This window comes from Crinia signifera, chromosome 3 (assembly GCF_055691185.1).
Source record: "Crinia signifera chromosome 3, ASM5569118v1, whole genome shotgun sequence".
Classification (NCBI taxonomy): Eukaryota; Metazoa; Chordata; class Amphibia; order Anura; family Myobatrachidae; genus Crinia; species Crinia signifera.
The window spans coordinates 214,982,210-215,104,105 of record NC_139219.1 but is presented as its reverse complement, the minus strand read 5'-3'; the positions used below and the strand labels follow the sequence as shown (position 1 = coordinate 215,104,105).

General features: G+C 44.7%; 2 protein-coding genes across 2 annotated transcripts in view; both read left to right on the top strand.

Moving 5' to 3' along the window:
* Positions 1-774: 774 nt before the first annotated feature.
* On the top strand, positions 775-98,572 carry LOC146064181 (major facilitator superfamily domain-containing protein 8-like). The gene is made up of 13 exons (XM_083177385.1): positions 775-1,191; positions 16,747-16,821; positions 24,281-24,466; positions 26,288-26,350; positions 26,502-26,621; positions 28,370-28,449; positions 49,227-49,461; positions 50,637-50,710; positions 50,794-50,877; positions 74,471-74,600; positions 76,239-76,361; positions 96,709-96,839; positions 98,012-98,572. The coding sequence occupies exons 1-13, from the start codon at positions 1,167-1,169 to the stop codon at positions 98,075-98,077; spliced, it is 1,392 nt and encodes a 463-aa protein (XP_083033511.1). The 5' UTR covers positions 775-1,166; the 3' UTR covers positions 98,078-98,572.
* Positions 98,573-121,033: 22,461 nt separating this feature from the next.
* The window catches only part of TEDDM1 (transmembrane epididymal protein 1), a 2,422-nt gene continuing 1,559 nt past the window's right edge, over positions 121,034-121,896 (top strand). The window contains exon 1 of the mRNA XM_083174722.1: positions 121,034-121,896. This exon is cut by the window's right edge and continues 1,559 nt beyond it. Within this exon, the coding sequence (XP_083030848.1) occupies positions 121,851-121,896 (46 nt within the window). The 5' untranslated portion in view covers positions 121,034-121,850.

Genomic DNA, 121,896 nt, shown 5'->3' with positions numbered 1-121,896 from the left:
CAGGGAAGCGCAGCGATAGCATTACCTGGAAGTGCAGTTATTCTGGGAACGTTGGTGCATCCGTGAGCATGTAACCCCTGGCAATGAGCATGAAAGCCCTGGCAATGAGCCTGTAGTGTAACCCCTGGCAAAGAACATGTTGGAAAAACATTACAATTATTGTGGGGGGAATTTTGACATGGGGTGTAAAATTTCTAGTTACATCTCAAACGTGATGTTTCAGTGGCGGAAGTTGAAAAAAAAAACCATAACTACTCCTCAAGGTTTGTTCTGGATAGTCATTAAATTGAAACCACAGCATACCTCCCAACTTAACCCATTCCAGGAGGGACAAAATGCTATGTTTCAGGACTTCCCCCTGAATGTATGATTGCTATCACCTGTGCCGAACAGGTGAATTGATAAGAAAGGTGTTTTTCAACACAGGTGATGGCAATCATTCATTCAGATGGAAGTCCAGAAACAGAGCATTTTGTCCCTCCTGGAATGGGTCAGGTTGGGAAGTATGCCACAGTCATCATAAATCTGTAAGTGTAATAAATAAATAAGCTTTACACGGCCACACACACACTGTATTTTAAAAAGATACACCATTACATATATGAAGAAACATTTGGGAAACTTGGTGGAATAATGACGTCTGAACACTCACTGTGTGTATAACGTTAACCACATTGACCATATGAGTGACACTGTGACTGTCTGCGTGGCGATTAATAAAGCTTTCTTTATTCAAACATGCCGTCATGTAATGGGACTTTAGCCTGGAAGGAGCGCAGTAAGGAGAGCAACACGGAGAGGGGCGGGGCCGTCGTCAGCTGTGGGAGACACTGAGCCGGTGGCAGCAGCAGCAGGGGAAGGATGCTGTTGTGTTTGCTGTAGATTTGTGAACACAGGAGAATCTGGCAGCGGCATGTCTGGAGGGGAATAATTAGTAAATGAAATAAAGACGGTGTAATACACAGTGCGTGCAGCCAGTTAGATGTTGCAGAGGTCTCTTTCTGTGTCTGCAGTCATAGTAAGGGGCTTATTAGTGTAGCCAGAGGGCTGCTAGATGTAGATGCTAATAACAGTCATCAAAAGAATCTGGACAATGCTGCGTAGTGAGTGGGAGGATAATCTTATTTCTCTCCCATAACTAGCACAGGGAGCAGCTGAAAGAGCACATGGATCCCCAGGCTGATATTGACAGTAAGATGATGAAATATACTTTTTGTCTATGGGTGTGTCTGACAGGTGCATTCTGCAGTACTCAATGTCAAGAATGTCACACTGCATCTAAAATTGCAAAAAAAAAAAAAAAGTGAAATGAAAATGTTTGGTTTCAAATAAAATGGCACTAAACGCTGTAACATTTTTATTGCAGCCATGTAGAAGAAAATGCCGTGGTTTATGAATATATTATCATCATAACAGCTGTGTGATATTTGCCATACAAAAAGTAAACCAATGTAATATGAGTTGTGAATTGATGGTCTGTGTGTAATCCTGGAGTATAGCAGAAAATATATTTTATGTATATTTATATTTTCTCCAATAAAATGTTCTGTTAACATCTTGACAGAACATTTGCTGCCATACTTGATAAATAGATTGAACCCACGTTAGATTTCATTTGCATAACTATAGCATCCATAAGGCGACTCACCTGGCTGCTCAGTCAGTGGCTGCCTGGCCTGCCACTGTGTCTACTCTCTCACTATACTGCTGCTGCTGGTCTGCCACTGTATCCCGCTGCACACCTATTCCCTGTGCTGGAGCAGGATGGTGGAGTTCTGGTCAGTTCTGACAGCTCAGAAGCAGCTAGATGCACTGCTAGTAAATAACATTGCACTGGTTACATGACAAATAGACATTGTGTTGGAATGGCTGCACCGTTATAGTTACAGTACTACAGAGATTGTTGTAATTTTTTTTTCCGCTGGCTACAAACTATTTATGCCAATCAGCCAATAACTGACATCGATCTGATAAGTGTACAATGAGTATGTAGGAGTGCTAGCTGATAAGGCTTCAAGTGATCAGCCCTGTACACACACATTGATTTGCTTTTGATTCGATGTTAGATTAGTTTTTCTATTAATCTGGCATTAGATCTTTCCATGCAATTTGGCATTGGATCTGTACTTTTGCTTTAGATATCGAATTCGATATACATTCATAGTACATTGTACACATTCGATTTACTAGATCGAATTTGATATTTCCTCTGCTGCACAGTAGATTTTTCTGTTCGAAAACGGGAGCACGCATCGAATCAAATGTAGATCGAAAGTGACACAAAAACCATTAGATTTGGTTTAGGATTCGATTAGATTTTGCTTCTATAAGCAAAATCGAATCGAAAATTGGGAAAAATCGATGCATGTGTACAGGGCTTAACTGTAATGGTCAGATCTGGAGGTTAGGATCTGGTGCGCTGTATCCACTTGTTACATCTGAAGGCAGGCAGTATACACTGAGCTAAAAATTACAGTGTGTATGAGTGCTCACCAACCCGATAATCCATCAGGAGAGTTTATTGGCTCGCCAGTGGTTTGTACCCAGCAATAAACCCAATGACATATTTAATAATCCATAATGTCCTGCATTATTTCATTGGGCTTTGCCTGTAAAGATCTGTGGTAGAAAATAGTAATTGCAGGTTACAGTTGGGACCTCTTCCCATTGTTACACGTCCTTTTCTCTGATGGATATACATGCAACTTGAGGTCCAGAGTTCAGTGGGAAGCCATGTACTGTATAGCCAGCCTTGTGACTTGATTTACTTGACAGGCATATAGCAAAGGTCACCACTGTTCAATGGATTATCCTCTAAAAATGAAGTAAGAGCACTATTATAGATAAGATAATAGAACATATTGTTAAATGCAATCACACTGTAAATGCTTTGCAAAAAAAAAAAAATCTCTATATAGCATTAATAGCTAACAGATGCATTTCAAGACTTTACTCGTGACCCTCAGATCTATCCTAGGACACAGGTTTGCTGAACACATTGTTGTTGTTGCCACAGCACCCAGCTTGTACCCAGTTGGCTGATGTTGCAAACAATCTGATACTGCATTGTAGGACCAGATATATATGATATCCTGGCGGTCAGAAGACCGACCTGACATTGTGAATCTGAAAGTCCCAACAAGGACTTGGTAGCATGCTAACTCTTTCCTCCTTACTCCCTAACTCTAAAGGCCCCACTTGTGCAAGATATCCTATGCTAGATCACATTTATTATTTATTAACAGTTTCTCATATATAGCGCAGCATATTCCATTGCGCTTTACAAAGGAGACAATGATACAACAAACAGGGTATTTACAGACAGTCAAAATGTAGGAGGGCCCTGCTCGCAATCTTACAATCTATAGGGAAATAGGCATTGATACATAAGGATAGATACTGTATTCTTTATTGCATCCATTCCACCAGAATGCAAGGTTATGTTCCTGGTTCTGGAATTTGATAAGCTTGCCTGAGGAAATGAGTTTTTAGGGAACGCTTATAGGTTTGGAGACTGGAGGAGAGTCTTATTGTGCTTGGGAGGGCATTCCACAGAGTGGGTGCAGCCTGAAGAAAGTCCTGCAGTCGGGAATGGGAGCGAGTAATGAGTGTGGATGAGAGACGCAGATCTTGGGAGGAGCATAGAGGTCGTGTTGGATGATATTTTGAGATAAGAGAACATATGTATGTTGGTGTAGTTTGGTTTATGGCTTTGTGTGTAAGTAAAATAATTTTGTATTGAGTACGGTAGAAGACAGGTAACCAATGAAGTGACTGACAGTCAGACGATGAACGTCAGGCTAGGAAGATTAGCCTTGCAGCTGCATTCATGATGGACTGTCGTGGTGAGAATCTGTATTGGGGAAGGCCAATAAGGAGACTATTGCAATTATCAAAATGTGAGATGAGATGAGAGCATAGAGTTTGCTGGTTGCCACTATCCATGCACAAAAAAAACACATGGGGTCCCCCTTCCTGAGCATAACCAGCCCCAGGCTCAAAGAGCCGGTCCTGGTTTCATAAAATAGAGGTCCCCAGGATTTTATAAAACCAGCACCAGGCTCGTCCTGGTTCCCAAAATAAGGGGGACAAAATTTAGTAGTGGTCCCCCGTATTTCAAGAACCAGCACCGAACCCAACCAACCAGCAGGGTAATGCCACAGCCGGGGGGAGACTTCTTATACACGTCCCCCGGCCAAAGCATTCTGCTCTCTGACCGTTCAGCATGGGCAGGGGTCCTGGGGAAGTGGGGACCCCCCTAAAGAAGCCCCCCCCCTCCAGAACTTACCTGCCCATGCTGAAGCCTGGGGCTGTCCTCGATGCCCCTGGGCGGTGGGCATCGAGCTGATTATAGTGTAAAAAAAGAATAAACCATTGTGTATTCTGGGACTTGCACTACAAGTCTCAGCAAGCCAGCATTGCATGCAGGGACTTGGAGAGCCACAAGTCCCAGCATGCGGGGCAATAAAGGGCCCGCTTGGGACTAGAAGTTCCCCAGCAGTACAAATGGTAAACAAAAAACACAGTATAACTTTATTACACATGGAGCCCATACATTCCAACTCACCTGACTTGCTAGAAGATCGGTCCCCTTCTCCAGTAGAATCATAGTGGGGTACCTGTGGAGATAAAACATACTCACCTGACGTCTTCAGGGCTTCTCCGGGACCTTATTAAATTGGCGATTTGAGAAACAAATTCGATAATGCCATTTTGTTGCCTAATTATCACCAAAAAAACAAAATTGCATTCTATTAAATGTCACCCAGGATGTCCATTAGGAAGCATCAGGGTATTGTATTTGTCTAATGGTTAAATCCAATGTCATTTGTTGGAAACTGTATTTAATGGAACCTTGCTTTTTTAGGTTTACTGCTGTGCATGGCAAGACCGAACTCGCAAAATTAATGTAGTGCAATGTGCATTTATATGCTGCAAGATGGGGTGTGTCTGTAGTTGTTATCCTTTTATAGGGATTATTTCAGATTAATTGGTTTGAGGTTTTGGGTTAATGCTGCTTTCACCCCGCAAAACCTGCTTAGACCAGGTATTTAAAACATTTTTTTAAATGGGTCAGAGCAAGTTTAACCCCTTTTACATCGAATGTAAATACCTGGTCTAAAGCAGGTTTGCGGTGTGCAAGCAGCATTTTTTTTAAACTTTTTTGATGCCGTGCCCAAAATACTAGATAAAGGGGGCTGTAGATGTGGCATATCTAGACTTTAGTAAGGCATTTGACACTGTCCCACATCGCAGGCTGCTAAATAAACTTGAAAGTGTGGGATTGGATTATAAAACAATTAAATGGATAAGAACCTGGTTGCAGGATAGGAAACAGACAGTTGTAGTAAATGGAGTGCATTCTATGGCGGGACATGTTACCAGTGGAGTACCCCAGGGATCTGTACATGGACCAGTGCTCTTTAATATCTTTGTTAAGCCCCGTACACACGGTGGGATATATCGCTCGCGATGAGCGATATATCGCTCAGTGTCCTGTTTGCATCAGCGACCAGAGATGGTCGCTGATAAAAAAGAACCTGCCGGGGGAGCCCGGCAGTGGAAATCAGCTGGTCACAGGAGCAAGCTCCTGCGACCAGCGATCACAACGGGGGGAAAAACGGGAGTGCGCACCCGGCGATATATCGCCGGTGCACATTCCTATCGCGGGCAATACGGTCACTCACCGACCATATTGCCCACGATATTGGACATAATCGCCTCCGTGTGTACACAGCCTTAGTGACATTGTAAATGGTATTGAAGGTAAAGGATGCCTTTTTGCAGATGACACAAAGATATGCAACAGGGTAGACACACCAGGAGGGGTAAATCTGATGGTAATGACTGATGATTTAAGTAAACTTGAAAATTGGTCAAGAGCATGGCAACTACAGTTTAATGCAAAAAAATTCAAAATTATGCACTTGGGAATCAAAAACACAAAAGCTCAATATAGTATCAAGGGTACTATAATGGAAACTACTGAGGAGGAAAGTGACCTAGGAGTCACTATTTCAAGTGACTTAAAGGCAGGAAAGCAATGTAGCAAAGCAATGAAGAAGGCTAGTCCGATGCTTGGTTGCATAGGGAGAGGAATCAGTAGCAGAAAAAAAGACGTAATAATGCCACTTTATAGGTCATTGGTACGGCCTCATCTGGAATACTGTGTCCAGTTCTGGAGACAGATCTTCAGAAGGATATAAATACATTAGAGACTGTAAGTTGCCCAAAGAAGGGCATGCATGGCCTACATCACAAAACTTACCTGGAAAGACTAAAAGATCTTAACATGTATAGTTTGGATCAGAGAAGGGAAAGGGGGGACATGATAGAAATCTTCAAATATATCAAGGGTTTTAACATAGTACAGGAGGGAAATTTTCTTCAAAGGAAAATAAGTAATAGAACACAGGGACATGCCCTGAAACTGGAGGGAGGTAGGTTCAGGGGAAATGTTAGAAAGAATTACTTCACAGAAAGGGTAGTGGGTAATTGCAATAGCCTCCCTTCAGAGGTGGTAGAGGCCAATGCTGGCCACACATCAGACCAACTTTCCTCCAACCATCCAACTAGTTGCTTGGATGGAATAAAAATATGGTACTGGATGGGAGCAAAGGACAATCAGAAATGTGCTCACAACCCAGGAAAATGGACAAAAACATTCAGTCAAATTGTGTAAATCAAACAGTTTCAACTACAGTACCATGTCTGAGTGACAGTTTTTGTCCTTTTTCCAGATTTTTGGAGCAAATTTCTGAAGTAAATATTACATTTGCTCACATCCAGTACCATATTTTTATTTCATCCAAGCAACTAGTTGGATGGTTGGAGGAAAGTTGGTCTGATGTTTGGCCAGCATAATAGACAGAACAATTTAAACATGCTTGGGGTAGGCATATGAATATCCTTACAAAAAAAAAAAGGATTAAAAAGGGTTGAGATCACCGGAAAGGTTAAAAAAAAAGGGGCAGACTAGATGGGCCAAATGGTTCTTATCTGCCGTCAAATTCCATGTTTATATCACTCTGCCTGCCCTCCTACATTACAGGGAATGAGCACTGACAATCACCTCTCTCCCTCCAGCCCAGCAGCAGCGCTCTCTCTCACTACTCTCACTCATATAGGTAGGGGGTCTGACAGTGAGCAGTAGCTGGTCTGCACTGAGCCAGCGCAGTGCATATTTAATGATCCGGCCGCTCATTACATATGCGCATATGTAATGAGCGGCTGGCTCATTAAATATGCACTGCGCTGGGGACCAATAGTGTTCACTGCTGCTTGGGTACCGTTTCAGACAGCAAAAAAAAAAAGTCTCGGAAACGGGTAGGACCCTGCTTTTTTTACCGTTTCCCCAAAAACTTTTTTTGGGAAATTGTAAAATCACTGTGCACCTTTCAGGCCGCACATATTACTGTTTTTTTAAATCTGCAAAATACAGTTTTTTTGTGCGGTCTGAAAGGGGCATTAGTGAGTTATTAGTCTCGATTTCTGCTACCAATTGTGTATGACATTTATTACAATGGTGCCTTCTATTGTGTACTTTCTACTCTATTCTTTTTTTTTTTTTTATATTTTGCCTACCAATGTTTTTGATTGAGGTTTTATGTTTTACATCCACACTGCATTGTGAACATCTATGCCAGAAAATAATTTTATGTGGTCAATTTCTTCTACATACATTAATTGCGATATTTTCTGTTGCCCACGGTTAAATAACATTGAGGTCTATTGATTTATCCAAGAATTTTCTATTGTATATCTCTCCATGTTCTATTTACAGTACTTGTTCATTACTAAGATTTTCAACAACTGTGCCATTTCTAGTTCATGTTCTTACGACTGTTATTGCAATCACTGTTTTTCTTTTGATATTGTGAATGTTGTAGCCGCCTATTTTTCTATACTTAAACTGAATAACTAAATGTACCATTGTAGTGTATACTAGTTGAGTTTGACCGGATCGTTGTTTGGGGCAGAGGATTTTTGAGTCAAGGCCCATACACACTAGAAGATTATCTTTCCAATCTGTTTGGAATGAAAATCCTGGAAATTTTTGGGAGCAAATGTCAATTGATCATTTGCTCCAAAACATGGAAAATAGACAAAATTTGGCCCTAGAGACAAATTGCTCAATTTAAGGCTCATACACATTAGAAGATATGAAAGGGACAATTTCCCTTGAGCTGATCATGAAAGATATTGTGCATCCACACTAAACACTGGGTGCAAATGGCATGAGCAATATTGGCAGATTGACCTCCATGTTCTGAAGTTGTCAGTATCCTTAACAATGAGCGGGAGGGGCATTTTTAAAGATATTATGCGTACACAGTAGAGGATATTGCCATCAATATCGTTCAGAAGCCCCTTTTCTGAATGAGATTGATGCCAATATCTTTAGTGTGTATAGGCCATAAGTCTCTGGTGGACAGAAGACCTGCCTATTTCTCCTGAAGCTTGTACTAATTCGTGTGGAGGCACTGCCAATATTTAAACTAAAAGACTGAGAGGGTAACGGTTACCTGAGCACCAATTGTTCCCACCCCTCCAAAGGTGTGTACCAAAGGGATGTTGCACATTCATACAGGGGGGGGGGGATCTAGACTTTTCTTTTAGGGGAACAGTTTATGTATTCTAAAACCGTCTTCCGGATGGTAGGATGTCGAACAGGTTGTGACCGGGATGCAGCTTGTCCTTTGCGATCTTCTCAGCGTGTTTCCTTACCCTGGATGAGAGCAGATCCCTTATCGGGGCGAGGTTGGTCCCTATGATCCTTTCCGCAGTCTTCACTACCCTTTGCAGTTTTTGTTTTTCATTCTCGCTTGCGCCACCGTACCAGATTGTGATCGAGGAATATAAGACGGACTCCACAATGGCGTTGTAGAATACGCACAGCAGCTCCTGTGGGATGTTGAATTTCCTGAGTTGCCTCAGGAAGAACAGGCGATGTTGGACCTTTTTGATATTTGTGGTTATGTTTAAACCCCATCTTAGGTCGCTGGACATGGTTGTTCCTAGGAATTTGGAGGATTCAACCCGCGACACCACTGTGTTGGCTATTGTTAGCGGGACCAGTGCATTTGTTTTTTTTCCTGCAGTTGACCACCATCTCAATTGGTTTGGTAGGGTTTAGATCAAGGTTGTTGCTGCTGCACCACTGTCAGCTTCTCCACTACACGCCTGTACGCAGTGTCATCACCATCCTTGATTAGGCCGATGATAGTGGTGTCGTCTGCAAATTTGATGATTTTCATTGACTGCTCAGCTGAGGTGCAGTCATTCGTGTAGAGAGAGAAGAGCAGAGGGGAGAGGATGCATCCTTGGGGGGGCTCCAGTACTGATTGTTTGTGTGCTGGACGAGAAGGTGCCGGCTTTAACCACCTGTTCCCTTGCCGTTCGAAAGTCCACTATCCATGAGCATGTTGATCCTGGGACTCCTAAGGAGAGGAGTTTTGGCTGCAGGATGCCGGGGACGATAGTGTTAAATGCTGAGTTGAAGTCCACGAATAGGACTCTCGCATAGGTGCCTGGGTGGTGGAGGTGTTGTAAAACATGGTGAAGCCCGAGGTTGACCGCATCCTCTACACTTCTGTTTGCCCAGTAGGCAAACTGCATGGGGTCAAGGTGAGAGTTGGTCACTTCTCTCAGGTGCTTCAGTACTAGTCTTTCAAATGCTTTCATGGCTACTGAAGTTAGTGCAATTGGCCTGAAGTCATTTAGGTCCTTCGGGGGTGTTTTTTTGGGGATCGGGACGATGATAGAGTGTTTTAAGCAGGCAGGAACCTTGCACAAGTCCAGGGAGGAGTTGAATATTGTTGTGAAGATGGGGGCGAGCTGAGCTGCACAGATCCTAAGGCTGGATGGCGACACACCATCCGGTCCCGCAGCCTTCTTAGGTTTTATTCTTTTGAGTACTGCTTCTACCTCACATTGGTCGACGTGGAGGGCCTGGCAGTGGTGGTCTTTGTGATGGAGTGGGGCAGGTATGGCATGCTCAAATCTGCAGTAGAACTTGTTCAGGTCTTCTGCAAGTTCATGGCTGTTTCAGACTGTGGTTGGGCTTTCTTGTAATTTGTGATGGTTTGCATGCCCTTCCATATTGCCGCAGGGTCCTTTGCTGTGAGGTTGTGCGTCAGCTTGTTTGTACTGTATATTCCCTTTTTGCGAGTTTGATAACCCGAGTCAAGGAGTTCCTGGCTCCTTTGTACTGTGCCCTGTCCCCGCTGCTGTATGCATCCTTCTTGTCTTGGCGGAGTTTCCTAAACTGTCTACGCAACCATGGCTTGTTGTTGTTGGATCGGATTCGCTTGGTTGGTACACATACAGTAAGTCCTCGCAGAAGCTGATGTAGGATGTGACTGTATCCACTAGTTCATCTATGTCAGAGGCAGAGGCTTCGAACACCGTCCAGTCAGTGCAGTCAAAGCAGGCCTGGAGCTTTAGTGTTTGCCTCGATTTACCAGTTTTTTTGCGATAACCGGCTTAGCAGTCTTTAGCTTGTGGATATATGTTGGAAGAAGGTGGACTATGCAGTGGTCAGAGAGACCCAGTGCTGCATGGCGGATGGATCGGTATGCAGACTTTATGGTGGTGTAGCAGTGGTCTAGCGTTTGCTCCTCTTGTGTGGCACGTGACCTGCTGCGTGTATTTTAGGAGCTCCTGGCTCAGGTTGGCACAGTTAAAGTCGCTGAGCACAATGAGCAGTGAGTCTGGGTGTCTAAGTTCGGTGTCCGTTATCAGAGTGGCCAGCTGAAGTTGGGCTTCTGTTGGACTTGGTTGTGGGGGTATGTATACTCCTACTAGGATAATAGAGGCAATTTCCTGAGGGGAGTAAAAAGGTTTGCATTTGACGGTCTCTAGTTGGGGGCTGCATGACTTGCTTAGGGACTTTACCTGTAGTTTATGTAGAGGCAGATGCCCCCTCCTTTGGATTTGCCGGAGAGCTCTTTGTTTACAGAGCAATATAAACTAATTTTTTATGGTAAATGGCATCATTGCTGAGTCAATAAAAAAATCTCTCCTATTGTCACAAATGGGGTGATTCAGTGGTTAATGCAGTTGTGGTTGTGATTTTTTTTTTTTTATGCAGTACTGTTCCTTTTATGTCAATGTTTTGACAAATGGGCGCCCTATTGAGACACCCATCAGCAGCGGCATGCATCAGCTGATGTGCTTAAAGAGATGGACTATTGACCATCGGCCGCACACTTGGACATTGCACTGAATGACTTCAGTGGAATCAGTGGCGTAGCTATAAATTTTGCTCCCCCAAGCCAAAAAAGTTTGTAGCGCCACCCCCCCCCCCTTAAAATAGCATTTTTGTTAAACGGCTTTTTCTTGGAAATATGGCTTCCAGTGCAAACAGTAAAAATGTGCCCCTCCAATAGATAATTTAAAGCTAAAGAATGCACATATTCCAAAAAAGGGTGTGTGGCCTCACTTAAAGGGGTAATGCCCATTATGCAATATGCCACACCACAATGTTCAATACACAGTGTTCAATATGCCACACACTGCATTGCCCATGCCACACACTGCAATGTGCTCTCTGTCTCTGCTCCCGCCACAGCAAGTGGTAATCGTAAAGATGTTGTAATCGATAGCCGCAGTTGTCATACATAACTTGCACTGATACCACTTCTACCTACTAACCCTTCTAACATCTACCCCTGTGTCTCACAGCTTAAAGTGGTCAAATCCCCTAGGCGCCACATTGTCTTGCTTGTTTAAGTATCCTCTATTTGGAGTGCCCTGGGGTAATTTATTCATGCACAGCCGCAGACATGTGCATGCAGGACTGGCGACATGAGAGGACAACAATGGGTACAACCAGGCTATGATGTTCAGAGGGGCTCTAAGGGTCAGGGTTTCCCAAATTAAGTTCAATAAAATTAGCAAGCAGCACAAATATTCCAATACCCCCGCTTGGCGCTTACCCCATCATTTGCTCTGGTCCTGGTGGTCCATGCTGCTTTGCTGTTCTGGCTCTTCTCTGTGTAGCTCTGATGCCACCACCACGGAGGAGCATAAAAAACCATCCTGCTGACAGTCAGTCACTGACAGCCGTGGGAGAAGCAGCCAGCAACCGCACCTCTTCCTCACTGCAGCCATCCGCACCACTGTCCACCTCCAGCCCCGTTTTGACACAGCAGCGCTGCGGCCTCCACACTGCACCCCTCACCCAGTAGACAATCAGCGGCGGTGCACTTGTTCCCACTTGTGATTTGACTCACAGCTGGCCACCAGCACACAGGAGCGCAGCCACTCGCCCCATTCATGCACAGTAGCCGGTCAGAATACAGGGAGGGAGGACGCCACAGGCTGAAGGAAGACTCGACAGGCACTGCTAACACCAGTGCAGTGGTGTAACTACCTAATTTGCGGTCACGGTCCAACTCCCGTTTCTCCCGGCTCCTGCTGCTATAAAGTGTCGCCGGGAGAGATGGGAGAGATGGGACCATGACGGCAGGCCAGGTACCGGCACTCGGCAGACAGCAGGGGGTAATTATAGTGGGGGCTGCGGAGCTATAGTTACGCCACTGAGTGGAATGCTCCTGCATGTTAGCCAATCCTCGCAGGTACCACCCAGGGGCACCCATTGAAATTCCATGAGTTTCCATGCAATTTCAACGTTCATCCCAAAGCAGTAATCATCGGGACTCATGTGCAGAGGGAAAACATTGGGTGCTTGCTCACAATGTTTCCCTACATCTGCTCATTCCAAGAATGTTACCAGGGCTTTGCATAAATAAAAAAAGCGGTAATAGCTACTGTATATTTGAAAAAACTTACATGCTCCTGAACATCTCTACAAAACAGCTTAAATTCTACACAGCTGACTTCAGAATCATCAAAAATTTCCAGGGACTCACCATTAACTTGTACTTGATTACATGGATGTCTCTCTAGAACAAACCGATTGCACTGCTGCACTGAGATGCACACTGGATTGGATTTAAACCCCTGCCCATTCTACTAGGACTGGCTTTACATCTTCAGGGAACATCACAGAACAAGGTACTGGAAAAAATAACTATCTCTGACTCTATATCAACGTCCCCATTGACATCAGTTACCTATGCTTTCTGTCCAGTTACTTATGTTTCTCTGTTCAGAAAAGAACTCTGATCCATTCCCTTAAAATAATCTAAAATACAATATCCCCAGCCCCTGGATTCCACAATCACACAGGGCTCCAGTTTAATCCCAAGAGACGTGTTATCTCTACAAAGAATATACACTTCAAAAGCCTCACACTGGGATTTCACACCTACATAGGGAATGGCTTCTAACACCTCTCCACAACCCTGCTTTGTTCCTGAATAACTTGTGTGACTAAATCACTAAATTAGCAACTGTAAAGGAAAGTTACTTGTAGTTTATTTAATGAATATCTGTCCAAAATACATCTTTGTACAAGAAAGAAGCAATTGAACACGGCAATAACCTGGAGCACTCACAGACTTGAGGAAAGGTGTTTTCATCATACTAGATACCACAAATATGGCACCGCAGAAGCTGCATCGGAGCTGTGCAGCTCAACCAAACTACATGTCTCCCCTTGTCTCCCCCTGTCCTTGTCCTTGTTCATCACCCCCTTGAGTGTGATGACTCTGCCAAGTGTGGTAACCAAGCACAGCAGAGAAGCCCTTCTGAAATGGAGCAGACCCCCTGTATGAGCCTGACGGAGCGGGACGTGGGCAGATTGGCAGCCCTTACAGTCCACGCTGCCCTTGCTGCCCTGTGCAGAAAGAATGCAGGAAAGTTGAATGGCAGTAGTTGGAGAGTTGACCGGCGACTATGGAGAACCATTCACAGAGGTAGCAGAAAAGTAAACCCCAAGGACATTGTGGCGGTGGTCCCAGACCGTGCCGCAGCCCATCAGCTCCCCAGCACTGGCAGCAGAGGGCAACCTAGATTAAGCCGCAGTGTGTACCTGCCCTGGTCATGGATGAGAGGCTGTCATGCCGGTGCCTTAGTGAGGTAGACACGGCGGTGGCACCGGTCTGCACTCCCCGCAATCATGCTCTCAAATGTGCGCTCCCTGGCAAACAACTTCGATGAGCTGTCCCTCCTCATGGGAAGCACAAGGTCGAGCATTGCAGGATCATCTGTCCTATGCTTCACAGAGACATGGCTGGATTACCTCATTGCTGACTCCCCCCCCCCCCCCCCCCCCCAGTGTCCCTGCCAGGATTTGGTATCTACAGAGCTGATCACTCGAAGGTTCTCTCAGGAAAAACAAAGGGTGGCGGCATCTGCTTCTACATCAATGATAGATGGTGCACCAATGTCACGATCATAGGCAAATCATGCAGCTCTCACCTGGAGATGCTATGTATCAACTGCAAACCCTTCTATTCCCCCCCCCCCCCGTGAATTTGCCTAGATTATCCTAGTGGGAGTGTACATACTTCCCCTTGCCTGCGCAGAGGAAGCCCTGCACCACCTGGCCACCAGCATATCTGACATATAGTAACAACACCCAGACTCTCTGTTCATAGTGCTGGGTGGCAACAGAACTAACCTAAGCTAGGAGCTACCCAAGTTCAAACAACAAGTCGTGCCCCACCAGGGAAGGGCGTACCCTTGACCACTGCTACACCACCCTTAAATCTGCCTTCCGGTCAATCCCCCGTGCTGCACTCAGACTATCTGACCACTGCCTCGTCCACCTACTCCCTTTCTATACGCAGAAGTTGAGAGCAGCTAAGCCTGCCATCAAGATAGTTAAGAAATGGACTAACGAGGCTAAGCTGAAACTCCAGTCCTGCCTCGCCTGAACGGACTGGGGGGTCTTTGAAGCCTCTGCAACTAACCTGAATGACCTGACTGACACCGTCACATCCTACATAAGCTACATGTGTATACCCACCCAGACCTACCCCATCTTCAACAACAACAAGCCCTGGTTCAATTCCCAGCTCAGACAACTCCGCCGAGCTAAAGAGGAGGCCTACAGCAATGGTGACAGAGCACAATACAACCGAGCCAGGAACTCCCTAACAAAAGAAATCAGGCTAGTAAAAAAAGCGGTTCTCTGACAAGTTGACTAATGACCTGCCCACTAATGACCCTGTATCTGTGTGGAAAGGAATGTAATCTATAATCTGCCACAAGAAAACACCCAAACCCATGGCCATGTACCAAAACCTAGCTGATGAGCTGAACAACTTCTATTGCAGGTTTGAAAAGGTAGTCTGGCAGTTTTCGGATAAGGGATACTCTACCTGTACTTTGCTTTAGGGATATAGGAGGTTGACATTTTCAGTATCTCATTAGTCTCTTTAAAAGAAGTCCGTAGTAGTCTCCCATTATTGCAGGGTACCAGTATTCTTGAAATGGATGCTTCATTATAGGACTGCCTTGGTGAAAAATGTCACAGAAGAAGTCTACATGGAAATTAAGAAGTGAATTTTAAGTGATATTTTGCAACCCATATTCTTGTAATTGTGCAATAGGTGCTTCACGATGGACAAGTAGTTGGTTGCCATGGGCAACATCACCTCATTTCATTTTTAGAAGCTTTAGTAAATTACCCTTTAATGTTTTATGCTGCTCAACCAATGGAGTGTACTTGCTGGTTTTTTTTCCTCTCCAGCAACAAGGTCTCTCTCTCTCACCATTTTGTAATATAGTGATATTTAGTGTCTCTGCCGTCCTATAAACACCAATATTCAATTTTAGTGTTCATTCTAGCACCCGCTATCTTTGAAAACCCATGCAGTTCCTCTTCCCTGCTTGGAGTGCCGCTGTCTGCTGTGGTGTTTCTAGCACAGGTCTGGTTTGCATATCAGTGCTGATATACAGACCACACTGCTAGAAGCACTACAGCATACAGCGACACACCAGGCAGGGAAGAGGAACTGCACAGGTTTTCAAAGATAGCGGGTGCTAGAATGAACACTAAAATTTTCAAACCTCTAAAGGTCCATACACACTAAGCAATTTTCAGCTGAAAGTCGCCTAGTGTGTATACCCCACAGTGGCTGACTAGCATAATCGCCAGCGAGAGGGTTCCGTTTGCTGATTTTACCAGCATGTTTAACGATGATGGCTGGTTATTCAGCCATTATCCCTAGGTGTGTACGCCGAAGGACTGAAAGATTAGCCACTTTCATCCAGGCAGAGCGCTTGCTCCCACGTCCGCTTCCTCTGCTCAGTCTGTCCTGCTGACTCCCACAACGTCAGAGCCCTGCTCAACATGGAGCACTAGCCACCAATGTTTTATTTTTAAGCAAGTAATATACAGTATACATTGGCACATGCCAGCAATGTATATATTACTGGCACCACTGCCCACCAATGACTATTAGTTAGCCCGTAATATATACATTGCTAGCACAGGATGTGCGTTCAATGGTGCAGGGGGGGGATTGCAAGCACCGATTACCAGTGGAGATCCCAGCATTATTGCATATTCCCGCCTGCATTACACAATTAAGGCTGCCCTCGGCCAATAGGAGTGCGGAGGGAAGGCTTAAGCGTATAATTAATTATGCTGATTCCCGGGTACTGCGATTAGCACAAGCAGTCCCCAGGGGATCGAAAAGTGATGTAGCCCTGAAATGTTCCAGGCTGGCCATCGCCAGCAGTACGCTCTGCCACAAAGATTACTGGGCATACCATTTACGTGATTAATCATTATTATATAGGATAGTGGATCCCTTTATTTTTAATCTTATGGCTTTTGTTACTTCTACTATATTAGTGGTGTTATATTTCTTGCTTTCTTTTTCCCAGATGTACTGCAGAGGAAACGAAAACTGGCAAATGTGGTGATTGGATTCATCTTCCTGCTCAGTGGCATTGAGTATGGTCAGTGATCAACTAATAAAGACTACTGTACTTTTTGGTTCTTTGAGATCTTCTGAATTCTGTGCTTGAGAAAAATGTATGTAATAGGCAAATATATCTGGGGCTAAGATCCACTCAGTATTTTATTGCTGCTGAAGTTTGTGAGCAGCGTTCCAAGAAAACGAATGGTCTGTATAAAGTGGTTCTTGTTCTTTGGTCTGCCGGATCTCCACTGATTTTGTGCAGTTTCTTTCATCTGTGAACAAGCTGAAATTGGTATGTAGCTGTGGAGCTGGCAGATACCAACATCTCTTAGGTCTGTGCCAGCCTAAAAATGATCCAGCTCAACACTAGTGCTCCACCAGCTACTGTACATACTGACTTCACTTTGTTTATTGACAGACATTTATCCCCCTTTCACATCGCCAAAATAAGCCCGGGCTATTGCCAGGTTGAGGCTGCACCACTATACCCAGGTTGGATTACCGGTTAAATGGCCCTTAAATGTTCGAACCCAGGTTATTCAACCCATGGTTCATTGTAAACTGCTCATTGTGTGTCTGATGACATCAGCAGCCTGTGCCTGTACAGCAGAGTGCAGAAGAAAGTACAGAGAGGATATTGCTTACTTTCTGCACACACAGCCATGGCAAATTGAAGTCCTGAAGAGGTGAAGGAGTTGCTGAGAATAAGGGGTAAGGCAGAGGTTGCCAGGCAGCTGACAGAAACTGCGCAGATACTGTGGTCGGTTATCAGCTCTATCTGCCCAATAGTGCAACCTCTTCCTCAACTAGCTCTCACTGACTGAAGTAAAAGCAAGCATGAAGTCAGGGCTCCAGCCTTTTGCTCTGTCGGCCCTCACTCTTCTCTTTCTTAAGTTACATACCCATACCTTTAAAACATCTTTCCTGTACGACATACTTCTTTCAGGCAATACACGACTCACTCCCTCCAACGTACATCTTTCCTAGGCAAATGATATAACGATACTCAAATATTAACTGGACGCTTCACAGCAACTATGAAAATTTTGCAATCGGCCTATTTGCAAGAAGTACACTTCAAAGCATTACATCGACTATATATAGCCCCAGCACAATCAAAACTTATGTCACCAAATGCTACAGGTCTTTTCCCGAAGTGTGGTCTGACAATCGCCGCATTTGGTCATGTCCGAAAATATAACAATTTTGGCGTATTACATTACGCAAATACGTTGGACACAAATTTTTCAACTGACCCTCTGGCATGCCTCTGTCTTAACTATCGGAACTGGTACACCCCTGAAGCCCGAAACCTCTTTTATCAATAATTCTTACAATGGCAAAAAAAAATCATTTTAACTAAATGGACAATTAAACCATCGCCTTCGGTACTGGAACTTAAAAATAGGTTATTTCAACTACTGCAATTTGATATATGCACCTTAGGGACAAGTTCATCAAAGACCTTTAGTCGTAATGGGAAGTATTTATTATATTTTTAGACTAAACCCTCAAAACCCGGGCAAAAATTCCAGATACATTCATTTTATTTTAATTCATATCCTTTCTTATCTTTATCCCCCTCTTAATTGTGTCCAAATTGACAATATCACTTCTGGACCTCTGGGGAACCAAGTGGGTGGTACCAGATGATTTTGCCTCTGAGGATAGCATGTCTTCTTCAGGATGCCTAAAGTAACTGGATTGATTGCTCCTTCTAAATCAACACCCATCATCTTTACCCTTATAACGTAAAGTCCTAAATTGACTCTGGATACTCAATACTTATTTCAGAATATTATAGTTGTTTCAATTGTTTCACTGCCCCTGATGAAGTCATGAATATGACGAAACGCGTTGGACCTTCCATTCTGAATTGACTATACCACCAGTGTCATCGATCCAATTGTGATTCATAATGTCTCACCAGAGTTATATATTTATTGTTTATGTGTAATCCTCACACCCAAGGAGGTGTTTTTTATGACATTTTTTTTATTGTGGTTGTAATAAATACCATTTTTTATTGAAATTGTTGTGGTACATTAGCGCCCTCTGAAACCCCACTTTCTTTTTTCATATGTATGTATGTATGTATGTATGTATGTATGTATTCATGCTCTTTGTATATGTAAAGTGTAATACCTCATTTCGTCTAACTGCAATGTGGGTTGCCTCCAACCCAGTGACTGATTCAAATCATAATTGTAAAACCAGCTCACCTTTCCGGTCTGCAACGACCCTTTCATTAAACATAATCTTTCTCCTTAAGGCTTACTAAAATCCCAATGTGTCTTGTCTTGTCTCGTTATGTCTTTGTTTTATCCCCCTTTGCTACTTCTAAGATATATCTTGGTTTTATATTTAGATACTATTACCCGTTCAGTATATTATAAGATCTGTTTGATTGACATCTATCCAAGAGGGACCTCTTGATGTTCTCTTTTTCTATCTGGACCTATAGCTATCAATCCAAATCCCAAACAGATTGACTATTGTGTTACATATAATACACAAGGGTGTTCATCTGTATTGCATTATTACTTTTTGTTATATTTGTATTTGTTTATGACTTTTTTTGACAAAATGACATACAGTACATGGTGTTTTTAATGGCTGACCTGGGATGACTAAGAAGGTGCCAGCTCGGCATTAACCTGGGTCAAAAGTGCAATAAAAAGGGTCCTGCCCGGTTCGGAGCTGGGTTGTAAATCCTGGGTTGCAATGTGAAAGTGGTATTAACTATACAGGATCAGTGGAGATCTTGTACAACCTACATCCAGTATACCAAGAACCGCCTCCCGTATGCAGGACCTAATTCAGATGTGGATGGAGGTGCTATCACTGCTGCTTACTTGGCAATAGGGTAATGCAGCATGAAACATCTGATTATATCCTACTTACATCCCAGGACAGGCAAAACACAGTTCTGCAGGGAGGTCTCCTCTAATGAAACTTTTTCCTTGTTAAATGCCCAATGCTTATATGTATGGAACCAATAATAGACAATTTTACAGCAGTACACTGCTTAAAAATTCTTTACGTAAGTTCAATGAATAAATTAGGAATCACTTGGCTCTTTCCCACGATGGAAGGAGGGCAACCTTCTGGGTGAACTGTACAACCGTCCTTCTTTGACATTAAAAGAAACCATACTACAAAAGTTTAAGTTCAGTCTTATTTTTATTATAACCTGGAAACTTCACCCACATGCTTATTTTATTTGAGCTGGGAACATGGTTTAACCTGAGGAAGGCATAAGGCAAAGAATAAAAGCTTGGCCAATGAAATAAAGCAGAGATATGACAAGCCATGCATTAAGAGAGAATGTCACAGGTTTTCCCTAGGAGCATCACATACCATAATGTTGCCTGTTCTCTGACTGACCAACAATATATTATAATAATTATTATTATTATCCCAGTCTTTCCAAACCAAGTTGCCATGAGTACAGTTTCTCAGAAGAAAACCCAATATTGTATGTTTTACGCATTGCACAAAATGGACAAAAGGCACAAGTATCCCGGAGTTAAATACAGGTCCAAACTGGTATATAAGTAATGCTGATAATATAATGTAGTATACTGTAATGCAGCTTTGTGGACAACAATCAAATAAATACATGTACTACATACAATATGTACTAAATACACCTAAAGTGGTATCAATCATAACTAATCCTGTCTATTATTCATGGCATGATGCAGTGCAGGGACACTGTTACTCTGCATATTATCTTATAGAGTCATATTGGGAGCTTCCATGGATTCGTGCCAAGCACATAATAACATTTTATTTTAGTTGGAGATTAAAATTTATTTATACTTAATTGATATGTGCCATGAGATACATCTATAAATAATTTCTAGCTGTATCTAAATATTGGATATAGACAAAGTAAATGGTTTCTATTTCTTCAAAATAGAAACTAAAGCCTGCTGTACACACGTTTTCATTCTAATTGTGTTCAGCATTGCTCGTATTAAAGGATGTTGCATGTATGCACGCATTTTATGTCTGCTGTGTTATTATTACGGTATAGTTACGTGTTCTTATTAGGTACGGTACTGTATTAGGTCACTTGGCCCATGTGTCTATGCACAGTCATCCCATTAAGTTGGGGGATGCTTAGCAGATATGCTGGAGCCATATACCTATGCTTAAAACTTCGCTGAGAAATGAGGGAGGTCCATTAGCAGACCCAGTTAAGTTAGAATATGAAAGGTCATTGCTATTGTCGAAATGGTCTATGGTCAGTTCTGTGAGCATATTGAAGCCTCCATAGTCTGTGCTTTGTTTGAGCACCTTCCAAAATCCAAGCTTGGTCCATAAAATGTAGGTAAAAAAATGAAGAGCTTGGTCCAGCAGCAAACTTTGTCCATTAAAGTGTCTAAGAAATACACACTGGTGAGCAGGGGTTAAAGTGGGGGGAACTGGGTGGAAAGGAGTTCCACCACCTGGTTTGCTAAGGTGAACTCAGTTCAACCTCCACCACAACCCTGCACAGTAATTCCAACAGAAAAGCCTGTCCCAGCCGCAACCTTTTCTGGCAAGGTGTATGTGATATCATACCGTCAAAGCCACTAAGAAAAGCAGGCTTTGTGTATGCTGCAGACTACATGTATGTGTGACCTACATGTATAAGGAGTACTACTGTGTATCGTAACTTGAATAAGGGTCACAACATGTGGTCAATAAGTTTGTGTGGCATTATTTGTGTGACCACACCCCTCCCTAGTGAGACCACTGTCCCTTTTAAAGTATGGCAGGCAGGGCACAAATTTGCAGTTTATAGGGGGTGCCAAAAACTCCGGCACTGACCCAGTCTCAGTAATGGGGGGAGGGGGCAGGGGAAATGAGTTCCACCACCTCTCCAGGACCACTTTAAGCCCTGCTGGTGAGGTATATGTGTAGTCTCATTGTTCAATTTTTATGTCTTCACCTACTAGTTTTGGTGGTAAAGTGGTATATTTGTGCTTCTGATTATGTTAATTAACATTGAAGCTAGATGAGAGACAGTAGTTGTTGCATAGGGCTAACAAACCTCTTGAATGGCAGAAAAAGTGAGATCAAAAAGAGGGCTTGGGCTAATGTAAAACATGAGGTGTTGCCATGTAGTTTCAAGCAGATAAAAGAAAAGGCAAATGCAATCTTTAGGCACTAAGAATACTTAGTCAAGCAATTATGATACATGAGGTTCTTCGTACATCGTTGGTCAAAAGGTATGCGTTTCCACCATGTCCCAAGTGAACTTAACCAAACCCTAATAAAAACACATTATACTGTGTATAAGTTTATCAAGAACTTGTCATATAGGACTCAACAAATTTCTTTAAAATCTAGGAGACAGGATGAAAATGTAGGAGCCAGATAAACTAATAGGGAAAGTGCGCGCCGAAGGCGTGCCCCAAAAATGTACAGACGCCATAATGCCATTTACATATACCACACACCATAATGTCCATTATACATTATACCAAACATCGTAAATATAATACCACAGGCCGTAATTAAATATTATGCCACATAAGTTCTGCTTACCTACATGCTTGTTGCTATGGGTTTCATGCTTGATCCCAAGGGTTAATATGCTCTTACAGGGGTTAATATGCTGTTGCTATGGGGTTACCATGGTCTGCCAGGGGTAAATGCTTGTTGCTATGGGGTTACCATGGTCTACCAGGGGTTAACATGCTCTGCCACTATGGGGTTACCATGATCTGCCAGGGGTTACCATGCTCTGCCACTATGGGGGATAACATGCTCTTACAGGGGTTAACATGCTTTGCCACTATGGGGGTAAACATGTTCTGACAGGGGTTAGCATGCACCCGCTCATTGACCTGCACCTTGTCTATGTAGATGGCCAGGCGGTCACTAAGTGAGCTGTTGCAGCAGTGCCTCTTTCTCCTGCAGGCAGGAGATGCCGGTCGGGTTGAGCAGGGTGCTCATGCTGCTGCACCGGCCGGACTGTCAGGTGGGGGTGGCCGCAATGGCCTGGATGTGCGAGCTGACAGCCGGCTCCAGTGACCACAACGCTCCGCATAGACTGTGGCTAATAGTACGACAAAAAAAGTATTTGCTGTGTTTTTTTTTTTTTTTCTAAAAAAAAACTCACTAGTTAACCAGCTCCTGTAACATGGCAGTTAAGAGCTAATTGACTGTCCACTTTATTACTTCACCAGGCTTAATACAACTGCTCCTCTGTACATTGTAGAGCCACTTCTTCCTGCAGTTACAGCCATCAGCCATCAGTCTGATTGGATGTGTCTCACACTCTACCTGCTTTGAGCGTCTATATCGGTAGTTCCCAAACTTAGTCCTCAGGACCCCACACAGTTCATTTTTTTTCCAGGTCACCTGTGGAGTTTTAAAATGTGACCATTGGTAATACACAGTGCTTCTGGAAAACGTCAATGGTTTTGGTTCCTTAGACTGAGTTTAGGAACCACTGACCTAGATTGTGGAAAATGTGCCCATTCTTCCTTGCAAAAACTGTTCAAGTTGTCACAAATTTCATGGTAATCATTCGAATTCCAGTCACATAAATGTAACTTGCACGGACTGACCAATTCTGGCCATAAATAAGTCCTTTTAAAGTTGCTGTTAGCCTCCTGGTACCTGTAATAAACTGCAAACCTGGTGAAAGGTGAAGTATTCTGAAAGCGGGTCACGCTTACAGGACTTCACAGTCCTGAAAGGAAAGCAGGCAGCAACAGGGGATGGTGAATCCTATGGTGGATGTGCACTAGACCATTCTATAAAATGATGTGCATGATAATGACATATCGTAATGACATTGTGTATGTCATCTCTTGTGTACGCACTATATCATAGATGATAGGTACTCATACGGGTCGTTCGCGATGTCCTCAGTTTCCTTAACATGCAGGACAATGAAGACTATCGCTAGCAAGAGCCATGCTGCGGAATGAAGCATGGCCCTCACCGCTTGTCATGCCCGGCACCGGCAAGTTTGTATTCACTTGCCAATACCGGGTTCCATCATTATGTTGTGCTGGGTACACATCGTCTAATATTGGCTTTTGGCTGTGCTGCAGGGCCAGTGCAAAGTTTGTAAATGATGTCTTTCAGACATATTGGAGTTACATAACCACCAATGTGACCACAATATATTGGCCTTACAAATAAACCCCCTTCTGAACACAGTCCAGCAGGAGGATGAAAGCGGTTTATACAGCAACCAAAGGGCAGGCCTAAACCTGGCAGCTACTATTAAAGTTGGTGTGGTCACATCGAAGAAGAAGCCATAAATTGTTATAATCCTATTACTTCATGAGGTGATGACTGTAAATGTTTGCAAAAGGCTAGTAAAAATGGCAAAGCATATACATTTGTTTAACTATGTGCTACATTACATATGATGAACCCTCAACTAAAAATTGTGAAATTGTTGGTTTATAATATACACATTGTTCTATTACTGCAATATTGCCATCCACAACCATGCATTTGTTTATGTATTTTCCATGTAGCTGTGATCCTGCCTACTGTCTGGATGTACCTGCAGATGTTGGATGCTCAACCATTCTTCTTGGGTCTTGTTCTTTCTGCATTCAGCCTAACTGAACTCTTGTCTGGTCCCTTATTTGGACATTGGTCAGACCGCACAGGCCAAACTAAGAAGGTCATCTTACTGAGCAACTGCTTTGAGATTGCAGGTAAGCACTAACTGGATTGCATATTTGTTTTTTGCCAACATTAAGTTTTTATTGAGAAACAAAACATGGGGATAATGAAAAGCTATGGGGTAAGGGGGGGGGGGGGGGGGGGGCAAAAACGCAGGAGGTGTAGGGGAACAGGTCGTCCAAATGCATCAGGTTAATTTAAGCTCAACGAGTAGATTGCCTCTGTGAAGTAGAGTGTGAAGGGATGGGGCCCTCTATGAGATATACATGCCATGGAAACACCTTCATAATGGGTGGAGAGAGTACTGTAGAATATGGAATCTCTCTAGTCTTCATTTAGAAATGGAATTGGGATTTGGAAATAATGTACTCAAATATGGGAGGGGAGGAAGATTTCTAGTATTGCGCAATAATAGCTCTGGCAGATATTATAATGTGACCAAGAACATAATGGGTGGCTTTGGGAACAGTACTAGGATACCAATGTAAAAGGGCTAAAGAGGGATCCAGGTTAATGTAAGGCCTAAAACCTCATTTTATAAGGGCAAACAATTTCACCCAAAAGGGGCGTAAAATAGGGAGGTCCCAATAGACCAGGAAGATAGTGCCGTTGGAATGAGAGGGACGCCAGCAATATTAAGACGTTGCAGGCTAGACTAGGTTACATTTAACACTACTATCAGAAAATGAGCTAATAAGTGGACATAGTTCTGGATTGCATTGTCTAGGTGTTTACTAAATAATACAACACTACTTCCTTTACATCCATCATCCATACTTTTTCGATGGCTGATATCTCCCTATGAAAAACCCCTTGGATATGATTTTCAGTATCCTTTCACATTAACACTCTGTGCGTAACCCAGGTCTCTTATTATCTGTAATGTGTGTTTGTCTGTGTTATGGAATTCATCTCTACTTTAATTTAGTATTTTTTTCTCCATTATTCATTTATTGCATAGCATTCTCTTATTCCATTTACTCTTCTGTCAACATGATTTTTTGGTACTTATATGTTAGTTGAGCGCCCGCTAAGCTATTTGCTTAGTTTTCCGTGTGCGGGGCTCGCTGCACTTCGGGCTCGGTGGCACTAACTATAGTGGGCACCCAACTAACCTATATGAGTACAGATTTTTTTTTTCTTCTAACAATTTGAAGAGTTTTCAGGGACTGATATCTGTAGTTAGCATTACTATTTGCATATGGCATGGTATCCTGTGGCTAATAAATATAAAGTGACCACCACTTTACCATTGCTTCTGGTCGTGTCCGATGGTTTGAAACTTCTGGTTGCATGTTAGACACTATGCTGCAACATTCCTGCTCCGCCATGTCTCCTTTTACAACAGAATGGGCAATATTATGTTTGATTACTTCTAGGGTGAAAGCTTGTAGGGGAGGTGCAGTGGCATCACAAGGGAAATAGGGCTGCACTCAGGTGTCATCCACCATTACTGTCACTGTGTAGGAGCCCACACTGCAGTCGCAGCACTATCCAGGGGCAGCCTGCACCTCTTGGATCCCAGGAGTGACAAAAAATAGGGGATCTGGCAGAGAGGCTACGCCCATCTGTGAGACCATGCCCCTCTGAGGCCTGCCCCCATTAGCATCGTGCATTTACGCTTAGTGCCGCACCGGGTGTCATGGTGCAAATGAAGGCACAGGGGAAATGTCCCGGGAGCTCTGTGTATTATGCTCATTGTTATGAGTTCCTAATACTCGTGCCAATTTGCCTGTGTTATATAGTGATATAGGTGATTGCTTGTCCAGCATTATAAATACAAATCTCCATTAACTATTGTTTACTTTCTTTTAAACAACCATAACCTCTTGTCTTTTTTTTTGTTTTAATAGGTAATTTTATGTACTTCGTTGGACTCTCAAAGTGGTTTCTTTTGGGCAGTCGCTTGGTGGCAGGTAATAGCAATTAATAAGATAGTTACATATGATAACATTTGCCTAGGTGGCATGGTAGTTTGAGGTCTGTGTGACTTGGTAGGATGACTTTGCCCAGAATTTACATTTAAACTTATTTCCTTCTGGTATAATGTTGTTCATGTATTTTTAGGTGTTGGGGCAGGAGCTGGTTCTTCAATATTTGGGTATTTGACTCGGTACTCTAGCTCCAAAGAACGTGTGCCAGTCTTTGCAATGGCCATGGCGTGTCGGCAAGCAGGTCTATTGATAGGTGAGTTCTAATGCCTGGGGAAGGCAATTGTTTGAAAATAGGTTTGTATAAATGCATAAAGATAGTGTCAAGGTTGTGGTAGAATTCAAATGAACCATCCCAGAAAACACAATGGTACAACTGATGTACAAGCACTTGAAATCCACTGTATACATACAGTGCTCATACCGAAAAGGAGGTAAATTTTACTAGTGCAGATTAGTACTATTATGCTTCATCATGAAAGATAACATATAATGGAGGAAATATGGGGAACAGTACACGGATAACAATTCAAAACAAATAGTGAATCCCAGGTGATGTACACTCCCGGATATTCTTTGGATATCCGGTATCTTTATGTGTTGTCTTTGTTGCTCCAACGGTGGGAAGTGAAAAGGAAATCGGATGATTAGTCCCCACTTTAGACCATCCGTATTCTATAGCCCCTCTGTGTAGGTGGTAGAAACTCACCTAGCTTTTCTCAGAGACTTTCACATAAAGGGTTATTTTCCCTCAGTTACTGTACCCCTCAGAATAGGACCCACTGAGTAATTCTGACTCCCGGTCATCAAAAGGTTTCTTTGTCTCTTGATCAACCAAAATTTTCAGAAACTGGAAGCCATATGATACTCAATAAAAGGTTTATTTCCATAAAATGCAAGATAAAAACTCTATCAGGGTGCACATCTGCATATAACAAGCATGTAAGTTGATCTACAAAAACTGGACTTTGGAAGGCCAGCTCACCCCTGTGTCACGGTGGAATGGTGGACGGCGAATTAGATCCAGACAGCATTCCCTCCTTACTCCACCAGTGCGTTTCTGACCTTCTGGTCCTTCCTCAGGGTGTTTAAGTACTAAAATGATTCCTGGGTATTTATACCCTTCACATATTATATGGCCGGTTGGTCCCAATGTCCTGACTGGACCCTGCTTCCATTCACATCCTATCATTCCGATCTAATACATACAATTCTCTATCTAATCCCACTAAAACAATCATACATATATCAGGGAAAACTATAGTTGTGTGAAAATCAAATTTCTTCAGCACAATTTTAAACCGGGTTTCCTGCTTTTCATATAGTCTGAGATGGCTGTATCAGTACTTCTGCCCTGTGGAGCTCACACAGTTCCTATGTGTGGCGCGCACAGCGTAGAATGCAGCGGTAAGGTTTCCCGATTTCCTGACCGGAAACCAGCAGTGGTAAGTTGACGGCTTCGCCACAGTGGAACACAAACATGACCACATGCGTTCCACACACCTTTGGAGCTGTCAGGGGCTGGTTTTGTGTGTTTTCTCCAATTCTCCATGTGATCACTTAATCCTAAATATATCCCCACTTCTGCAGAATGGGCTTTTAATACTGCATAAAGTGGGCCACACATAGGAACTGTGTGCGCTCAACAGGGCGGAAGTCCTGATATAGCCATCTCAGACTATATGAAAAGTTGGAAACCCATTTTTGGAACTGAAAGGTTGTATATGTTATTGGAGTGCCGGATCATTACTGTGAAGATGTTGTTTTCTCCTTTTTCTTGAGTGCACATTTCATTCTGAGCCTGTAGTCCTGGAATTCTTTGTTTAAAGATAAAATAGTTTCAGATAAAATCAAAAATCTAAAAATATAACAGTCCTTATTATTTTATGAAAGGTCCTGTAGGCAAGTACTGCTATTTCATGTTCTGGAACCCAGCTACTAGAAACTGGTCCTGTCAAATTCAAATATTTTCAAAATGTATACTGGATTTCTGGATTATTGCAGGGCCTGCATTTAATATCTTTCTAAGATATTGCACCTTTCAAATTGGACCATTCCGTGTGGACAAGTTCTCTGCTCCTGGGGTAAGTACACAAATCAATAATAGTCAATCAAGGCTAGAACCTGTCTCAGTAGGTTTTACTAAGGGTTTACATGAGACATTAGGCTTACAATCTACATTGTAGTTGACCCTGCTCTCTGCCTTCCAATTGCTCATACGTACCAGGAAAAAAAGGGATTTTTGTAAGAACTTACCGTTCGAATCCCTTTCTCTGATATGGTCCTGGTGACACAGCTTCACATTGGGATGTAGGAGGGTCCGCAGGAGCCAGGCACCTATCCTAAAGCTTTTGGAGGGTAGGCTCCTCCCCTACTGCATCCCAGATTCCTCAGTTCAATCTTTCAAAGCCACTGGAATACATTAACTCAGTACAACGCCTGCACATATTATATGCACAATTTTAAATTTAACTTTTCAACCAATTATAACATGAAACATCATGAACACTGGCATACTTACTGAGCGTAAGGGAGGGATCGCTGTGTCACCAGGACCATATCAGAGAAAGGGATTCGAACGGTAAGTTCTTACAAAAATCCCTTTTTCTCTTTCAATGGTCCTGGTGACACAGCTTCACATTGGGACGTTCCAGAGCCGGTCCTTTTGGGTGGGTACGCTCAGGTCTGCAGTATTCATCACTGCTCGCCCGAATGATGCGTCCACCGACGCGAACTCATGGAACCTATCGAATTTGGCAAAATTATGAACAGATGACCAAGTGGCAGCGCTGCAAACCTGCTCAGCTGTTGCCCCATGTCGAACCGCCCAAGAGGTGGCAACCGACCTGGTGGTATGCGCATTAATCCTGGCCGGTACAGGCCTACCAACTTTAGTATATGCAAACGCAATAACAGAGCGCAACCACCTAGCAATGGTCTGCTTAGAAGCAGGCCAACTAAGTTTGTGTATGTCATACAAAACCAATAAAGTATCAGTCTTTCTGACACTCTTAAATCTGTCCACATAAACGCGCAAGATGCGCACAACATCCAAATTCCTCAATTTGTCCCTTTTCCTAACAACCCTCTGGGGGTTGAAACACAGGCAGAACAATCTCCTGATTTAGAAGAAAAGCAGAGACTACTTTTGGTACAAATCTAGGGGTACTGTCCGAAAGGCAGCCCTATCATCATGACATATAAGGGAGGAAGATTTGTAGAACAAAGCAATCAACTCCGATATTTTTTTTTTTTTTTTTTCTTTTCTGACGCCACCGCCAACAAAAATACCAGCTTCCCTGAAAGGAAACTAAGGTCAACCGACCTTAACGGCTCAAAATGCGCCTCTTTAAGGTACTCCAGAGCCAGAGATAATTCCCCTGGCGCTACTGGTTGGTTGTAGGGAGGTTTCAATAGATAAACCCCCTGCAGGAAGGTCTGTACTTCTGGTTCTAACGCAATCCTTCTTTGGAAAGAAAAATTGACACGGTCGAGATATGTACTCTGAGTGACTGAAGGCCTAACCCAGAGGAAAGGCCCTCCTGTAAAAAACTCCAACAATTTAGCCATTTTAAATCTCGATGTGCGTGACCTCTGTCTTACACACCACCAAATATAGGTCTTCCAGGCCCCAAAAAAATTTACCGAAGACACTGACTTTCTGGCTTTCCTCATTGCGTTAACCACCGCCTCTGAGAATCCTATATTCCTCAAAATGGCGTTTTCAACAGCCAGACCGTCAAAATTAATCGAGCTGAATCCAGCTGGTTGAACGGTCCTTGTTTTAGAAGGTCTGACCTCAGAGGTAGACGCCACGAGTCCACAGAGAATCTCTGAAGCCTCGAGTACCAGGATCTCCCTGGCCAATCTGGGGCCACTAAAATTACTGGAATTGTCTGGGCCTGTATTGTTTTCAACTCTCTTGCCAGCATTGGAACTGGCGGAAAATCATAAAGAAGATTCCCCTCCCAGGGGATAGTCATGGCATCCACTGCTTCTGCCAGTGGATCCCACGTCCTGTCATACAACCTGGGTACCTGATGGATGAACCTTCAGGTCCCTATCCGGGGTTTCCCCCTTATTGTAATCTAGTGGAATACTTGTGGATTCAGCCTCCATTTTCCTTCCATCAGTTTCTCCCTGCTCAGGAAGTCGGCCTCTATATTCTCCACTCCTGGTATGAAGATTGCTGATAATGCTAGAACATTCTGTTCCGCCCACAAGAAGATTCGGGACACCTCCCACATGGCCAGATTGCTGTGTGTGCCTCCCTGGTGATTCAGATACGCCACAGCTGTGACGTTGTCGGTCTGAATGCCTAAAAGGGAGCTCTTGTAATCTTTTCTCCCGCCAGAGAAAACCTCTTCCACACAGCCCTCAGTTCCAAGATGTTGATCAGTAAGGCAGACTGTAAAGTATCAGTCCTTCTGCTCTAAAGTCCACAAGCCCTGCAGACGCAGGTCCACGACTACTGCCCCTCAGCCTCTGAGACTGGCGTCGGTAGTGACTACTAACCAGCTCCAGGACTGCAGGGACCGACTCCCCCGAAGGGAATCCACCTCCATCCACCATTTTAGGAAGGATCGAGTTTCTGAAAACAACACCATTTGTTCTGACCTCATGGTCTGAGAGTTCCCTGTCCACTGGGACACTCTAGAGTGGAACCTGGCGAACTGTAACGTCTCGAAAGACGCCATCATCTTCCCCAGCAGTTTGAGGCACCTCCATACTGCTGTGCTCTGAGACCCTAGGATCTCTTGTACCAAGGCAGCCAGATCCCTGGCCTATGCCTCTGGTAGAAACACCCAATGCAACTGGGTATCCAGACCAATCCCCAAGAATTGGATTCTCTGTGACGGCACCAACTGAGACTTTTGTAAGTTTAAAAACCAGCCGTGAGCCTGCCAAAAACCCAATGGCTTTTGCCAAGTGACTCTTCAACATGTCTGCTGACTCCGCTCTGAACAGCAGGTCGTCCAAATATGGGATCACAGTGTTTCCCCTCAGTTGAAGCACAGCCGCCATTACAGACATTATCTTGGTGAATACCCTTGGCGCTGTGGCCAGGCCGAAGTGCAACACCTGGAATTGCAAGTGCATGGTCTCCTATCTCAATAGAGCCTGATGTCCTGGGTGAACAGGAACATGAAGGTATGCGTCCTGGACATCCATGAACGCCAAAAATTCTCCCTGGTCCAGGCTTCACAGCACTGACCGTAGAGACTCCATTTTGAAATGGTCTACCCACAAATGGATAATTAACGACTTTAAATTGAGAATCGGTCTGAAAGACCCGTCTGGTTTGGACACACGACACAGAGTGGAATAAAAACCTTTTTTCCCTTCCGCTCTGGGGACCGGGATCACCACACCCTTCTCTAAAGGAGAATGAGCCGCTCCCAAGGGAGCTGTACGGAGCCGAGCCCCTATTGGTATTGGCGTGGGAATGAATCTTCTTGGAAGAAGACCCTTGAAGGGAATTCTGTAACCCTGGGTTATAATTTCTAACACCCAAGAATCCCGGTCTAACAATGCCCATGCGTCTTTGAACAGTGTCAGATGTCCCCCCATCTAGACCACCGCCGGGCAAAACCCTTGGCAGTCATGCAGATGGTTTGTCCTCTCCTTTGTGTTTGGTTTCTTATGAAAGGAACCAAATTTAGACTTTAGGACCTTTCCCCTGAAGGGCTGCCCTCGGAAAGACGCACCTCCTCTAAGGGAGGGCCGCAAGGCTGGCCTAAAAGCAGAAAACCTTGATGTCTGCTTGGCTGCAGGGACTGGCAGGAAAGTACTTTTGCCACCTGTGGCCTGCTTAATAATCTCTTCCAGTTCAGAAGCAAATAACAGCTTTCCTTTAGAAGCTATTGTCTCTAAGGCTTTCTTAGACACATTATCTGCCTCCCAAGCCTTAAGCCAGAGCACTCTCCTGGCATTTACAGACACTGTGGCAACTCTGGCAGCCATTTTGAGAGCTTCCTCTCAGACTCCAATACATGCTCTGCAGCCGTTTTTAAGCTTCTCTGCAAGCAATAACACACAAGGGTCAGCGTATAAAATAGTGCACAAATTTCTGGCCCACACGATCATGGCCTTAGAGACCCAGGCTGAAACCATCAGAGGGCGTAGGGTGTATCCCACCCCTTAAAATAATGCTTTGAGGTTACCCTCCAGCTTTTTTGTCTGCGGGGTCCTTAAACGCTGCTCCCCCTTGTACTGGTAGCACAGTGGCTCCACCTGAGGTCTTGATACACGTGCCACAGAAGCATTTACCACTGGGACTTTTTTTTCCAGAGGTCAGCATGCGCCTCAGGCATGGGGTACAGGCTTAGAAATCTTTTAAGTATCTGAAGCCTTTTATCGGGGTTTTTCAGGCCCCTTTGCAGGGAGATATCAGATTCTTTACGCTGTCTCATAAAAAAAACAACCTTTGCAGGAGTTTATCCTTCACAGACAAATTTAATGCCTGTTTAACAGCAGTAATAAAATCCTCTACCCTTGAGGCTGAGGACTCTTCAGAAATATCACCCTGGTTTGTTCTGTGTACTCTCCTACCTCATCAGCAGCTAATAATGGCCCTGAATAAGACCCTTTTTGGGGGTCCCCACAGAATAACCATAAAACTTGTGCAACAAGTAATTTAAACCTGCTGATTCCCATAGCAGTATCCTGCATGACCTGTAATCAGTCAGGATCTGTCTGGGTCCGAGGCAAAGAGCTAAAAGACTGCTGAGAGAATGGCAATGGTCTAGGGAAGTTACCAGCCATCACTCTGCCTGTCCAGTAATGCACCAAGGCATTTCTTTTGACCTGCCTAGGGCTTGGCCCATGCAAGTTCCGATGTACTACCCTCTGGGGTTCACTCCCCATGGGTTTCACAGCAGCGCATATAAATACATAATACCACAGGGACAAATCTCAGTGTACAACCACTGCAAGCGCTCAATGCATTTAAGGCTCCCTCCCCCAAGACCACAGGCTGTTGCTCAGACCTGATGTTCTCAATTAACACAGTCCCAGCATTAAATGTACAAACATTATATACAGAACCAATATACTCAGTTCACTTAGCTTTCTGTAGTCTTCAGAATGGGGAAAGCGATGCCCAGGAAATCCAATCACTCTGTCAGGATCTGTAAGCCAGCTCAGCTCCGCTGCAAGCGTTCTGAATGGCGCCAAAACAGAGTGAGGGAAGGGACCAAGTCCCTGCTGCTGCGGGGTCTGTGACTTTTGGCGCCAACTACCCCCAGACAGCCGCTCCCATTGTAGGATCTCCTCGTTCCAGTATCTCCCCCTCAGCTGGGGACCACTCGGAACATGCCTGTAACAACACTGCTGTCCTCTCATATCAGGAGCTCAGTGTGTAAGCTCCGCATAAAATGGCCGCCGCCATCACGGAGTGCCTGTCCCCCATGATCCTCACCTAGCGTGAAGCCGGTTTCAGAGCGCTCCGGAGCCCAGGCAGCTTCTTAAAAGAAGCTGTAAGCGCTGCACAGGGAGGCCAGACAGCGTCTCCCTCGTGCACAGTGAGCTGACAGGACTCGCTTCTGTCAGCTCCTGCTGCGCTAGCAGTGTGAGGATTCACTAATGAGAATCCTCACACTGTGCCTACCTAGCTAGTGTAAAAGTTAATAAAATAATAAAAACCCTAACTAGCTCTACTCCTTCGGCTGCTCCGGCAGCCCTTTAGAATAGCACCCACTCCAGTGGGCACCTAACACGAACTGGGGAATCTGGGATGCAGTAGGGGAGGAGCCTACCCTCCAAAAGCTTTAGGATAGGTGCCTGGCTCCTGCGGACCCTCCTACATCCCAATGTGAAGCTGTGTCACCAGGACCATTGAAAGAGAAAGTACAATGCAGACTGTGCCCTGACTCTGATACTGCACCACTGAATTGTGCCCATATTCATTATATTTAAGGTGGGTACACAATAGATGACTTGAAATGATGCAATGTTGTCAACTATTTCCCTTGAACTTCTAGACAAATGATACAGTGCATGTATGCTGTGTAATCTTGAAGGCGATATTATCAGTGGCCACATCTCAGAGAATGCTGTCATAAGTAATCTTTACAAATCTTCCTGTATTATAAAAAGATCAGAAGAAGCGACCAAAGGCCAGCAGGAACGCACATTGTTATAATGATAGAGCGTACACGTGAACGGGTTAAATGATTTGTTGTTCTGAGCCGTCGCAATCATCCAAATCATTTAAAATTCCATCTAATGTGTACCCAGCCATAAGCTTTCTTTTCCAGGTTACCATGAGGCAGTGTTTGTGGAAAATGTTTTGTGATCATGTCAGATACAGTAGGTTGACCTGTTTAATGACTTTCAGCGATTTTTACACTTGCTGGGGCATTTGTATAAATGATGGCGTGTGGGGGGGGGGGGCGGCCACGGGGGGGTCAGCGTGCCCACAGAAAGGGTGAACGTGTCCATAGAAACGCTGGGCATACCCCTTGCCTTTGCCTTGCCCTTGCCTGCTTGAAGCGAGCAGCTGACGTCATGATTTTGCACAAGAATGGGCCAGATAAAAGTAGATTACAATCTTACTTTTATCTACGAAAAGAGGGGAAATCATTCGATGGTGAGCGACCATCGAATGATTCCTCCTCTATGCGGCTGCTTGTGAACAGATGTGTAAGCGTACACATCAGCTTGCATAGTGTTGCAAGGATTTGGTCAGCGGGGCATCGTTAACCGGCTCGCTAGGCAGCGAATATACGCAGACTAGCAAGCAGGTCTGAATTACACCTCTATCCATGTCACAGTGTGGCTGTGGAGAAGTGCTCCTGCAGCAATGGTGGATACAAATAGGACATATTAAGCTGTTGGGCTCTATTTATGACAAGGTCGCTCTGTGCACGACGCCTCTTCCAGACGGGTCGGAGATGGAAACTGGTACTGGCAATCCGTGTACAATATAGCAGGTAGGCCTTACTCTCCCTGCAAGAGCCATTTTACCTTTTCACCTCCAACCCGCTAGGAAGCTGTGGCTTGTAATTGTAGCACAATCTATAATGGTACATTAGTCATTTTTCCATTCACAAGAATACACACTACACTTCTGTGTTGTTCAGGGCTTTGTTATATAATATAATATAATATATATTTTGCAGGTGCTCTGCACTCACTAAATAACCAGTGGAGATTTAGTTCATGTTGTATATAAACCCTATCATACTAGCATTATAAACACTTGTCCCATCCACCATTGCCATTTCCTCTCAGCCAAACCTACTGTACCTTGCACAGGACAATTATTTATCTATGGAATATGTAGTCTTAAGGTAAATATTAGTCATCCACATTTTGTTCAGTTGATTCCACCCTGTAACTGACTGACTGAAGGCACTTCCCGTTAGGAAACATCCCAACATGAATGATTGCTTTATCAGTAGGAAGGACATTGAATTAAATATGATACCCATGTACAAAGAAATCGGTTTACAAGTTACAGATAAAGTAATGCTATAATAATAGCTTAAATCCTAATTTCACAGACTTTCGTCCTTATTAAGCCTATGTACAAAGAGTAGAATTATGCATAGGGTTCAATGATCCTAAGTAGGAAAATCATTGGCGCCACTTTATCACAGGTGGGTGACTACTGAAGGGTGATCTGTTATGCTCTTAATACATTCTGACAGGCTCCATTATTTTATTATCTCTTGTAGATTAGTGCAGCTGTTGCAGTACTCTCTGTACTGTAAAATAATACCATGGCATTTAAAAAGGGTTGTCTACATTCAAATCGCATTCATTTATTGTCTATTAAATACTTGTCTACAACTCTTTCTTAATACATTTATATCTTAATTTAAGTGTTAGGCAATCTCAGCAGTTATTTTAGTTGTATTGCCGTGGAATATGACACATTCTGGTTTGCTATCTTTATTGAATAAACCGGTATGTAGGGTCCAGTTTTTGTAGTGTATCTATTAGCAATTAAAAGTAAAAATGCTGTATGATATAAATGCATGACTGGAAAGCACAGATGAAAACAAGGGAGGAAAGAAATATAGATATTAAAAGTCGCAAGGCAAGCATCTATTCTAGCCGGCAAATTAAAATAATAATAATTAAAAAAAACAACAGCTTGTAATTGGAAAAATATTGACACTCCCTCACCACAACAAGACATCAGTCATGTCTGCTTTGTGTCCTGTATGGAGTAAGTAATGGTTCTATTTCAGATGTGCACAGATCTTGCATCATTGCTGCAGTATCATTGTGCGGTTGCATATGTGGCCTGCTTCAGTTATTACAAAGCTCCCAGGAAATCTTAGATGACGGACAGAGATTCTGACTTCAACACTCCCCCACAAATTTATTTGGAGGCCATTGAGGATATAACGTGCTGGGAAATAGAGACCGAAAAGTGATCATAATTTAGACTACTAACAACACAATGTAAAGACATTTGACCGTATCTATGGATTGTTTATGACCCTAACAGAGGAGCGTCTTACACATGTTTTCTTTTTGGAATTCTCTTTACGCATGGTGTCATATGACTGGCCACAATAATTTCCAAGATCTATGAAATTTGAATTCATCATCCATTTCTACAGAAAGATATGGTAGCCAGTTCAAAGATCACCGCCTGACCTAAACAAAGCTGTAATAAATTACAACATAAGCTGTATAAAGTAATAGCACATCCCTTTTTGTGATGTAGACGCCAATTTCTCCTCCTTAGATCCTTATGGCAGCCAATCAATAGAAGCGATATTCCTCTAGGAGTTCTTACATGAGATACTCTTATGGATGGAGAGTGCATGCCATATATGGAAACAGAGAAAAACGTATATGGTGCAATACATTTTAATATGGCGGGGATAAAAAAATACATGTCAATTGGATCCACATCCAAGGTCAAATGCATAAAATACAATAACCACAGGGGTAAACAATGTCTCCAAAAGAGACAGGTGCTAAGAAATTATCAACTGAAAACAGGCCGTTCTTAAGAGTGTAAAATGTAGAAATACCAGGAGCATCCCAGGCTGGCGTTTTTGATGTCTCCTTGGCTGTTAACGTCTCTAGCGCGTCCGCCACGTAGTCCAAACAAAACAGATCTTTTCAACCCTTCCTGGGTATTTTTCAAGGCCAGATTGATGTTTCACAGTACCAAATATATATCCTCCTTATTTACCATAAATGGGCTGGCAAAAGGATAGGTGGGCATCACCATGGACTTCCCTAGCCAAACAGAACTGTGTAACTGCGGGGAGCAGACAAATTCTGTTATACGGTCTTGTGGTTTAACGTGACCTGTTTCCAGCAACTTCCGGTCTGGGATACCGGTACATCACCTCCATTCCACACCAGCCAGAAGTGCATAGCTTAGATTCAACTCTCGGTTTCTAGGCAACCATGTATCGCCTCAAATCTGGGCGTTGTTGCTTAACAACCATATACATGATAGAAACGTTCACATATATCAAGGGCTTTAACAAGGTACAGGTGGGAGACATTCTTCACAGGAAGAGGAGCAACAGAACACGAGGACATGCACTGAAACTAGAGGGAGGAAGATTTAGGGGAAATTTGAGGAAGAATTACTTCACAGAAAGATTAGTAGATAAGAAGAATAGCCTCCCATCAGAGGTGGTAGAGGCAAATACAGTAGTACAATTTAAACGTGCTTGGGATAGGCATATTGATATCCTTACAAAAAAATAAGGATCAAATATGGTTTGAGGTAACATGTTTTAAAAAGGGGCAGACTAGATGGGGCAAGTGGTTCTTATCTGCCGTCAAATTCTATGTTTCTATGTTACAATGTCCTAAACATTGTCCATTGTTTACATTTTATAAATTCCTAAAGTCTGTTATGATTGACCTTGAGGAGATGAATAAATAAATGTAACAGTAAGTGTGTATTAACATAAAAACTATAAAAACACTTTTAAAATAAGGTGGGCATATCAGAATTGAAGATGAACAAAAAAAACATAGAAAAAAAGAAGTAACAATAAGAACATTTAAAACACATCGTAGTAGGAACATTCAGGATAACTTGCAGTTAAAAAATCAGCATTGAGCCCTACTCGTTTCATTGTATTAAAATCATCTATAAAGTGCATTTCAGTTTTAGCCAATGTGCATTATAAATTGCTATTCTCAGCTAGTTTAATGCCATTTTATTTCTTTATATCTTTTATGGAACTCCCATGTTCATTAGAAGTGATGTGACAAAGCAATGGGGTTTTAAGTCCTTTAATATTACATACATGTTCCCTCAGCCTGCCCAGTAAAGGTCTAGGTATAAGATTGCATGCACATTCAATCATGTAGGCTACATTTTTAGTGCGGCATGTAATGAACACACGATAAAGCATTCAACAGCTCCTCCTTTTTCATGGGCTCATATTACAAAGACAACATAACTGTCTGTGAAATGTCTGCTCTGGAAATGTAATATTGGATAGTATTTAGATTTGTTATAGATATAGGCAGAGAAATGGAGCTTTCCATAATGCTTATGCGTTAAATTCATCTATGAGTTTTAAAGACATCCTGTTATTCCCGTGTGTATAAAAAGCCAAAAAAGAAAAGAAAAAAGAAAGAAATCACCTGAACATTTAGCTAATGACAAAGAAAATCTGCATTAAGAAGCATCAAGTTTTTTTTTATCTAAAAACCTACAGATGATAAATAGAGATTATATATATATGAGTGCCAACTTTTATATACTGTAGAGGCCATTTTACACCTTTTGTCAATATCCTTAATAGTGGCTTATCATTCAAAATGAAGAATCATGTTTAACCACCGTACCTTCCTGTATACAAATGTTGTACTTTAAAGGAAGGTTGGTATGGTATTGGTATGAAAATGCCTCAATGCATAGGGAGGCACTATAAAAGAGTTCCAGCCCAGCTGCCCCAGTTAGGGCAGAGCAAATTTTTACATTTAGACAATGAGTAAGCACAGAGTGAATAGTTCACAAACTAATCAGTATGTTCTTTGCAATCCTCAGAGTAGCATGGGCTATGCATCATTTATCTATCCTCTTAGGGGGGTATTCAATGTCAGGGGAACGGCTGTCGATCAAGCTCGACAGCCGTGCCCCTGTCCCGTTCTCGCTTTGTTCGACTTGAGCTCGGCGGTCGGGATTCAATGTCCCGGCTGCCGAGCGGCGAGAAAGGGGCGTGGCCATGAGTTGAGGGCGGAAATAGACTAGCTCCGGCCGGGAGCTCAACTATTTCCGGATTTTCTAGGCAGAACGAGCCCGGCAGCTTGTGATGTCGGGCTCATTCTGCGGAGAACCCCTGTTCAATGCTGTCGGGGAAGACAGCATTGAATAGGGCCCCGCAGCCATCTCCCCCTTCGGGAGATGGCTGCGGGAGCATGACAAAGATTGAATACCCCCCTTAATCGGCTAATGAGCAAGCAAAATATAATTGCCCCAGTGGCAGTGCAGTCAGTGGCCCATAGACTACAATGAGGTACTGCCATCTCAGAATGGCGGTAACCCCGGGACCCAATGCGATGCCACCTAATGTTGATACATCAGACAGCATCGCATCCCCCATAGAAACAAAATAAATAACCAAAGTTATGTTTCTGAGCGCTTGATAATGCGTGTTTTCACTAATAGCAGCTGCTTTGGTTTTGAGGATAGCCAGTTCTCACCAGGTGAAAAAGCAGAAAAAATATGTTTATAGAAAGATCCCAGAAGCATAGAAAGCATCGCTGGACAATTGTAATATTCAACACTTACCGGTATTAAATTAAAATACAGACAATTCACATAAATCGATGATAGCACAACAATGTTAAGATAAGGGCGTCTGAGAAAGATGCCGCATCAGTATGCGATGGGTCTGGGGACAATATTAGCCACTTTGTCCAGTTATTAATGGAGGAATAGGGGGTATCTCCGGAGGTTTAAAGATAGTTACCAGGCTGGTCGCCACAAGTTGGATGGATGTCCTTAGATGGTGACAATCCAGGTGCAGTTCTAGTGAATATTAAGCAATAGCAGGGAAACGTGTTAGGTGTTTTATTGAATCTGAGCAGAGTACCCTGGGGACAAGCCTCCAAACCATTCCACAAACAAGGAGGACTGCACTCATTTCAAAGGTGGACCCATCTCTGTTAGAGGAACTGCAATTAAACCAGTAAAGCTGCTTGCTTAATATTCACAAGAACTGCACCTGGATTGTCACCATCTAAGGACATCATCCAACTTGTGGCGACCAGCCTGGTAACTATCTTTAAACCTCCGGAGATACCCCCTATTCCTCCATTAATAACTGGACAAAGTGGCTAATATTGTCCCCAGACCCATTGCATACTGATGCGGCATCTTTCTCAGACCCCCTTATTTTAACATTGTTGTGCTATCATTGATAAATGTGAATTGTCTGTATTTTAAATAAATAAGTGTTGAATTTTACAATTGTCCAGCACTGCTTTCTATGCTTCTGCGATCTTCCCGTTAGCATATATTTTTTCTGCTTTTCCCCCATAGAAACCTATGGGGAAAGTGGCTGGCGGTGGAGCAGGAGGGATAGCAGAAGGGATCAGAGATTCATGCTGCAGTCCCTCCTGATACATTTAGGTGATATCTAATATTTGCAGCTAACCCCCGAAAACACCCATATTAGCCGCAAATATTATATGATAAATGGGGACCATAGTATGATGAGCCCACATATACAGTATAAATATATACCACACAGATACACATACATTTGCACACACACACACCAATACTTTCTCCTCATCATATGTGTATATATATGTGTGTGTGTGTGTGTGTGTGTGTGTTTTATTTGTGGTCCCAGTCAGAGGAAGGTACATTTCTACTAACTGCCCCCACACCCATGATAGTCCTGCCCCAGAAATACCCACCACAGACGGGGCAGCCTCCCCGCCACCATTCACAGCAGTGACCAGGTAGCAGGCTTGGGGATGTTGGCGCACACCTACATACTGGTGGTATGCCCAGAAGTGTTCCAGGACAGCCTGCTGCGGCAGCCACCGAAGTGGTTAAACTTGGACACTTTATGTAAGACAGAAAGAAAAAGACTTGCAAAAAATTATTGGTATGCAGTTGTAGCAGTTGTACTTGCTTTTGAAGATGCTTTCATTTCATTCTAAAGAATTCCTCTTCAGATATCCTGATAGTGGAGCATGGTATTTGCTACCCCCCCCCCCCCCCCCTCTTTTTTTATTGTTTTTACATGGTTTTTTTTATTGTGAGTTTTCCCTTTTCCTTTTAACTTTACAACTATACATAATTGCTGGGAAAACTTACTTTGATATATATACTGTATATACTGTAGTTATTTCTCTTTCAATGGTCCTGGTGACACAGCTCAACACTGGGATGTAGGAGGGTCCGAAGGAGCCAGGCACCTATCCTAAAGCTTTAGAGGGTAGGCTCCTCCCCTACTGCATCCCTGGACTCTTCAGTTCGTGTTAGGTGCCCACTGGAGTGGGTGCTATTCTAAAGGGCTGCAGGAGCAGCCGAAGAATTAGAGTAGTTAGGGGATTTTTATTATTTTATTAACTTTTACCCTAGCTAGGTAGGCACAGTGTGAGGATTCTCATAGTGAATCCTCACACTGCTTGCGCAGCAGGAGCTGACAGAAGCGCGTCCTGTCAGCTCACTGTGCACAGGGGAGACACTGTCTGGTCCCCCTGTGCAGCGCTTATAGCCTTTTCTAAAAGGCTGCCTGGGCTCCGGAGTACCCTGAAACCGGCTCCACGTTTAGGTGGGGATCATGGGGGACAGGCGCTCCGTGATGGCGGCGGCCATTTTATGCGGAGCTTACACGCTGAGCTCCTAGATGAGAGGACAGCAGCGTTGTGACAGGCATGTTCCAAGTGATCCCCATTTGAGGGGGAGACACTGGAACTAGGAAATCCTACCTAAGGAGCGGCTTGCTGGGGGTGGTTGGCGCCAAAAGGTCACGGACCCCGCAGCAGCAGGGACCTGTGGTCTCTTCCTTCACTCTGACTTTGGCGCCTTTCAGAACGCTTGCAGCGGAGCTGAGCTGGCTTACTGATCCTGGCAGAGTGACTTGGATTTCCTGGGCATCGCTTCCCCGCAGTTGAAACCAACAGACAGATAAGTGATTGGGTGCATTGCCTCTGTATAAACGCTTGTACATTGTTTGCACTGTGTATACTGATAGATATACATTTATCACTTGCATCATGTCTGAGCATCAGGCTGTGGTTTTGGGGGAGGGAGCCCTTAATGCACTGAGCGCGTGCAATGTTTGCACACAAAAATTTGTCCCTGAGCAGATGGCCAAGGGGGGCTTATGTATTACTTGCGCTGATGTGAGACCCATGGGCAGTGATCCCCATAGGGCAGAGCATATGGAACCTGCGTGGGCCAGGGCCCTAGGCAGGTCAGTAAACGCTTTGGTGCAGCTTTTGGACAGGCAGAGTGATGGGCTGGTAGAATCACAGAGACCTATGCCATCATCTCAGCAGTCGTCTGGCTCCTTGCCTCTTACCCAGGCAGATCCTGCACTTATCCAGGTGATGCAGGATACTGCAAAAGGGATTAACAGGTTCAGTGAAATGCTGGACAAAATGGATGATGTGGCAGGGACCCCTAGAAGGTCTTATGCCTTAACTACTGTGGTAGATGAAGAGGAAGGAGAGTATACTGACATCCCCTGGGATCAGGGTGATGATTTGGAAGAGAACTCTGCTGCTGGTATAGAGGATCTCATTGTAGCTGTGAAGCAGGCTTTAAAGCTGACTGTGGAGGATAAGACTCCTGTTAAAGGTGTTTTTAAGCGACAGCGGAAGGAGGCTGTTACTTTTCCTTCAGATGAGGGGTTACAGGAATTGTTAGAAGGGGCTTGGAAAACTCCTGATAAGAGGCTTCAGATGCCAAAACGATTCCTTAATCTGTACCCCATGCCAGAGTCTCATGCGGAGCTCTGGGAAAGGGTCCCAGTTGTGGACGCTTCAGTGGCACGTTTGTCCAAGGCTACTGTATTACCAGTACAGGGCGGTGCAGCTTTTAAAGATTCTGTGGATAAAAAGCTGGAGGGAAACCTCAAGGCTATCTTTGAAGGGGTGGGGTTTACCTTACGACCCCTTATTGCTTCAGCCTGGGTTTCTAAGGCCATGATAGAGTGGGCTGGTGAATTATGCACCATGCTGCAGGCTGACCCGGGTGCATTACTGCTTGCAGAAAAGATTAAGGCAGCAGCAGAATATGCAGTTGAAGCAGAGGAGGAAGCTATTAAAATGGCAACCAGAGTGTCCACAGTCTCCATTAATGCCAGGAGAGTGCTTTGGCTTAAAGCCTGGGAAGCAGACAATGAGTCCAAGAAGGCTCTGGAAACATTAGCCTTCAAAGGAAAGGTACTCTTTGGTACCGAATTAGAGGAGATTATAAAACAGGCCACAGGCGGCAAAAGTACATTCCTGCCGGCCTCCTCAGCAAAGCAGACGTCCAGATTTTCTGCTTTTAAGCCGTCCTTTCGGCCCTCCCCTAGAGGTGGTGCGTCCTTTCGAGGACAGTCTTTCAGGGGAAGGTTTCAGCCCTCTAGAGGCAAGACACAAAAGTCAAAATTTGGCTCTTTTCACAAGAAGCCTGCCAATAAAGGAGAGGATAAACCCTCTGCATGACTGTCAGGGGCTTTGCCCGACAGTGACAAAAGTGGGCGGGCGTCTCACGCTCTTCAGGGACGCTTGGGCTTCTCTAGACCAGGATGCCTGGGTGCTAGACATCATAACACAGGGTTACAAAATCCCTTTCAGAGGGCCACCTCCGAAGAGGTTCATTCCCACATCCTTACCAAAGGAGGCACGGCTGCGTACAGCTCTTGTGAGAGCAGCGCACTCCCTTTTGAAAAAAGGGGTGGTGACACTAGTCCCCAAGACAGAGTGGAAGAAAGGCTTTTACTCCACGCTGTTCCTGGTGCCCAAACCAGACGGGTCTTTCAGACCAATACTAAATTTGAAGTCTCTAAATGTTCATTTATGGGTAGACCATTTCAAAATGGAGTCTCTACGGTCAGTACTCCTGAGTCTGGACCAGGGAGAATTTTTGGCGTCCATGGATGTCCAGGACGCATATTTGCACGTTCCTATACACCCGGAGCATCAGACCTTGTTGAGGTTTGCCATAGGAGACCTGCATTTACAATTCCGGGCGTTACCCTTTGGGCTAGCAACCGCGCCAAGGGTATTCACAAAGATAATGTCAGTAATGGCGGCGGTGCTGAGGCTCAGGGGAATCACAGTAATACCCTATTTGGACGATCTCCTGTTCAAAGCAGAGTCAGCAGCCATGCTGCAGAGTCACTTGGCAGAGGCCATCAGTTTTTTGCAGGCTCACGGCTGGATTTTAAATTTGCAAAAATCTCAGTTGGTACCGTCACAAAGGCTCCAATTCTTGGGAGTCATACTGGACACCCATCTTCATCGGGTATTCCTCCCGGAGGTAAAGGCCAGGGATCTGGTCACCCTAGTCCAGGAGATTCTCAGGGCTCAGAGCATTTCAGTATGGAGGTGCCTCAAGCTCCTGGGGAAGATGGTGGCGTCATTCGAGACGCTTCAATTTGCCAGGTTCCACTCTCGGAGGTTCCAATGGAACATTTTGTCAGCTTGGTCAGGAAAAACTTTGACCATGAAATCCGAGATGATAGTGCTGTCTTCGGACACCCGAGAATCCTTGAAATGGTGGACAGAAGTAGATTCCCTTCAGTGGGGTCGGTCATTACAGACCTGGGACTGGTTGATAGTAACTACCGACGCCAGTCTCAGGGGCTGGGGGGCAATAGTCCTGGATCTCAGGCTTCAGGGCCTGTGGACGGCAGAGGAATCAGCGTTACCAATCAACATCTTGGAGCTGAGAGCTGTCTGGAAAGTCATTTCCTTGGCGGGAGACAGGTTACAGAACCTCCCTTTGAGGATTCAGACCGACAATGCCACAGCTGTGGCGTATCTGAATCACCAGGGAGGTACACGCAGCAGATTGGCCATGTGGGAGGTATCCAGAATCTTCCTATGGGCGGAACAGAATGTTCCAGCTGTATCGGCTATATTTATCCCAGGAATAGAGAATATAGAAGCCGACTTCCTGAGCAGGGAGGAGCTCAAGGAAGGGGAATGGAGCTTACACCCTCAGGTGTTTCACCAAATCACTTCGATGTGGGGAACTCCGGATGTGGACCTGATGGCATCCAGGATCAACCGTCAAGTGCCCAGGTTCTATGCCAGAACAAGGGATCCACTAGCGGAGGCAGTGGATGCCATGACTATTCACTGGCAGGGAGATCTCCTTTATGCATTCCCACCAGTACCAATGTTACCGAGACTTCTGAAGAAAATACAGGGGCAGAAGGTTCCAGTGATCTTAGTGGCCCCAGATTGGCCAAGGAGATCCTGGTACTCGAGGCTTCAGAGGTTGTCTGTGGACTCATGGCGTCTACCTCTGAGACCAGACCTTCTAAGACCAGGCCCATTCAATCACCTGGATTCCGATCGATTGATTTTGACGGCCTGGCTATTGAAACCACCATTTTGAAAAGAAAAGGGTTTTCTGAGGCAGTAGTACAGACTATGATAAAAGCCAGAAAAGCTGTATCTTCGGCAAATTATTATAGAGTCTGGAAGACTTACATTCGATGGTGTGAGAGAAGAAAGGCTCATACATCTCATTTTAAGCTATCAAGAATGATGGAATTCTTACAAGATGGTTTTTCATCGGGCCTAAGCCTTCAGTCACTGAAGGTGCAGATTTCGGCCTTGTCCATCTATTTCCAGAAAAAGATAGCCATTTTGCCGGAAATTCAAACCTTTTTACAAGGAGTATCCAGGTTGAAACCTCCATACAAGCAACCAGTAGCACCTTGGGATCTATCACTGGTTTTGGAATGCCTTCAAAAGGCACCTTTTGAACCTTTAAGGTCGGCTGACTTTAAGTTTCTCACGTGGAAGCTAGTGTTTTTGTTAGCAGTAGCATCTGCTAAAAGAGTTTCAGAATTGGGAGCTTTATCATGTAAATCTCCCTTCTTAATTTTTCATGATGACAGGGCTGTTTTAAGAACAGTGCCTCAGTTTTTACCGAAGGTGGTATCTACCTTCCATTTAAATCAGGAGATAGTTCTACCTGTGTTTCAACCCCCAGAGGGTTCTAAGAAAAGGGACAAGTTGAGAACTTTGGATGTTGTGCGTGCCTTACGCATATATGTGGACAGAGTGAAGAGTGTCAGGAAGACTGACACATTGTTGGTATTGTATGACGTACACAAAATTGGTTGGCCTGCATCTAAGCAGACTATTGCTAGGTGGTTGCGGTCTGTGATAGCCTTTGCATACACCAAAGTGGGTAGACCAGTACCGGCCAAAATAAATGCGCATACCACCAGGTCAGTTGCCACCTCTTGGGCGGTTCGACATGGGGCCACAGCTGAGCAGGTTTGCAGAGCTGCCACTTGAGCGTACCCTCCCAAAGGACCGGCTCTGGAACGTCCCAGTGTTGAGCTGTGTCACCAGGACCATTGAAAGAGAAAAAGGGATTTTTGTAAGAACTTACCGTTCGAATCCCTTTCTCTGATATGGTCCTGGTGACACAGCGATCCCTCCCTTACGCTCAGTAAGTATGCCAGAAGTTTCATGATGTTCATGTTAAAATGGTTAAAAGTTAACAGTTTTCTGTTATAAAATGTGCATATAATATGTGCAGGCGTTTGTACTGAGTTAATGTATTCCAGTGGCTTTGAAAGATTGAACTGAAGAGTCCAGGGATGCAGTAGGGGAGGAGCCTACCCTCTAAAGCTTTAGGATAGGTGCCTGGCTCCTTCGGACCCTCCTACATCCCAGTGTTGAGCTGTGTCACCAGGACCATATCAGAGAAAGGGATTCGAACGGTAAGTTCTTACAAAAATCCCTTTTTATAAAACAGATATTGACTGTAAAATTGGGGAAAAAACTCATTAATTTGATATTTTAATGACCACAAATGCCTAAATTGAAAGTTTTAAATACTAAATTTGACAGCAAATGTTAAGCTGTTTACACAGTAGACATACCTCCCAACTGTGCCGATTACAGAGGGAGAGTCCTGCTAATTTTAGATTGCCCTGCTGGCCCTCCCTCGGGTCGCAGCGCTCAGTTGGGGGGGGGGGGGGGAGGGGGGGGCGGTCTCTTCAGGGCTGCACAGCTGCTGGGGAGCACTGGGCATGCCCCAAAAGGGAGTAAACAAGGGGCCGCAGTGCTAGACCATGCCCCCTTTGGTCAAGGCAGCGACCACCTGCCCTAACAAAAGTTGGGAGTTATGCACTATATAATGTCATCTGATTCAGCAATCTTTGTTTACCATTAGAGCCCAAATCTCCCCCCCCCCTCCCCTACCGCAGAACAAAATCAGATCTAGACCCTTATTTACTGCTTCAGTAAAAATCCATACTCCAGATATTAACCCCATATCAGGGCAAATTACACATTACAACTGCAGCTGCTTATAGACTGGAGGAATATACAAGTGTATACTGTATTTGTGCAGTATAGATAGCTGTTAACTAGAATTACATAACTACAGCAAAAAAGTCTATACGGCTACCGTTTAGTAAAATCATCTTCAACAGCTGCAGGTGTCGCTGCCCATTCATCACAGCCATGGACAGTTCACAATGATAGCAAGTTCTCGCGTATGATCCCCACAGTCGGCCGGCCGTTGACTGGGAGGTGGCTATTCAGGCTCACAAAGATGGTTCGTCTTTTGGGTGTGTTGTGGGAGTGTTACTGAGCTAGTTGCGAACTATGGCGCCAGATTTCTCTCACTGGATGCCATACTTAGATGAAAAGTCTGCACCTACCATGTGGCTGGGGTGGCCAATTGTTGTGTCTAAAGATGCTTGGGTGTTAACCAGGAAAGGGCTTGCTGTGGGCATGAAGTCGCACATGCAATAGACAAATGCCCTGCGACATCTGCCTAAATGCCCACATACACTGGGCAATTCACCTGCAGTTTGGTCTCTTTTCCTGCAATTGCGGTGATCTTTTGCAGGAAAAAAGCCCACATAGCAGATGAATGACAGCAGGTCCGGTGCGATGCGTAGTCCCGTGCACATTGCACTAATAATCTATTGGATTGCTTCTGAGCCACACTAGATCATTTGTCCCGCACCACTGCTGATATCTTTAAGGATATCAGCAGTGCCGCAAATCCAAATCTTATATTGTGTATCCAGCTTTACACTGGATAAGAATGGAAATGACAGGTGCTGCCTCATACTATTTATTGTGATGCTTCTACCCCCACCCCCCCTCCTTCTTTCCTGTCACTTCTGTTTGTGAGGCAGCTTTCAGGGGGAGCAGGAGCCCTAAGTGGTAGAGCGGCAGATGACCAGGGGCTCAGACCCAACATTTTAAATTGAGATTCCACTAACTGTTATCTACTGAGGTACCTACAGTGTGAAGGTAAAAAGCTGTATTGCTGTGAGCTGCTGTGCTGAGGAGACTGCTGACTAGCTGAGCTGCAGAGACCATGCAGAAAGGATCCAGGGAGTGACATCACTGCGCATAGTAGGCGCGGCCTCCACTGCTTTGCTAAAGCTAGTGGTAGGAGGCCGCAGCACAGACGGACATCCCAGGAGGCGTAAAGTATAGAGCCCCCCCGAATCCCTATTCCGCGATCAGAGCGTCTGGGAGCACAGTCTGTGTGGCTCTCGGACGTAGTCTATGCAGCAGGTGCACACTGCGTAGAAGTCTAACAGCAGAAAACGCTGAGGTTCTACCTGTACTATAGCATATTTATTTATCTAACATCTAATCTAATAACAAAACATGGTCCGTTTTCCAGTTATATTTTGGCTTCGTTAATTCTTTTCTATAATTTTGTAAATTGTAACCCCGCCAGATCTTCATGTGTGCTCTTTGGACACTGATGCAGCTCATGGTAGTATTCATGTTTTCTGATCTCCCGCTGAACACGTCAGAACCACAGCATCACGAGCGTGAACCTCTTCTGAAAGAAACCGACATACCAAGTCCTTCGTATGGCACGCTCAATAGCGCCCATGAACCACTCTCCAACCAGGATGATTTCTCAGACAAGGAGAATGCAGCCCCCCCCTCTTCATGTCTGACAACAGGTAATCCTCTTTACTCTCAAAGTGGGTAACCAAGTGGAACCCTTCCTAATATGAAGCGAGTCATAGGTGAAAGCAGACACTATTCCTACAGTATATCCCATTGAGATGCTAAACAAAGAAATGATTGCCACTGCTATTGTTAAAACTTTTTGTATCTGGAAACCACTTTGTTCATCTGGTCCAGTGTGATTAACAATGCGGTGGATGCAGCGGCAGCTCCAGTCATCCACATATAAACAGGCCCCTCATTATAACGGCATGATGATTACCAGCTGGCCACATGGTTGGCCATAAATCATAAGTATCCAAATTTCATTTCTGTTCTACACATTTATGCGATTTGTGTACTGTATGTAATTTAGGGAGGCATTGGGGATTTGTGTTATGCCTACATGACATTGGCCTCCACCTCCACTTCTTATAATGGGTCTTTGAACATTTTCAGCTCCAGGCCCATGAAACCCTTAATCCAGCCCTGCAAACACATACAGTGCGGCTGTACATTTAAGGCAACATTAATGTATTTAAAATTAAGAGTTTATTGAATATTCAAAATATTATAGTACAGGAAAAAAAAAAAGGGAAGAAGGGTGGAATGAACAGGGACGTGGAGGGGTTGTGACATTTTAAACCAGTGGTTCTTAACCTCGGTCCTCAGGACCCCCAAAAATGCACATTTTCCAGGTCACAAGATCACAGGTAGAGCTAATTATTTCACCTGTGATTAAGTGTGGAGACCTGGAAAACGTGCACTGTTGGGGGGTCCTGAGGACCGAGCTTGAGAACCACTGATCTAAAGTATCAGCATATAGGAAAAAGGGGGGGGGGGGGGGTTTCAGTAACATATAACCTAAACAGAGTACAAGCATAGGCACATGGAAAACAGCAATAGTATGAGTCAGACCTACAGTACCCGCAGAAGGGTCACTTAGATTAAATGGAAGAGGGAGGCCATTTACATTGGGATGTCACAGGAGTGTTCCTTTATCGCCGTGATGTACTGTGTGGGTGCTAATTATACCATTGTATAATATGAGAGCCTTGGATTAGTGAAATCTTATTGTACGTTTATTATTTATTTTTCTGACACTGCACATCTGTCTTTTCTATTACAGTTACTCCTGTGGCAGGGTATGTCTTTCACATGACTTTTACACACTTGTCTCTTGTTACAGGGCTTCTGCAAGAGGCTGTTGTGGTGCTATTGACAACTCAGTTTGTGACATTCTTTAATCAGACTGCATTAGAGGTAAGTGTGAGTTTCTGTAAGTAATACACAGAAACCATCAAGTTCGATCAGATGTGGGCTAATGTGTCTATTCTTTTCTTCAGACACTGGTTACTCCTCTCGCACAGACATATCTTGGTTTCCAGGATCTGCAGAACTCGCTGCTTTACTTCCTGTGTGGCATTGAGGTGTGTTATCCAGGTGACTTTAGATATACATATGTGCATTAGAATAAAGCAACCTCTGAAAGTGTGTGACAGCAATATAATGAATTGCCACCTGACTATCAGTGAGGTTGAATGAGATATGTGTCACGTACTGTAAATGGAGATAAGGACTCTTATCTCAGTAATCCTGCAAGCGTGCGAAATGTAGATGGAAAACGGCAAGTTATAAATATTATAGTGTGTAATAATTGCATACAATTTATATTTTTGCACCAGATATTGAAGGACACAAGTAGAGCATAGTTGCCAACCCTCCTGCATTCTGCAGGAGACTCCCTGAAATAGCAGCAATCTCCCTCTCTCCCTCTTTAGTCTATCAATCTCCCTCATTTCACCTACCCGGATGTTTTTATGCTACCATTTGAATCTTTTTCCTGTCTTCATCTACATGTGTGTGCTGTGATAAAAATAAACCATATTTTGGTTTCATCTGCTCGGTGTCTGAGTGATTGAAGAACCCCGTATCTTCACATTTGGCCCACATTACACTTACATTTTGGCGGAAAAAAGGTACATTGATTTTGGGCTTTAGGCATTAGCAGTAAATTCCTTTCCTGGTCCGGGTGCAGCACAAAAACAAATGTACTGTGTGAAGGTGCCGCTTGTTTTCAAAGGACCCCAAAATCGGGGGCGTGGCTACGGTGGCAAGGTACTAGACGTGTGGAGCTGGAGCTCCCTGAACACCCATCCTGACTTTACCTCGTGTGCCCGGGGTGGCACTCTCCTGAGCCCGCACAAGCCTGCATCAATACCCGCTGTGCCCGGCGCGCCTCTTGTGATCCGTGGACACTGCCTTTGGAGCCGGTGGAGCAAGTGGGCAGTCTGAGGCCTAGCATCGCTAGCGTCCCCGGCACTTCCGGCTGGGCGCGTTCCCTGCTGCTGACGCCAGGCGGATTGAGGTGAGCTGCGGGGCTGGTGGAAGTGAACCGGCATCCACCCTCCCGCTGAGCGGCAGCCTCCTAGCCCGCGATGATCTTGCGGTGACCCCATCTCTGGAATAGCTCCAGGCCCCCATAGATGCCGGAGCTCCGGCGGCCATATTGGAGGAGGCAGACTGCAGAGCACTGCCTGAGGGAACCTCACACCACGCGGCTGTGAAAGGTGAGGGGTGGCATACTGCCTGGCTGTTACCTGCTGTCTGCCCGCTTGCTGTTGCGGGTGAAAAGGCATTAACCCCTGCATATCACATATAATTTTTTTTAGAACACTGTAATTCAGCACACTCTATCTACTATATTGGACCCTGTGCTGCACCGCATACCACTGCAACTTAACCTCCTTTTACTTGTTGTCCAGTGGGCATACATCAGATTTATAATATTATCTTCATCTACCATGGTGAAACAAAATCACCATACTCCTGCAGCCAAGCTTGCTAAATGTGCAAGGGGCTCTGAGGTGCAGAATCAGTCCGCAACTAATGCGGAGACCCCGCCTGACTCTGGCGATTCCGCTGACCCTAAAGATCTTAACGCTGATGCACCACCTGCACCTGCATCCTTCCAGCAGGTTCTGGATGCTATTTCTGGCAGTGAAAAGAGACTGTTGGACAAAATAAAAAAAGTACAATGTGATCTGTCGCTGCTCTGACACGATGTTCAATGCATTCGTGAACGAGTGGGGGAGGTTGAAACTCGTGTATCTACAGTGGAGGATGTGATTGACCCCTTAAATGCCACAGTGTCTACTCTGACGCAACAAGTCACCACTATTCAGAGCAAATTATTCGACATGGAGGGCCGTTTGAGAAGAAACAATGTGCGATTTGTCGGTCTGCCGGAGAAGGAGGAAGGCTCCGCACCAGAAAAGTTCCTGGAAATTGGCTCCTGGCAACCTATGGCAAAGAATCCTTGGTACTTGTTTCCTAGCCTGGCGCCTACGATTTTAATCTTATGCCATCGTTTTGATCGCATCGATTGCATCGCATCTGACCAGATCACATGCGATGCGATGAAAACAATTTTTTAATTGTACATGCACCCTAATGGGTGGTTACTATGTTATATGCACCCCCATTGTTAACGCCACCGCCACTATGAACGCCAACCTGAAGCGTGGCGAGCGGCAGCAGTACGCGTCCTCCGACCTTTTCATACCCTCACTATCCACGGCACGGAGTTGATTTTATATAGTGTGGCGAGCGCAGCGAGCCACCGAGCCTGAAGGGCGGCGGGCGCACGTGGATAACTTCACATGTATTCCGCGTCCCCTCGCGGGGCTCGCTGCGCTCGCCACACTATATAAAATCAACTCCACGCCGACGTGGATAGTAGGGGCATGAAAAGGTCGGAGGACGCACACCGCCGACCCTCGCGGGCTTGCTGTGTTTGGCACGCTTCGGGTTGGCGTTGATAGTGGGGGGGGGGGGGGGGGTGCCAGGGTGCCTGTACAATGTAAAATGGGGTGTAATCGCATCACATGACATTGTAATGGCATGCGATGCAATGTTAAAATTGTATAGGAAGCTCTTAAAACCCTAATATCGGGTCAGATCGGGTCCCATCGCATACCTTAACTAATGGTATGCGATGGGACCCGACGGGCGCCGTGCTAGGAAACAAGTACCAATCCTTTACTCCACAGTTTGCAGCGGAGAGGGCACATGGGGTCCCTACTCGGCCGCTTCCACCTGGGGCTCCTCCTAGGACATTTATTGCGAAATTCTTACACTATAAAGACCGGGATACAGTTCTTTGGTTGAACTGCACTAAGGGCCCTATGACCAGAAATGGAGTGACTATCTCTACATTCTCTAATTTCACCATGGAGGTGCAAAAGGAAAGTGCTTTATTTGTGCCCGTGAAACGCAGGCTGAGGGACCTAAATCTTCCGTACTCCATGTTGTTTCCGGCCAGATTGCGGGTGGTGGCAGAAGGCGAAACGAAATTCTTCAGCAGTCCCCGCGAGGCGGCGGCGGCGTGGCTGGATCGCTTTGCACCTGGTGCTAGACCGCTGGCCCCTGGTGCTAGACCGCTGGCCCCTTCATTTTGAATATGTGGTAAAGTGTGGTTGCAACATTTGGAAAGTGTTACAAAGCTTTACTTTCTATGCTAATAGTCTGGAATGGCTTTCAAGAATAGCTACTGTGGACATTGCCTTATATATATATTAGTGTTCCCGCTAGGCTCTCGCAGCGCCCCGCTAAAACAGCCTGGTGCCTGCCCGACAGCTTGCAAGGGGAAGCCCAGCGCCACCTCAGACGGCGATGCCCGGCGCTTCCCTGGCATCACGGCACCTTCCCCCTGTAGTGGCGACATCTTCGGCGGGGCCGGGCCCGCCCACTTTAGTGACGTCTGCGGCCCAGCCCGCTTACTTTAGTGACGTCGGCGGCCTGCGACCGCCCGCAAGTGTGACGTCGGCAGGCCCGGACCGCCCCCTGGCGCCCTGCCCAACAAAATTTCTAGAGTGAACACTATATATATATATATATATAACTAGGTGATTCATTGCGCCCTCCGCGGGGACATGATAGAAACTTTCAAATATATCAAGGGCTTTAACCCCTTACCGACGCAGCCTGTTTTTGCCTTCCTGACAGAGCCCTTTTTTTCAAATCTGACATGTATCACTTAAGTGGGGATAACTTTTTTTTGCTTTTACTTATCCCAGTGATTTTGAGATTGTTTTCTCGTGACACATTGTACTTCAAGTTAGTGGTAAATTTTGGTCGATACAGTCTGTGTTTTTTTGTGAAAAATACCAAAATGTCGTAAAAAAATTGAAAATTTTGCAATTTGCAAAATGTTAAATTTTCTGCTTGTGAGACAAATAATCATACCACTCAAAATAGTTAATAACTAACATAGACCATATGTATACTTTATGTTTCCATCATTATTTCAACCTCCTTTTAATTTTTTTGGACACTAGGAGGCTTAAAATATGAATTGCAAATTCTCAAATTTTCAAGAAAATTTCAAACACTGATTTTTTTAGGGACCAGTTCAGTTCTGATGTGACTTTGAGGGACTTGTATGTGAGTCACCCCCATAAATGATGCCATTTCAAAAACTGCACCCCTCACAGTATTCAAAACAGCATTTTGGAAGTTTGTTAACCCTTTAGGTGTTTCACAGGAATTAAAACAAAGTGTAGGTGAAATTTCAAAATTTAATTTTTTTTAGCAGATTTTCAATTTTAATAAATTTTTCTAAGGAACACAGTAGATTTTACTAGAGAAATGTGACTAAAAATTGATTCCCCCAATTCTTTTGTTTTCATAAATATCCTATATGTGGCCCTAGTGTGCACGTTGACCAAACCACAGGCTTCATAATAGAAGGAGCACCTACTTGATTTTGGAGCCTCCTTTTTATGAGATTATTTTTTAGGCACCATGTAGGTTTCTAGGCACCATAAGATGCTAAAAGTTAGGAACCCCCCCACAAGTGACCCCATTTTGCAAACTACACCCCTCAGGGAATTCATCTAGGGGTATAGTGTACATATCAAACCCCCAGGGGTTTCACCAATTTTGGTACAACTGGGCTGTGAAAATAAAAAATTACATTTTTTTACACAAAAATGCAGTTCTGGTTTAAAATTTTTCATTTTCACAAGAAATGAAGGAGACAAAGCACCCCAAAATCTGTGCCGCAATTTCTCCCGAGTACGGCAATGCCTCATATGTGACCAAAAAATACCATTTGGGTGCATGGCAGGACTCAGAAGGGAAGGAGTGATATTTGGATTTTGCAGCACAGATTCTGGTGGAATGAATGGTGGGTGCTATGTCGCATTAGCAAGACCCCCGAAGCACCAATACAGTGGAACCCCCCCACAAGTGACCCCATTTTGCAAACTACACCCCTCATGGAATTCATCTAGGGGTATAGTGTACATTTAAAACCCCCAGGGGTTTCACCAATTGTGGTACAACTGGGCTGTGAAAATGAAAAATTACATTTTTTACACAAAAATGCAGTTCTGGCTCAAAATTTTTCATTTTCACAAGGAATGAAGGAGACAAAGCACCCCAAAATCTGTGCCGCAATTTCTCCCGAGTACGGCAATGCCTCATATGTGACCAAAAAATACCATTTGGGTGCATGGCAGGACTCAGAAGGGAAGGAGTGATATTTGGATTTTGCAGCACACATTCTGGTGGAATGAATGGTGGGTGCTATGTCGCATTAGCAAGACCCCCGAAGCACCAATACAGTGGAACACCCCCACAAGTGACCCCATTTTGCAAACTACACCCCTCAGGGAATTTATCTAGGGGTATAGTGTACATTTCAAACCCCCAGGGGTTTCACCAATTTTGGTACAACTGGGCTGTGAAAATGAAAAATTAAATTTTTTTTACACAAAAATGCAGTTCTGGCTCAAAATTTTTCATTTTCACAAGAAATGAAGGAGACAAAGCACCCCAAAATCTGTGCCGCAATTTCTCCCGAGTACGGCAATGCCTCATATGTGACCAAAAAATACCATTTGGGTGCATGGCAGGACTCAGAAGGGAAGGAGTGATATTTGGATTTTGCAGCACAGATTCTGGTGGAATGAATGGTGGGTGCTATGTCGCATTAGCAAGACCCCCGAAGCACCAATACAGTGGAACCCCCCCACAAGTGACCCCATTTTGCAAACTACACCCCTCAGGGAATTCATCTAGGGGTATAGTGTACATTTCAAACCCCCAGGGGTTTCACCAATTGTGGTACAACTGGGCTGTGAAAATGAAAAATTACATTTTTTACACAAAAATGCAGTTCTGGCTCAAAATTTTTCATTTTCACAAGGAATGAAGGAGACAAAGCACCCCAAAATCTGTGCCCCAATTTCTCCCGAGTACGGCAATGCCTCATATGTGACCAAAAAATACCATTTGGGTGCATGGCAGGACTCAGAAGGGAAGGAGTGATATTTGTATTTTGCAGCACACATTCTGGTGGAATGAATGGTGGGTGCTATGTCGCATTAGCAAGACCCCCGAAGCACCAATACAGTGGACGCCCCCACACAAGTGACCCCATTTTGCAAACTACACCCCTCAGGGAATTCATCTAGGGGTATAGTGTACATTTCAAACCCCCAGGGGTTTCACCAATTGTGGTACAACTGGGCTGTGAAAATGAAAAATTACATTTTTTACACAAAAATGCAGTTCTGGCTCAAAATTTTTCATTTTCACAAGGAATGAAGGAGACAAAGCACCCCAAAATCTGTGCCCCAATTTCTCCCGAGTACGGCAATGCCTCATATGTGACCAAAAAATACCATTTGGGTGCATGGCAGGACTCAGAAGGGAAGGAGTGATATTTGGATTTTGCAGCACACATTCTGGTGGAATGAATGGTGGGTGCTATGTCGCATTAGCAAGACCCCCGAAGCACCAATACAGTGGAACACCCCCACAAGTGACCCCATTTTGCAAACTACACCCCTCAGGGAATTTATCTAGGGGTATAGTGTACATTTCAAACCCCCAGGGGTTTCACCAATTTTGGTACAACTGGGCTGTGAAAATGAAAAATTACATTTTTTTACACAAAAATGCAGTTCTGGCTCAAAATTTTTCATTTTCACAAGGAATGAAGGAGACAAAGCACCCCAAAATCTGTGCCCCAATTTCTCCCGAGTACGGCAATGCCACATATGTGACCAAAAAATGGCAGGACTCAGAAGGGAAGGAGTGATATTTGGATTTTGCAGCACAGATTCTGGTGGAATGAATGGTGGGTGCTATGTCGCATTAGCAAGACCCCCGAAGCACCAATACAGTGGAACCCCCCCACAAATGACCCCATTTTGCAAACTACACCCCTCAGGGAATTCATCTAGGGGTATAGTGTACATTTCAAACCCCCAGGGGTTTCACCAATTTTGGTACAACTGGGCTGTGAAAATGAAAAATTACATTTTTTACACAAAAATGCAGTTCTGGCTCAAAATTTTTCATTTTCACAAGGAATGAAGGAGACAAAGCACCCCAAAATCTGTGCCCCAATTTCTCCCGAGTACGGCAATGCCTCATATGTGACCAAAAAATACCATTTGGGTGCATGGCAGGACTCAGAAGGGAAGGAGTGATATTTGGATTTTGCAGCACACATTCTGGTGGAATGAATGGTGGGTGCTATGTCGCATTAGCAAGACCCCCGAAGCACGGTGAAATGATGAACCTAATAATCCATAGATGTGTGGTATATATTTTTTTTAAATTCAGTGATTTTTATTAACAGTTTTGCATAACAACCCCCCCACAAGTGTATAACATACATAAATTGAGACGAATAACAGACAGAATGACATATCCAATTGGTCTATACAAATAATGGTGATAGTTACACAGGTATGGCTGGGCTAGAGTATTCTGTAAAATCATACTACTGCAAAATAACACAGGATTTAAATATACAAACCCGAGGGCGCCTACTCGGGTAAGCATTGAGGTTGCGATTTATATGCAGCAGTCATATATACGTGAAAATTGTGCCTTTAAGTAGTAGCAATATCACCCAGCACTGAAACGGTTCATATTATTCAGTAATTTATCAGACATACCTAGAACAACTAAGTGGATCCGTCTGCCTCTATTTCTGGAATACTAAAATAAATCCCACCCCTTAAACGCCTAAAGCAAACCACCCCTATAACCCCCCACCCTGTACTACCCAACCCCAACTAGGGTGCACTTGGATCCCTGAACTGTACCCCCACCTACAACCTATCAACGTACGCTAGCTATCTATTCATTCCCTCCCCCCCCCTCCCAAGTTGCTAATCCCCCCCCCCCCTCCCCTGCTGAATCAGGATATTAAGTTAGATAAACGTAGTGGCTTGGGAGCAGACCCCCCAGACTCCAGAGACATCGATTCAATATTCAACCTTCCCACTAAATATAACCAGCCTGTATCTATTTCCCATTCTAACTAATAAGTATAGTAGTAAGCATTTTGTACGCATGTTATATGGGAACAAGTAAAGCAAGCAAATCAGTTATAACATAGTGCTGAGAAACATATGAAATTAGTCATAAAGAGAAAAAAAAAAGAACATTGTGAGCTTCCAAACGTCCAGCAGGTCTAATTGGGCCAGTTCTACAGTCCCAGAAAGGATCGATATATAGCCATGCGGGTTTAATCGGGCCAGTTCTTCAGAGCCAGGAGTGATCTGAAGATAGCATACAGTAGGAGAAAAAGTAACCACGTGCAGACCGCGGTAGGATCAAAACACTCGGAAAGCATAGTCCAGGACCTCAAAAGTTCTCTCAGAGGTAGCAGGTGCAAAATCGGATTCAACTGCGCAGCATCAGGTTTTAGAAGGGTGAAGTATGGTGCAGGGTCAAATCCAGAGAGAACCGACAGGCAATGTTCCCCTAGGTCTTGGAGGGTCACAGGGTCTGTGTGTATTATTATTACAGAGCGATGAAGGGGCGGATAAACATCCACACAAGCTGATCCCATCATGTAATCCATCGCTTGATACTTGAAAGCTGCATCTGAATAACCCTGAGGTACAGAGTCCGTGGTCATAGGGCTTTCCCCCTGAGCATATGAAGCCTCATTCTCACCAAGGAGAGCAACAGGGGTGATGTCCTGGGTTGGAATATCAGGGAGTCCAATAGGAGGATTCTTGTGGGCTGGTGAATTACCCACAGCGTAGTCATGCAGTGCAGACAGCTCCCAACACAACCTGTCAGCAGTGTCATTTATGGCCCGCAGTATGCAGTATAGAGGGCTCACCATTTTAGTAGCTGGGGTAGAAAGATCAGACCACTTGCCTTATTAGAAGGACCTTTGTGCAGATTTGCTGGTTCAGTAAGCTGTGAGCGCCCGTGGATCCCAGCATATATAGATGTCGCACCGCAAAGGTACCCCAGGCCAGGCACCAGACAAACAGGGCCGCACCCACGTTCCCGGCCGGCCAAGCAGCGCGCCTCCGCAGAAGCGACTCCCGCTCACCGCCGTCAATCCACCGGGGGGTCGCCGGCCACCGCCCTCCGCCCGATCACCAGGCCAGGCACCTGCGCGGCTAAAGTAAGAGAGCACGCTCCAGGAACACCGGAGCCGCTGGGGGATCCAAAATGGCGCCTGCACCAGGAGAGCAGATCACCCAATCTTCAGCAGGCCTGTGCGTTCACTCAGCTCTCCCTCCACTGCCCAAACAGGATCCCAGCCGCGTGGGTGTCTCAGCATCAGCTCCGGAGGCTTTGGGGGTATGTTTACGGGTGTCCAGGAGCACAGGGGAGGATATTTAAGAAGGATTTTGCCGGAGCTCTAACACCCTGCGTCCACTCGCGTTGCCGGCCAAGCCACGCCCCCGATGTGTGGTATATTTTAAAGCACTCCTTCATACATAGGCCGGGTTTTTCGGGGCAAGTTTCACAGTGGAAAATAGTTTGCTTTCGTATTCCCTTTTTATAGCAAACTTTGCACCTTTTTTGTGTCCTGCCCTTTTTTCCAGTGGAGGGGATTTCGTTAGGAAAATGCTGCCCTGATACAATACGGGGGCCCAGTACTAGAAGTACTGGGGCCAGTACTAGAAGTACTGGGGCCCTCTGCCTGCTGGTTCCCAAATATTAGGCCCTTTATGACTTCCTCTTGAAAGTGCATAAATGTCCCCGTCTGGCTGGTAGAACGGAATAGTACGTAAGCGTTAAACAGTGCCATCTGGATGATATACACGGCCAGCTTCTTATACCATATTTTTGTTTTCCGCAGGGCACTGTACGGCTTCAGTACCTGATCTGAAAGATCCACTCCGCCCATGTACTTATTGTAATCTAGGATACAAATAGGTTTTGAGGTGTGGGTACTGGTACCTCGTACAGGGACGGAGGTGGTACTGTCTCCGTGAATTGTTGTCAGTATAAGGACATCCCTCTTGTCCTTATATTTGACCAACAACATATTTTCGGTGCATATTCCCCTGCTTTCACCCTTTCTCAGTAATTGGGCAATGTGCGTTTTTGGGAGGCCTCTTTGGTTCTTGCGCACAGTACCGCAAGCTGCTGTACCTCTTGAACCAAGGGCCTTAAACAGGGGGATGCTGGTGTAAAAGTTATCCACATAGAGGTGATAACCCTTATCCAGGAAGGGGTGCACTAAATCCCAGACAATCTTTCCACTAACACCTACGAGGGAGGGGGGGCATTCTGTTGGTTCAATTCTTGTGTCCTTCCCTTCATATACCCTAAACCTGTGGGTGTACCCTGAGGTACTTTCGCACAGCTTATACATTTTTATGCAATACCTTGCCCTCTTATTGGGAAGGTACTGGCGGAATTTAACCCTTCCTTTAAAATGTATAAGTGACTCGTCTACACAAATGAATTTTTGGGGGATGTACATCTCAGCAAATTTGGCGCTGAAATGATCAATGACCGGCCTGACTTTGAATAGCCGGTCAAAGGTGGGATCATCTCTGGGTGGGCACTGTGCATTATCATTGTAATGCAAAAATTTAAGGATCGTCTCAAAACGAGTCCGGGTCATGGCCATACGATGAAGTGGGGTGCTGTACAGAACATCTGTACTCCAATGTTGCCTAATTTCTGGCTTTTTAACTATGCCCATATGTAACACCAGACCCCAAAACGTCATCATCTCTAGATGCATCTCTGCATCTACAGGGGTCCACCTAGCAAATGATGACGTGGGGTTTTGGGCAATAAACTGCTGGGCATATAAATTACTTTGGTCCACCATTAAATTTATAAAATCATCAGAGAAAAAGACTTTGAAAAAGTCAATTTCTTTGAGGCCTGTAGTATCAAATTGGATTCCTGGGTTGGCCAAAAACTCAGGAACCTGGGGCTCAAAATTGTCTAGTGGTGGGGTCCATACGAGATCAATCATTGGGGGGGGGGTCTCAGCTGCTCTACGGGGGCGTCTTTGAGGGGGTCCCTCATCACTAGAGGAGGAAGAGGAGCTTAAGGCGAATGCAAATTCATCGCTTGCATTACTGGCTGTGTCAGTGTCAGAGGCAATAAGGGCATATGCCTCCTCCGCTGAAAACAGTCTTTGCGATGATTGGGACATTTTTATTATTTTTGTGTAGGCATGTATAGTGTAGGGGGGGGGGGGGGTACAAACTTTATTTCAACACGGGGGGTATGTAGTGTGTATGTAGTGCTTTAACACGTGTAAGTTAAAAGAAAAAAAAAAAGCTCCTGCGCCAAAAATTGAGCACAGATGTTGGTCAGTAACGTCCGTCACTGATCAGCGCTCAGCGGGCACAGGACACCCACAAAAGCACCGTGGGTGTAAAAAAAATAAAAAAAAAAGACTCCACAGCACCCTCCAAAAAATAAAAAATTAAAAAAAACTTCTGATGAGTCAAAGACAACAGGAATTTGATCCCCCCCAAAAAATTAGATAAAAAATGCTGATCAGTGATGTACGTCACTGATCAGCGCTCAGCACAGGACACCCACAAAAGCACCGTGGGTGTAAAAAAAATTTTAAAAAAAGACTCCACAGCACCCTCCAAAAAAAAAAAATTAAAAAAAACTTCTGATAAGTCAAAGACAACAGGAATTTGATCCAAAAAAAAAAATTAGATAAAAAATGCTGATCAGTGATGTACGTCACTGATCAGCGCTCTGCGGCCACAGGACACCCACAAAATCACCGTGGGTGTAAAAAAATTAAAAAAAAAAACCCCACAGCACCCTCAAAAAAAAAAAAACTGCTGATCAGTGATGCAACACTGATTAGCAGTGAGGGGCAGCAGGCACACAGCTGTGGGTGCAACCTGACAGGGTATATATTAAAAAAAAAAAAACCCTGCACCCCAAAAAAAAATGCTGATCAGTTAGTTTACACTGATCAGCGCAAAAGGGGGGCAGCAGATACAAAATTATATCACACAATTATAAATCTCTGACACAATGACGCTGCTGCAGCAGCAGCAGCAGCACCAACAGCACAAGCACCAGGAAGTCACAGCAGGAGCTGGCAGCACAGATGCCACCAACGCTGATCAGGTCAGTATAGGGCACAGATGGGCACGGAGACCGCTCTGCACGCTGTTCCTGACCGGAATGGCGGCTGCAGGGCTGTCTCCGTTATTTCATTTGAGGTGAAATGGCTGTGATTGGTCCGTCGGTCCGACGGACCAATCACAGCCTTTGGGGGCAGGTGGGGTGACCACCAGTGACACCCTTACACCCCGTGGTGATTGGTGCTGTACTTAACAGCACCAATCACCACCGATCCCTGTGTCACCGGCGAACGTTATTCGCCGGTACACAGTAAACGCTGTAATTGGCTGTTCACATTGAACAGCCAATCACAGCGATTGCCGATGGGTGGGGGCATCGCTGCCCCCCCTGGGCAATGAGGGAAGATGTCTGCTGTCAGGGACAGCAGACATCGTCCCTCTGTCACCGCGTCTATAGACGCGGTGACAGTTTAATGGCATGACGTACATTTATGCCATGTGTCAGGAAGTACATCCCGACCATGATGTAAATGTACGTCAAATGTCGGGAAGGGGTTAACAAGGTACAGGTGGGAGACATTCTTCACAGGAAGAGGAGCAACAGAACACGAGGACATGCACTGAAACTAGAGGGAGGAAGATTCAGGGGAAATGTGAGGACATTTTTTTTCACAGAAAGAGTAGTAGAGAAGTGGAATAGCCTCCCAATAGAGGTGGTAGACGCAAATACAGTAGTACAATTAAAACATGCTTGGGATAAGCATATTGATATCCTTACAAAAAAATAAGGATCAAATATGGTTTGAGGTAACATGTTTAAAAAAGGGGCAGACTAGATGGGCCAAGTGGTTCTTATCTGCCGTCAAATTCTATGTTTCTAGGGTAAGTAGTGTGAAGGCTGTGTCATGTAGTTGGGAGTATTAGAGGCATAGATGTGTGTGTGTGTATGTGTATGTAGTTGGTAGTTTTGGAGGCATGTATGGTTATGGGTGTGTGTGTAGTTGTGAGTATTGGAGCCATGAATGGGTGTGTGTGTGTAGTTGTGAGTATTGGAGGCATGGATGGGTGCAGAGGCGTAACTAGGACTTTGTGGGCCCCATAGCAAAATTTCTAATGCCCCCCCACCGGTCTTTAACGGTGTCAGTTATTACCATCATCCCTTTGTGGCATTGTGATAGTGTCCTGCAGGTGCGTCCACACAGGTCCAGGCACGCAGTAGGCAATAGGCAGCCAGTGTCCCCCTTCTGGATGGGTTAGGATCATTTGGTCTATTGCATTATGGTCGAAAGTCATTAGGTCGAATCAATTAGGTCGACATGCTAAAAGGTCGACATGACTCTAGGTCGACATGGGAAAAGGTCGACATGATTCTAGGTCGAAAGGTCATTAGTTCGACAGGTCATTAGTTCGAAAAGGTCATTAGTTCGACATTGTCTATGTCGACATTCACAAGGTCGACATGGGGTTTTTCACTGTTTTTTTACCTGAATGTCAACACAGTCGACATGGACACAGTTTAAAGTGCACTGCATCCCCTCGCATCGCTCGCTGCGCTCGCGATGCGTCGGGCACGGTGCCTCGCTACGCTCGGCACACTATTTTATTCTCCCACCACGCCCTAGTGGATGGTAGGGCATGAAATACCGCCTGTCGGCACATGTTGGCTCAAAAAACAGTGAAAAACTCCATGTCGACCTTGTGAATGTCGACATAGACAATGTCGAACTAATGACCTTGTCGAACTAATGACCTGTCGAACTAATGACCTTTCGAACTAGAATCATGTCGACCTTTTCCCATGTCGACCTAGAGTCATGTCGACCTTTTAGCATGTCGACCTAATGGATTCGACCTAATGACTGTCGACCATAATGCAGTAGACCAAATGACCGCATCCCCTTCTGGATGCGAGTCTCTTCCTAACAGTAGAGCATGCAGCAGCAGCCCCGCGTGCACGGACTCGCGAGATGATGTCATCTCGCGAGTATCTCTTTCTCACAAGCAGCCGTGCCCAGAGCTATTACCAGCAGCAGCAGCTACTGCTGCTGCAGACCCGTGAGATGATGACGCTACATCTCGCGGTTCAAAGGTCACGTCGGCGGCGTCCCCCCTGCCTGGCGTCTCCCTCAGCCAGCCCAGCACACCCCTGGCCGATTGTCCTACTTGTGAGGGGGAGACTCGCGAGATGATTACATCATCTTGCGAGTCTCTCTCTCCCTCACAAGCAGGACAAGCGGCCGGGCTCAGGGCTATTACCAGCAGCAGCAGCTGCTGCTGCGGCAGACCCGCGAGATGATAACAATATAGTGTGCAATGAAATGTTTAAGGGAGGAGAGGTGTGTTAGAAGAGGCGTTGGTGTAGTGGTATGGGGTGGTGTGTGGTACTTACATATGGTGTTGGATTGTGTAGTTTGGTGGCAGAAGGTCGTGGAGAGTGTACATAGATGTGGGGATGTGTTAGGTGAAGTAGTGTGAGGTGCATGTGTATTGCAGATATGAGTGTAAAATGTGAGGTAGTGTGTTTTGTGAGTGGTGTAGGGTGCTGGAGTTAATAGAGATATAGGGTAAGTAGTGTGAAGCCTGTCAAGTAGTTGGGAGTATTGGAGGCATCGATGAGTGGGGGTGTGTGTGGGTGAGTGAGTTGGTAGTATTGGAGACATGTATGGGAATGGGTGTGTGTGTGTGTGTAGTTGTGAGTATTGGAGGCATGAATGGGTGTGTGTGTAGTTGTGAGTATTGGAGGCATGGATGGGTGTGTGTAGTTGTGAGTATTGAAGGCACGGATGGGTGTGTGTGTAGTTGTGAGTATTGGAGGCATGGATGGGTGTGTGTGTGTGTATATTTTTGAGGCATGGCTGTGTGTGTGTGTGTCTGTGTGTATAGTTGTGAGTATTGGAGGCATAAGTGTGTGTGTGTATAGTTGTGAGTATTGGAGGCATAAGTGTGTGTGTGTGTGTGTGTGTGTGGCTAAACGCACACAATATAGTGTGCAATGAAATGTTTAAGGGAGGAGAGGTGTGTTAGAAAAGGCGTTGGTGGTGTAGTGGTATGGGGTGATGGGTGCCATAAGCCTACCCAAGTAGTACATGGTTAGTGAGAGTGCGGCGTGAGCAGGTTATAGAGGGTGGGGCTGGCCGGCACCCCATAGGTAGAGAGGCGTTGGTAGTGTAGTGGTATGGGGTGGTGGGTGCCATACGCCTGCTAAAGTAGTAAATGCAGCACGGTAATGTTTAAGGGATAGCTGCTGTTTTACTACTTTAGCACACCTATTATGGCACCCACCACCCCATGGTTGGAGAGACGTTGGTAGTGTAGTGGTATGGGGTGGTGGGTGCCATACGCCTGCTAAAGTAGTAAATGCAGCACGGTAATGTTTAAGGGATAGCTGCTGTTTTACTACTTTAGCACACCTATTATGGCACCCACCACCCCATGGTGGTGTAGTGGTATGGGGTGGATGGCATAGTACTTACAGTCTTGTGCAGTGGTGGTCAGCGGCAGTCCGTGGGTCCGGGAGAGTGCTGCTCCTCGTCATCTGTGGGCGGCTTGCGGTGTAATTAAGGTGGCAGTGGCGGGCGCACGGCAATGTGGTGTGCGGCTCTGTAGATCCTGGTGAGTGTGGGGGGAGGGGTCTTCCTCTGAAGCTTGGCAGTGGGCGGGCAGCGGCGGGCGCACGGCAATGTCTTGATCTGCCGGGTATGTGGAGACGGCAGTGGGCGGCCAGGGGCGGGTCTTGCGGCGGGTGCACGGCAATGAGCTGTGCGTCTGTGTGGGGGGACGGCTCCTCCGACGGAGCGAAGGCACTGGTCGGCTGGCTGGGTAAAGAAGGTGCCAGCGGCGGGCGCACGGCAATGCTGTGCGTCTGTGAGTGATGCTGGCGGGTGTGTAGAACGGAAGGCAAGGGGGGTGGTGTGTAGAACGGAAGTGGCCAGGTTTCGCAGTGTGGCTAACGGTGGACGGGCCTGTCAATCACCCATGGAACCCCGCCCACCGTTACCTACACTGCTTTGAGTGACGGATCTGGCTAAATATATAAGAGATGCTGGAATCTATTCTTTTGGCACATCTTAAGATCAAATTTTAGATCCAAGTGAATCTTCTTTTTTTTTTTTTTTTTTTTGCTATACATGCAATTGGATTGTCAAGTTTTGGCCACATACTGTACTCAGTCCAAAAAATAGTGGCTGATGTTGAGAATTTGTTGCTTTCAGTGTAGTGGATATGTTAATTCTCACTTTAAAATGTATTACTACAGGCATGCTGTATCTGTTGAGAGACCTATGTCTTATATTCTTTTTCATATTTTGTGCTTTTGCAAGACTATTATATTATTCAAGACTATTTGCATGCTTAAAGACACGCTGGATGCTATTGAAAACCATCCACCCCATAGCTCATCTGCTGGTAATACCAGCAGAAGAGAGGCGGCCACCCGCGATAATGCAAGAGCATGCATCAGCGCTCCCCTGTCATCTCTGGCCCGTACACATTGGGTGACTTTTGTTATAGTTTAAAAAAAAAAAAATTTTAAGTTTTGTTTTGCTTTTTTATGTGTTTTGGTTCACATTCTTATTTGTTTATTTTTTTTATTTTGTTCCTTAATTCTGCTTTCATTTTTAGATCTATTCTGGCATTATTTACTACTTTTATAAACAGATTTTTCTCTTCAGGGTTCCTGGTCCCACAGAGATGACATAGGGGTTGTAGGCGGATCCGGATGATAAGGCACCAATCTCCAAAGCTTTGGGGCCTCCCATCATGCCTTGCTCCTCTCCCCTATAACCCCGCCTCCGTGCACAGACCATCAGTTTTTTGTTGGTGCCTGCAAGAGCAGGTGCATCAATTTTTTTTTCTCCAGGGATTGCCTCAGGCAATTCCCAGCTTTCTTAGTTTTACTGAGCAGTCAATGCTGGAAGTCAGAATGACTCCCGCCAGCGTCCATTACCTCCCTGCAGCTAAATGACGCGTACTGGGGAGAGTGGACGGAAGCGCTCCCCGGCGTTAGCACAGCCAGAGCAGCGCTTCCAGGACAGTGTGGCCAGAGATTGGGGAGAGTAAGGGATTTCTAAGCAGAAATCGCTGTCATGACTGTAGGATAGGAGGCGTCCCACAGTCGCTGGCGTGGACACTGGGACTCCACTATACCACCAGGGTATGGAGCACAAGCAGGAGACTAATCCCCATTGGGTAGGGGATTGGTCTCCATTTGTGCACAGACTCATTATACTGGTGGGGAAAGACCAGTAATTGGAAGGTGACGCTTGCCTGCAGTCCCTTCTCCCTGGATTTTGGTGCCAGTTTCTCTCCGGTGCTCCCGCCCAAATACTGTGTAAATCAGCCCTCACAGAATATGTCAGTCTTCTCTGGAAGCTGGACAGATCTACTGTATGCCGGGCAAGTCTCCTTTGTAAACCAGTTGCTAGTAACAGGATTTACTGCACTCTGTGACCTACTCTGTTGCTGACAGTGTAGTGTTCATAGTGCTCTACCACAGTAGATTATACTTGCTGTTGCACTTCTATTTTCTGCTGTGTGTGTATGTGGGACTATCTGTGCTAACTTTGTTATAACTGCTGTTACCCTTCTGCTGGTGTTTATCACTACTGCCCACCTGGGACCAGGTGTACTAAGATCCAGGGTTATTAAAGTCACCCATTTAAAGGCATAGAGGCTCACGTATGGTGGATACTGCTGTTGTTTGCTAAACATGACTAGCAAACAGAAAAGCTCTCCCACTATAATGCTTTCATGTGTTTAATGTGCAGCAGGGTTCACTGAGTAGGATATTATCCATGAGGGCCGCTGTGCCAATTGCATCCGGATCTGGGTCGGCTGTCTTTGACAGCGTGGCTCTTGAGACATCCATCCTGAAAGATAAAGATTATAGATAGATAGATAGATAGATAGTTTGGCATACTTATTTTTCATGGTGTAACTCAAGTACAGCTACACTTTTGGCTTTCCTACAACATGGTCTAAATTTGGGATTGCGTCTGGTCTCTGCATTGTCAATATGGTTTCAGAGACAGATTGCATCTTTGCCAGATGTGCATACCTTCTTTCAAGGGGTTGCTCCTTGGGATCTTTCGGTGGTACTTAAGGCTCTTTCTGAGCCTCCCTTTGAGCCTTTAGCATCAGTGGACTTGAAATGGCTGACAGGTTAGATGGTCTTTCTCCTGGCAAGTGCCTCTGCCAGGAGAGTTATGGATTTACAAGCATTATCTGGTCACTCTCCATTCTTGGTTTTCCACCATGATAGAGCAGTTCTACGTACAAGACCTTCCCATCTGCTAAAGGTAGTGTCCAAATTCCACATTAACCAAGAAATTGTGGTTCCGGCTTTTAATGCTTCATCTTTATCTTCAAAAGAAAAGCCTCTTGATGTAGTGTGAGATCTTCAAACCTAGATTGCTTACACAGAATCTATTAGACGTTCAGATTATTTGTTCATCTGTGGTTTTCATAAAAGAGGATGGCCAGCGCACAAACAGCCGTTAGCTCACTGGATCAAACTGATTATTGCCCATGCTTATGAAATTCTAATTCTCTTTCAGCACATCCCACTAGGTCAGTGGGTCCCTTGTGGGCTGCACGTCGTGGTGTTTTTGCTGAATAGTTGTGCAAGGCAGCAACGTGGTCCTCGGTCCACAAGTTTCTCAAGTTCTATGCCTTTGATACAGCTGTTTCCCTTTTGGTTGGCGGAACCTTTTGGCCCCACAGGCGTCATCCCACCCTATATAACACTACTTTTGGACATCCCCAATGTCATCCCTGTGTGACCAGGAACCCTGAAGATGAAATTAGGAGCTATGGTAGACCTACCCTTAGTTAACTCCTTTTCCTCTGGATCCGCCTACAACCCGAAGTCATCCCTGTGGTCCCAGGAACCTCGAGGTAGGTCTACCATAACTCCTAATTTTGTTCACCATTATCCTGTTTTGTATATACGGCGTTGTCTTGTTTATATCTCTTGTAACACTGCATCACTTCCAGAAACCTGGAACTCTGATGCAGTCCACTGTTAGTTCTCCTGTATCTTTGGTTTTGGTTTGCCGTAAATGATGTAACTTCCCTTTTTGCCCACTTTTTACCTGTATGCTACCTGGCTGTTGAATATTTTATTTTATGTATGTTACGTGTTTTCAATAAATTACTACACTATATTCGGATTCCATTGTGCTCTATCCCCTGTTGCAAACCTTGGTAACATACCTGGGGAGCACGCCCAGATACAGGAGGATGAGCAACCACAGGAAATAGTGATGGGGAGACGTTTGAATTCAGATTTCTGTCCATTCCTTCCATTTACCTTATAACTCGGAGGGAGAGAAGAGGAGACACTATCTCCCAATAGGGATGTATTGTTTCTAATATTATCACTTTTTTTTGCGCCCGGTGGAGGAATCACTCCTGTCTGTGTATATTTTTATACACACACTCTTTAAAACATTTCTCATACAAGGTGTGGGGACACCTGGGAGGTGGTCCATCTCTAGGCTGCATTCAAATATAGGCGCATAGAGGGAGGAGATTTGCAACAATTTCTAAAAATCTTTCGTATTCACACAGGGGGCCTATTCTATTTAGTACATACCATACCGCTGTGGTCTTGTGCGACCGACCCCCCAATACCCCTTCCTTTTGTTATTAACATGGTAAGGGTACTGGAGGATTGGAATCTACCAGCAGGGCAAAGAGGAAAGTTGATACTGAAGACCATCATGTGAGAAGAGGAATGTGATGGTGTTGTGAATAAGAGAAGGTGTAAAGATAAAGTTGCCCATACACGCTGCGATTATCGCATGCGTTTGGAACTTTTAAAGTTCAAAATGCATCGTATTGGATAGAATCGCACCATGTATCTGCGGGGATGCCATATGATGCGCGTCCCTGCGGGTACAATATTGTATAGCACAAAAAGTATCTCCAGGCAGTACTTTTTGGGCTACATTGCATCGCATCGCATCACTTTTGTAGTACATGCGATGCGATACGATGCGATGTACATTACTTAACTATAAACTAAAAAAAAAAAGGCTAAAATCGCACCGCACCCGCACAGTACAGTAGATCGCTGCTGTGCCAAAATCACACGGCACAAATGAAGTACAAAACGCACTGCACACATATCGGCACGTGTATGGGCACCTTAAGAATTGGGTATAACCATAAAGGGTGTGTGTCTAGCTGCCCTGCCTATTGTGTATGGTCACATGAAACTGAGGTCAGTGTTCAGCTTTTCATCCGAGTCCAGTGTACATTGTTTCCAGGCAACTCCTGTTACAGTGATGAACTATAAAATGTTTCTCAGGAGACTAGGTAGGGCTGCAGAAGACATGCACTGTACATGTTTAAACGTGAACTCACCATAACACTTTGACAAGAAATTCAATGTCAGGATGAACTCAGCACATTTGTGGTCTATGTTTACTGTTTAAGGTTTTATAATATAAAGCAATGTTTTAAAGTTCTATCTAAAAAGGAAACTGGATTTTCTGTCTTTTAGAATTTCCTTTTGCCAAACAGACCCTTATCGTGAATATTCAATGAGCTGCGGCTGGGTTTATTCAGTTAGCAGGGATTACTCTTCTTGTGACTCCCAGATAGTGCATTGAACTTCGTAATTCACAAGAAAACAGCAAAATCAGGGGTTCAAGAACAGGACCATTGATTCTGCAGTTGAGCCGAATGAGTTGGTTTCCACACTGTAAGCCCCGATTTTTGTTGCGAGAAACAGGCTATTTAACTAAATTAGCCTTTCCCCTTGCCAAGGGGATTTTTACCAGCAAGTAGCCATTGAGTTTTGTTAATATAGAAAATCAACAAATCAATAAATCTATGCTTTTATCATATTCTGTTTTCCTGACTGCTGCTATTATTGCTGCAGATGACTTTAGCTTGTTGCACAATGTACTATTCACTGCGTATGAGGCCTTCCCTTTGCGCTGAACAGTTATAATATGTCAGAAACGGTGGCCATTTTGTTAGGCATGACTTGCATAATGACATTATAAAATGGCTGATCATTCAGAACAGTGCTGTAAAAGTGATTTCTTATAGAGAATTGTTTTTGGTTTTAGAAGCTTAAGAATGTGATGTTGACAGTATAATGGAGCAAGGACAGACACCTAGACTCCACAAACATCAACTATATGGGAACAAGGCCACACATGCGTAGACCCACAAGGCCACGGAAGTTGGGTGTTGGGTTAATTATGACATCATGATTGAAAGCAGAGCTTGCCAATAAGACTCAATGCTTATGAGTAATTAATTAATGTGATTAAGGTTTAAATATCAGAGTTAGAGAAGAAGGAGGGAGGCAGTTGAGGAAGAACAAGCAGGCACAGGGGGCTGGAGGTAACTATGAAGGAGGTTTAATCATGGCTGATCACTGTCCTTGAAAGGTGTCCATTTTGATTTGATTTAGAATTACGGTTTAAGTATTAGCTAATCAATTTTATGTTTCTTGTGTTAGTCTGCATTTGCAAATACCTGTCATGAAGCTATTTTTCAAGTAAAGCATTGTCATACATTTTATAACAAGGTTGTGTGGGTGTGCAATCATTTCAGCGTTGCTGTTATATTTAAAGGTAATAAAGTAAATATATACAGGTTTGGGTTATCAATCATATCTAATCTTATCAAACAAATCTTTGCGTTATCAGTTTATTGAACATGCCTGTATGATGTTCCGTAATAAAGGGCATACATCTCAATTAACTCCACATAGTACTAAATCTTTCGTCATAACTTCCCCTTTATTTATTTTTTATTAGAAGTGCCCCTTATGACCTTATTAATTTATTAAACCCAGTTACAAATGCAACAAAAAAAGTTAAATATATAGTTTACAAAAAAAAATTTTTTTCTTCATCCTGGACTCAAACCTTCCTTAATAAATCATCCTTCCACTCCCTCTCTAACTAGCTACTGCCTAAACTACTTCCCTAAGACTCCAAACCCATTGCCTCTACACTTGACTCCCTTCCTTTCCACCTGCTTCCTCCTCAACCCTCTGCAATTTGGAATTCGTCAACACCACTTTTAATTAAACTGCCCAGACCAAAGTCACTAATGATCTTCTCTAGAATACAGTGGTCACTTCTCTGTTCTGATTGTTTTAGACCTCATTGTGTTCATTCAACGCCATTGCACACTTCCTTAAAATCTGATGGCTTCCCTTGTTTCTCTTCTTACTTGGCCAAATATCCATTCTCTTTCTCTGCTCTTTCCAACCCACACCTGCTTTCCCCCTTTTTTAGCAGTGGTCCACCATACACTGTTTTTGTTCCCTTCCTCTTCTTCCACTACACCTTTTCCTTTGGCAAGCTCTTAACCACCTTTCATAGCACAATTGGCTTTCCTCTAACCCAGACACGCAGATCTATTTTTGCTGTAAGGTGGCGGACATTTTGTCTCTGAGATATTTCATTATAGCAGGCGCTGAGCCAGGAGAAGCGCCGGGACCGGTCACCACAGAGAAGTAGATCTTAACGTAAAACCCATAAAAACATGAATGTGTGCAAACTCACTGCTGAGGAGGCAGTCTATATGAAAAGTGTATTTTGACTCACGCTGGTTATGTTGATGGACATGTCTGCAAACACAGGGACTCATTCAGACCTGCTCGCTAGCAATCAGGCCAACGCTGCCCTGTATAAACGTAGGCAGTGCTTGGAAATGACATCAGTGAACTGCCATGCTGGGGGCAAGCCCAGCACCAAGATAAGTTGCGGGGCTGTCCCCAGCCCCCGTCCGCGAGGTGAATGGATGCTGCACACAGGCATCAATTCACCTCTTCTCTGCCTCCGCTGCTTTCTGCACAGTACAGCAGACAGCAGTGGAGGCTGTGTGCACCCCCCGGCCAACCTCCATGATGACCGCAGGATGTTGTGATCCAGAGGTTGGGCTTCCCCCATTGCTGTAAACAGGAGCACGTGTTCTACCCTGGTCAGGACCTGGGTAGAAGTCCTGTGTAAAGGGACACGGGTTAACCCCTTTTACACTGCTGCTGACCCGAGTCTATGAGGGAAAAACCAGGAGTTTTGCGGTGGTGTGAAAGGGGTATTGTAAGGAGGACACCCCTTCCTGCATGTTCAGGTGTCACTGAATTTATTGAAGCCAAGATGTGCGATATCTTCCCCCATCGATGGACTGATGATTTTCCTGTAGTATGCGTGTTAATATTTAATGTCCTTCCTACTGCATTTTCTTTTTCTTATATACAAAAATGATTTGATAGTTATCTTGTGAAGATGTGATGCATCTGGAATGTAGATGGTAATTCACATTGCTGCAGAGGAGTGACTCCGTAAGTTTAAGGTGTGTTTGGATGACAAGTCTTTTACTCATTGTCTACAGCGAAGGGATTAGTAACGCTAACAGAGAGCACATTAGTAAAATATTTAGACCATAGTGCAGCTTTAAACGCTGAACTGAAGGACTACAGATATAGCCACTCTATGCCTGTGAATAAATCACGTATGTATGCACACAAGCCAAATAAAACCTATAGCGCTATCACCAGGTGCAATTATTCACAGCCCAGTGCGCCATGGACTCATGCACGTCTGTATGCATAGCTTTTTTTTGGGGGGGGGGGGGGGGTCGTATGATTGGTCAGCTTGTGTTTTAATAATGTCCATTTCTGCTTATTCAGATGTTAATTGGCTTCCTTGCTGTGCGCTTCCTCAGTCGTTGCTCTTCAGATCGCCTTCTCCTTGCACTTGGGCTTTTTATCGGTAACATCTCCTGTATTTGGTGTCTCGTGTTCTTGGCAAAACCCAAAGGTTAGCAAACCTAATTTCTACAATTCAATGTGTCCAGTCCGTATTGTGCAAGTATATCTAGATGGCACTTGGAATGTTTTATTGGGGTACTTATGTATTATCTGGACTCCCATGTTAAATGCACCCCATTTTTTCATACGCCTACTATCCAACTACGCATGGAGTTGATTTTATATAGTGTGGCCAGCGCAGCGAGCCACCGTGCCCGAAGCGTGGTGAGCGGACACGGTCTTATAAGAAAACTGGGAGCCCAGATATTACATAAGTACCTTTATTGACATTTTAAAGTGCATGTAATGTGAATTGCTAGATCTTATTCTATTTTCTGAATTTACTAGCACTTAAAATAACTTTTTAATCTGTTCACACAATTTGTAGCGATTGCGTGTGTGTAGACAATACAGTGCTTCAGCATAGATCCAGTTAAACCACATTTTTCTTAAAAGAAAGGCAAAGGCACTCCTCAGACTGGTTTATTTTAAGGTTTGTGTGTCTAGCATCACTTTGCAATGTAGAGAATAGTATCCAAATTGGATGGGCACAGACATAACATTATTATTTAATTTATAAGGGATCTCCATTTCCGCACACGGATGGGTCATAGGGTAAACCACTATTGGTTGACCTGCCGTAGGTTGACAGCTGAAAAGGTCAACATACTGTACCTTAGGTCAACATGGTCAAAAGGTCGACAAAAGCAATAGGTCGGCATAGTGTTGGTCGACATGAACACCATACACACTACACTAGGCATACAATTATAATGTACTTTTTGTCCCCTTGGATGGTAAAGAATGAAAAGACACCTTTTATTTAAAAAAAAAAAGTGAAAAAATGATTGTCAACCTTTTTCATGTTGACCCGTTGCTTGAGTCAACATTGCGACCATGTTGACCTTATGTATGTTTATCTTTTACATGTGTCGACCTATGACCGTTCGACCAATAGTGGATTCTCTATTGACCTTATTAGTGTTGACCTACCAACCGCAGCCCGTTCTGCACAAACTACATAAACAGTATGAGCAAAACAAGAAAAGAGACTTGTGATGTTGCTATGGGCAACCAATCAGTAAATTTCCCCCTTAAAGTACACAGCATTGCAGGACTTGGACAAGGTTTATAAATATTGATGTGTCAGCAGTCATAATAAAGTAAGCACCAGGGCGGCAACACCCAAGGGTTAAGTGCTGAAGTAGGCAGAGGGGAGATAATGGTCTTAGTGAGGAAAGTTGGCCCTCCTTGTCAGCGTTTATATTCTAAAGGAGAAGATCAACAAGTAGATGATTAGTCCATTAGAATATTAGAATAATCCAATTTCTGCATGTCTTCAGTTGGGGAAGTATGAGCGGGAGGAGATGGTTCCACTGTATGCATTGCAAGTGTGTAAGGCCCCTGTTATGTCATTCAAGTACTATATTGAATGACATCATACATGTAACCAAGTTCATACTGTACATCCAATTTCAGTAGTTTCACTTTATAGAGAACCTCATTCTTTACATTTCCTGCAATATGCAGTAAGGTATAGTTTTATTGGTTGAGACCAATAGATTAACAATATACACCAAGTAACCTAAGAATGCCTTTTTCTTTTATTTTGTCCCTCATACTGTTTCTCTTATTACTGTCTTCAAAGGAAGCTACGGGTTTCTACTCGCAGAGTTTGTGGTTGGAGTGTTTCTACAAGTACTGGGGCTACCCTTGTTATCCGTGTCCCAGGTGTCTCTGTTTTCCAAATTAACTGCTGAGAAGACTCAGGGTAAGTTATAATTCCAATGCATCTTTTTGCATAGGACTTCCCAGAATATTAAATTTAGGATAAGATATGGCTGGGTTTAATGAAGAAGTGGGTCTGAGAGCCCTTTTAAAGTTTTGTAGGCAGGTGTAGAGTTTTATAGGGAGGTGTTGAGTATTCCAGAGATAGGAAGCACAATAGCCAAAATCTTGGAAGCAGGAATGGGATGGAAAAGGGAGGTACACTCGAGATTGTGTGGCTCAGAGTGGAACGGGCGCCTAGTGGGGTGTTAGGTCAAGCAGCTCCGACTAGAAGGGGTAGTCACCCCCTTACAGAATTATACAAAAAAACAGGAAAAATAATGTGGTGCGCTAGAATGGATCAATTGGATATTACAATGTAACAATTTATTAAAATAGTAATAGATATAAATGAAGCAATAACAATATAAAATATTAAAATTGATTACATGTGTATCAGTATATTAGATGAAAGACAAGGAAGGTATAATTTTTACTGATGGAATTCTGCTGCTTTATATTACTTCTGTATAAATTGTATACTTGCTAGTTCCACTGGGTTTGGAGTCATAGATTTGTGGAGGAGTCACATGCCATGACGGATAATGTGTACCGCTGGAGGAAGATCTTGTTCTCGAATGTAGAGATGTCCTCACAATGATGCGATAATTTGTAATCCACAATGGGCTGATGGCAATGTCCCAAATGGTGGTGGAAATCCGGGTGACTTCCAGCAATATGTTCCCAGGATGAGCAAGATGGGTGGAGTATTGTGCAGCAATAAGTCCAACAACCTTCAAAGTCCAATAGTTAGATATAGCAAGTGCTGCCTAACATGTTTCGTCGTAACCTTACGACTTTCTCAAAGGTGAAGTAGCCAGTTGGCAGGAGAGGTTAATGGGAGTGTAAAGAAAGAAAAGGTCAGATACTGTGTCAGAGAAATGGGTGATGGCTTTTTAAGTGAGTTTGAGGAGCTTGAATTGTTTTCTGAAGGGAAAGGGGAGCCAGTGTCAGGGCCGCGGGTACATTTTACCTGGGCCCGGGCCTGCCAGGGGGTCCCGGGTCCCGACACACACAAAAAAAAACAACAAAAAAAAAACCACGGGTTTTTTAAAAGGGGGCGTGGTCACGGGTCCGCGATTAGGCCACGCCCCCGAATTAAGCCCGGTCAGCGATGGCTGTCCTGCTCCTGCTCCAAGTTCCTGTTTCAAAAGGTAATGCCGCCCGCAATGCATGGCTATGGACAGGGGGAACAGACAAAAAGCGTGTGTGTGTGTGTGTGTGTGTGTGTGTGTGTGTGTGTAACAGGCTTTGTATGTATGTATATGTGTGTGTGTAACAGGCTGTGTATGTATATATGTGTGTGTAACAGGCTATGTGTGTGTGTGTAACAGGCTATGTATGTATGTCTATATGTGTGTGTGTGTAACAGGCTATGTGTGTGTGTGTAACAGGCTTTGTATATATATATATATATATATATATATATATATATATGTATATATATATATATATATATGTGTATGTATATATATATATATATATATATATATGTATATATATATATATGTGTGTATATATATATGTGTGTAACAGGCTATGTTCTGTATGTGTGAAGGAACAGGCTGTGTATGTATATATGTGTGTGTGTGTGTAACAGGCTATGTGTGTGTGTGTGTGTGTGTAACAGGCTATGTATGTATATGTGTGTGTGTGTGTGTGTAACAGGCTATGTACTGTATGTGTGAAGGAACAGGCTATGTGTGTGTGTGTAACAGGCTATGTATGTATATATGTGTATGTGTGTGTGTGTGTGTGTGTGTGTGACAGGCTATGTACTGTATGTGTGAAGGAATAGGCTATGTGTGTGTGTAACAGGCTATGGCCCTCATTCAGGTTGGTTCGCTCCCCCGCACGGTCACACAGGGGAGCGATGTTGTGCATGTGCAGCCACTTTGTGTGAGCGAGCAAACCAATTATTTGCCGCCCCGATCGCATGCAGCAGTGTGGACGGAAGCATGGGGTGGTGGATATGGGTTGCGCCCATGGGAACTCCCATGACGTGGGTGCCGGGGAAGGGCAGCTGATGTCACCGGATGTCAGCTGCCCGCCCTCTTCTCGTACAGGAGCGCCACAGATCTAAGACAGCAGAGACTGACTTAGATCTGCGAGCGCTTGAGAAATCATTTGATGGTCAGCGACCGCACTGCCCTGCACACAAGCTGCAAATCGATGATATAAAACATCCGTTCGCATGCGTGAAATCTGAGGTATTTAGATGACCCGCAAAGCTGCAAATTTTGCAGCTTTGTGGTCAATCAGAATGACCTCCAATGTGTGTGAAGGGAACAGGCTACATGGGGCCCATTTATGACGGATCATATATGGAATGCGATCTGGGTGGGACCATACTGCGCAGGATCACATGAGATTAAAGAGGTTGGTACTTCTTTACTTTCACGGCGCCAGCATGGCGCCGCGCGTCAGAGTCCCCTTGCGGGGCTCGCTTCGCTCGCCCACGCTGCGGGCTCGGTGGCTCGCTATGCTCGCCACGCTATTCAAAATCAACTCCATGCCAACATGGATAGTGGAGGTATGAACTATCCATGTTGGCGTGGCGTTAAGTTCCTTTATTTTACATAGTTTGTGGCGAGCGTAACAGCCGGAAGTAGCACGGCGCCATGCTGGCGCCGTGAAAGTAAAGAAGTACCAAGAGGTTTAATGGACACAATCCCCCTCTCCCTCCAGGTGTACATACCGCTGGCCATCACAATGCAGCTGCTCTTGGTGCCGGATCTGTAGCTTTGGGGGACACAGCAGATACCGGCAGCTCAGCTCGGCGATACTGCAAGTAGTGGCATCTGCTGCTTTTTGCCAGAACTGTTGCCGCTTTCCCTGCTGCGTGTGTGAGCTTGGGATCCTTATACTCCAGAGGCGGCGCTTCAAATGGGGATGATCGTGCCAGTCACAGATCTTGGGGAGAGGAGCCGTGGGCTGGCCACCCCTGCTGTATGGCATAGGGGTCTGGGCAGCGCAGGGGGGCAGAGGGTCCCTGTGACGGATGGGCAGACAGCAGTGGGGTCCTTGCGGAGGATGGGAGCTATAACCTAGTTCCCATCCTCCGCAGGGACCCTGCCGCTATCTGCCCATCCGTGGCCACGACCCCTTACTCCCATGGGCGCAACCCATATCCACCACCCCACGCTTCTGTCCACACTGCTGCATACGAACGGGGCGGCAAGTAATCGATTTGAATTTTGTGTAGCATAATGTGTAAGGGGCAAGTATAAGGGGTCTACTATTGTGTTGCATAAAGGGTATATGGTGTGGTACACACCCCTATATCCTTTAATGGCCACACCTCTTTTCTGTTGCTCGCCACTCCAGGGGGGCCCCGTGACGCTGTTGTACCGGGGCCCAGGATTTCTCTTGGCAGCCCTGGCCAGTGTAAGGCTTGTAAGAGGAGAGGTGGACTTGGAACTTTTAAAAACGAGGATGAGCTTGCAGTAGCATTGAGGATGGATTGAAGTTTGTCAGGAAAGCCAGAAATATTTACTAGCTGGAAACAGATGGACTGCGAAAAGTGCTGATTAATTGGTTTATAGGAGTGGGAGGAATTAAGAATGAAATCAAGGCCTCATACTCGAGGTTGGGAGGAGATTGTTATTCCATCAATAGATAATGACATTGCAGGAGGGGAGGTTATGTGGGATTGTGGGAAGATGATCAGCTCAGTCTTAAACATGTTAAGTTTAAGAAAGCGCTATGACATCCAAGAAGAGACAAGATGAGGGCCATTACGTCATCTCTAGATACAAGGGAAAAAAAGTCAGAGTTGTTTAAATGAAGGGGTAGTTAGAGAAAGAGGAAGCCAGGTTGTTGAGGGTCTTTTGGGATGTGATGTCTTGCCATATGGAGTAAATTTTGGATGTGAAGCAGGTGACAAAATCAAGGGCAGATAGTGAGAAAGGGAGGAGGGTGGGCAGAGGAGAGAGTTGATAGTGGCAAAGAGACATCAGGCATTAGAAGATTGGGATGTGATGAGGTTCTTGAAGTATAAATGTTTAAAGACACAAAGGGCAGCGCTGAAGGAGAACATAAATTTGAAATGGAGAAAGACTGCTTTAGAGCATGATTTCCTCCATTGTCGCTCAGCTGAAAGAGAACATTTTCACAAATATCTGGCGAATTTGGAATGCCATGGTTGAGGTGTTGATCTGCGAGGGTGATTGGTGGTCACTGGAGCTACTTAGTCCAAAACAAAAGTAGGGAAGGATATTGTATTGAGAAGTAGCTTGCTCAGGACAGGACAGACAATTTGAGACAGAAGGAGGGGATAAGGAAGCTGTGTCAATGGCCTCAATGTTACACTTAGTGTTGGTAGACTTGGGCAGTACAGATGGATAAACAGGAAGGGGTAATTTAAAAGAGAGCAGTTGATGGTTAGAGAGAGGGAAAGGGGGAGTTGGAGCATTCACAAATAGCATGGCATATGAAGACTAGATCAAGTGAGTTCCCACTTATATGGGAGGGTGAGAAGGTCCATTGGGAGAGACCAAGTGATGATGTGAGGTTAACAGGTTTGCTAGGCGTTGTGAACAGGTAACCTGGGTCGAGTGACCTGGGCCCCGTTCACATCTATGGATTAGGCAGCAGCGTTACCTTAGTGCTGCCTCCGCCGCCACCCCTCTGACGCACCATCGCACACGCTCTGGATGACATCAGCGACTCAGCAATAAGCCGGGTTGCTGTGAGCCCCAGTTAGCGCAAATTCCAGGTCGATCAGGGTGCGACCTGGCATTTTGCAATGTGAAAGCGGCATAATTGGAATTTTCCCACACTCCTACAATGGATAGTAATAATAGTGCCTTACATAAACAACCATGGCATTCCAAGATACCATATATCATTAAGAATTAAAATAAGTTTCTCCCTTTACATAGATAAGAGTAGATTTAAAAGTTAACTTAGGTGTTGTTTGTCAATAGCAGATTTCTGATCTATAAAGCAGTGTGCAGAATGAGCAATTACCTATGCGATTGCAATAAGCCAGTCCAACACATGGGGTGAAATACTCTGCAGTTCAGATTAGTATATAAAATGCTGATTTACCTATGCAAATAAGTCAGTCTAACACATGCGGCAATATATTATAGTCTTCAGGTTCAGCGGCCTTGTGAGATGCTGGCCTAAGGACCTTATTCTGGTTTATTGCGAATCTACCAGATGCCGCCCTGCAAATGCCGGGTAACCCACCCTCCCTCTCGCATGCTACGTACACTCGCACGGCTGCTAATGGATATTTTACATTAACATCCATTCGTAGGCTGTGGGGGAACACCCACATCATTGGAAGGCACACACACATCTAAGATTACTCTGAGGTAACTTTAGATGTGTGTGGGCATTTAGAAGAATGTGGGCGGGCAGCTAACATCCGGTAATGTCAGCTAGCCACCCATGTTACTGGATGATTTCCAATTGCGGCCCCGGTGGGGTTGGAGGATTGGTCCTCTGAGCATCCAATCAGTTTGGATTGGGAGCAGATTGCATGTGCTTTTAAGCACATGCAATCTATCATTAGATGGCTCATACAACTGGAGTCATTTGACACTCCCTCCCTGACTAGCAGAGAAGAGAGGTGCAGCTTCCGGCGGCCTGCGGCAGTGAAGAGCTGCAGAAGTTTCCAAGTGGCGGACGGCTGAAGAGAGCAGTGGTCATCCTTTTGCTCAATTTTGTCACTACTCTGAAAACAGTTTTCAGAGGATTGCTGCATTAGGGCTATTTAATAATGGAGTAGTGCAGCAGATGTGAGCAGATTGGCAGTTGCTGGCATCCTGTAAATTAATTTTTTTTTTTAAAAACAGGATTTTTGGAACTCCTATCCTTTTGATCCTGGTAGGCCTGCCCCCTATTTAAATGAAGCTTCAATCACACAATCATGCAGCAACTGGATTGTATGACGGATTATGAGTACATTGTATGTCCAAAAACCAACAAGGACTGCCGGGGAGTTGAAGGGAAAATTGGACACAATCATGATTGTAAGCCGGTCTTTCTGATGTATAGCCACCTTAAGTGTGTCTTGGAAGACCATCCACCGTGGTTGCAGATGTCAACATTGCCAAAGCTGTGGAGATGTTGCAAAATAACAGAAGGTTTACTTTGCACAAACTTTTGGCTTTACTGGGCATGTCATATAAAGGGTTCAGCATATTGTGACAAAGGAACTGAAAATGCATTATGTGTGTGCCAGGTGGCTACCCAGAAATCTGACCAAATAGCTGAAGAGTTGCAGGAACACTGTTAGAATGTTGGAGAGGGTACCAATTCCGTGACCTCAATTGTGATGTCTGATGAATTGTGGATTCGTCATTATTGTCCAGAATCCAAACAGTCTGTTGTATGCAAACAAGAAAATGTTGTTATTCCTTCAGAGTGTAAGGTCATGCTTCTGCTGTTCTTTGATGTGCATGGTATACTGCTTCCACCACCAAAATTCTGCAGCACTGCTAATTGTTTTTCCTCTGAATGCTTTCCGTAACATTTCAGGAGTTTTATTTCCGCTTTTAACACAAAATTCAATCGCACATCCCTGACATAATTTCACAGTCATTTCTTCCTCATTCTACCACAACAAAATGTACAAAGATCTTTCACTTGCTTTGACAAAACAAAGAAGCCCAACATTGTTAGGTTCAGACACATCCATGTATGAGTTTCCAAGGGGGAGTGAAATGCTGCAGCGTAACGAGGACATCAGCCAGCCGGGCTGAATTGAAAGTGTTGACAGCTGGGCAGAGAGCGGTGGGCTGCCCAGCTGTATTTAGAGCAGGTCTGCAGCTATTAAAAACTTTGCAATGACTTGAAGCCAAATGGAGCTCAGGGTCCAGCAGCAAATCAGGAGCGGCAATGGTGGCTCCTGATTGACTGCCAGACCTCGAGCTGCGTTTTGGCTCACATCCCAGCGCAAGATTTCAGATCGCTGTGGTTTGCTCTGAATACAGCCGGGCAGCCTACCGCTCTCTGCCCAGCTGTAACCGCTTTAAATTCTGCCTGGCTGGTGGTTTTCCTCGCTAACGCGAAAGGCAGCTGAGTAAGGTGCCATAGCAATCAGTGACTGCAGTGACTATGTAGGTATGGAGTGTGTGTGTTTTATTTAGTTCCTAGGGCCCCCCCCCCCCCCCCGTCCTTAAGTACCCTGGGCCGTCTGGAGCCTAGTCTGGCTCTGGTTGCTACATTGACCTATGGGACAATAAACAGAGGCAATCTAAATATTTTTCACTCAGCTTCAATTAAACATAGGACGAAATTGTGTTCATTACCTACTATGCCTAGGAATTGTGAACACTGCATAATGTTTGCTAGGTAATGTAGTAAATATGTTCAGAATTTGCCTTGGAAATTTAAGAAATGTAAAACTTTTTTTGCCTAGGAACTAGTTTTACCACTTCCTTCAAATAAAAACATTTTCCGTCAAATTTTTTGCATTCTTTTACTCTCCCTCACTAGCATTTTGATAATACACACTAGACTATTTATCATTAACGATATGCAAGATACAGTATGGTTAAGGATAAATAGTGCTTATCAGCTGGTGTGTACGCACTGTGGGCCTAATTCAGTATGGATTGCTAATCAGAGAATTTTCAAATCAGCGATTATCGAATGACTGCGCAAGCATACCGCACGGCACATGGGAAATGTAACATATCGCAAGCATGAGGTAAATTAGCGAATTAAATTGCGTACGGATCATAAATGTAATGAAGCTGCAATATGACTGACAGGAAGCCAGCATTTGGGGGCAGAAAGCTGACGTCCTCAGGTATTTTTGAGGAGGGTCTCTGAAAGTCTGCATTGGCCACTTCCAGCTTGTCTCACTCACAGATTAGTGGAAACCTCAGACCTAGTCACATTTCCAAAGACTCTTTGTTTTGGGAATTGCAAATGGATAGTGGTTCGCAATTAATACATAATTTTGCATGGGGCCAGGGCCTGATTAAAGGTTCCAGGTGCCCTGGACTAATACACATGTAGCTCCTCTTGTAGTGCTGCTAAACACACGTGTATGGGGGCTCTGGGACTCGCCACTCATACTGCCCATGTGCATGTAACACAGGTTATACACATGGCATTTAGGAACTAATGCTTGTGGCGTGTGAAGAAGACTTTGGTTTTAGGCTGACCAGTTGGCGCTGTAGCACAATGTACATAAAGTAATGGGTCCATCAGTAAGTTACATTGCCACAGCCATCTGGCAGTCACCTTAAGAACTTTACCCCAACAGTACATTAGGACCTGCAAGGCGCTGCCAGTCCTGGTGCCCTAGGATGCAGCCTAATCAAGCTATTGGGTAATCTGGCACTGCATTTGGTATTTCTTGCGGAGTTAGACCCTACAGTACATTGTTAACACTACGCACTCCTGCTGTTCGTTAACTAAGTCCTCCATTGTCTGTACATGTAGCTAAATGTTGACTACAGTATATAGTCAATGACTGCAGACTGAAGTTTGTTAAGTTTTAAAAATGCAAAGGTCCGTATACACATCCGATGTGTCGCATGCACCCTTGCATGCGATATCCCAGCAGCTACAACCCATACTGTACATCATATGCAGTCCGTTAGCATATGCTGTATCGTATGCGACCCCCAGCAAGATCCGATATATATTTTATGTGCAGCACTTGCAATCTCTAAATCCAATCCGATGCGCATGGGACTGCACATCTGATCATAATCTGAGGTAAAGTACATATGATTTCACCTGATTTATCAGCCCTATCAGTCGGAATCAGGTGAAACGGGACGAAATCTTTTATGTGTGTGGGCAACTACAGACTAAAACATACTCATGTTTTATGTAAAGCATTTTATACTTTTCCTGTAACAAGCACAGTATATCTCCACAAGTAAACCAATAAAAGTAAATAAATGCAGCCTGTGTAAACTGGGCCATACGCAGGAGCGGGCTTATTGTCACGTAGTTGATTCACACATTGTTGTTGGAAGGCATTGAGCAGTTATATTGCTTCTTTGTGATGTGTGTACTTTAGATTGTATTTTTTTTCCAGGCCGTAGGCTGCAGCCAGTGCTTGTGATTCATCGGGTATATGTGTAGAAAAACATGATGACCGAGGCTCTGGCTCCCAGTTGGCATTCATTTGCAAGTGATCCATAATGAGTATTTCTTATGTATTTTGAATTTGGAAAAGCATTGTACCTGCATATGAGAAAATGTAACTTTTTATGATACTGGATATTTTATGCACAGTGCGTGTAACTGGTTCTTAATATCTGTAAGTGTATGGGATCTTTTCTACAAAATGCTTTGCACTTAGAGTTTTCAGGACAAGTATGTATTATTTGTAATCAACTTTGTTTTATATTTTTTTTTTCATCAATTAGTTTTTGAGTATTTCAACATTACATGAAATAAAATATGAAAATAACAATATTTAAGAAGAGAAGGTTAAAAAATTTGTTTTATATTTTTATATGTAGTAAAGTACATAGTATTCATTCTAGCACCCTGCACCTTTCAAAACCCATGCAGTTCCTCTTTCCTGCCTGGGGTGTCGCTATCTGCTCTGGTGCTTCTAGCACATTCTGGTTTCTATCTCCGTGCTAGAAGCCCCAAAGCAGAGAGCGACACTCCAGGCAGAAAGAGGAATTGCATGGGTTTTGAAATGTGCATGGTGCTAGAATGAACAATAAGCATATACAAAGGAGATCAGAAACAAAGCTGTTTATCAATGCTTCTAAGTGAATGTAGAAAGCATGTCTACACTCCTACAGCTAGAATTAATCGTTCTGCTTGTTAGAACTAGAATGGGCAATCTGGGCGGGATTCCTGGATTTGGTCTTAAAATCTCCGGGTTTTGAATCCAGGGATTACAGGTTCCATTCCCGGGATTCCAGGATTAGCGGAGCAGCATTTGAGCGCACCCACTCAGATGCTGCATGGGGGGGTTCAATTTATGTAAATGAATGCAGGGTGGCTCAAATCCCGGGATTTTGTTTTTAAATAAAGTACAGAGGGGGCCTTACACACTGTGGCTTCAGTGGCACATAATTGCCCCTCTTGGCTGAACCACCTTTCTCACTCAGTTACACTCATCAAAAATGATCAGTAACCACCATTCTGGAAGCTCTCAAGCGTTCACTTTATTCAGTTACAGCATCACATCGTAACAAATTTCTCTGCCCATAAATCTTGTTGATGTCAACTATTATGATTCATTGATCTTGTCATATGTAACAGTCTAAAAAGAGTTATTACTGGTATTTATTTTTCTACTAATGTGACTGTTGATTTTAGATGGTTATCAGTTTCAACAGTATTCACATATGCTAGTGACATGCAACATAAAACAAACTGTTGCTATTATAGGTCTAACTAAACTGTTGAGAGCTACAACATTGTGTCGGGGAAACAGATGAGACCACTTCAAGGGGTGAGGGAAGCTAGGCCGTAAAGGGTACCCATCAGCCATGTTGGCAACATTCCAAGGTTCTGATTAATTCCTTTACTGGTCTATTGTTTTAATAAAATGCCCCACAAGGTCCCATCAAAGGAGGAAGACAGTCTAATTGCAGCTGGAAGAGGAGAGATCATTCTTAATGTTGGGCATACATGATGTGGGGAAGTCGTTCGCATTGCCACAGTCAGTAGTGGTGTTCATTATACCGACACTCATATCCCAACTGCAATCTAAACACCGGCCCTGGATCTTCTAAAGCAGGGATGGCCAGACCTGTCCTCAAGATCTACCAACATTACATGTTTTTCAGGCAACCTGTGGATCTATAGTAGGAATGAATGCAGCAAGTTTGAAAATGTTTCAGTTAGTAATAACTACAGCTGTGCTACGTGATTTGGAAAATGTGGACCGTTGGTAGATCTTGTGGACCGGGTATGCCACCCATGTTCTAAAAGATCAGAATGGTGATGCCGGTTCAGATTGGGAATAGCGAGGAAAAAATTGGGCTGTATGCTGATGATATGATCCTGTATTTGACTGACATGGCTTCCTCCCTCCCAGCGCTCCTAGCCCTGGTGACAGAATATGCCGGTTTCTCCGGGGTGGGGATAAACTGGGATAAGTCGGTTGTGTTCCCCTTGCTCCCTACCACACAACAACACCCATCATATAGTTGCCCTCTACGCTGGTGCACACAATTTAAATATCTGGGCATACAGGTTTCCCATTCCCCTACTAATTTTATAACTCTGAACTTGACCCCACAAATTGACTCGCTACGCCAGAGGGACCGTGTATGGCAAACGCTTCCTCTATCGGTGACTGGCAGAGTGAACCTCATATTGTCTCCTTTATATGGGGAGGCAAACGCTCGCGAATAGCAGCCAAAACCCTGTGCAGATCTCGATATGATGGTGGCTTGGCGCTTCCCGATCTACGATTATACTACCTGGCGGCCCAGTTGGCCCAATTAGTGGAATGGGTGACACCGACGCATTATGGAAACTTGCCTATCGCACTTTTGGGTAAGGCGGGCTTACTCTTTTCGCCCTTGCAATTTTTGCTAGCACGAACCCCCCTGGCAGCACTCCCCCCCCCCCCCCCCCTTCTGCAACAGACCCATAGAGTGTGGGTGGCGGTAGGGGCCATACGAGGTAACCCAGTGGTAGACTCTTGTTCTCCTATCTGGAAGAATAGAGACTTTCCCGAACTTCACAAACTAGGGGCCGGTCCGGACTGGGCGCCTTTTGGGGTTTCCGAGATGGGCCACCTTTTCCAGGATGGAATACTTTACTCCTTTGAACAAATGGTGACTATGTATGCAGTACCACGCCACTACTTCTATAAATACCTTCAACTCAGGCACGCAATAGGTGCGCAATGGAGGGGGAATATACCTGAACTTGCCGAATGTCCAGTCCGCGCGATGATCCGTAAGCTCCCAGATAGGAGGAGGGTTTCTGCTCTGTACTCTCCTCATCTTTTCTGGTGTGGACCAGCTGAATGCTCTGCGAGCTAGATGGGTGGTGGATGTAGGGCCCATTGAGGACGAAGATTGGTCTCACATGCTGAGCTGCCCTAGGGGTGCCACGGCGTTTGCCAGGTTCCAACAGATTCAGTTGTACATCCTGCACCGAGTTTATTGGACCCCCCATAGGCTGGTACAGATGGGTGGCACCGGGTCTGACGCCTGTCCTAAATGTCAGGGCCCGGATGCTGACTTCTGGCATCTGCTGTGGCAGTGCCCGCGGGTGTACTCTTTCTGGGAAACAGTTTTCGTTAGTGTCCGAGATACGGGTGTGCAGGTCCCACTTGCCGGCCCTCGCATCTGTATCTTTGGTTTGGAGCTAGAGGAGCTTCTCCCTAAGTATCACAGAATTTATGTTAATAACCTTTTTACCCTGGCCCGTGTGTGCATTGCTAGAGCTTGGATGAGCCCTGCCCCTCCGTCTCTCAATATGTGGGTGGCGCTAGTTAACACTATTGTATCCCATGAGCGCTTTATGTATACTAAATGGAATTGTCTGGGGAAACTCAGTAAAGTCTGGAGCCTATGGCAGACCTCTGCACTGTATTTACAGGACCCCGGCACATAATCCACTAAGAACTGCCCGTATGTCTAGAAGGGACGGCTTAATATCTGTGCCCAGGACCTGTCCACTTGTCCCCCATGAACTTATCTCTTAACGTGTTATTTCCCTGTGAACTACCTATGAGCCCGGTTGATTAATACTAAGCTGTTAACACATCTGTGAATATATGATACAATACTTATGGAATGATGCAACACACATGTAATGTTTAAGTTTTCTTTTCTCTATTAATTTCTTTACATGTTATTTTCTTTTTTTTTATGTTTTGCATGTTTAAGCATGTGTAATACATGTACTCTTGAAAAATTCAATAAAAATACATGATTAAAAAAAAAGAACGGTGATGCCGGAGTACAGACAACCGGCATCCCTGATTGGTAAGTAACCGGGGCTGATGAGTGTTCAGCTGGGTAGGAGGCTTAGGCACTAACTGGAAAACTTGGGGTTAGGCTACATGAAGGGAATTGTAAGGCACTTAAAAGGGGGGTGGGTGTAGTTGTATGCAGTGCGGTAGAGGGATTAAGTTTAGGCACTAGCGAGAAGGGTTGGGGTCAGGATGTGTGGGGGGTGCCAGATTCCCCGACAGTTGGGATTCCGACGGTCAGTACACCAACATCGGAATCCTGACTTTTTAAATTGGGATCCAGACTGACAGGGTCTATTCTCCCTTGTGGGGGTCCACAACCTGTGACGGGCGAATCAAGCCACCGAGCCAGCAGCGTGGCAAGCCCCCTTTGCTTCATTGCGCTCATCCCCCTGTCGGAGCACCGGCAGTCAGGATACCAATTGTCAGACCGCCATACCACACCCGTGTGTGGGGGAGGTTTAGGGTTACGCTGCTAGATGGGAGGGTTAGGGGGGTACAGGGAGGGTAAGTATACATTCCTTACCCCTGTTGGGATTTCCTCTTTTGTGATGCCTTAGTATTTTTACAGCGTTTATCTGTATGTATCTCCACTCTATGATTATTTGGTCAATTAGTCAGATTTTGGCGAACTGGGCAAATAAATGCAGCATTTATTATCGGTCAGAAATGACAGTTCGGCTAGCATATACATCAGATTCAGTATTTTCAAAGTATCATGCTTGCCAAATCTGGGAGTGTATGCCTTGCTGTAGCCAAAGGAAGGACATTTCCCCCATCTCCTCCCTGACAGCACAGCATGGATATCAGGTGACCTATACTGTGAGGGATCTCTGTGTACATCCCAGTTATCTGCAATGTCAGATTAAATGTCTGTATGACAGGCATTTTATCTGACCGTGAATGCTTGACATAAGCCTTAAGTTAGTGTTGTGAATGTGCACAGCAGTAGCCTGTGACTGCACACTAATTTACTATCTACACTGTTGTGGCTGCAAACTAAAGCACTGCACTAGTATAATTATTATACAGCATGCAACCAATGCAATCCCCTTTACCTATGCCTCACAAAAGGGCTCTGCAGCACTGGTGAGGGTGGAGATAGGTGCTTGGGAGACCCAGCGCTGGGCAGAGGCAGCGGGCTACACGGCGCAGGGCAGAAGATGCAGGGGGCGCTGTGCCAGGCAGAGGGAGCATTCCCACTGTCCAGGAGGTTTAAAGCATTGCTTCTCATCTCGCCCCCTCCGCATCACCCCTCCATCTCCTTTTTCAACCCCCTTCACCCCTCTCTTTCTTTCTACAGTATGTTCTGCTCACTCTTCCCCTTGGCCCCTTTCACTTAACCCACTCAATCACTCCATCTCTGTTTCACCTCTGTCTTTATCTCTGTCTTTATCTCTCTGCCCCTAATTTCACTCTCTGTCTATTCCACTTCCTCTCCCTGACTCCGTCTCTCCTCCTTACGCTCTTTGACACCCTGAGTCACTGTCTTTCCCCCTTTCCTTCCTGGACACCCTCTCCCACTCCCTGTCTCTCCCGGACACCATTTCCCTGTCTCTCCTTATTCCTCTGCCACTCCCTTTCTCTTCCGCTTTCTCTTCCTGACACCCTCTAGCAATCCCTTTCTCTCAGACACTCTCATGCTACCCTCTTTCGTTCTCTCTCCCTTCCTTGACATTCTATCTCTCACTTTTGCTTGCAACCCTCTCTTGTTCCTCCCCCTTTCTTTCTGAAATTTTCTCTCTCATTTCCCTCTTTTTTCCATTAAGCTCTCTTTCCCTGACCACCCTATCAATACCGATATTTATATGATCAAAGAACAATAAGTGAAAAGCGTAGGTTACGTATTATGTCCGTAACCTGTGTGCCCTTTATCTCTAGCTACGTGCGAACAAAAACGGAGCGCAGCGTAGCGTACCTTTATCGTGTATTATACACGGTAGAACCAATGTATTAATAAGAGATCCCTTCGCAGTACTTTGTCTCTAATCTGCGAATACAGCTTTGTAGGACAATGTCCGTACTATACCTTATCGCTACGTATATGCGAATAACAGACGAGACCACAGTATAAAGATGAGGAGATAGAAACTCCGTAAATGATGTATTTAGTCCCTAATGGACAAAAGGGGATTACAGAAATAGGAAAAGTACAGTATAACACGTAATGCAATTGTCTAACAATGAATATACTATTCAAGCTCTACTAGGGAAAGAAGAACAGGCACAGAATACAATCAGCCAACAATACAATAAAAGCAAGTACAGTGAATGCAACCGTTTACCATCTCATCAAATATGCGCAGCGCAGTCCGGTCGGAGCTCGCTATATTCAGGTTTGAACTATAGCCCGGTCAATGGTCAGGGAAAAGAATCAGTGCCGAAGTGACCGAGGCCGCCCTGGGTCACCTAACTTATAGGGTCAGAAGGGGGAGGTCAAAGGCCATTCCTATTGGTCAGGGTTCGTATGTCAAGTCCTCTGTGATTGGGGCAAAGTATTGCACCTGGTTTGGATAGGTGCAGGGGGAGTGAACTTTGTAGTCCTTTGTCTGTTGGCATCGTCGTCAGGGGTCGTAAATAGCAGTAAGAACCGGTTATAACTAGATTCTTTTGTAACACACCTTTTAACAGAAACAGTCTTGGGAATATGGATTTTTTCCGTAATTATCGGACCGTATGAATTGCGATTTATTCGCAATGACCGGAATACTGCGCATGGGAAACGGAACGTAACGGTACCAAATATTATACAGACGGAAGTATGTAATGCTGACTAAACTATGTGTAGTGTTCTAAACCTTTAACTATATTTTATTTGGTGTAAGTATGGTATTATGAATTTATGTGTAATAGTATGGCTGCGCTTCTGGTCCACTTTGTCACACAGACTCGGGTATGGATACTTTATTTGCGCAACTCTGCGAACCAAAATGGCGGCCATACCATCCTAAAATGGCGTGTGTGCAACTCGACTTTAACAACCCCCTCTCCATCTCTTTCGAACGCCTCTCTCTCTCTCTCTTTCTTTCCCTGACACCTTCTTAGCAGTTGATTCAATTCAGTTGAATAGCCCTTTGAATAGCGCCAATAGTGAGCACTCTTAAGTCTGACTAGTGGATTTCTGCCAAAACCAAGGTCAGTGATGCTGTTTTGTGCCCAAGCCTGGTGCAAACAACATCACAGCGCGGTAGTTTATTCGGAGACTGCCGGTACTTTATATATGAATAGACCAGGGAGCTCCCTCTCATCGCTATTCACGTTCGCTGAATCAAATCAAACCCTTTGTCTATGGGGGACCCTTTCAAGATTTTGCAATGGGCCCCAAAAAGTCCTAATTACGCACCTGGTTAACATGTTCCATATGTAGATGTACAAATGTCGCCTTCCGTAGAACAAGTTGACATAAAATGTTATTGACTTTTTGTACATCTCAACCTTTTTACCATGCCAAACTAACAGTCCACATTCTGGAGTTGACATTATGAATGCATACCCTTGACTTGCTGTGGAATACCCCATATTTCAGAGCAGTCTTCCAATCTCTTTAACAGACAATGATCTGTATGTTCTTCTTAGGGACTTTCTTGTACATCTCCTCACTTCTGACACTACAGGTTTTAGTTAGGTTATCGACTATTAAATTTGTTTTGTAAATCTAAGCATTAACCTAGAAGTCACTCGATCACCCTCTGTCTATGTTAATGGTTAGATTTACAAAACATATTTTAAAGTCGCAAGCAAAGTACATAACCTCACTGAAGCAGCCAGCATTTCATTTACGGATCTTTATTTCAGAAGTGACTGATTCCCATTACTTAGAGCTCGAACTGTTTTACGCTACCACCTGTATGTCATCAGATTAAAGGAGACAGGTGCCCCTCTTTTAGTCAGGTAATTTAGCTCACTGCCCTGTATTAGGATACATTTCTAGTTCTCTCCCGTTTATTTTCTTCAATCTAGTTGTATCATATCTCAACCTCATTTGTGTGAGATCAAGAACATAACTGCACTTTTACAACTCCCTCACAATATGCTGTGTTCTGCAGCGCTGACCACATAATGTCATAGTTAAGGGGGAACTACTTAGCACATATATTTTCACACATCAGAAAATGTATGTGTATATGTGCTGGCTAGTTCCTCAATGATTGACCATTGTCAATGGAGATGCCATCACTGGAACCCCAACTGCCAGGATCCAAATCGTAAATATTAGGGAAAGGGGGTAAGGTTAAGGTCAGACTACGGCGCATGAGGTTAAAGGCCCATAGACGGGGCGATGTCAGCCCTACTTCTATATGATCTGACTAGATTGCTTAGAAATTAAGCACAAATCGATCTGTGTTTATGCCCCCAAGCGACGGCAATGTGTGTTCTTGCACGTCGCCATCACCTGACTAGATCTTAACTGCATGCAGTCAGTCTAGTCAGATCTCCAGTGTTCTCACAAGAGAACACTGGTCAGCACACATACCTGGTAACATAGCATGTGCTTCTGTGATGTGTGCTGAGAGATCTGTGCTAAACTAGATCACTCAGCATGTGGCTGAAGTCGCACCATGTGTTTAGGATGCAGGATAGGAAGGTTACAGTTAATCACTAACTAACTGGAAAGAGTTAGGGTTAGGCTGTAGGAAGGAATGGTTATGGATTGGGCTGGCAGGTTGCCAGTAAGTTTCCTTAACAGAACCCTGACTGGTTTGACATAGTTGCCAGTGTCATTATTTTGAACGCCTGCATCCTGTCTGCCAGACACTCCTCGCTTGTACAACTCCGTATTAGAAACCCATTATATGGTAATGCACTGATGTGCTGAATACTTTCTAATTTTTAGCATCTGCCCTCAGCAGAATTATCAAGTCTGGAGGTCCGAAGATGCAGCATTGGCTCATTTGCATAAACATTGGAAGTCTTTTCTTTAGTATTTTTGATTACCTGCACTTGCCAATGCCCTTTAGATAAGTATACAGTGGTTTACTGCCTTAATGTTCCTAATCTTTCAATTAATGTATCCACTTGAGGCATTGAGTAGGCATCGCAATTTATTCAATTTACGGAAATCGTTGCAGAAACTGAAACTCCCGTCTGGCTTTGAAATAAGCACATTGGTTCTTTAACGCCAACGCCCACATTACTTAAAATTTCTTTGGACATTGGTTCCAGTTAGGCTTCTAGTATTATATAAGGCTTTAGGCCAACCTTTTTTGTGCACTCCATTATCACCAAATCCCCAGGCAGATTTTATTAGCGCCCCTACCAAATCCATATTCTTTCAAATGGAATCCATACGATATCCCAGCGGTAGGGATGCCGAAGGCTGGTATGCCGAGAGGGGCTCTGTAAGTTAACCCCCTTCCACTACCCCTAACGCTCTTTGCTTGCAGCCTGACCCTCCCCACTAGTGCCTAACCCTTACACCTGTCAGATAACCCTAACCTTCCTGTCAAGCACCTTAACCCTTTTCTCCCCCCACCCCCCTTGTAAGTGCCTAGTATCTACCTTCGGCAGCCTATCTCTCAGTGTCTAAACCTATCCCCCACCCCTTTCCCCACCTGACCCTAACCTGCCCCTTGGAATACTTACGTTTGAGATGTCGGCTGTCGGTATGCCGTTGTCAGAATTCCGGCTTCAGCATCTTGATCCATTACGAAGTTTGTTCACCAATGTTATGACGGCAGCTGCCATCCCGACCACTGGGATTGTAATCGCATCCCTTTCAAACTGAACCTCAATTATGGGTAATGGGACAAGCGGACTTTTAAATGTGGAGGAAGGAAAAAAAAAGGTGTATTGGAGCACTAGTTTGGCTCAAAATAGAACAGGCGCCTAGTGGGGTGTTGTGTCAAGCTGCTTCAAACAAAAAGGGGGTGTCAACCCCTAACAAAAGGTACAAACAAGGTATATAAATGGAGCGTTAAAAGTATGAGGATCAATTGGATATTACAATAAAAATAACACTTTTTACTAAAAATGAATTAACATGAAATATGTAACAAGAATAGATAATAAAAATACAGTGAGTGTACTGATAAGTGTGTAATAGACAATGAATAAAGGTTGTTTATGTATGATACTGGAGTTCTGCTTGTTCTTTTATATCTCCTAAGAGTAATGAGCTAGCTTCCTTACTGGGTAACTTAACCAGGAATGAATGAAGTATGGGAGTCCATAAACCATGCAGGATATTTAAATAACGCTGGAGGGTGAATGCAGTCCTCAAATTGAGGAGGTATCCTCACGATGTTCGCAGTATTTGTAATCCAAAGTGTGCAGGTGGTGGTGTCCCATAAGCTGTAATTAAAACACAGGGGTGAGCATAGAGGTTAATTGTAGCAGGAGTTCCAGTATAACATTTAAAATCCAAGGCCAGTTAAAAGTTGCAAGTGCTGCCTATGCATTTTACCATTTTATGGGACACTACCACCTGCACACAGTGGATTACAAATACCGCGAACATCGTAAGGATACCTCCTCAATTAGAGGACTGCATTCACCCTCCAGTGTTATTTAAATATCCTGCATGGTTTATGGACTTCTTACTTCATTCATTCCTGGTTAAGTTACTCAGTGGGGAAGCCAACTCATTACTCTTATAGGAGATATACAAGAACAAGCAGAACTCCAGTATCATAAGTATACAACCTTTAATCATTGTCTATTACACACTTATCAATACACTCAGTGTATTTGTATTATCCTTTATTATTTATTATTGGTACATATTTCATGGTAATTCCTTTTTAATAAAAAGTGTTAATTTTTTTGTAATATCCAATTGATCCTCATACTTTTAGGGCTCCACTTATAAACCTTGTTTTAGACCAGTGGTAGCCAACTCCAGTCCTCGAGAGCTACCAACAGTTCACGTTTTCTAGATCACCTAGCTGCTGCACAGGTGCACTCATTACTGACTGACACATTATAAATGATCCACAGGTGGAGCTAATTACTTCACTTGTGATTCTGTGAGGAGACCTGGAAAACATTAACTGTTGGTAGCTCTCGAGGACTGGCGTTGGCTACCCCTGTTTTAGACTTTTAAATGTGGCCTTGAAGCATGATACTAACATTCAGGGCAGGATGTACAATAACCAGATACTTCTTTATGGACCCTTGGCATTTATGTGTCTGTTAGGAGGCTGGTATAGGGAAGGAACAAGTATATTCTGATGATAATGATTAGAAGTAAATCTGGCACATACACTATTCTAACCCTGCGGGGGCATTTAAGTGTGCATGAAAAATAATTACTGATCATATACTTAAAGCAGAATACAGCAGCAGCATATAATGTAATGGTTAGTATCATATGGTCTATAATTATGCAGTACACATAATTGTAAAACACATGCCAGACTTCTGAATGAAGCCTCCATTGGACTCACAAAAATCTATTATCTTTCTGCAGGATTTAATCATGGACTGCGGCGATCAATCGGTGGTGTGGCCACCATACTGGGACCGTTGTGGGCCGCGGGTTTAATACAAAACCTCTACATAATGCTGGGAGTCATGATGGGACTGCTCCTCTTAAACACTGTAAGACCAAACTAAACTCTATTCTATTGTTATTTGCATTTTAATCTTTCTTTGTTTGCATGTAATCTGAATGTTCCCATCTATATGGAAATCCACAGGTTTAGACTTAAAATGCTTAAGAAAGTCAGATGTATAGTGAATATCGGCAAACATTTTTCTTTTCATACAGTATGTTGCAGAGAACCACAATTTCCAGACTTTTATTATTGGTAGTATGGGGTTAGCTTCATATTCTAACAACATTGGGGGCACTTTCCTGTAGACCATTGAATGCAGTCTAGGTGGTGCCACATTATAGAATCTAAGCAAAACATAAAAATATTTCTGAAAAGACTAAAAACTAAAATGCAAATACTGTAGTCTTATACCACGTAGTATCTAGTGACTTACAAAATACACATTCAAAAGATTGTCATCAGATCTGAAAATCTTGTGTGTGAAGGTCTGGTCTAGTAAATGCCTGTATTCCCCTGCACACCAGTCCTGCTGTATGTAAGCGGTATCTACGATGTCTAGATAGACTATATTATGGTCGACCACACTTAGTCAAACTTGTCTAGTTAGACGCCTAAAGATAGTCGACCACGTCTATAGATGGACAGTAGCGGAAGTTAGACACCAGCGTTGACACGGAAGCATGGTTGACACCAGGTTTTTCACATTTTTTTTGGTGCCGAATGTCACAAATCGACTAGGTTCATATTTTACTAGTTTTACAAGTGAGATCATAATAGTGTGCCGAACGTAGTGTACCCAAAGCCATGTGAGTGGACACTGTGCATGTATACAGTGTCCGCGGGGGACCCCTGTGATCCAAACATTTGAAAAACTAATATTGACTTTGTGACCCTAGACCACGCTCCCATCGCTCTAATGCTGGCTTCTAACTTCAGCTACTGTCAATCTAGACGCGGATGACTATCTTTAGGCTTTTAACTAGACTGGTTCGAATAAGGGTGGCCGGCCATAACATGATCGATTTCAGACAGCTTCGATACACTATAGCAAAACCGCGTAAGCATATTAAAGGTCAAGTATTAACAAAGTATTGAGCTTGAAGTATGATTAACATCCGTGTCAGATGATACTGTTGTGGCACAGGAAGTATATTGTGATTTTCTAGTTTTTCTTGTAAAAATAAAACCATCTCTGTTTTTCTGTGCATCACGCAGGTAATGGTCGTCCTGTCGTACAAGCACCTGGTGGTTCCTGCTACATCAGAAGACCAATCTCCATGATGCTCTAGCATTGCACATTCTCTCTTCCATGTATCATGGAGTTTACACAGATTATTAAACTGGTTTGGAAGTTGTGTAGTGATGGATGGCACGTCCAGTGCACAATCAGGGAGTATATGCTTGAATCTGCGGAGTTTGTTGAAGGGAAATTCCAGTCGTTAAAGAACTTTATAATTTTAAATAAGAGCAATACCCAAGAGAATCAGATACCTGAAATAACTTAAAATGGCTGTATATGTAAATGACAGAATATGTGCTTATCTGTTTATACATTTCTCTTTATGTTGAGCTCCACTAAAAGGATGGTTGGAGAAGAAGAAATGTTTTCACTATGTGTTTTTATCGGGGTTTTTTGTTTGTTTGTTTGTCATCTAACATGACATATTCAGATGCATGTTGTTAAGAATAATTATTTGAGATTTTTTTGAGACGCAAACTGTCTTCTAGATAACAAATTCCTGAATTAATATAAAATATGAATATACCACAAATGTATTTTATTTTCTAGTTTTTTTCTTTGTTCATTATTAGTCTCTAGCAGGGCTGTAAAGGCCCCCATACACTATGCGATTGCAGACACCCCGTGCGCATCGGATCGGGGTCGGACGGGCTGCACATAAGATTTACTAAATCTTATATGCAGCCCAGCCCCGGAGCCATGCGGGGGAGGCTGCATAGGGAGCTGGGCAGGAGGCACTTGAAGCTGTTGTGGTGGGGTGACAGCGGGAGCAGGGCGCCGGGCAGGGACGGAGGATGACGCTGGCTGCGGCAGGAGCCGGGACCCGGGAGGAACAGATAACTTGAAAAAAAAAAAAGCCCATACAGATGACTAGCAAGCCATTGATTGGCTGAGACTTCTCTCAGCCAATCGATTTCTTGCTAGTCATCTGTATGATTTTTTTTTCTTCAAGTTATTTGTTCCTCCCGGGCCGGCTCCCGCAGCTGCCCGCTAGCCAGCGTCATCCTCCCTGCACGGCGCCCTGCTCCCGCTGTCACCCCACCGCAACAGCCACCTCCTGCCAGGCTCCCTATGCAGCCTCCCCCTGCTCGGCTCTCTATTAGCCGGCGTCCCCCGCATGGCTCCCTCCTCCTGCAGCTCCCCGGGGACTGCATATGATAAATCCATGCGATTTATCTTATGCAAACCTTGGCACATCAAGTGCCTAATCATGTGTCCCCCCTCCCGGGGAGCTGCAGGGTGAAATCAGGTCCGATTTGTCCCTAGGACAAGTTGAACTAAAGTATGGGGGCCTTAAGTGTTGTTCGAGTGTGTGGCAAGTGCCGTTGCTTAGGGCTCAACTAGCCATCTCTTCTGATACACCATCACATTACATGCTGGTGGCAGTGTCCTGCATATGCCATTTTTTTCTTTATTCAGGGGAAGTACCAGCCAATCAGCTCCTAAGTGCTATGTTACAGGTTGTGTTTGGAAAATAACTGGGGCTGGTTGGTTGGTACTTTATCCCGCCCCAAGACTTATTACATATTCCCATTAGTCTGTATTTCCTCTACAAGTATAGTTCTTTGGTACATGAGGAGTTCAATGTTCTATTGTGAATTTGAGCATTATTTCCATGGAGTTCCACACTTTTTTATACTCTTTGCAGTGTACACAAAGTTCTTAAAATCCAGATCTAGATTATGCACAAAAAAATTTAACCTTTTGAAACTCCTGCACATATCTGTGGTTTTAAAACACTTTGTATGCATTTACCATAAAATACTAATAGGAGCAATAAAAGGCATTTGGACGCAGCTTTTGATATACTAGGCACTCGCCACTTAGCTGTGCCACCTATGACCAGGAGGTAGAATAATATAGTAGGCCAATTAGCTGCCATAAAATCCAGCCACCACAGTTTTTGATGGATGACCATGTAAACCGATTAGCAGCTTGCACCTCTGACTGAGGCTCTGTCAGCTGCTGATTGGTTTGTGCCACCATCAGTCATCACTTGGGCCTTCAGTACAACCATCAATATAAAGAGCAGAGGCCAATAATTTTTACCCTTGCAGTAGTGCCAGTGTGGAGCAGCCAGCAGGAATTGGGAAGCACTTCCTTTGAAATGGGTCTTTAGGCTGTACCTGTGAAAGGTGAGTGCTGTCCTGCCCTCTTCCCAGGCTCTGTGTATGGTGGACATGGGGCGGAAACAGCAGCCATAGGTAGGAGGATGAAACCCTGCTGCCAGTGCTGTCTAAGTGTCCTCCATACATGTGTGATCCACACTTTGTACAATGAGACTGAATCTGCAGAGCATCACATCGTTGGGTGACTGCCCCTGATATGGGATCTGTGGGGCAGCAGCACGGATGGTCTAATGGTTAGCATTACTGCCTCACAGCAATGAGGTCATGGGTTCCATGTCCACCATAGCCCTAATTGGCGTTTGTATATTCTCCCCGGGCTTGCGTGGGTGGGAGGATGAGCCTCTTACTCTTCCATTGGTGCACAGACCCCTATATACACCTTTGTTTGGTTTCTCTCTTTACAGATCCCTTTCTCTATGTGTGGAACCCAGACTCACAGGAGTTTAGTCGCATAAACAGAACATATCCCTGTCATGTGTTTGTTTTGTGCTAAACACACAGAGAATGTGTCCGTAATATGCTATGGATACTTTTGACACACATTTCACCAAGACAATACTATACATCAACAAACTGTGCAAATATGCAGTATGTATTCCCTAGTATAGGATTAACTCTATGCATAGTAAATGTAGATTTAGAATAGTCACACAAGGACACCTGTTGAAAATCTAACTACTGTACACTAGTGGTGTGCACTGGCCACTTTTTCGGTTTTGGGTTCTGATTACCTTCAGGTTTTGGGTTCTACTGGGTTTTGTCAAAACACTCCCTCAACGTTTTGGTTTCTGATTTTTTTTTTTCAAGCATAAAAACTGTTAAAATTAGAGATGTGCACCGGCCACCTTTCGGGTTTTGGGTTCTGATTACCTTGAGGTTTTGGGTTCTAATGGGTTTTGCCAAAACACCTCCTAAGTGTTTTGTGTTTGGATCTCTTGGGTTTTGGGTTCTGATTTTTTTGTTAAAAAAAGCATAAAAACTGCTAAAATCGCAGAATTTTTTTTTTTGTTTGCTCCTACGCTATATTAACCTCAATAACATTCATTTCCACTCATTTACAGTCTATTCTGAACAGCTCACACCTTACAATATTGTTTTTAGGGCAAAAGGCTGCACCGAGGTAGCTGGATAACTATGATAAGCCACACAAGTTTGCGGCACAAACACTAGACTGACATGGCACACTTAGCATACCCTCTAGGCTGATACTGCACACCTAGAATAACCCCTGGACTGATATGGCACAGGTAGCATCACCCCTGGACTGATACGGCACACCTAGCATCACCCCTGGACTGATACGGCACACTTAGCATCACCCCTGGACTAATACAGCACACTTGGCAGCACCCCATGAATTATACGGCAGACTTGGCTTACCCCAGGAATTATACGGCACAGATGGTGGCACCCCTGACCTGATACAGCACGCATGGAATTATACGGCACAGATGGCGGCACCCCTGGACTGTTACGGCACACATGGCGGCAGGCATGGAATTATACGGCAGACAAATTCCTGCAGTAAAAATAAAAATGTGTATTCTTTTAATTATAAAAAAGAGCAGCACACCTTACTTAACAACACCCCATGAATTATACAGCACTCTTGGCTCACCCCTGGACTACAGCGCATTTAACAGCCCTTGCAGTAAAAAAAAAAAAAAAAACACCTTAAATTTATTTTCATTAAAAAAAAGGGCAGCTCCCCTGGTCTGATATGGGACACATGGGGCACCCCTGGAATTATACGGCACACATGTGAGCACCCCAGGACTGATACAGGACACATGGGGGCACCCCTGGACAAATACAGCACACATGTGGGCACCCCTGGATGGATACAGCACACATGCGGGCACCCCTGGACTGATAGTACTGGTAGCCAGTGGAAACAGCAGATTGGAATTATATACTGCGATAAATACTGGTAGCCAGTGGAAACAGCAGACTGGATTTTTATATACTGTGATAAATAATACTGGTAGCCAGCGGCAACAGCAGACTGGAATTATATACTGCGATAAATACTGGTAGCCAGTGGAAACAGCAGACTGGATTTATATACTGTGATAAATAATACTGGTAGCCAGCGGCAACAGCAGACTGGAATTATATACTGCGATAAATACTGGTAGCCAGTGGCAACAGCAGATTAGAATTATATACTGCAATAAATAAAATACTGGTAGCCACTGCCAGTGGCAACAGCAAACTGGAATTATATACTGTGATAGGTACTGGTAGCCAGGGGCAACAGCACACTGGAATTATATACTGCAATAGGTACTGGTAGGCACTAGCCAGTGGCAACAGCAGAGAGCAGACTGCAGCAGACACTAGGCAGTGCAGGGCAGGCAGTGGCACTAGCAGCACCAGTGGACTATCACACTGTGACTGACTATACAGGAGCAGACTCAGCAGAGGCAGGCCCCAGCACAAAGGAGAGACAGAACACAGCACCAGTCATCCTTGCAATGGTGATGTCTTGATCACTGAGCAGAGACACAGTACACAGCAGCACGGGCCCCGGCAGAGACCACACACAGCAGCAGCACACCCTTCCCTACCCTTCTCCGAGATTGGAGTGAAGATGGCGGCGCGAGGTTGCGGAATTTAAGGGTTCCGTGATCTCGCGAGAATCCGACGCTGGGCGATGACGTTTTGCCCGTGCGCCCGGATTCGAGTCAGGCGGGAAGCTCCGAGCGCTGCTAGTATCCGGGCCCGGATTGATGACGTCCGTGCTGGCTCGGATCTGGGGAATCCGAGCCCGCACATCTCTAGTTAAAATCACAGAATTTATTTATTTATGCTCCTAAGCTATTATTAACCTCCATAACACTCATTTCCAGTCTATTCTGAACACCTCGCAGTATTGTTTTTAGGCCAAAAGGTTGCACCGAGATAGCTGGATAACTATGCTATGCCACACAAGTGTGCGACACAAACACGTGGCTCATCTAAGAGTGGCACTGCATTATATCCCACATTGATTATTGAAATAGTCTCCTTACTGGTCTTCCCAAGAACAGACTCTCGCCACTGCAATCCATTTTTAATGCTGCTGCTAGGCTGATCTTCCTTGTGAGATCATAGTCTGCTGATCCACTCTGCCAGTCCCTTCATTGGTTGTCTGTATTTTACCATATTCAATATACTGTAAACTACTTCTACTTACATATATTAACCATGATACACCAACATATATCTCTTTAATCATCTCTAAATATCTCCCAACTTGACCATTCCATTCTGCACATGATCTGCGCCTGTCTTCTGCACATATTACTAGCCTCCGTTTGCTATTACAGGACTTTCATTGGACTGTCCACACACTATGGAATGCCTTTCCACACACAAAAGGCTATCTGCTAGCCTCCAAACTTTCAAGCATTCCCTAAAAACTCACCTCTTCAGGCAAGCTAATCTTCTTTAAGGTACCACACACATAACCCTCTGAAGCACCAACTACAGTAGGTTAGACTTCTATGCTATTACTGTTGCCTGTGTCCCTATAGATTGTAAGCTTGCAGCCTGGCCCTCCAACCTCCATGTCTGTCTGTTGTTACTCAGTTTTTTCTATCGCTGTCTACAATTGTAAAGTGCAATGGAATCTGCAGCGCTATATAAGAAACTGTAAATAAATGAATAAAATAGGTCTCCTGACATGGAATCCAACACAAAATTCAGATATGTACTTTAATGCAGCAGGTCTATTTTCAATGTTTTAATATACTTTTTTTCCTTTGTAATCAGGTAAGTAAAATAAGTACAGTGCAGATGATCTACAACTGTACCTGACCTTTGCTCCAGGCACTGATAACACCATAACCACCTTAAATGGCTGCCTAGCTGATCTCCAGGAGTGGATGAGTGCCAGTTGGCTGAGACTGAACCCAGATAAAATAGAAGTCCTGATGATAAATCAGAGGACAAGACTGTAGCATAGCCAACTGACAGGTCTTATGCTGGGGGGCACAGCACTAAAAAACTCTGATCATTTGCTGAATCTTGCTGTTATCCTGTATAGTGGCCTGACACTTAAACATCAGGTAAACAAGAGAAAAGAGAAAGTACTCTCTTTTTTGGGGGGCACGCTTTGAATTTAAAACTTAACGTTTAATCATGTATTCATTAAAAAAGTTTTTTCTCAATGGCATAACAGGACGAACACACATTAAACATACAAAAAAATTGTTGAAAACTCTATTAAATGAGAGTTCTGAAATTATTGTGAATTGGTCTTAGTCAATATGGGGTTTACCAATCTGGAAAAAGTTCTGATTGGGAGCTGCCAATCACGCAAAAAAGAGGTACCACAGTATATGGAGTGGACCGCGAATATTTAATTATTACTTATTTTACACCAATAATAATTATTTATCAGATGCTTATCAGGCCTTTTCTCTTACCATTATTTTTGAAAAGATAAGAGTGGGGATCCCTTCTACTAAAGTAGGATTCAAAAGTAGAAAAGTAAATAAGTTTTTCTTGAGAGAGTGATTTCTATGTAACCAATAGTTGGTATGTGTAACAAAAGAAAAAAGAGGAGAAAGGTAGAACAAACTCATGTCAGTACACCCCTGCAGTTTGTTTGTTACCACGGTGACTGCTGCTGATTGCTCTCACCGGGCTGGCTCTACCAGTCCTTACAATTGAGCGGGTCTGTCCGTGTGACAGTTGCAGATTTGGGTGTGAAAAAAGTTAGGGTATTCAATCTCTCAGTGTGATGGAGCCCACACACGCACCGATCCAGGCGTGCGTTGTGGGCTTAACTAGCACACATAGCATTGCATCGTATGCCTTGTGCATGCGATGCTATGCTAGAAAAGGCTAGTACAAAAAGTATGTGCAGCACATACTTTTTGTACTGTACGATGAGGTGCCGCGGGAGCGCGCACCCCATCGTACAGCATCGCACCGCCCGCATCGGTGCGTGTGTGGCCTCCATTAGAGTGGGTGACTCCCTGGTTGGCAATGCCCTTGCAGGGAAGTCTACCCTCAATCAATGAGGTTTGTACCCTGAAAGTGTGCAGATTTAAGGGCAGATATGTCGCACTCTTGGGTGTCTGTGCACGCTGCTTTCTCCCACTTGCTTTTCAGTATTGGTGGGCGATGAGCGGTGCACTCTACCCTTAAGTGCAACTTGAAAAATCCCCACAGGTAAGAAAAAGAAAGAACAACAAACAAACAAGAAGCAGGAAAGAGTTTATACTGTGATGGAAAATATGTCAAGAAAAAGATTTTTCAATAGTCACATTAATTCCACTTACTTCCATCACAGTATAAACTCTTTCCTGCTTCTTGTTTGTTTGTTGTTCTTTCTTTCTTCTTACCTGTGGGGATTTTTCATGTTGCACTTAAGGGTAGAGTGCACCGCTCATCGCCCATCAATACTGAAAAGCAAGTGGGAGAAAGCAGCGTGCACAGACACCCAAGAGTGCGACCTATCTGCCCTTAAATCTGCACACTTTCAGGGTACAAACCTCATTGATTGAGGGTAGACTTCCCTGCAAGGGCATTGCCAACCAGGGAGTCACCCACTCTAAGAGATTGAATACCCTAACTTTTTTCACACCCAAATCTGCAACTGTCACACGGACAGACCCGCTCAATTGTAAGGACTGGTAGAGCCAGCCCGGTGAGAGCAATCAGCAGCAGTCACCGTGGTAACAAACAAACTGCAGGGGTGTACTGACATGAGTTTGTTCTACCTTTCTCCTCTTTTTTCTTTTGTTACACATACCAACTATTGGTTACATAGAAATCACTCTCTCAAGAAAAACTTATTTACTTTTCTACTTTTGAATCCTACTTTAGTAGAAGGGATCCCCACTCTTATCTTTTCAAAAATAATGGTAAGAGAAAAGGCCTGATAAGCATCTGATAAATAATTATTATTGGTGTAAAATAAGTAATAATTAAATATTTGCGGTCCGCTCCATATACTGTGGTACCTCTTTTTTGCGTGATTGGCAGCTCCCAATCAGAACTTTTTCCAGATTGGTAAGCCCCGTATTGACTAAGACCAATTCACAATAATTTCAGAACTCTCATTAAATAGAGTTTTCAACAATTTTTTTGTATGTTTAATGTGTGTTCGTCCTGTTATGTCATTGAGAAAAAAACTTTTTTAATGAATACATGATTAAACGTTAAGTTTTAAATTCAAAGCGTGCCCCCAAAATAAGAGAGTACGATACTTGTTTCCTAGCACGGCCACAACGATCATGATCGCGGTCATCGGGGGTAAAATCGGGGCCATCGCAGGCACTAAAAAATCGGGTGCGATGGGCCAGACGCGATGCCCGCGATTTCCCCATAGAGAACAGTGTTAAATGCCTCAATTTACCCGCGATGACCACGATTTCCCATAAGAAACAATGTGAAATGGATCAATTTACCCAAATTATCATAGGGAACAATGGTAAATGGCCCAAAAACACCCCTGAACATTAAAATGTCCCCCCAAAAGTACTATACGCCACCCCGCGATCAACGTGAACCCGCGAGGGGCGGCGGTACGCGTCCTCCGACCTTTTCATACCCCCACTATCCACGTCGGCGTGGAGTTGAGAATAGAATAGTGTAGCGAGCCACGAGCCCGAAGCGTGGCGAGCGGACGCGGATACCTTCACAGTTATACGCATCCCCTCGCGGGCTTCCCAGGTGTCCATGGCGACGCGGACACCTGTGAAGCCCGCGAAGGGACGCGTTTACCTGTGAAGGTATACGCGTCCCCTCGCTGCGCTCACCACGCTTCGGGCTCGGTGGCTTGCTGCGCTCGCCACACTATTCTATTGTCAACCTTACGCCGACGTGGATAGTGGGGGTATGAAAAGGTCGGAGGACGCGTACCGCCGCCCCTCGCGGGCTAGCTGCGCTCGCCACGCTTCGGGTTCACGTTGATCGCGGGGTGGCGTAAACTACTTTTGGGGGGACATTTCACTGGTATGGGGTGTTTTTTGGGGTTTCTGGCCCATTTACCATTCTTCCCTATGATGATTTGGGTAAATTTACCCATTTAACATTGTTTCCTATGGGAAATCGCGGTCATCGCGGGTAAATTGAGGCATTTAACATTGTTCCCTATGGGGAAATCGCGGCCATCGTGGGTGGACCATTTAAGCATTTTTGGCCGCATACGACCCGACCGACGTGATTTTCACTGTTTTCAATGCATTTCAATGGAAAAATCGGGGGCATCGCGTCGGTCGCGTCGCAGGCCACTAAAAATTACCCCCGATGGCCGCGATTGTGGCCGTGCTAGGAAACAAGTACCGAGAGTACTTTCTCTTTTCTCTTGTTTGCATCATATATTACTCTCAGGGGAGCACCTCCACAACATTTATTAGTGCAGAGGCACGTGATATATCAAAATAGTGGATCATCACATATATATTGTACTCTAAACTATATGTGGTACTAGTGCACAGGTTATGAGTCCCAATACTCCCTTCCCCACTTTGAAAACTTAAACATCAGGTGTCAGCCACAATCAAATCCTCATTCTATCATCTAAGGCAGTGATTCCCAAACTGTGCACCGCGGCTCCCTGGGGTGCCGCAGAACTGTCACAAGGGAGTAGCAGCGGAAGGCCCTAATGTGGAGAGAGCATGTGGAGAAGTGAGCAGAGTCAGCGCCACTGGTGGTGCGGGTGCGATGCGCTCACATGGCTAGAGTATGATAGCAACAGAGGATGGTGGCGGATGTGCTGTGACGTGAGTCAGCTGGTGGCGGGGTCTAATAGGTGAACGGAGTTGGGAGCGGGGCATGCTTGCGGCAGCTATATACAGAGAGAGGAGCTAGCTGGTGACAGCATGCCTGCCCTGCACCCCCCTGGGCCGCTGCGCGCATGCTTCTCCGCATTCTGCGGGAGAGACATAGCTGCCATCAGAGGGGTGAGAAGGGAGGAGAGAGAAGAGAGTCTGTCCTCACCACTGACCGTCTCTCCTCCGGTTGCAGGCTTCCTCCATCCAGTCACAGTGCTGGATCATAGCTGCTGCTGCCCAGTGCTCTACACTCAGACACCGGGCAGCAGCCCACTCCCTGCCAACACCCTGCCTCCTGCTCCACCACCTACTCAGAAGTTGGCCCAGACAGACTCCACCATATTGATCCTGCTGCTACAGTAACCGAACTGAAATAATACAGTTGACTATGGTATGGCTGGGCTTTGTCTGTGTATGTCTGTGTGAGGGAGGTGCTGGGTGCAGGGCTGGGCTCTGGGTGTGTAAAGGAGGGTGCTTGGTGCTAAGCTGCGGTACTGGTGTGTGAGGGAGGGAGCAGAGTTGAGGTATGGGTGTGTGTGTGAGGGAGGGTGCAGTGCTGGGGTATGGGTGTCTGAGGTTGTGTACAGAGCTAGGGAGGGTGCAGGGTTGGGATTTGGGTGTGAGGGAGGGTGCTGGAATATGGACATGTAATGGAGGGTTCAGGGGTGGGGTATGGATTTGTGATGGAGGGTGCTGGGTGCAAGGCTGGGGTATGGGTGTGTGAGTGTGGTTGCTGGGTGTAATGGAGGAGTACCCAGTCCCAGGGGGTGCGTGTCTACTTGCAACCTATTTATAGGCTGGCACTGCCTCCTCTGTGTATAGGCTGGTTTCCAAACAATGGATCAGAGCATTATAGGTATGTGTCACTACAGGGCGTATTGTGTATATGTGGAACTACAGGGGTTATTATGTGTATTAGTGGTACTAAAGGGGTGATTATATGTAAGTGGTACTACAGAGAGCATTATGCAAATAAGGGGCACTAAAGAGGGCATTATGCAAATAAGGGGCACTAAAGAGGGCATTATGCATATAAGGGGCACTAAAGGGGTAATAGTCTTACCAGTATGAGCTGTGGCTTATCGGGAATTTGCTTCAACTGCCCCAGTGAAAATGGGGCTGCAGCTTTTAAATAAGCAAATATTTAAAAAAAAAAAAGGGACAGTTCGTAAATATTTTGGCTTAAGGGTGCCTTGATGAAATCATATATACCCAAAGGGTGCATTAAACCAAAACAGTTTGGGAACCACTGATCTAAGGAATATAGCCAGAATCAAGCACTTAATTCCCTCAGAAGATCTGCCTAAAGTCATACATGCACTTATATCATCACACCTAGACTACTGCAATGCTCTCTACCTGGGTCTCCCATCAAAAGAGTTGCACCACTTGCAGCTGGTACAAAATGCAGCCGCCAGGCTATTAACTAACCAGCCCCGATACTCCCATTCTCTACTCCCTTCACTGGCTACCTGTAAAATGGCGAATTGTTTTCAAGATTGGCTTACTCACTTTCAAGGCCCTACATGACCAGGGCCCAAGGTACCTGTAGCAGCTTCTTATTCTCGATTACTGCGATCCATTGAAGAAGGACTACTAACAGTACCCAGAATTCTCCTGAATTCATCTGGGGGTCGAGCTTTCAACTTTGTTGCTCCAACTCTATGGAACTCTTTTCCTCGCACAGTGCGAGAAGCCCCCATTGTAGAATCCTTTAACCCCTTCCCGACGAGGCCTTTTTTGTTAATTTATTTATTTTTTTTCCTCCTCGCGTTCAAATAAGCGTAACTTTTTTAATTTTCCGGCTATATAGACACATGAGGGCTTTTTTTTGCGGGACAAGTTGTACTTTTTAATGGTACCATTTACTATACCGTATAATATTCTGGGGAATCAGGAAATAATTCAATGTGGGGTAAAAAAGAAAAAAAACGCAATTCCACAATTTTGCGCTGGTTACGTTTTTTTGGGAGTTCATAGTTCGTTTAAAATGATGGGTTATCTTTATTCTATGGGTCGTTACGATTCCGGTGATACCAAACTTATATAGTTTTCGTTATGTTTTACCACTAAAAAAAAAAATAGAAACTTTTACGGTTTTTCTAATTTGCGTCGCGTCGCCATGTTCTGCGGCTTATAACTTTTTTATTTTTCCACCTACGGACCTGGGTGAGGGCTCATTTTTTGCGGGCTGAAGTGTACTTTTTAATTAATACCATTATGGGATATGGGCGACTTTCTGATCTCTTTTAGTTATTTTTTTTTGGGTAGGCGATGCGACCAAAAAACTTAGTTTTGGCGTTGGGAATTATTTTCCGTTTACGCCTTTAACCGTGCGGGATAACTAATGTTATATTTTAATAGATCGGACTTTTAGGAACGCGGCGATACCAAATATGTTTTTTTTTTATTTTTTATTTATTTTTATTTGTGAAATGGGGAAAGGGGGGTGATTTGAACTTTTAATATTTTTTTATTTTTTTTTATTTTTAAACTTATTTTTTTTTTTTTTTTTACTTTTACTACAAGGCCCCCTAGTGTACTTGACCACTAGGGGGCGCGATCGCCTGTACTAGGTTCAGCCATAGAGCTCTATGGCTGAACATAGTGATTTTCAGCACTTCCTATTACATCCTGCCTCAGGCAGGATGTAATAGGAATGCTGACACGGCCAGCACAGGGGTCTACATTAGACCCCTGGCTGCCATGGCAACCGATCGGCACCCTCCGATCTCGCCGCGGGGGGTCCCGATCGGCGCCGGAGGGGGGCGCCCCCCCTCCGATCAGCTATTTAAGCACTGCGGGCGCTTTGCCCGCGGTGCTTAAAGGGTTAAACGGCCACGATCGGCGAACTCGCCGCTCGTGGCCGTGAGAGCAGGTACCTGTAATATACAGCCATTACCTGCTCTCTTTCAAGCCAGCTCACTCCGTGAGCTGGCTTGATTCCCCCGCAACCGACATATGACGTAAATGTACGTCATATGTCGGGAAGGGGTTAAAAATAGACGTACTTATTTACTCAAGCATTTTACTGATATCTACTGTTAAGCTTGTTAACTCACTGTTCACAATTGTTCACTCACTGGATACTGAAATATGGGAATACAGGGCAGTAGCGCACGCAGGGGGGGTTTCTGAGTACCCAGAAACCCCCCCAGGAGTCTAAGGGTGCTAGGCTGAAAGCTGAGGGTCCTCTCTTTCCATAGGTACAAGAATTTTAAAAATCGGCCCTTGGGAACCGGAGATATCTGACTTCAAAGCAGTGGTCCCCATCCAAGCCTGTTAATTGCGCTTCCCAGTCAGATATTTCAGGTTCTGTCTGACTTAGAGTTTTTCTGAGGGTATATTCCAAAAGCTGGGACTCTCCCCCTTTGAAGGACACTAGTAGCTTGTCTCTACTCTTCCCAGAACCAGAGATATCAGCCTTCCAGCAGCTAGTTACTGCTCCAGCTCCACACACCTGGTATGTAGTTTTATATACTCGTTGGCAGATTGCTCTGCCTCCTGAACTCTGATCCCCTAGTCCCCAGTACCATTTGGTAGGTTGGATTCTCTAGTTTTTAATTCCATTAAAATCTAATAAATTTATTTCTGGGAACTGGAGATATCTGCAGTCAAGCAAGCTGTCCTCCCACCAGAAAATTATGAATAATAAGCCCACTCCACTATACACCCCTCCCCTGCGTATTAAACATCCTCTACCACCCTGGAAGTTATGTATCAGGGCCCCTTCATTAAGCCCAATGCCCCCTTCTCCCACCCCATCTCCCACCATCTGTGCAGTAAAGGGGTAATTAGTGGAAATTACTGATCCAGGCCCTACATGCTGAGCGGTTGATACAATACCCCCTACCACCCGCGGGACATCAAAGCCCCCACCCCTACCGCTGGAGGATCAGTAGGGGCCCCAATACATTGCTATGCCCAGGGGTCTACACTGCTGTTGACGCCCCTGTATATGTATATATATATATATATATATATATATATTTTTTTTTTTTTATTATTATTATTATTTATATACATTTGGTCTATCTATAATACTTTAACTGACCCGGCATATACTGGGTGTCCATCTCCGTGCTTTGCTCCGCCCCTCTGGAAACCCCCTTCTGAAAATCCTGCGTTTGCCACTGCAGGGGTAGACCTTGAATGTCACAGTCAGTCCCCAGATGTATGCGACAGTCACTAATTGGGTTCTGTGCCCATTGGCCAGGCTGCTGGAACTGCTGGTAGAATTTTCTTTCTTTTGATATATTCTTGGGATACCGTGCCATACTGAACATTTGCACAAGTGATTTGAGGACCATTATGCCCTGATATTGAGTGTACCATACATACCATATATACTCAAGTATAAGCCTACTTTTTCAGAAATTTTTTTATGCTGAAAAAGCCCCCCTCGGCTTATTCTCGAGTGAGGGTCCCACTTGAGTCAATTAGTTTTCCCAGTTTTTTTTGTTGTAAAATTAGGTGCCTCGGCTTATATTCGGGTCGACTTATACTCGAGTATATACGGTAGATAGAATTGTTCTCGATGATATATTAAAAGCGCTAAATTAATTTTTATGGAGCATTGCGCTTTTTTTGGGCTGTCAGGTGAAATACATTATTACAGTTTACTGATCCTATGTATACACAAAGCATGGACCCTGTTACTTGCCTACTTTTAAATAGCATTTCAGGGAGACTGAATGTGGCACCTATAAGAGTGGACATGTAGGGGGAAATTTACTAAAGGAAATTTGTAAAAAAAATAGGTGTATTTGTATCCAGAAATACTCTTATTTTTGACATTTACTATCCCGAAAATACGGCAATTCGTATTCGTATTGATAGCACATCAATACGAATACGTATTGCTGTATTTTCAAGATAGTAAATGTCAAAAATAAGTGTATTTCTGGATACAAATACACCTATTTTTTTTACAAATTTCCTTTAGTAAATTTCCCCCGTACTGCTTGCTACATCTGAGACGTGTCCTAAAATGACTTAAGGGGCCCATACATGGTCCGTTAAACGGATCCGTTTGGGTCTTAATTAGCACGCTTCACATCGGATCGCTTGCCTAGTGCATGCAATGCGATCCGATGCGAAGTTTAGCTAGTACAAAAAGTATGTGCAGCACATACTTTTTGTACCGTACTATGTGATGCGCGGGAGCGCGCATCGCATAGTACAAAACGGACGGTCCGGGAACGGGCCGTCTATGGGCACCTTTACATCTAAATGTAGATTAGCCCCAAAGCAGTTCTAACAAATTTATACTATCCTTTAATTGTTTTAATCCTTACTTATTTATTTATTACCAGTTTCTTATATAGCGCACACAGATTCCGCATCGCTTTACAGAGAATAGTTAAACATTCACATCAGTCCCTGCCCCAGCGGAGCTTACAATCTATATTCCATACCACATGTACATGCACACACAGACATTCTAGGGTTAATTTGTTGGGAGCCAATTAGCCTACCAGTATATTTTTGGGTACTTGTGTAGTTTCACGGCACCACTGCCCGTGCATCGCACCGCACGCAGATTGCATGAGGGGACGCAGATTTCTTCGCGTGTATTCCGCGTCCCCCGCTTTGGACGCATTTTAGGCGTTTGCTCGACACGCTTTGGGCTCGGTGGCTCGCTGCGTTCATCACACTTTATATCATCAACTACACACAGACGTGGATAGTGGAGGTATGAACAGGTCGGGAGGACGCATACCACCTCCCTTTGCGGGGATCGCTGCGCTCGCCACGCTTCGGACTGACGTGGATGGTGGGAATGTGCTAAATCGCATCGGATTGGATGCGATCTGCGGGCAGTGGCGCCGTGAAACTACACATGTACCTGAAATCGCATCGCATGTGATTTGCATACGATGCGATCCGTGGGCAGTGGTGCCGTGAAACTACACATGCACCTGAATTCGCATCGCATGCGATTTGCATTCGATGCGATCCGTGGGCAGTGTTGCCGTGAAACTACACAAGTACCTATTTTTGGATTGTGGGAGGAAACCCACGCAAGTACGGGGAGAATATACAAACTCCGCATTTAAACCATCCGTACTTACTTAAGTTCTTCTCTTCAGGCAAAGGTGTAAAGGTGCCCATACACGCTGCGATCAGAGCCGGTGCTAGGGTGTCCGGCGCCCTCCTGCAAACCATAAATTTTGCGCCCTTTCACATTGCCATTGCAATAAGCTGCAGCCAGATTTTGGGAGCATATGCAACATGCGATCCAATGGAGGATCTCGGGTGCATGTACATGTATGCATACACCATCTCAGTGCTGTGTCCGCAAAATGTTGCAGGCATGAAAGGTGCCCATACACACTGCGAGAATCGCATACGTTATGTGCTAGATCGCATTGCACAGCATGCATGCAATGTGTGTGCGAAGCGATCGAAAAGCAGTACAAAAAGTATGTGCAGCACATTTTTGTACTGTGCGATGCAATGCCCACAGGAGCGCACATCGCATCACACGCAGCGTGTATGACCACCTTTAGGCACATAACCCAGCCCATTATTTAAAAAGTGTCTACATTTAATATTAAAAAAAATCTATCGTTTAAAAAAAAATTGTTATAAACATGTATAATACAAGACTCACTGTTCTTTTGCTGTTTAACTCTTGTGCAGTCCCTCCTCTTCTATCTGCGAAGCCAGGATGCTGAGGATGCCATTATACCCCTCTCGTGACTGAGGGGGAAAGGAGGGGAGAGAAGACAGAGATGGAAGAAGAGGGGAGGAGATAGAGGGGGTGGAGTGTTGAGGACTGGCAGTGGCACTGGCACAGCACACTGAGAAGAGGGAAGGAAGGGCGGCGCTGCTCCCTGTTAGGCACAGGGAGCAATGGGTAGGGGACGGATCCGGACATGACATGTCATCCAGGCATTCACAGACAGGTGTCCGTGAGGAAGAGGGGGCAGGTCGCAGGAGGAGGACAGTGTGTGCGCGGTGCAAGGAGCAGCTCTTTCTACTGCCGCCCGCCCGCTGTCAGACAGGCGCTGCGGGCGGCGTGCAGGAGGCAGTGACAATGAGGGCTAAGGCAGCTTTAGCAGAGCAGGGAGGGAGACGGCGCCTTTTCAGCATGGCGCCTCCCTGCTTTTCAGGAGCTGCTGAGTGGGTAGCGCCGGCCCTGGCTGCGATTATCGCATACGTTTTGTACTTTTAAAGTACAAAACGCATTGCATGTGCGATAATCGCACCGTGTTTAGGGGGGGATGCGATGCACGTACTCGAGAGTACGATATTGTATAGTACAAAAAGTATGTGCAGGCAATACTTTTTGTACTACATCGCATCGCATCGTACTGCACAAAATAACCACTGCATCGTATCGCATCTCACACAATAGCAAAATCGCACAGCAACATTATAAAGTACAAAATGCACAGCACAGTGAAATCGGTGCATGTATGGGCACCTTAAGAAAATCACTCTTTCAGGCATAGAATTCCAAGTGTGTTCAATCAAAATAATTTTTATTGACTTCAGGTACACACTTGTAAGTTAATGAGATTCTACTACAAGTAATACCATAAATATAGAGTGTAATAATAGTAACAGTATCTTATTTTTACGAATAGTTATTGACAATGACAATTTAATTTCAATCAATACAGACACATAGTTTATTACACTAGCTGCTTCTGTCTTCCTAATGCAGTTAGAGACTGGTTTACAATACACAGAGCAACACACATTTAGCAAAGATAAGAATGTATAGTAACTTTTTATGGACCTTTAATAAACAGTTTTGTTGCACTTTGTGCAGAATTACAGTTTTTTTTTTCTTTTTACCTGTACTGGCCAGGAGCTTGTATACCTTGTTTAAGTGATTTTATGAATTAATAAAACAAATATGCTTGTAATATTCATACCTCCCAACATGACCCTCTCCAGAAGGACAGATTGCTCTGTTTCTGGACTTCCATCTTAATGTATGATTGCCAGCACCTGTTTTAAACAGGGTAATTGATAAGAAAGGTGTTTCACCACAGGTGATGGTAATCCATAAATTAAGAGGAAAATCCAGAAGCAGAGCATACTGTCCCTCCTGGAGAGGGTCATATTGGGAGGTATGAATATGGGAGTCACTTCACCCGTACATCCCTGCTAACTAAATTATTCAGAATAAACCAGTGACTTTTTACATCGTAAGCCCGGGCCTGGTGTTTGTAACTTCTGTAATTTAAATAATAGTACTTATGTAATATCTGGACTCCCGTTTTTCTTATGAGACCGCGTCCCCTCGCGGGGCTCGCTGCGCTCGCCACGCTTCGGGCACGGTGGCTCGCTGCGCTCGCCACACTATATAAAATCAACTCCACGTCGCCTGTTTTTTTTTTTTCTAGTGTGTACAGGGTGATATCGCTAAAAGTACGCTGCCGCAACCAGCATATACTGGTTGCAGGAGCATGCTCCTTTGCTTTTGACATTAAATCGCTGGTCACGGTTGCACTAGTCAAAATGAGGTCACAGCGTCTCCCCCGGACCCTCTCTTTCGCAGCTACGAGGAGTGAGGACAGCAGCCGCCAGTGCACAGCACTCTGCAGGATAGGTCATTTTGTCGACCCGACTTAGGTGGACAGTCATTAGGTCGACACCGTTGGGTCGACAGGCAATTAGGTCGACATGGATGAAGGTCGACAGGTGTCTAGGTGAACATGGGACAAGGTTGACATGGGACAAGGTCGACATGGGTTAGGTGTTGACAGGTTGCGAGGTCGACATGGGTTTTTTCCAACGTTTTTTTAGCCGGTATTTCATGCCCTACCATCCAATAGGGCGTGGTAGGAGAATAAAATAGTGTGCTGAGTGCAGCTAGGCACCGCGCCCGAGCATCGCGAGTGAACCCTGTCGACCGAGTTGCCTGTCGACCCTACGATGTTGACCTAATGACTGTCAACCTAAGTCGGGTCGACAATACGATCCACACCCCACCCTGCAGCCCCCTTTTTCCCTGTTCCACGCTGCTGTGAGCGGGTCTGAGTTGGAGGTCGGACAAGCAGGCAGATCTGACCTCCAACCCTAATTCGATGCACAGGACCATGCATCGGATCGGATCCGACGTCAAACACATGATTTTGGCCTATTTCACCCAATTTCTCGGCCAGATCAGTCGGTATTGGGTAAAATCATCCCAAATCATATAAGTGCATGGGAGCAGGCCTGAATTAGGCCGATGTTCAGAAGGCATTATCCGCTAACAGCTCCAAGCATACTCTGGAAACTGTGTCTCCTGGGTGTAAAATCCCAACTGTCTCGATTTTGGCCTGTCCCGCAGTGGGGAGGTGGCAGTTGGGAGACCCCTCTGCCTGGGGAATCTATTCAGTGTAGCAGAGGGGACTGGGGGCATGGCTTACACAGTGCTAGCCATGCCCACGGGCGTGCATGGCCCGATTCTCACATTTGAAATGTTGGGAGGTATGATTTTAGTCCTTAGGTGCTGCAGTCTATCTTTAGCAGCAGATAAATGTGGGAAAATTTGAGGAAAAAATCTTATTTCAAAGAGTGCCCCAACAAAAAAGAGAGTCTTTTCCTTTTTTTCCTTAAATACTCCATTTATTCTCTAGGGTGCACCTCCACACATCTGAATTATTAGGGAGAATTGTTGCCATTTTCTCTCCCTTTAAATATAAAATGGTACTTGTTTAGTTTTACGGCGGCAGCGCGAGACGCTGTAGCTTGAATATTGGCAGCTTGACAAACTGCCTTAAGCTACGCTATTAGCGTAGCGCCTGTTTGAATTCTGGCAACTTGCCAGCTGCTTAGTTGTTTAGTTTCAGGGCGGCAGTCCGTGCCGCCTTACTTCTGTAATGTACGTTATCAGCGTGCTACGCTTACTCCTCTAAGCCTAGTGAGCGCCTCTCACACAGCGCTTGTGCCAGCATGATATCCTCACTCCTGTGGAGATGGGATCATTAGGGCGCCGGCGGAGAGGTGCTCCATCTTTGTGATACGTAGGAGCGTCTCAGACGCTCCAGCAGGAATGCAATGATACACTCTGATCTGTGCGCTGACAGGTCATTGTGGCGCCACAATGACCTGTCAGCGTGGTGACTCGGCAGCACCTCAGTGTTGACAGTACGTCTGAATTTTGCATCTACTGCTTAGACGCTATAGCGTCCACTTAGTACACGCAAAATCGGCTACTGTCCAAGTAGTAGATGCAAAATTCAGTCGGGTATAGGGGTGCAGTGTGCAAAACACTATTAAACCTGTTCACAATGACAATAGTCGATGTAACAGCTGTCAACCTTGTTTATTCCACCATCCACGCAATCCTGAAGCGTGGCGAGCGCAGCGAGCCCCGCATCCTCCCGACCTTTTCATACCCCCACTATCCACGTTGGCGTGGAGTTGATTGTATAAAGTGTGGCGAGCGTAGCGAGCCACCGCGCCCGAAGCGTGGCGAGAGCGCACGCGGATAACTTCACATGTATTCTGCGTCCCCTCGCGGGGCTCGTTGCGCTCACCATGCTTAGGGCTTGGTGGCACGCTGCACTCGCCACACTATATAAAATCAACTCTACGCCGACGTGGATAGTGGGGGTATGAAAAGGTCGGGAGGATGCGGGGCTCGCTGCGCTCGCCACGTTTTGGGATGGCGTGGATGGTGGAATAAACGAGGTCAACAAAAAAGTCATTTTTCAGGAACAACAGTGCCGTTATTAGCAATTGCAGAGGAAGCAGCTGCGGACGTAGATGCTGTCGACTCAGGCTGTGCGGCGTCGACTTTGCCGGCCTGGGGGAGCAAGGTCAGCGCCTGCAGAATGCGCTTAAAGGGGTCCTCCGCACCAAGACTCTTCCTCCAGATAAATTCCTGGAGGTATGAGCCCAGGTAATGACGCGCGGTCCCCCTTTGGTGCTTATTCCGCCACTTACAGGATCCTCACAGCCTTTCTATGTTCTGTGCATGCACGCCGCTCTTTTGAACCTGGCATGATGAAAGCCAGCCTGCTCTAGCTGGTCGGTCTGGTATGCCCTCCAGCAGTCACTGTATATCGTGGTCCCTGGGAGCACGTGCCTCTCGATGGCAGCCATGAGCATGCTGGCATCCTGCCTCTCAACTGCCGTCAAGAAACACTCTCCGGTCTGTCTGGGGCATCAGGCGTCCGACATTGGCCTTTCGTTGGGCAAAAAGGCTCTCATCGATCTCCACTATGGTGCCTGGCCCGCCAATCTTCTGCTGAGGCTGCGACAGGAGGTCAATAGCACAGGCCTTCTGCAGCAAACTGTTGTACTGGACAGTGGTGGCCTGGACACGGAGAGGTGGCGTCTGCAGAACCGTACACTGGTCAGCTCTTCAGCCCAGCAAAATACAAAATGCAGGAGGGCACAAAGGTCAAGTGGCATCCTGCAAACCACTGAGCAGCCCTCAAACTTACCTTTCTGCCAGAGGCCCTGATATGGCAGCACCACATCCGCCGGCGCCCTCCTGATCCCCTCTCCACAGGAGAGAGGATATCATGCGGGCACAAGCGCTGTGTGAGGCGCTCACTTCACAGGAGGTTAGGAGTAGCAGTGTTGGGCTGCCTTGGAGGAGTCAGCGTAGCACGCTGATAACGTACATGACAGAAGTAAGGCGGCAGCACTGCCGCCCTGAAACTAAACAACTAAGCAGCTGGCAAGCTGCCAGAATTCAAACAGTTGCTACGCTGATAGCAGTCTGGCAAGCTGCCAATATTCATAGCTTCAGCGTCCTCGTGCTGCCGCCGTGAAACTAAACAAGTACCTATAAAATATTTGTGGATACCTTACTATCACTTATCTGTATTTCTAAATATAAACCTGTGCACTGGTCTACTTCCCCGCTCTCCTTTCCCCCCAAAAATGTGGGAAGATGTCAGGTAACTGGCAGAGCTTTAATATGTCTTTAGTAGAAATGGCTGCATTTATAGCTTGTGCATTTACAGAAGGAGATACACTGAGTCCAGATGAAATACTAGATTAAAATGACATGAAAAATTGTAAACTATAAACATACACGGTGCAGCCCGCTCTTCTTGTAGTCGGCATCACTGTGCGCATAACGTGCGCTTATACCCTTCTCCCCATAATGACTCTTCATACATCTGCCCCAATATGAGTTGGCGAAATCCAGGTGATTGCTAGACTCTTCAGGGAGTTGGAGATTGCTACTACTTCACACACACACACACACACACACACACACACACACACACACGTGCGTGGCTGCAAAAGGAATCCTACAACCGACCAGAAATAACATCTGCATTTCTGTGAGCTGCTCAGAGTTGTTGCACAAGCACGTCTGTCTGTAACTGTGGCTTCCCCCTTTCACATGCCTGGGTCAGTTGCAGCTAGAATACAGCTGAAGTTTTCGCTCTAATATGATTCCCAAAAAGCTAAAAATCAAAAAAACACAACGTAAATACTCATTTCTGCCGGAAAAAAACCCTGCATAAAGCCCACAGTATTCTGCATTCCAGTTAGAGGATTTTGTTTAATCTTGTTGCAAAATGCTTACATTTTTTTTAAGGGTTGGGATCATTTGGTACAGCATTATGGTCGACAGTCATCAGGTCAACACCGTTAGGTCGACATGGGAAAAGGTCGACTTGGTTCTAGGTTGAAAGGTCATTAGTTCGACAGGTCATTAGTTCGACAGGTCATTAGTTCGACATTGTCTAGGTCGACAGTCAAAATGGGGTTTTTCACAGTTTTTTTTACCTGAATGTCAACACAGTCAATAAGGAGACCGCTTAAAGTGCACCGCATTCCCTCGCATCGCTCGCTATGCGTCGGGCACGGTGCCTCGCTACACTCGGCTTACAGTTTTATTCTCCCACCATGCCCTAGTGGATGGTAGGGCATGAAATATCACCTGTCGGCACATGTTGGCTCAAAAACCAGTGAAAAACTTCATGTCGACCTTTTGACTGTCGACCTAGACAATGTCGAACTAATGACCTTTCAACCTAGAACCATGTCGACCTCTTCTCATGTCGACCTTTTCCCATGTCGACCTAATGACTTTCGACCATAATACTGTGTAGACCAAATGACCGCATCCCCGTTTTTAATTATAATTTAAATAGCTTTATTGTTTTGCCATGTAACAAGTATCTTTCTTATTCAACCTCTCTGTACTTCCTACGTGTAACCGGTTTTCTAGTTAATATTTCTTATCTCACACTGTGCATTAATGTTTCTGCATCACACACCCATCTGCAGTGTCATTGTCGTTCAGCCTGTACCAACTTGCGGGGTGTGTCCATAAGCCTACAGGTGCTTATTATAATGCTACGGCTGCAGACTTCACTGTCACACAGAGGCAATGCTTCACTTCACTCAGCCTCCTGTGGATAACACTGTATAGAGCACTGATATAATATGAGCTAGCATCAGTGCCTAAACCCTTGCGCTCACTGGAGTAATATCCTAAGCAGGCTGTAAAAGGCTTCATCTAAACAGTGGTTTATGCAAGAGGAACACCTGGAAGCCTGCTTCATCGTGAAGAACTTGTGATATACCAGGGGTACATCCGAGAGAATCCGCTGGAAATAAAAGCACTGGAAGTCCATTCTGTACCAGATCAACTTCTGTGCCGCAGCTGGGAGCTTTACATTCCAAACTTTTACTCAAATACTCTATTGCTAAGTTTAAGGACATCAGGTGTGTCTTTGAAAAATTATTTCATCTCATCTCTAACAATTCCAATTGTGCAACCTACCTGAAATCTCTTCTTCAAGTGAACTGGGCTTCACCATTGTGTGAGAGATCTAACTGGCAGATTCACATTCTTTCAATGCTATGTCCTGGTGATTATGTTCCCTGTTACTGAATGAGTTTCTAAACACTACGAAACTTGTACTTCACACACTGAACTAGTATATGAACATTTTTCATACAATACTTTTTTTTGCACATTACTAGCCATGGGGACTTTTATTGGTCACATTTCTCCTGGGATCGCATTCTTAT

Bases quoted from the DNA above. Each gene is read 5' to 3' on its own strand.
- LOC146064181 (XM_083177385.1), top strand. From the start codon at position 1,167: ATGGATCCCCAGGCTGATATTGACA. The intron at 26,622-28,369 runs GTGAGTTCTAAT...GGATTATTGCAG, and splicing joins GCAAGCAGGTCTATTGATAG to GGCCTGCATTTAATATCTTT. The intron at 50,711-50,793 runs GTAAGTGTGAGT...TCTTTTCTTCAG, and splicing joins TTAATCAGACTGCATTAGAG to ACACTGGTTACTCCTCTCGC.